This window comes from Cavia porcellus, unplaced genomic scaffold (assembly GCF_034190915.1).
Source record: "Cavia porcellus strain 051 isolate PalLab524CR breed Dunkin Hartley unplaced genomic scaffold, mCavPor4.1 scaffold_8, whole genome shotgun sequence".
Lineage (NCBI taxonomy): Eukaryota > Metazoa > Chordata > Mammalia > Rodentia > Caviidae > Cavia > Cavia porcellus.
Window position 1 is genome coordinate 19629186 of NW_026947491.1, and position 125631 is coordinate 19754816.

The 125631-nt window shown below is 37.4% G+C and overlaps 4 protein-coding genes and 2 pseudogenes across 12 annotated transcripts; all 6 read left to right on the top strand.

Moving 5' to 3' along the window:
* Positions 1-3881: 3881 nt before the first annotated feature.
* On the top strand, positions 3882-22249 carry LOC100717356 (zinc finger protein 14-like). The gene is made up of 4 exons (XM_013149402.3): positions 3882-4208; positions 17434-17560; positions 17765-17822; positions 19276-22249. The coding sequence occupies exons 1-4, from the start codon at positions 3882-3884 to the stop codon at positions 21158-21160; spliced, it is 2397 nt and encodes a 798-aa protein (XP_013004856.2). The 3' UTR covers positions 21161-22249.
* A 32749-nt stretch (positions 22250-54998) lies between these two features.
* Positions 54999-82492, top strand: LOC100717083 (zinc finger protein OZF-like). 8 transcript variants are annotated; one of them, XM_063254456.1, is made up of 9 exons: positions 54999-55176; positions 58717-58843; positions 59046-59106; positions 60582-66794; positions 75274-75452; positions 78889-79015; positions 79218-79278; positions 81648-82143; positions 82319-82492. In XM_063254456.1, exons 2-4 carry the CDS (start codon positions 58756-58758, stop codon positions 62380-62382), a joined length of 1950 nt encoding a protein of 649 aa, XP_063110526.1. In that variant the 5' UTR covers positions 54999-55176; positions 58717-58755; the 3' UTR covers positions 62383-66794; positions 75274-75452; positions 78889-79015; positions 79218-79278; positions 81648-82143; positions 82319-82492. The 8 variants fall into 8 exon arrangements, with proteins under 8 accessions (XP_063110526.1, XP_063110524.1, XP_063110525.1 ...); XM_063254454.1 differs by having other exon boundaries at positions 54999-55155; XM_063254455.1 differs by having other exon boundaries at positions 54999-55137.
* Positions 66656-107606, top strand: LOC134477254 (zinc finger protein 709-like). Of its 2 annotated transcripts, none has more exons than XM_063254450.1 (4): positions 66656-66794; positions 101191-101317; positions 101487-101544; positions 103296-107606. In XM_063254450.1, the coding sequence occupies exons 1-4, from the start codon at positions 66792-66794 to the stop codon at positions 105970-105972; spliced, it is 2865 nt and encodes a 954-aa protein (XP_063110520.1). In that variant the 5' UTR covers positions 66656-66791; the 3' UTR covers positions 105973-107606. The 2 variants fall into 2 exon arrangements, with proteins under 2 accessions (XP_063110520.1, XP_063110521.1); XM_063254451.1 differs by lacking the exon at positions 66656-66794 and adding an exon at positions 82564-82698.
* Positions 75425-84959, top strand: LOC106027020 (zinc finger protein 709-like). Its single transcript, XM_063254459.1, has 4 exons — positions 75425-75452; positions 78889-79015; positions 79218-79278; positions 82319-84959. Exons 2-4 carry the CDS (start codon positions 78982-78984, stop codon positions 84066-84068), a joined length of 1845 nt encoding a protein of 614 aa, XP_063110529.1. The 5' UTR covers positions 75425-75452; positions 78889-78981; the 3' UTR covers positions 84069-84959.
* A 5743-nt stretch (positions 107607-113349) lies between the features above and the next one.
* LOC101788017 (immunoglobulin heavy variable 3-30-like) lies at positions 113350-113821 on the top strand (annotated as a pseudogene).
* A 6557-nt stretch (positions 113822-120378) lies between these two features.
* On the top strand, positions 120379-121090 carry LOC111755915 (Ig heavy chain V region 1B43-like; annotated as a pseudogene).
* The last annotated feature ends 4541 nt before the right edge of the window (positions 121091-125631 follow it).

Consider the following 125631-nt stretch of genomic DNA (forward strand, 5'->3'; position numbering starts at 1 on the left):
GCCTGCCCTGCCATGACTTGGACTGCTTCACATCTGTCATGGCCTCTCCCATGCCATTCTGTTTTGGAGGCAGCTGACTATGGACTGAAACCTCTATAAACTGTGGGCTAAATAAACCTTTTATCCTTTAACTTTCATGTCAGATATTTTAGCTCAGCAACAAAAATAGTAACTAAGATAGCTTTCCAAAAAGTTTTCATGGTAGATAGTGAATTATTACTTGAAAAGTTTCATTAATTTCAAAAATTGATATGAATGTCTCCCCTTCCAATGCCCATGTATACTTATATAAATAATTTAAATCAAGTACAGGGAAGACATTGTCTTGACACTCTTTTCTGCCAAAATCCTCTCTGTCTTTGTTCCTGCAATAGAAGAACACAAGTTTTTCCTCCCAAAATGCAGCAGTGTGACAGTCATATCACAGTTTTGTGTACTTCCTCTCAATAACAGATAAGATGCAAGTTAAGAAAAATTCAGCAACATGAACGAATCACAATCCCCTGAGTCATCATTTGGCCCAAGGCTGCAATGCCAGGGTTTATAACTCCTTCCTCACAGCCACCATATGTGAAACTCACCATTTTTTCAACCAGTTTTTCTCCCCATTGGATCTTAAACCCAAATCTTCTTATTTTACCAGCTCTGTATCTTTCTGAAGTGTTAAAAATTCCAGTGTTGCTATACTATGTAAATGAAGTTATCCTTTGGGTTTTTTGGTGTCATTATTTGTTTTGTGGTTTTTTTTTTTTTTTTTTGTATCTGAATCACACTTTATCATAGCTTTGGCATCATTTATCATCTCCTTTGTTGAAATCATAACAAACCATGAGATCTTAGGGGGGACTGTTTCACTTTTCTTGCCCTTCTCCCATGTTTATGACCTGGTTTAAGATAAATGGGCTGGGGGGGGGCTGGGAATTTAGTTCAACAGCATAAGCACCTGCCTTGCAAGCAGGCAGTCGTGAGTTTGATCCCCGGTACCAATAAAAAAGAAAAAGACAAGAAAAAAAAAAAAAAAAGATATGTGGGCTGAAGGTCAGAATTATTCCTCTAGTGCTAGTGTCACTGGGCTATACCTATAATCAATTCCCTGTAATCCTAGACTCAGAATGTAAATATTTCCAACATTTAGGACCTTGTTTGCATGTTAGATTTATGAATCATCATAAGGAACCTCTGAGGTACATTCTGTTTGTCCCTGGTTTTCCTGATAAAAGCAGAAGCTAGAGAAATGTAGTAACGTGCCAAGTTGACATAGCTGGGAGAGACTGAATTGCATGTGTGTCCCCAGGTAAATATCCAGTCTCTGTCTTCTGAATGGTCTACCTCATCTGGGAGATTTAACTCTATACTATATTATCCCTCCCTAGAGAGTTTCTGGGAACTCGACTTCTACCTGCTGTCATAGTCCTATTCACAACACAGCTGCTTTCTCAGATATACTGAATGGGAATCTTTGTTTTATCATTCCAACCAATGCTATGAGTGTTCCAATATATTATTCATTCTTATGTCAGGATGTCACACATAGGGTAATTAACAAACAGTGAAAATATGCTCTTTGCAATGCTAAGGCTAAAAAGGGTAAGATCATAGCAAAAAAATCTAGTGAAACACTTTTTCTGCATGATATATTGTTGAATGCTAGGTGATCACGTGTGTAATAGAAAGTACAAGTGAATCTTGTTTTATAAGATGTCCACCCTAGTCATAAATCCCCTATTTTCATATTAACAACCTCCTTTCATTCAAGAGAGGAAACATTCAGGTGACCATCAACTATTAAGGGTGCCATATATCAATAATATCTCATCAGATGTTCTGTTTCCAAAATACAAACTTTAGAGGATATAATGAATTCCACATTGGGCCACTGATTTGAAACCCCTAACATGGACCAGAAGGCAATCCACAGTGCAGGGATGTGTACCCTTCCCTCAAGTGTCCATGCCCTAGATACAGAGAACTCAGCTCCAGTGAGCCTCCATTTATTACTCTATTTTTGGTGATCTTACCAGGATCCAATTTTTGCTATGCATCATTTTTATTTTCTTAAATGTTTCTTCCTATATCACATGCAAAAAAACAGCATTTATCACCATGCTGAGCTAGTAGAAAAACCAAGTCTTCCCTGAGTATCAGTGCTTTAATTATTATTATAAAGTCATGTTTAGTAAACTGTTCTGCAGTGATTTGAATACTCTGAAACACCCTTTCACAGTAAATGAATAGAATACAATATCAGCTTTGTTTATTGTGGTATCTTTATTAAGATTTTGGTAGACTTGAACATTTTGTGGAAGAATTTTTTTAAGTATATTATCTTGTGGAACATACTGAAAGAGAACTTGAATCAATTCTATGACCCTTAATGTATCTCTCAATACTTTTCACTGAAGCATTAGTCTGAATTTCTACCCTCTTCTGCATGTTTTGTCTTTCTCAGGCTCATGTCCTCTGATTCTTTAATGTATCTTCTGTGCTCTGGTTTATCTCTCTGCCTCCACTCTTCCCTCGTAGGAATTATCCACTATTTGATATTATCATTTCCGCCCTTATCATGACATCTATTATGATTTCCCTTGGTCTCTGTTCACTTGCTTTAGTTTACAATATTGAAATATAAGAAAAGAATCTGTCTTATCTCTATCATCCCCAAAGGCATACCAAGTTCCTAGCACAGTGGGTATTCTGTAATGAAGACTTGAATGATGCATCAAATGTGACAGGAACAGATAGTACAGATGAAAAATATTTCATTCGACAGAGCAAACACATGCTACATGATCCGCATACACTTGCCTTGATGCTTTCTTTCATATTCTGAATATTCCAGGATTGAAATATTGACTGAGCAAAGACATGCTACATGATTTCTATACAGATCTGTATTTCCAATTCTGTGACCCTCTCTCTGTTCCATTTTGTCCTGGACTGATCTGAATTCATGACATCTAGGGATTGATTCTTCCAAATGATTAAACCTTCTGAAACCTTGTGAAGCCTAAGCACATTTGTGACCCATTTTCAGGAAAAAAAGCACATTGCGTCTATTAAGAAAAAAAAAGGAGCTTTGAAAAGCTAGAAATAAAGCATTCTTCATGGAAAGTGAAACTGACATTGTGAGCAAGAGAGTGATTTAGAATTTTCTGAGTTCCAATTTATCATTTGAGCTGTGCGTGTTTGCTCACGCATGTAATGACACTAGGGACGCTTAGGAAGGATTCCCGCTAGTTGAAGGTCAGCCTGAGGTAAAAGTGAGCTCTAGGAAAGACTGAGTTGCCTGGCTATTTCAAAAAGAAAGAAGGAAGGAAGGCAGGCAGGCAGGCAAGAGAGACAGAGAGAGAGAGAGAGAGAGAGAGAGAGAGAGAGAGAGAGAGACAGACAGAGACAGAGAGAGACAGAGAGAGAAAGAGAGAGACAGAGACAGAGAGACAGAGAGAGACAGACAGAGACAGAGAGAGAGAGACAGAGATAGAGACAGAGACAGAGAGAGACAGAGACAGAGAGGGAGAGACAGAGACAGAGAGAGAGAGAGAGACACAGAGAAAGAAAGAAAGATCAAACAAAACCATTTTAGCTCCACTCCTGGAAGAGATTTGTTTCGCTTTTCACTCTCAAATCAACTGTCTCAGATTGACAGACCAAGAATCAATCAGCGGTGAAGGCTGTCTGAACTACCCAATCAAGTGCGCTGAGGGGGAGGGCACTTCCGGTGTCATGGCGCCGCACTGAGTGCTGAGACTGATTTGATGAGGGGGTCACGCTGACTAGTCCAAACCGCCTTTTTCTGTGATTTCTGCTGGCTGTGCGCTGCGTTGGAAGGATCCTGGGAGACCTCAAGCACGCAATGGTGACAATGCGGGAAGGGCTAAGGGATGAGTTGGAGTAGGGTGCGTTATGGACAGAAGTGGTTCGGAAACGGCTGTAGCGATATCCTTACTGCCCCCTGCTTCGCTGCAGGCGCCCAGGTCTCCCTGGTCTTGTGCGCTGCATCGCCCTCTGAAACGTTTCCCCTTTGCCGAGGCAGGGACATTGCTGGGTCCGCAGCATGCAGACACTGTGCTGTGACACTGCTGCCCCACGATCCCTTCCTGTGCGGCCCAGGCGGAGGTGACTCTCCCCGGGTGTGCAGTGAGCAGGGATTTTGGAGGACCCTGGGATCATTCCTCAGTGATGGAGAAGTCATCGCTTCAGTTTCTCACGTGAGACCTTTACTTCCAACATTATTATTGCATAAACAGGACTCGTGGTCTCACAGCTCTTTGCAATGAGGTCGCGAACCCAAAGAAGGGAGTCAGGAAGGATTTTATTGGAAATAAGACTACCTCCGTGATTTCCAGAAGTGACCTGAGTGAGTAGCACGGACCTCTCAATCCAGAGCTAATTATAGATAAGCAGAGCCCGGGCAATGCTCAGTGATTCTTGGACATCTATCACAGAGGGCTCTGGATTTAAAACAGCATTTTAAATGCACGAACTGTAGCCCATTTCCTTACCATGCACCTGTTAAATCGAAACTGGAATTTTAAAAAAAAACACCGGGTATTTTGTATTTTCAGTTTCTGGAAATCAGGGCACTTGGTAGAGTAGCCCCAACTCCTTTGGGAGAGGAGGCTGCATTCTGTCGTGTAATTGGTTATTTTCAGTTTAATTCTTAGCACAGTAGCTCATTTGCCAACTCTGTGTCAGGCTCTTCCTTTGCTAGCGATCTAATTTATAAGGTAACTATTCTTAGGAACATTTCATTACAGTTAGACTATTTAAGTGAGGACTTCCATAGAGTTTAGAATGCTGAGAAAGATGGAGGTGATGCTCATGTATTACCAAAGGATGAGAAAGTGTTCCTGCTAAGGAGAACTTCCTGAAGAGGCTTCCAGTTAAACCCACACTAAAAGCAATCAACTGCGGCATCTACAGGCAGGTGTATAAGTGGTGTTGGTATGATTGGAAAGGCAAAGAGGCATTATTTCTGAACGAGTTGCTTTGTAGTCTGTGGATGATTTGTAGACATTGTTTTAAAAATTAAACCACTGAACAAGATATAAAGTGAGTACTGAAATAGGGGTAAATTCTCACTGTTAATATCAGTGGGCATCTGAATAAATAGAATAAAAGGATTTTTTTTTTTTTTTTTGAACTGGCAAGAGCAAATGAGACTGAAACCGAAATGGGAGAGCTAGGGATTTTGAAGGGTGGCAAAAATCAACCATTACAACAGTAATCTTCTCCAGGAATTAAATTGTTCTTACTGTGATAGTAAATGAAAGATTGTATGCTGGCTTGTTCTGAGATTGGGTCAAAGGTCACATGCCTAAGAAAAGGAGAATTTAATGACAGATAAATATTTCTTCTGTGGCTACTTGATCAGCTCATGTAAACATTTTTGAGGCAAAATTAGAAATTAGGAAACTAGTCTTGTTTTAAATTTTAAAATACAGTGGACATCTTGACTGATGTAGAATAGAAAAGGATTTTTCTTGGATATAAAATATTTCTAGCTGTTTAGTCTTTTTCACTGAATAGGAACTAAAGTTAGAAATGTGCGTATGAGTTATATCCCTGCTCTGCAATTTTTGTTTGTTTGTTTTGTTTTTTGTTTTTTGTTTTTAATTTTAAGATCAGATATCACTGAGTTCCTGTGCTTGGGTGAAATTTAGATAGTTTCCACCTTTTTGACTTTTGGAATCACAGAATTTTTGCTACCGTGCTAATTTAAGACTGGGGTTCTTAAATCACCATGATTTATCAAGATTACAATGCTTACATAAAGAAAACATCACTGAGGCATGCTGGTACACACGTTTAATGTCAGACATGTGGTAAATTTAGGAATATTAAATCACAAGCCCAGCCTGGATAACTGACCATGATACTTTTTCAATATGAAATAAATATGTGCACGTGAGCCTCAACTCTAAATTGTCATGCACATTGTCTAATGTGCATGATGCCCTAAGTTATGTTTCTAGTAATGAAGAGAAAATGAAAAACTATTGAGTGCAAATTTTACTTTTAATTTTGAAATTTACTCATTTTTTACACTAGTGGTACAAAGCAGTCACTGCACTGTCAGAAAGAGAACCTAACTGTGAACAGCCAGTGATTTACAATGTATTCAGTAACATACATGAGATCTTTAGTATTTTCTTGTGTGTCTTTGTGCTACATAAATTTGCCCAAATATAAATCAAGGTATGTGTATTGAGCAGGTTTAAAGATTCCAAGGCTTAGCCATGATGTTTGCTTATATTTTATGTCTTTTGAGTAATTTCCTCTTTAGTTAATTTTTCAGTTGATAAAGGTATTTTTCCCTTTCGCACTCAAGTAGAACCTGTAAGCTCTTTCCTTCCATTCTTCATATAGCCCTCTGTAGACGATGACACTCATCAGATTTTCTTTTTTGAATGCTATACTAATCATTTTTTCCTGTGAAGTCAATTCTGAGAACAGTATTTGGAAAAAGGAAAAACTACTCCAGAGTTTCGATTTTTAAAAAATTATTATTATGAAGAGTTGCCTGACTCTGGCCATACTGTTTGGATTACATGACCAAGACAGGGAGATAGGATGGAAATTTCCAGTGAAAAAAACACGGGCCCTAGTAGTTAGAATGCAAGACATCAGGCATGTGCAAGGTTGACGGGAAAATATTTCCATTTCTAGTTTTAATTTATGCTTTTGGGTGGGAAGCCTTCTTACTGCTTTACCTTTAGATCATCATCTACCTTTTTATACTGCACTTACTGCTCCTGCAAGCACTTTAATTTCCAAGCCTGTATCCATACTCTATTATCAACTTAAAAGTTATGCAGTTCTTGTGTACAGGACATACTATGCAATAGATTCTTTCATCTTCATAATGACCTTATGAGCTCCACTTACATTTGATATAATAGTTCATGATGAATCACTGAATAGAAATATTTGATATATTGTTATTTCACACAGCTAAAATGGGACAAAAGCTGACTTGTGTCTTCAAATAGAGAAACAGATTCCTGTAGTCGACTGTCTACTCCACTGGGAAATTTTAGTTCATTAAGTTTTCATATGTCTTCATTAGCAGTCTGCATCCATTATTTCTGTTGCTCAGATAGACTGCATTATGGTGAACTCACCAGGATAATGCTCCCCAAAACCATGTCTTCTTGGGCTGGCTTAGTAAGTTCTGTAAAGAAAGTAATCCAAGGAAAGTACAGAGTGTAAAAGACAAGAAAGTACAATATGCGGACCAAATATTTTTGAATATATTCAGATGGAATTTGTATAATATTTCACTGTTAACATTTTTCCAGGATAATTTACTGTTTCTGGATATGGTGCTATGTAATCTTACAGGTAATAATTGTGAACTCATTTGATTTATAAGAGTAAGTGCCATTGGTACATGATAAAGTCTCCATCACCTTACACAAATAACATGAAAAATTTAACAGGTGTCTGCATCAATAAGGAAGTATGACTTCATGGCCAGAAGCCTGGTTTTATATAGTTTGTTCTAGCACTATAAAGAACACACTCTGAGGAACATAGGTTTTTGTGGAAATCCCGAAAAATTGTTAGCCTGAACTCTGGTGAGTTGCCAGATACTTACCTATATGGGAGAAGCATGGACAAAATATATTATCACACACAAAGAGAGGTAAATAGCAGTGATTTTACCCACATTTCTTCCAATAGATGTGTACTTGGTTTCTTTCTGTGCCTGGAAGAAACTCTTCAACTCTGGGGACAGGAACTTTTTCTCTAATCATTCATTAAATTCTGACACTATTTTAAGTTATAGTCCAAATTCACAAGTAGGCTCCTACAATTCCAATAGACCTGTTTTAGATCTTACACTGGTCAAATTTGTGTTCCAGTGTAACCTTCTTTTATTCATCCTGGCAAAAGAAACACCTTCATAATGAACCCCCTTGTTCTTTTTTTCTATTTTCTGGAATGAATCCTAGGACTCAGAACAGCCATTAATTTATATGCATATTTCAGAGTATAGTAGAAGAGTGGACGAATATTTTACCTGGAGAACTCAAAGTCTTTATGCATATAAGTATAATCAACACAAAAGTTTTGCTTAAAAGGTAATTTAAGGGTTTTTAAAAGACTACTTTGTACAAATATAATTTCCTCTTTGTCTTTGATTAATTCATTGTCAGTTCTCTTTTCCCTTTTCACAGATCCAGTGGGAAGATTCTCTTTCAACCCACTAGATAACAAGTAACAAAACTGCTTCTACAGTTTTACCTTTTAAACATTATTTGGTGTTTTTGCATGTCCATTATATGCTTTTCCAGAAGTTAGCTCTGAGCGTGTTATTAGTACACAAAACACAGAACAGGACGAAACACCGAACAGCCATTAATTTACATATTTAGCCACTACAGACTGTTCTGCTATAAACATACAAGTGCATATATGACTGTGATAGGGTGCTTTTGATTATTTTGGAGAAGAGGTGAAGAAGCAAAATAGCTGGGTCCAGTGGGATATCTAGTCCGAGGTTTTGAGGAATCTCCACACAGATTATCACAGTACTTTTACCCACCCACCAACAATGGAGGAGGATTCCTTTTTACCCACAGCCCCTCTAGCATTTGTTATTGTTTGATTTCCTGATAATAGCCATTTTTTTCAAAGTAAGAAGGAATCTGAGCATTGTCTTTATTTACATCCCTTCAGTGACCAGTGGTGTTGAACATTTTTCATGTATTTGCCATTTGTACTTCTTCACCTAAGAAGTGTCTGTTTCTTTCAGATGCCCACTTTTAGATTTAGTCTTTAAATTTTGGCATCTGACCTTTTTTTTTTTTTTTTTAGTTCTGTATATATTCTGAATAGTGTAGTCCTTTATCTGGGGAACAGCTTGCAAAAAAACTTTTGCTACACTGTCGTATATCTCTACACTACATTGGTAGTTTGTCTTGCACTGCAAAAGCTTTTTTGTAGGAGACCCCAACTTTTGCCAGTTTCTGTGCTATTGAAATTTTATTCATAAAGTCTTTGCTTACACCAATGTCTTCAAGTATTCTGTTCTGTCTCTGGCAGACTTAGTTTTTCTATTTTTATTTATTTATTTATTTTTTACCGGTTCCGGGGATCGAACTCACAACTGCCTGCTTTTAAGGCAGGCGCTTATGCCGCTGAGCTAAACCCCCAGCCCCAGGAGGTGAATAGCTGGGTTGAATGAGACTAGCTAAAATAGTCATGAGGAATTTTCACAATGGTTACACCAATGGACACTCCCACAAACAATGGTAAAGTTTTCCATTTTCTACACAGCCCCTCCGGCTATTGTTATTGAATGATTTCTTGATGGTATCCATTTCTTCTGCAGTGAGATGTTTTTTCTTAGTGTTTATTGAATGTGAATATCTCAGATGACCAATGATGTTGAACATTTTTCATGTATTCATTTACCATTTGTGTTTCTTCATCTGAGAAGTGTATATTCATCTCAGAAGCCCATTTTTGGGTTGGGTCTTTCAATTTGGTGGACCTGATTTTTTTCAGCTTTGATGTGTTGTAGATTTAAGTCCTTGTGTGAGAGATGACTAAATTTTTTTTCCCACTCTGTGGATTGTCTTTTCCCTTTGTTTATGACTTCTTTTGATGTGCAAAAGCTTTCTAATAAGATGAGATCCCAGTTGTTGATTCCTTGAAATATTTCTCATGGGGTCTGGGTTTTGTTCATGAACTCTCTGCCTACTCCTATGTCTTCAAGACTTCTACGTACTTTTTCTTTCAATAAATATATTTTTTTTTGTTAATGTTTACATCTTTGATCCATCTTTAGTGCATGGTGGTGGACAGTGGTTTAATTTTAGTTTTTGGCATGTTCAAAGCCAGATTTTCTAGCACCATTTATTAAAGAGGCTCTTTCAGTAAATATGTTTGGCTCTTTTATCAAAGATAAGGTGGCTGACTGTTTGCAGTTGTTTCTGCATCTTCTATTCTGTTCCACTAATCTCCAGGTCTGTTTTTTTTACATATGCCTTGTTGATTCTATCACATTAGCTTTGTAGTATAATTTCAAGTCAGGGACTGTGATGCCCCCTGGCTTCCCTTTGTTGCCCAGAATTGCTTTTGCTATTCTTGGTGTTTTCTGCTTCCAAGTGAATTTTTGGAATGCTTTTTCTAGTTCTGTGAGGTATACTAATGACACTTTGATTGGAATTGTATTAAAGCTACATAAAAATTTTGGGAGTATGGAAATTTTCTATGTTGGTTCTTCCTATCCAGTGTGAAGGAATATCTTTTGATTGTCTGAGATCCTCTTTCATCTCCTTTTTCAGAGTAATGTACTTTCCAGTGTATAGATCTTATACATCCTTTGTTAGATTGATTCCTAAGTATTTCCTTACTCTTCATGCTATTGTAAAGGGTGTGGTTTCCTTAATTTCTCTCTCTGTGTTTGTTGCTTGTGTATATGAATGCTATGGATTTTTTTAGTGTAGACTCTGTGCAGCTACAGTACTGAATTTGGTTGTTAAATCTTGTAGTCTTGATGGAGTTTCTGGGATCTTCTATGTGGAGTATCATGTTATCTCCAAATAGTAATTTAAGTTCTTCCTTTCCTATCTTTGTTCCTTTTATTTCTTTCTCTTCTGTAATTGCTTTGGCTAATGTTCCCAGAACAACATTGAGTAGGAGTAAAAGTGGACACCTATGTCTTGTTCCTTAATTTATAGTAAAAGCATTCAGTTTTTGACCATTTAGGGTAACGTTGGCTGTTGATTCATCATGTTTGCATTTCAATAGATTGAGATAAAGACCATCTATTGCAAATTTGTAGTTTTTATATCTTAAATGGATGTTAGACTTTGTAAAATGCCTTTTCTGCATCTGTTGAAATGATCATGTGGTTTTTTTGTTTTTGCCTCTGTTGATATGGTATATTATATTTATTGATTTGTGTATGTTCAGCTATGCCTGCATCTGTGGGATGCATCATTTTTCCTCATAGTGGATAGTCTTCTTGATTATTTGGTACATTGTATTTGCCAGTATCTTTTAAAGAATTTTTGTGTCTGTGTTCCTTAGGGAGATTGATCTGTAGTTTTCATTTTTGGCTGAGTTCTTCTCTGGTTTTGAAACCAGGGTAATACTTGAAAGAGTTTCAGCATTAGTGGCATTACTTCTTCTCTCAGTTTTTTTGTAGAATTCAACAGTGAATCCATCAGGACCTGGTAGTTTCTTTGTTGGTAAGTTTTTAATTATATTTTCAATTTTTTTGCCTGATATCAGCTTATTTAGGATTTTGATATTTTCTTAATTTTTGTTTCTGCAATTTGAATGTATCTAGGAATTTGTTCATTTCTTCTGTGTTTTCCATTTTATTAGATACAAGTTCTTGAAGTATGTATTAATGATCTTCTGGATTTTTTATAGGATCTAGTGTGACCGTCCCCCTTTTAATTATTAATTGCTTGAATTTGAGGGGTTTTTTTCCCTCTTTTTGATGAGGCTGGCTGACATTTTATCAACTTTGTTTATTCTTTCAGAGAACCAACTGTTTGGTGCATTGACATTTTGTATTGTTTTCTTTGTCTCAATTTCTTTATTTTCTGCTTTTACCTTTATAATTTCTTCCCTGTACAAGCTTTCCATTTGACTTGTTCTTTTTCTAGAGGTTTGAGGTTAAACATTAGATTGTGTATTGGATCTCATTCCATTTTCCTGATGTGAGAGTTTCTAACTATAAATTTCCCTTGTAGGACTGCTTTCTTAACATCCCATAAGTCTTGATACTTGTTTTTGCATTATCATTTAACTGCAGATACTTTTAATTTCATCTTTGATTTACAATGATCCCTTGATTTTTCAGAATGATGTTGTTTAAATACCTTATCTTTATGTAGTTTTTCTGACTTTGTTTCACATTGATTTCCAGTTTTATTGTGATATGGTCAGGTAGTATGCATGGGGTGATTTTAGTTCCTCTGTGTATACTTAAGCATGTTTTATTGGCTAATGTGTGATCTGTTTTGGAAAACATCTCATGTGCAGCTGAGAAAAATTTGTATTCTGGCCGGGGATTTAGCTCAGCACCATAAGCACCTGCCTGAAAAGTGTGAGGTCATGAATTCAATCCCCAGTACCAAAAAAAAAAAAAAAAAAAAAGAGAGAGAGAGAGAGAATGCATATTCTGATATTTTGGGGTAGTACACTAAAGATATCTACCAAATCTGTTCGTTTACAAGCTTGGTTTTATTCTGATATTTCTTTGTTGAGTTTTTGTCCAGTTTTTCTAACTGTTTGTGAGAGTAGTGTATAAAGGTCCTCCGCTACAATAGTTTTCTTAGTTGATTTTTCATGTCTGTTAATATATGTTTTACATAGTTTGGTGCATGTATGTTTACTATTGTTTTCCCTAGTTCTAGGAGTTTTCCCTTAACAAGTATGTAATGCCCTTCTTTGTCTCTTTTGATCAGTTTTGGCTTAAACTTCATATTGTCTGCAAATAGAAATGCTGCCCCTTCCTTTTTCCTGTGTCATAGAGTATTGTTTTTCATCCTTTGACTTTCAGTTTATGAATTTCTTTTTGTGTTACATGTGTTTCTTGAATATAGTGTCTTGATGTTCTTGTTTCTTTCTTCATTCTGTTAGTTTGTTTCTTTGAATTGAGACCATGTTTATTGATGGTTATAATTGATTTACTTGATTGATCTTTCTCATGTGTATTTTCTTGACTTTAGCTGTGTATCTTCTCTATTTAGTTGCTTGCCTTGCCTGGCAGCGTCTTTCTATTGGTGTTCCTGTGTTTGTGATTTTCTTTTTTCTCTTTGTAGTGTATCTTTCAAAGCATTCTGTAGAGCTGGTTTACTGATCATGCATTTCGTCAGTTCTTTGTCACGAAAGTATCTTATTTCTCCATTGATTTTTGAAAGATAGTTTTCTGGGTTATATTAATGTGGGCTGAAGATTGTTTTCTTTTAGGACTTAAATTACCCCACCCCAGGCCACCCTTTAATTGAGGGATTGTATTGAAAAGTCTGCTGTGATTCTGTTGGGATTTCTTTGATAAGTGATTTTGGGTTTTTTCCTCTAAATGCTTTTACTGTTTTGTTCTATTGTTGAATTTCTACAATCTTGATAATTACATGCTTTGATATAGATTTATTTTGGTCATGGCTATTTAAAGTTCTATATGCTTCATTTATTTTATTTTATTTTATTTTATTTTATTTTATTTTATTTTATTTATTTTTTGAGATGGGGTCTTGCTATGCAGTTCAGGCTGGCCTTGAGCTCACTTTGTAGCCCAGGCTGGTCTTGAACTCACAACACTCCTCCCACCTCAGTCTCCCGTGTGCTGGGATTATAGGCATCAGCTACCACGCCCAGCTATGCTTCATTTATGTATATGTCAAATTCGTTATCCATGTTTTGGAAGTTCGCCATTATTTATGTGAAGAGGTTTTTAATGACTTTTGAGTTGCGTCCACCCTTCTTACTGACTCCAATCAATCTTTTTTTGTTTTTCTTTGCTTTATCTTATAGCTGTTTGTTTGAGTTTTCATGGTCACTTATATTTTAAGATATTTAAGCTATATTTAAGATAGCTTTTTTTCATGGTTGGTAATTACAATCTTATCTTTTTGAAATGTTCTTCTATGATCACCTTCATTCAATATGTTGTGTATCCTTTCAATTAATTTTAGTCTCCTGGATTTTTGTTTGTATGTGTTTCATTGATTCCATTTGTTTGTTATTTTTAACATTCATGGTTTCCATCATTTTCCTGAATACCTCTATTATTTTTTAAATCTGTGTCTGCTTTAATGTCTTTCATTTTGGTCATCATTTCCTTTTTAACTTATTTTTAAATTAGATTATTTTTTTGCAGTCTCTTCCATTTGTTTTTTTCACTTCTGCTGCTGTCATTTCAGAAGGTTCCTGTGGTTGGCTTCTGATTTCATCTCATTATGCTCTGGACTTGTCATGGTTGGGCTGGATTTTTGTTGTTGTATTTTGCTTCTTCATCATCATGTCATTTTCTATTTTATTTTGTTTTCTTTGTTGATGCTTGTAGATATCTTATGTTAGATAGCTTTATCCCTGATATTAATGCTCCCCTAGGAAATGTCTGTTCTTGAGGATACCTTGTAGTTGTAGGTGGTTCTTGGTTTTTATGTCCGTCCTAACAACATATCTTCCCTAGGTATTAGCAAAATGAAGTTGCTGGGGCTGGGGATTTAGCTTAGCGGCATAAGTGCCTGCTTTGTAAGCGCGTGGCTGTGAGTTTGATCCCTGGTACCAATAAAAAAAAAAAAAAAGGAAATTGCTATTTGACCCAGGGCCATTCCTTTGGTACTAGACTAGGTGATGTTTATGACCTCTTACAATCACAATGTTGTCTCATCAAGTGGAAGAAACCTTTTGTAACAGGTATGACATCCTGGTAAAAGTAGTACAGTTTGCAATAACAATAAACTCAAGCACAGCCTGTATATTGGCAAACTGTGATAACTGATCACTTGATACCTTTAACCAGAGGAGCAAGTACTACAGTTATATAATAAAATCCAATTTATGCCAGAAACTCATATACAGTGGTTATCCAATTAGTTGACTAATTTTGCCCAGCTGTGGAGGAGGAGGTTTAAAAGGGATAGTAGAATGTGGAGTTGAATGAGGTTAAGTATAGCAGAATAATTTTGACCTTGCCTTGTGTAGTCTAATATAATTTTAGATTTTCTCTACCTTATTTTTCCAAATGAAGTTGAATAGTGGGGAGAAAAACTTCACCTATCTTATATATATCAGATCTCGTAGATTGTTACTCCTCGATGTGTTCTGCTGTGTCTTTATTTTGGTTGCCATCTCAAAGATCTTATTGGCTGAGGGACACCATATACCTTGCTTGTATATAATTAACCTCATGGTAGTTATAAATCACACTGGATCTTCATTTATTATTCTATCCCTATTTTGGATAAAGGAAAGCATTTTGAAGAGCCCCACATATTTTAGTCATAGTCCCATAATATTTAGCCTGAGGAGCAAGGATCAGAAGAATAATATGAATCAGGCCTCACCCATCAAACTTGTACCTCAGAGTCTTGTGCATAGAACAGTTTGTAGGGACATTTTGGGCTCTGTTCCTTTCATCTATGCATTCATAATTTCTCCTATCATGTGTTTTGGGTTCCTGTTTCTTCCTTAATTTTCTCATATCTGCTTTCTTCCATACTTTCAAGAGTCTTACGAAGGAACTTATGTAAGTAAGAGCAGAAGTAATGGAATTAAATTAATACAAAGAATTAATGAATCGAGACTCTTTGAAAACAAGATAAATAAAAAAGATATACAAAAATGATAAATTTTTAGCCATTCTTACCAAAATAAGAAAGTCCCCCAAATTAATGCAGTTAATAATAAAAGGGTAAAATCACAATGGAGTCCGCTGAAATTCAGAAAAACATTGGTACCTACTCTGAGAACATGTACTGTAATAAAATGGAAAATTCAGAATAAATGGATGGGTTTCTAAATGTGTATGAGATACCAAATCTAAATTAAGAACATAAAAGTATTGTAAATAATCCAATGTCAGTTAACTAAATTGAAGAAACAATTCAGAACTGACATTTAAAAAGTCAGAAACCAGTGGGTTCACAGCCAAATTTGCAAGACTTTTTTAAAAAATTAATACCAACACTCCTGAAACTCATGATATTGAAAGAGAAAATACACTTCCAAAGTCAATCCTGGAAGCAAATATTACTCTAAATTCAATACCAGGAAGAGATCCAATTAAAAAACTAAACTAATAGTGAATCTCTTTTAAAAATTCTGAATAGCATCTAAGAAAGATAATTCAGGAACTCATCAAAATGATCATAAAATGTGATCAACTAGGACTCATTTCAGGGATGCAGCCATGTTACAGCATACACAAATTAATCAGTGTAATGTAGTACAAAAAAATAAAGTCATAATCATGTCAGTTAATGCATAAAAAATTTGATAAATTCAAAATCCGTTTTTGGTAAAAATCCTGAAGTAAACAGGTTTAAAAGTTCTGTGTCTCAGTCTGATAAAGACCATCTGCAATGGACCAATGGACAGTGTGACACTAAATTCGGGAAGTTGAAATCTTTCCCTGCAACATCAAGAACAAGGCCAAGATATCTGGTATCACCTCTCTTAGTCAATGAAGTTCTTGAAACACTAGGAAGCAGATAAGAGGGAAAAGGGGATATGATACGGAAGAAAGAATTTAAATTATGTGCAGTTGACATGATTGTCAATATTGAAGATCTCAAAATCTCCTTTAAAAGATTCCTAGTATAAAAAAAAAGAGTCCTAGTATTAACAACAAATTCAGTACCACAGAAAAATAAAAGAGTCAGCACTCAAAAATTAATAATGTTCCCATGCATCAGTAACCAACTCACCAAGACAGAATTTAGGGATACTATAACTTTAACAATAGCATCAAGTAAATGGAATTATTTAAAAATTAAACCAGAAAGCAAAAGATTCCTACAATAAAACATACAGTTGCCTGAGAAAGGAAATTGAACAACGTATCAGGAAACAAAAAGATGTCTCCTGTTCCTGGATAGGCAGAGCCATGTTAGTATAAATGGCCATGTTTCTATAACTGTTTTTCAGATTTAATGAAATACCAGTCAGAATGCCAGAAGCAACCTTCACAAAACTGGAGAAAATAAAACGTACAGTTCATGAGAAGCTTGGTGAAACTTAACCAAAAAAAAAAAAAAAAAAAAAAAAAACAACCTGGGTAACAAGGACAAGACACAAAAAAGGAGGACAAGATAGAGAGGATCAGTCTTGGACTGCAAGTTACACTATAAGACTGTGTAGTACAAAGTACATTTTTTTGAAAAATACTATGGACTAATGAAAGAATAGAGGAGGCAGAATTAACTCCTTACATACTCACCTATTTTAATTTTGACAGAAACACCCCATCCTTTCACTGGAATAATGGTAGTCTACACTAATGATGCTAGGAAAACTGAACTATATATATGACAAAGATTGAACTGAAGCATGTTTATTACCATACATTAAACAAATAAAAATGGATCAAATATCTTGATATTACAACTGAGAGCCTAGTGTGGTAGTGTACACCTGTAATCCTAGCACTTAGGAGACCGAGGTAGAGGTTGGTAGTTTGCAGGATCCCTCTCTGAACTGTGGAATCAGAACACAAATATAGTATCTGTGAACACTGTACGCAACCAGTGCTACTATTTCTCTAATGCTATAGCAGTGCCTTGGAATCTAGTATCAGAATTGTTGTGTGAAACTATGTATACACATAGGTTTGGGAATCAAGACACAGTTACTATTGGAAGAAATCAAACTTGATTCAGGTTTACAAGAGCAGTTCAGATATCCTAGGGTATGACTCTCAACCTTCTTTCAGGAAATATATCTGTGATTATTTAGGAGTCACTAACCATGGAGGATGTAGCTATGAACTTCACAATGGAGGAATGGGCTTTGCTGAATCCATCCCAAAAGATGCTCTACAGGGATGTGATGTGGGAAACATTTATGAATATGACTGCTATAGGTAAGAATAGCACTGTTTTCTCATTTATGTAATTATAGAGCATTGGTACATATTCACTGGTAGTGATTCATTAAATAGAATGTGAAAATATTTTGAATGATATCTCAGGCTTGTTACCATTATTATAACATGTGTCTAACTGCCATCTGCTAATTTTTCTACAATGATTTAGTGACTTTTTTGTATTTCTATGCTAACATTCAGGAAGGACTTGGGAAAAACATCAAATTGAAGAATACAAATATTTCTCAAGAAATCTAAGGTAATTTGCATTCATAAGAAAAAGAAATATTCTCTAAGAATTATTAAGCAGAAATATTACAACCAAGGAAACTAGACTAAGGAAGTTATCTTCACATTTATTTAATCTCACAAAAATTCTCCTGGTATGCATACAGGCTGACACTGAATCCAGAAATATTCTGATATAGGAAACTAACTTGGTAGAGATACTATGCAACAAGGGATACTATTTCGTACGTCAGTACAAAAAACTTATTTCATGATCAACACCATGAAAATGTATGAATTTGCTCTTAGGTATTGTACAGAAACTTATATAGAGGACCTAAACATGAGTTTCTGTCAATGTTGAATATTTATTCTTTTAATAGATAGATAGATAGATAGATAACTGAATATGAGACCTGAATTATCTAAAAATTGCTACCCTGGAAGCAGTATTCAAAAGATAAATTAATGCAAGTGTAATGATAGATGTTTGCAAAACATTTTCGATGTTGATAGGTATATAAAACAGAATGATTTAGATTCTCATTGCACAGATGAGATGATAAGTTTGATATGATCCAAGCAAACCTCCCTATGTACATTCTGAAAGGATTTACAATTATCATATCTTAGTTGTACATGCGTAGTCATGCTCAAATCAAGGTGTACATGAGGATTTACAATACCTAAGTTGTGAAAATAATTCACAATACCTCAGTTCTCCTAGCAGCCTAGCTGCCTACTGTGGAATGCATGGATAAGGAGTGTATGGGGTGGGCTCAGCACAGTACTGCCTTCTTATAATACCAACACTCTTCTCATCTCAGCAAACAGGATGGCAACATGAAGTTCACACTCTCCAAATTCACGATCAGGAAGACTCTAAAAACAAGACATAACAAATGTAGAAATGTAATTTAGTGCTAAGACCCTCATTTAATTCTCAGCACTGAAAAAATGTATTATATTTTAAGCCTTAAAGAATAATATCATATCTTTTGACAAAAACAAAACACCAGAGTAAACAGATGGGACTCTTGTCTCATCATGTTAAGTGATGTAAGTCAAACACAGAAAGTGAATTACCACTTTTTTTATATGAGATACCAAAATGTAAGTTAGGTAGTAAAATTAAAGAGAAATGATAGAGAACAGAAAGACTGAATTGCTAGAGATGTGAAGGATGACCTGGGTAAGGAAAGAAGGGGAGAGTGATGGGGGAAAACATGTCATAAATGATTAATACTATCAATGACCAAAATGAGACTGAATCTCAAGTACAGCAAATATTTATCAATTTAAAATTCCCAAATGAATACCATCATTTAAGGAATGTGTGACTTGGAGGCCTTCTCCAGGGCATTCAGTCAATTCATTGTCAAAAATTTTTAGCAGCCATCAAAGCAAAATTTGTCCAGGTAAATTATTTATAGAGAAACCTTTTTCTAGTGTTTAATATTTTTGGTTTTTGTTTTTCTTTACAGAAATGAAGAGGTAGCAAAATGGTCTGAATATAAACCTTGGAATCAATATGAAGACCTATTCCTTTGGGCTTCAGATGCCAATATGGACATGCAACAAGCTGCTTTCAACCCAGTTGAGAACTTTGCTTGGAGAGAGCCCCCAATTGGGCACTTATCACAAAATATACCCATGTTACCTCATATTGACATGAAGTCAGATGAATATTTGGGATTTGATGACCATCTGTTTACATTTAATGAGCAGAGAAAAACCTGCCATGATCTCCAGTCCTTTCTAAAACATGCAAAGACACAGACAGGAAACATGCCTTATCAATATGAGCAACATGGCAAAACATACTCTGAAAGTAGTATAATAACTTACCTTGTAGAGAAGACCATTGTAGAAAAGAAAAGCATGGAAGCTTGCAGGGCTCCCAGTGGTATTCAAATTTATGAAAGTATTGACACTGGAAAGAAACCATATATATGTAAGCAATGTGGGAAAACTTTCAATACACAAAGTTCTTGTAAAATTCATGAAAGATTTCATATGAAGGAGAAACGTTATGTATGTAAGCATTGTGGGAAAGCATTCAAAACACACAAAGACTGTCAAAGACATACAAGAATTCACACTGGGGAGAAACCTTATGTGTGCAAGGAATGTGGAAAAGCATTCATTACAAAGAGTTCTTATAACATACATGAAAGAACTCACACTGGAGAGAAGCCTTATGTGTGCAAGCAATGTGGAAAAGCCTTTTCTACAAAGTATTATTATAACATACATGAGAAAGTTCACACAGGGGAAAAACCTTATGTTTGCAAGCAGTGTGGGAAAGGATTCACTATGCAGATTACCTGTAAAATACATGAGAGAATTCACACTGGGGAGAAACCCTATGAATGTAAGCAATGTGGGAAAGCATTTAGCACGCTCAGTAGCTGTAAAGTACATGAAAGAATTCACACTGGGGAGAAACCCTATGTATGTAAGCAGTGTGGAAAGGCATTTAGCACTCACAGTTATTGCCAAACACATAGGAGAACTCACACTGGGGAGAAACCATATATTTGTAAACATTGTGGGAAAACATTCACTACACGTTTTTTTCGTCAGATACATGAAAGAACTCACACTGGGGAGAAGCCTTATGTGTGCAAGGATTGTGGGAAGGCATTCACTGCATACCAGTACTGTCAAAAACATGAAAGAAATCACAGTGGGGTGAAACCTTATGTTTGCAAGCAATGTGGGAAGGCATTCACTTTGCAGAAAACTTGTAAAATACATGAAAGAATTCACACTGGGGAGAAACCTTATGTGTGCAACGAATGTGGAAAAGCATTCACTAGAAAGTGTTCTTACAAAAGACATGAAAGAGTTCACACTGGTGAGAAACCTTATGTGTGCAAACATTGTGAGAAAGCATTTACTACTTACCGAGAGCATCAAAGACACGAAAGAACTCACCTTGGGTCAAAACCTTATGTTTGTAAATACTGCGGGAAAGCATTTACTACACATGGAGACCATCAAAGACATGAAAAAACTCACACTAGGGGGAAGCCTTTTGTATGCAAGCAGTGTGGAAAGGCATTTACTACCAAAAGCTATTCCAAAATACATGAAAAAAGTCACACAGGGGAGAGATCTTATGTGTGCAAGCAGTGTGGGAAGGCATTCTTTACCCACCAATCTTGTCAAGTACATGAAAAAATTCACACTGGGGAGAAACCATATGTGTGCAAGAAATGTGGAAAGGCATTCACTAGGAAGAATTCTTATAATGTACATGAAAGAAGACATACAGGGGAGAAACCTTATGTGTGCAAGCACTGTGGGAAGGCATTCACTACACGCAGATACTGTCAAATACATGAAAGAAGTCACACAAGTTAAAATTCCTAGAGTGTCAGCCTTGAAAAGATTTGCTAATTCTCATTTTAGGTATATATATATATATATATATATATATATATATATATATATATCTCAGTGGGTAGAAACCTGTTTTATATAAGCAGTGTGGAAAAGAGCATTCAATGAACAGTTTTTTATCAACTACATAAAAGAAATATCCTGGAAAGAAACCCTAAATGTGTGAGCCTATTTTGAAAATCTTGTGAAAATTCCTTATAGAGTGGGGGCCTGTGCAAGTTTAATCAGATATTTGAGGTCATCACTTCTTCATAAATTTTCCAGAAAATACAGTCCCAGATGGAGATGCCTTAGAATGTATTCCGTCTGTGTTTTTCAGTAAATCACTTGTAAAGTCTGAACATCTGTAGTGCTTAAAAATATCTTTAATGTTTAAAAAAAATTGACGTAATATATTTTTATGTAAGCCATTATCCTTGAACTTAAAATATAGTGTCTTCTAATTAAACAAGGAAAACTGAAATGTATTTCTCACCTGTTTTTTTGTACTGAGGATTGAACTTACAACCTCGTGCTTGCCAGGCTGGCACTTGTGGTACTGAGCTAAATGCCTAACATATTTCTCACTTCTAAGTAGTTTAATATTCATATAGTTTTGATTTTGTTTTGTTCCTACTATTAGTATTGAGCAATACAAAGGTGTATTTTTGTAGTAATGTAATTTCCCTGTAGTTTTGATTTTAATTTTCTGTTTATGAACTTCTTATTCTTTAAAAAAATTGTTTTTCAACTTCAAGTTGTAGTATGTATGAGTATGTATGCAAATTTAGACGTGAACATACATTTTTGAAAAAAGTTTGTTTTCACACAACCTGTAGAGTAGCACATGATTTTATTTTGATAACCTTAGTAGAAACCTGGATATATCCCAACATACTTATATCAAGTATGTAATATCTATTTTGCTTTCAAGTCGTCAATATTATGATTTACATAGCTTTATTTCCATCAGCATTTGACTTTTCATGCTTATAGTGTTATGACTTGTCATAATTTTACCACCACTTATACCTAAAAATAAACCAACCTGCTGTTTTTGATTGTGCAAGACCAGATGGACCATTACTTGTCTGCAAAAGTGCATCATGAATTGCAATAATGAATCAGTCCCTACTAGCAAGACAGTGTTAATATGAGGCATATGTAAAAATTTACAAGTTGGGGTTAAAAGTACTGACCATGAAAGAATGGAAAAGTTAAGCTGGCCCATTGGTGAATTGCTTCATTAAACTTCTAAACTTCTCAAGTTGACAAAATGTATCAATCATTACAATTTGAAAGCAGGAGGAACCTGGAATAGCAAAAACAACTCACCAATAAAGGCAAGGCAGGGGGCATTGCAATCACTGTCTTGGAATTATATTACAAAGCTACTGAGGTAAAATCAGCATGGTACATGCAATCAAAATAAATAAATACAGACCTGAGGGTCAGTGAAACAGAAGATGCTGACACAACTGTAATACCCTGAGCCACTCTTATCTTTCACAATGGAGCCAAACATAATTTACTAGAAGGAAGATTATCTCTTTAATAAATGGTGCTGGAAAAAATGTGCATGACAAAGGCTAAAAGTAGACTCATGTCTATCAGTATGCAAATCTAAATCAACCATCTAAATATTAAAACTAAAGCACTAAATCTTCTGGAAGAGAATATAGGTAGAAATCTTGGAGACATATGTGTAGGCAGAGAGTTCATGAAAAAAACTGAGATTACAAGGGAAATATTTAAAAGAACCAACAACTAGGATTTCATCTTAGTAAAAATGTTTTTCATACCAAAAGATATAAACCCTCATAGTGATAAAGCAACACACATACTGAGAAAAATATTTTACTTAGTTGTCCCTCAGACAAGGCTTTTATTTACAACATATGAAGAATTGAAAAAAAAATCAGACCCTCTAAATTCAAAAACTCAATCCAAAAATTGGCATCTGGGATGAATACACAATTCTCAGGTGAGAAAATACAAATGATAAATATATGAAAAAGTGTTTAATGTCATTTGTCATTTGAGAGATGCAAATTAAAACAACACTGAGATTCCATCTCCTTACGAATGACTGTCATCTAGAAATCAACAAAAAATGGTGGGTGGCCTGTATAGAAAAAGGAACTCTTCTCCTTGATGGTAGGAATACAAACTGGTGCAACCACTGTGAATATCATATGGAGATTCATTTAAAAAAAAAAACCTAGAATTAAAGGTATCATCTGTACTAGCTACTCCTCTTCTGGATATCTTCCCAGAATAAATACAAATACCACAATCCATGTTCACAGCAGCAAAACTTGTAATAATTTTATCTTGGAAACAACTCAAATGTCCATTAGCTGAGGAATGGATAAAAGGCGTGGCCTTTTTTATATAATAGAGTGCTACTCAGCCATAAGTATGATAAATTTAAGTCTTTTATAGGTAAATGGATGCAACTTGAGGCCATACTCATAAATGAAATAAATTTGACTAACGTGCTAGTATTGTCTCCCTGGTGTGAAAACCTGAAAGAGTAAATAAGGGTCAAAATGTACAATAGATACTGTGAAATGAGAAGAAATTTTTCAAAAGATTAAAGGAGCTAGGATGGGGGTAAACAGGTAGGATGAGAAATGGAAAAAAAAAACAAGATAGTTATACTACTAGCTCCTTATATCACTGAAAAGAAACCTTTGTGCTAGTTCTTTTTGAGAAGATTAATGCTTATATCTTGTACTCTGTTTTAAAGATAAAAATATTCTATGTATTAACTATTATTATTCTCCTCATTTTGTTATGAAATTTTGTCTCACTTTTTTCCATAAAATAAAATTTAAAATAAGAGGAAGCAAGATAACGTCACGTACAGTTACAAGTTCCCTATGCAGATATTATCATTATATATATCTAAATGTACCAATAAAAATCATACAAAATGACTGTGCAGATTGAAAGTAAGGTGGCAGGCAACAATGGCCCAAGATGGTAGCCTCCGGTGTTTAGTGGGACCTTTGCCAAGCTGGGACCTGGAGCACTGAGAAACCAAGCAATCCATACTCTCCGTGGTGAGGGGCTGTGAGCCGGGTGGCCAGCAGGCTAAACATCACACCCACCCCCCACCCCATCCCACACTTAGCAAGTGGGAGCCAGTGATCTGGACATCCTTTGAGAGGCTGACCATAGACAATGTAGCAAATAGAGGGGATTTCCTTCTACCATCTCTTTGAAGGCAAGTACTTCTATCGCTGTTTTGCTTTGTTCTAATTAATGGTGTTATTTTAGCTTATTTTGTTTTGTTGAACTTCAACATACATGAAAGTATGGACAGCCATCTTGAAGAGAATGAGAGACTCTATGACAGCCATTAGTTAGTTCTTTACTGTCTGATTTTGAAGACCTAAAACACCTTCCTCATTTTGCTCAGTCTGATGTCCTATTTTGGTCTGTTTTGTTGTGTTTAATTTTTCCCCCTTTTAAAATAAAATTTTTTTAAAAAGTAATTCTGACCTGCTAATTTGCCTCATCATTCTAGTTCTGCCCTGTAATAGATATTTCATGTTTTCAGTTGAAAGTATATTTTGAAATATTGTTTTTGTTACCCAAAATCGAACTCAAGATCTTGCACTCATCAGGCAGATGCTTGTGCCACTGAATTACAATAATTTTTTTTTTATTTGAAGGAGAAAAAAATACAGAAGGACCAAGTAAACACAGTAACAACAAAGAAAAACTCAGAACAATAGGCTTTATTGTTGGGGATGTGACTAGGATCAAAGTTTTGCAATGTACAATGTTCATAATGATGATGAACTAGTTGAAAGACCAAGGATTCCCTGGAAATCAGTATTTTACTTGTTATTACAAAGTTAGTCTAGTAAATGATTCAGCAGCTATTTCAATACTCTGAAGCACCCATTCCTGATAAATGAATAGAATGTAATGTCTGCTTTTGTTCCTGTTATATCTTCATTAAGAGTTTAGTAGACTCACTAGTATTTTGCAGAAGAATACTTTTTTTTTTTTCTTTGTCTTTTTCCTTTTCATCGGTACCAGGGATCAAACTCACGACTGCCTGCCTGCAAGGCAGGCTCTTATGCCACTGAGCTAAATCCCCAGCCCCAGAAGAATACTTTTTAAAGTGTATATCATGTGGAGCATACTGTCAAAGAAGTACTGAGGTCAATTCTGAGGTCCTTAGCATTTCTTTCAGTACTCTTCACTGAAACACTGGTCTGAAATTCTAACCTCTTCTGCCTCTCTATGGTTTCTCTAAGGCTCATGTCCCATGACTCCTTCAACTATCCTTGGAGGTCTGGTTGTTCTCTCCCTCTACTTATCTCCTGTAGGAAATAATTCAGCATTTGATATCACGTTGTCCACAAACTACTTGTCATAGTGATTTTTTACTCATCGCTGAGACAAAATAGCTGATGCCCAAAGTTAGGGAAGTAAAGGTTTATTTCTTGCAGGTTTCAGTACATAGTTGGCTCCAAGGCAGGGTGGCATGGTGGGGCCACAGTTCACGGCAGCTGCAAACAGCAAGGTAGAAACCAGCAAAATAGAGAGACAGACCTTCCTGCCATTACATCATATCCTGGCTCCACCTCTAGGCAAGTGTAGCACTTACATCACCAATCCAAGTACTAGACAATGAACCAATCACAAATACATAATTGCATGAGGTTTGGGGGCCACTGACACAAACCATGACACTACTTATACATTTAACATGACCTCTGTTATGATTTGCTTTAGTCTCTCTTAATCTATTTTGGACTGAATTATTAAAACACAAGGAACGAATTTGTCTTGTGTTTAACATCCTGAAAGCGTACTGTGTAGTAAATTGTTAAGAGCTGTCCAAATGTTACAGGAACCGACAATACAGAGAAAAAACTGTTTCTATCAACAGAGCAGACATCTGAAACGTTTTCCCCTTTATCTAGGCAGGGACAGTTCTGGGTCCCTAACATGCAAATATTGTACTGTGACACTGCTACCCCACGGTATCTACATGATCTCTGTACAGATCTGTATTCCCAATTCTGTGTCCTTCCATATGTTACGTTTTGTCCCAACCTAGCCTGGACTCATGATGTTTTCTGACACCAAGGGATTACTTCTTCCATAGGACAGTGACCCTGAAACCTTCTGAGCACATTGGTGACCCATGTCACAGAATCCACTGAATCCATTAAGAAACTTATAGGAGCTTTGCAAACCAGTGATAAGATTATTTCCAAAAGATGAAAAATATTTCCAAAAGATGAGAAGTATGAAACAAAAAGTGGCCTTTATTCTGAGAACACGTAGAGAGATGACCGGCACCCCCCCCCACCGCTGGAGTCCTTTGATCTCTCCGGCTGACATGGCATGGGGGTATGTAAGTAGCCTCGGTTTGGGGTGGAACCTAAGGGGGCATCAGGGATGCACGGATAGCCCATTGGTCCTAGGTTTGGCGCCAGAGGTAAATTCCCAGGGGCAGGAAGATGGCGTCACAGGTAAATAACTAGGGGCGGGGGAGATAGGAGCTTCCTGGTTCCGGTTGAGGTTTTCCTAGCTACAGTGTCCTGTCTGGGCCAAAACCCTTTCAACCAGGAGTGAAGCCCTTATATGAAAGGATTTCTCACAGGAGGTGAGACTAACATTGTGGAAAAGAAACTGGTCCACAATTTCCTGGATTACAATTTCTCATTTGAGCCAAGCCTTGTTGTAACCTAGTTTTTTTTTTTTTTTTTTTTTTTTTTGTCTTTTTCCTTTTTATTGGTACCAGGGATTGAACTTACGACTGCCTACTTGCAAGGCAGGCGCTTATGCCGCTGAGCTAAATCCCCAGCCCCTATAACCTAGTTTTAACCATTGCGCCTCATTTTCTGTTCTGTATGTATCTTACTGCCTCCCCCTCCCCTTTCCCCTTCTTATCTATCTAGGTTAAGTTTCAAATTCCTGAGAAAGCTGTAAAAGCCTTAGGTATCAGTTTCCTGTAACCCCCTCCCCTACCCCTCATCTGGCTATCTGTAATAAAATGTGCTGTTCTTTAAGAAGTGCTTAACTTCAAGAAAATTACAAGAAGTTCTATAAAGCCCAGATACTACCTAACTGTGTCGGCGATTACAACATTCCTGTGGTTTTCAGCTTTAAAACCCAACCTTTCTAGCTGTAAGGCATGCAGTCTCGAAATTGACTCCTGAAGACTGTGACGCCAGGCCTGGCCTAAAATAAAGCCTTTGCTCCCCAAATTTTAATTTCTTGCTTCCTTGGGTTTTATTCCGGGTCTGAGCTATCACAGCCTGATGCCTCAGGCCTGTAATCCCAGGTTTCAGAAACTTTAGGAAGATCATTGCGAGTTAGGCTACAAAATGAGCTCAAGGCCAGTTGGACCTTCATAGCGAACTCTGTCTCAAAAAGCCAAAAATAAATAAATAATTTATCATTTTAGATCCACTCCTGTTGGAAAAGATTTGTTTCCCTTGTCACTCTCAAATCAGCAGTCAGGAAATAAAGCAGGAGCCAATCAGCGATGAAAGCGGGCTGTCTGAACTATCCAATCAGGTGTGCTGAGGGGGATGGCACTTCCGGTGTCATGGCGCCACACTGAGTGCTGTGAGTAGTTTACTGAGGAGGATCCTGCTGACTAGACCGCCTTTTTCTGTGATTTTTGCTGGCTGCGCGCTGCATTGGAAGGCATCCTGGGAAACCCTTAAGCACGCAATGGTGACGATACGGGAAGGTATAAGGGATCAGTTGGAGTAGGGTGCGTTCTGGACAAAGTGGTCCGAAACAGCTGAGGCGATCTTACCGCCCCCTGTTCAGCTGTAGGTGCCCAGGTCCCCCTGGTCTTGTGCGCTGCATCACCCCTTTGCCTAGTCAGGGACAGTGTTGGGTGTGCAGCATGTAGACACTGTGCTGTGACACTGTTGGCTCACCGTCCCTTCCTTTGTGGCCCCAGACGGAGGTGAATCTCCCTGGGTCTGCAAAATGGGAACTCTAGGGGACCCTGGGATCCTTCTTTAGCGATGAGATAGTCATCACTTTTTCACATGAGACCTCTACTCTCAGAGATGTCGTTGCATAAACAGGGCTCAAGGTGTCACAACACAGGAATGAGGTCGTGAACCTAAAGAAGGGGGTTACAAGGGATTTTATTGGAATTGATAAGACTAGCTCCGTGATTTTCAGAAGTGTCCCAAGTGAGTGGTCCCGTGACCTGTCAATCCAAAGATAATTATTAAAAAGCAGAGCCCAGTAAATGCTCAGTTATTTTCTGACCATGTATTGATACAGGGGAACGAAACTCCCAACCTCGATTCCCCGTACGACTTGATGGTCTCTGTAATCAAAAAATGAATTTTAGCAACAACAGAGAATAAGAGCAGATACTTTTTTTTGTCTTTTTTGAGACAGGGTTTCGCTCTGCAGTTCAGGCTGGCCTTGAGCTCACTTTGTAGCCCAGGCTGTTCTTGAACCTGCAATGATCCTCCCACTTCAGCCTCCTGAGTGCTGGGATTACAGGCGTGAGCCACCATGCCTGGCCAGAATACATTTATTGAGAGAAAGAAAGCTTCCGTCTCAAGAGACAAAGGAGTCCTGAGTGGATTGCCAAAGACTGTCTTTTCTAGGGAATTTTGAAGAGTGAAACCACAAAGTGAGGCAGGTCTAAGGTGGGGAAAACATGATAACTTACAAGGTAGGCGTAAGGTGCGGCAGAACTATGGTCAACCAACGAGATTAATTGCTCGAGTAAAATTGATTTAGTCAGGGACAAATGAGGAAGCTAGAACAAGGACATGCTTCAAGAGCAGTGACTCTTCCTATAGAAGGTTAGGATGATGACTTCTGGCTTCCTCAGGATGATAGAAACCTATTTATATCAGTTCCTAGTGCTTATCCTTAGGCGGTATGTGGATGCATTTGACTTACATTTTGTCTTAAGATCTGGCCAACAGTGGGAGATGTCTCTCTCCTCTACAGTTGCAAGGTATCTGGCCTTCTGCACTGGCGCCTTTGAAGACCTAGCCCTGTTTGACTGCCTACAATATTTCTGTCTAACTCGGTTACCTGTAACAATTCCCCTCTCTGAAGAAATAACCCAAATTGCCATGTGGGTGTAAATGGTGATGACCAATCTGTGTTCTTAAGGCTGAATAGGGTTGTAGTTGTTGATCACCAGTCAGAAATATTCTGCATAGAGTCTGTCTAACAGCCCTCAATAGACACCAGGCATTTTTATCATGGGTAGGAGTACAGCTTTAAGTCTGGAGAGACAAAGGCAAAGAAACAAATATACCAGGGCCAAATAATAGAATTAATAGGATAATTATGAGTACAGTTAACAAAGATTTCCAGCAAGGGGAGCTAGTAATCACTTAGCAGGAAAAGATATTAGCAGAAGGATTAGGAATGTACACAAGTTTAGTGTAAGTTGTACAAGTACTTCCTTGTACTGCCATTAGAATGTCTAATGCCATCTGGTTTTGGAGGATGGCCTCATCAATTTTACTTCTTTATTAAGGAGAGAGAGACCAGCTGCAGTGTCAATGAAGGCCCCTTGAGTATAGTTAATTAAGGCCTCCTTGGTGTCATATAACCTTTTCTCTGGAGAAGATCTGATAGATGTAAAAGGAACCTGGCATATTTGTTACTGGTTTTCACTGTATGATTACTTGGGGTTTGGCATCCTTTAGGCAAGAAGAAATTTTAATCAAAGCACAAATAATCAAACTATGTATACAGAGCCTGGGGATTTAGCTCAGCAGCATAAGCACCTGCCTGGCAAGCATGAGGTCATGAGTTCGATCCCCGGTATCAAAAAAACGAACAACAAAAATGTATACAAAGGCATGTATAATTAAATCATGAACATTAGGGATGGCAATGATAACCCACTGGCTCTTAGATTTTGTTATTCATGAAAGCTGACATTTTGTCATAAATCCTTCTAGCTTTAGTTATAGTTGCCTCTAAATTTTTGATAATGTGTGAGAACCAGGTTAATATATTATTTTAATCAGACTCTCTTAGGTTTTTTAAATGTATTTAATAATAATATGTACTGTATCTGTAAAAACCAATTGCAGCATCATTTTGATTAGTGGCAACTTGATTAGTGGCAACATTACAGTATTTAGACAGGATAAAATATCTCCAGGATTGGAGCTGGGCTTTTAGGCATAACTAAAAGGAATGAGTGAAAAGCTTTGGTCTTGTCATCTTCTTCTTTTTCTGTAAGTTTGAGGTTGACTCTTTAAGTTATTTATGAAGCTTGCTCTTTTTTCTTAGATGTTGAAATTCACCACCATAAATTTCCCTCAAAGAACTGCTTTCATTTTGTCCCATAAGTGTCAGGATATTTTACTGGGTTATTGTTTAATTGTAGAAAATATCTAACTTCTTCTTTCATTTCATCTATGTTCAAGAGGATGCTATTTAATTTTCAAGTGTTTTTTGAAGTTCTCGTGGTTGGTTTTGCCATTTATTTCCTACTTCATTGCACTATTTTCTGATAATATATATGGGATAACTTCAATTCTACTGCATTTACTTACATGTTATGTGAGTTAGTATGCTGTTTATTTTAGACAATGTTCATATGTAGCCAGGGTGAATTTATATTCTGATATTATAGGATGGAACACTGTTTAGACATCTACTGTGCCATTCTTATTCAAAAGTGTGGTTCAATTCTAATATTTCATTGATGTGTCTATTTGTGACAGTGAAGTGTTGAGGTGTTCCTCATTACAATTGTATTTGAGTTCACTTGATTTTTCATGTCTGTTCATGTTTGTTTTATATAATTGGGTGTACTGGTATGTTTTCCCTTCCTCTTGGATTGTTTCCCTAACAAGAATATAGCGACTTTCTTTGTCTCTTTTAATCAGGATTGAAATCCATTTTGTCTGCTAATAGAATAGTTACCTTGCTTTTTCTTGGCTCATTTCTCATGGAGTATTGACTTTAATGGTGGAATTTTTTTTTTTGAATTATGTGTGTTGCTTGTATGCGGCTCATTATTGGATAATGATGTTTAATCCATGCTACATATCTACTTCTTTTGATGGTAAATTGAGACCATTAACATTGATGGTTACAACTGATATGCATTCACTTACACTTGTTTGGACATTTTTGTGTGTGTGTGTTTTTCATTTTTATTACCAGGGATCAAACTCACGATTGCCTGCTTGCAAGGCAGGTACTTATGCCACAGAGCTAAATACCCAGCCCCTGTTTTGACATTTTTTTGTAGTTGGCTCCCATTTTTCCCCCTGTTGTTTGTTTCCATTGCCGAGTGCTTTATTCTGCTGGGATTTATACTACAGAAGTACAGCCTGAGAAAGAATGACTTAATTCTATGGATAGTCAGATTCAAAAAAGTATAGAGTTTGGTTTATAAGAAAAATTTGTTAAATATTTATCCTCTCCTGCATTTTGTGAATGGTGATTTCCATGGTCCTTCTATAACCTCTGTTTAGAAATAGTGCACAAATACCCTTTCTGTCATCCTTTTAAGCAGTCAGTGACACTATTCTGCTGTTGTTAGAGCAGTGAGTTGCAATCTAGCGAAAGAATTGCTGTGTGAAAATATGGGTATATTCTTGGTTTTGGTGACCAAGGCAAGGCGTTAGTGTTTGAAGGCATCAAGCCCAATTCAACTTTCATAAGAGTAGTGTAAATATCTCAAGATGTGAGTCTCAACCTTCTTTCAGGAAATGTATCTGTGATTACTTAGGAGCCAATTTCCTTGGAGGATGTTGCTGTGAGCTTCACCACAGGAAAGTGGACTTTGCTGAATCCATCCCAAAAAAATCTCTATAGAGATGTGATGTGGGAAACATTTATGAATATGACTGCTATAGGTAAAGATGATATTGTTTTCTCATTTATTCAATTTGAGAGCATTGATTCTTGTTCTATGATAGTGATATATTAACTAGAATATAAAAACATTTTGAAAAATATGTCAGACTTCTTTGTATTATACCATAAATCTAATTGCTGTCTGCTAATTGTTGCATTATAATGCAGTAACTTTTGTATTTCTGTGTCTGTAATTCAGGTAGGATGTGGGAAAACCAGCAAATTGAAGAAGAACACAAAAGTTACTCAAGAAATCTAAGGTAATTTGCAGTCACGAGGAAAAGAAATATTTCCTAGGAATCAGTGTGTGAGCAGTAATATTACAACTGAGCCCACTTTTATTTAATCTCACAAAAATTCTCCTGGATTGCAAAAACGTAGATTTTTGTCAAATAGGACAGTAACTTGGTAAAAATACTATGCAAGAAGAGACAATGCCTCATGCACTGTTGTAAAAGTCTTCTTTCATTATTAGCATCATGAAAATGTATGAATTTGCATTTAGATAATATGTATAGGCATATATGAATAGAATAAAATATGAACTTTAAGAGAAATGTATCTTCAAGTCATCTATTTATATAAATATGAGATATGCATTAAAACATTGCTAAAAAGAAGCAATATTCAAAAGACAATGCTAGAATGATAATAGATATTTTCAAAATGTTCTAGAAGGGGCACCCTGATATGTGGTTGGTAGGCTTATAAACCATTTTGATAATCTATATACAAATGTCTCAGATATAATAATGCAAGTTTGCATATGATCCAGGAAAAACGTCCCATGTGTATTTTGAAACAGTTTACAATTATCATATCGCAGTTAAACTTGCATAGTCATGCTAAAAGCAGGGTGTGCATGGGTATTCACAATACTTAAGTTGTGTAAATAATTCACATTATCTAACTTCTAACATCCTACTTGCCTACCATGGAATATATGGATAAAGAGCATGTGAGATTGACCTAATATAATGGTGTGTTCTTAAAATCCCAGCACTCAGATAAATTGAATGAGCAGGATGACATGTTCCCATTCACCAAATTAATGAGATTCAAAATGAGAAATAAACAAGCTTGAAATGTAACTTAGTGCTAAGATCTTTGTTTACTTCTCAGCACTGGAGAAAAATGCTATGTATTTAGCCATAAAGGAGAAATAATGTCATATTTTTTGCCAAACACTCATATAACACAAGTGATAGGATTATTTCCAAAAGATGAAAAATATTTCCAAAAGATGAGAAGTATAAAACAAAAGAGGCCTTTATTCTGAGAATACAGAGAGAGATGACTGGCACGCCGGCTGCTGAAGTCTGGCAATCTCTCTCATGGACAGATCTCTCTCATGGACACATAGTGTGGGGGAATATAAGTAGCCTAAGCTTAGGGCAGTGCCCTAAGGCCATTAGAGATGCACAGGTATTTCATTGGCACACGTTTGGCGCCAGGGGCAGATTCCGAAGGGTGGGAGGGTATAAAGTTACAGGTAAATCTGTAGGGGCGGGGGAGACAGAAGCTGTCTGATTCTGGCTGAGGTCTTTTTTTTGGCTACAGTGTCCAGTCTGGGCCAACAACCCTTTCAACAAGACTGTCACATAATGTTAACTGTAATAAGTCAGACACAGAATGTGAATTATGTTTTCTTTTATATGAGATACCAAAATTTCTATTTAGGTATAAAATTAGAAAGTGCTAGGGAACAGAAAGGCTGGCTTGTTGGAGGTGAGAAAGATGACCAAGGTAAGTAGAAAAGCATAATGGGGAAAATGGACCAAAAAATGATCCATGTGTAGTCCACACGCTAACCTCCAAGACTCCCAGTGGTGTTCAAATCCATGAAATTATTGACACTGGGAAGAAACCATATAAATGCAAGCAGTATGGGAAATCTTTCACTATTCCAAACTGCTGTAAAGTTCATGAAAGATTTCACATGGAAGAGCTTCTATGCTATGTATGTAGGCAGTGTGGAAAAGGATTTCTTAATAAGCCTGCATTTCATAGCTATAGATGAACCCACAGTGCTCAGGAATCCTATGTATGTAAACAATGTGGAAAAGCATTCAGCAGTCATAGTAATTGTAAAACACATGAAAGAATTCACACTGGGGAATTCACCCTTTATGTGTAAGGAATGTGGGAAAGCATTCAGCAGACCCAGTCACTGCCACCGACATGAAAAAACTCACACTGGGGAGAAACCTTATGTATGTAAACACATTGGTTAGAATTCCTATAATGTAAGCCATATGGAAAAAAAAATTGCTAGTAAGTCCTCATTTTTTATAAATCGATCTCACACTAAGGAAGAACCTTTTATATATAAGAACTAGGAGAGCATTGAGTGATTACAGATTTTACCAACTACTTGAAAGAAATTACACTGGAGAGAAATCCTATGTATGTAAACCTATTTTGAAATTCTCATGGACATTTCCTCATATAGTGGAAACATACAAATTAAATGAAAAATTCGATGTCATCATTTCTTCATAAATTTTCCAGAAAATACACTCAGATGGTGATATCTAGAATGTATTCCTTTTGTGTATTTCAGTGAATCATTTATAAATATATGAACTATGCAGCTGTAGTGTTTAAAAAATATTGACATAACTTTTTGTAAGCCATTGTCTTTGAACTTTATGTACAGTGTCTTCTAATAAGGGGAATTGAAATAAATTTGTCACTTACAAGTAGTGTTAGTATTTATGTAGTTTTTGTTTTATTTTATTGGTGAGTATAGGCCACTAAAATAAATTTTATTGTTTTTGAATTGAAGGGATTTCCCACTAGCTTTGATTTTGATTTTCTTTGTGTACCTACTTTACAATCTGAAAAAATATTATTTTGAATTTCAAGTTACATATGTATATGTGTGCATATTTAGAGATGGGAACATGAGGTTTTGAAAAGTTAAATTGTTTTTACAGTACTTGTAGATTAGCAAATGTATGGTTTTTCGTATCCTAATAGGATACCTAGTTATATCTCAACATAATTATATTATATCAAGTATGTAATTTTGTCTATTTTACTTTGAATCATTATCAGTGTTATTATTTACATTAAATTTTGCTTACCATCAGCATTTGACTTTATATGAATGGAAGTGACTTCCACTCATATAGAAAAATAATCATTCTGTTGCTTTTGATTGTGAGAGATCAGATGGCCCATCATTATCTGTAAAAGATTATGAATTTTAGGACTTTAACACTCAGTTCAAATACAAAAACCTGCAAAAGATCTGTATTTTCACTTGATATCCAACAACTCCAGTTGAAGGCCTGGCATGCTCTGTAATCTCCCATGTGAGTCTTAATCAGGAGATCAGTGATCTGTTGCTGAAGACAGAATGGTCTGAGCTGGAGGCTGAAGAGTTAGTGCTAGAAACCTGAGATGACTTCAAAAGAAATGGGAACTACTGCTGTTGCTATTAAAACTGAAATGAGCCTTCCTTTTTCCTTTCTTTTTTATAGCATTCTGGCAATCATTCTCTTTAGGGTTGGTCTTCCACACCCACAAGTTTGCTGGACAGATTTAGATGGACTTGTAATCTTCAAGTTGTCACAGTTAGCTGTCACAGTCCCCCCTTTGTCAACCACACAACGAGACACTTTTCTTTAAACCATAATCTCCAAATAAATGATCTCATAATATGCCTAATATGTAACTGTCCTGAATACAAATGAAAACACATTAATTTTACCTCCAGAATACAAGGGAATTTCCTTTGTGAGATGTTTGTGACAGTTCTTAACTTGAATACTATAACAAGGCTTAACCAATATTAAATCTATCAACATATTACATTGCAAGCATATTAGGAAAGAACTACTACAGTTAAACTCTGTATTTCTGTTACTAATCACATTTTCATAGCTGTTATTTAGATTTACCTTGTACTATTTTGGTTGCTTTTATACATGGGATACTAAGACTTTTACATCCTTTTGCCTTATAGATAGGTCTGTTTATATACTACATCTCCAAATATCTTTGTCACCAATTTTTCCTTTATTGTGTTCTTCCAAGTTTCTGACACCTAATCGGACCACTGGTTACAGTCAATAATCAGTATAGTAACATCTAACGATTTTTCCTCCCAGGTAAAATGTACTCTCAAGTACACTGACCAAAGTTCTGTCCACTGGGAAGATTTCCTTCCCACTGTCCATCTGGGATGTCTTCAAAGGGCTTATAATGCTGTACCTGTCCACTTGCAGATGGTGCCTGCATAACATGCAGAACCACCAGGAAACAGTGGTTATCCTCTTTTTCCTCTTAACAGTTGTTCATATGGTACACCCCATATGGCCTTAAATACATGTTGGGAAAAATATGATTATGCAGAAGTAGGAACCATCAGCATCTGGTATTTCTTTCATGTAACTTGTACCCTTTTGACCTGCTTGCATGTGTATACCATTTTGATTTAATGATAGACTATTGTTTTGTATATCCAAATTATGACTTGGTAGATCTGATAATACTTAGTTCATGGTCAGCTCTGGTTGAACAGTAACCTAGTGTCCCATAGTTAAGCATTCAGTTTACACTAAGACCTAGTATCTGGCCGAGAGCTGTTTTTCAAAGGGAGAGTAATTATCTACAGATGGCAGAGTCTTGCTCCAAAAATCTTAAAGGTCTCCATAGAAATTTATGTATGAGGGCCCAGCAGAGATTACAAACAGCCTCTCTACCTGACAGTGATACTTGAAATACCATTAGATTTGCTGAATCATATGACCCCAGTAGCAAAGCAGCCTGGACCTGTTAGAAAGCCTTTTCTTCCTCAGGGCCTCACTTAAAGCTAGCAGCTTTTTGAGATACATAGTGAATGTGCTGCAGTAATATTAAGTGTAGAATGTATTGCTTCCAAAATCCATATAGGCCAACTGGGCATTGTGCCTCTTTTTTGGTTGTAGGGGGAGCCAGGTCAGAAATTTATCCTTTACCTTACAAATATCTATACATGCCCCACACCACTGGACACAAGAAATTTCACTGAGCTAAAAGGACCTGGAGTTTTAGTGTGATGTATTTTAGATCCTCTGTCTCTTAAATCCTTTACTAAAGCCAAAGTGTTTGTTACCAATGTTACCTCATTGGTCCAGCCATCATGAGTTATCAAGGTAATGGAGTTTGATCCTTTGGGCCAAAATAAGGACTCAAAACCCTTTCAAAATAAGTGATGGCACACTGCTTAATATAATCCTGAGGTAGGCAGTTAAAATGTATTAATGGCTTTGATCACTGAAATCAAATTGTTTCTAATGGCCCTTATGGATATGTATAGAGAAGGAAGGCTTTTGTCAGATCAACAGCATCATACCAAGTATCAGATGTGTTAACCTCAAGCAAGGACACCACATCGAGTGCAGCAGCTTCAATTGAAGTCTCAACTTCTTTCAGTTTATGGTATGTATCATAATTCTAGATTCACCCATTTTCTGCTCAGGCCAGATCAAGGAATTAAATGCAGGTATGGTGAAAGATAACACTGCTTTTCCTTCAACTTTATGATAGTGGCAAAAATCTCTGCACCCTCTCCAGGAAAGTGATACTGCTTTTTGTTTCCTGTTGTGTTCAGCAAAACCAACTCTAGGGGTTTCTTTTTGGCCTTTGCAATTATACTAGCCCTTACGCTGTAGCTTAAGGAACCAATGTAAGGGTTCTGCCAAATAATAAGTATATTTATCCCAACTACTCATTCTGAAACTGGGGAAGTAATTACAGGATGAAATTGAGGATCTAGTGCATCAACAACAGAGAATTGGAAATTGTCTAAACTCCACTGATCAACTGAATCACATAGGCCTCTATTCTTAACTGGAGACCCATAATATTTTACATTTTATGGAATCAGGCATAGCTCAGGCCCAGTGTCCAATAGTGCCCAAAATGTTTGATCATTTTCCCTTCCTCACTGTACAGTTAAGCTGGTAAAAGGCCTTAGATTCATTGGGGAAAGGGAATAAAGATTGAACATATAAATTTTTGGTGGCATGCCAGTGTCCTTACTGAAGGAAACCTGATCTCCATTTTATTCAAAGCTTTCCATCCCTATACACTGGCTCAAATCCAGGAACTGCTTGAGGGGCTGATTCCCTGTCCACTACAACTTGAAGGAATTTCTATTCCTTTTATCTTTTTGACTGTACAAATACTAGTAAAATTTTGTAGGCTTCCTATCTATTTTGGGAGCACCATGGATAATACGCAAAAGTCATGGGGACTACAGGTGTCAGACTGTTCTGATCATTGTTTCTGCTGCTCTTTTTGGTGATTGATCTTTGTTTTGGTGATTACGTAGAGCCACTTGACCTGTGTAACTAGGATGCCATCAAACCATTGAGCATTCCATTCCATTTGAGCATCTGTGGTCCCCAGAGTAAGTTCTGGCATACATAGAAGAGCAGTGACAGGGCTCTTCAGGGTGTAGGTGCTCCCTTCACAAATAAATTTCTCAAAGTTTTAGTGAAGGGCACCATTCCAGTGTGGCAGATTAGGCTAACCATGACAGAACCATTCCAGTATTCTCATTTCTCTAAGTCTCTGAATCCTCTCATCAACAGTAAACTATGTAATGTCTGGCTCTCTAACTCATCCATCATGGGCCAAATTTAGAAGCATACCTCTCATAACCATTGAAAGAAATAATTAAAACCTTTCCTCCATGAGTTGCAACACTAAATTCAGAATCACTGATAAACAGTTGCATATCAAAAATTCAACCTGATCCAGGTGTGTGATTTTGCCACGATTATTCAGCACACATGAAATCCATTTCCAGATCACTCATCAAGTTTTGTAACTTCAAATAGTTAAAAAATTCAAGAAGTTCTTTGAGAGAGTTATGGACATCCTCATGTATCACACTATGTACCTCACTCACAGGAGTCTCCTGGTTATAAAAGTTTTCAGTAGTGAGTATGGGTCCTGAATAGTGTCTGCAGTATCATGCTTGTTCAACACTGGATTAGTTTCCTCAGGTACACTAGCAGATGCTAACTTCACAGTGATGGAAGTGGGTAATCCACCACCACTGGGGGCGGGGAGAAATCTCTTCTTCCTCTGGCAAACTAGTCTTTTGACGTCTAGATCTTCAACACCCTCAGTCTCATCAGGATCCTCTTAGACACCTCTATGCCAGTTTATAGGATCCCAGTCTTACCCAATCAGTGCTCTCAGCTTTACTTAAGATACACCTCAAGGCTGAGCATTAAGTTTGCACTGCATTTCTTTTTTTTTTTTTTTTTTTTTTTTTTGTCTTTTTCCTTGTTTTTTTTTTTTTAATCAGTACCAGGAATCGAACTCATGACTTCTTACTTGCAAGGCAGGCGCTTATGCTGCTGAGCTAAATCCCCAGCCCCGACTACATTTCAACTTATCAAATGACAAGGGCCCATTTTGGGTTTTTTCAAACTTAAGTGCTTAAGGGAGAAGAATCTTTTAGGATCCATTTAGAAAGTTTTAATTTGTGTCTAGGGCTGGGAATTTAAATCTTTGAACTGTTTACCTTTATTAATCTGTCCTCACAAAAGAATTTGATGGAGTATGAGTGAGTTGAACTCAGTGTCTTACTTTAGTAATCTGGAGATTCTTAGAGAAACCACTCATCATTATTGTATTTCCCACTTTACTAAGCATATTTATAGTTGAATGTGCTAAATTTCTTATATTTTTTTAAGTAGTGAATTACGGCAATCAAATGGATCTACATTGTGTGTTACTTTAAAAGTTCACAACAAGAACTACCCATACTCAACACTGTAATAGAAGGAAAGACCAAAAGTAATAGAGGACATACCACAGTAATAAAAGACCAAAGAGCCAATTCCCTAAATCCATTAAAATTTTCATCTTTGCAATTCTATTTTTCTCCATGTGCCAAAATCTGTTTCAGTCAGTGCTTACTAGGAAAGCAAATTAAGTGCAAGATACACAATCATGTTTAAAGTTTTGGCATACAATGGCCACTCACACAGGAAGATGTAGAAGATTGGAAATGCCTTGTCCATGAGCTGGAGATTTAAAGCATCCCAGCTGAATGCCTGGAACCCAATGTAATGTTTTGTGTTTTGTGCGACTTCATATTAGGAGGTTGAACATTCTCTGCCAAAAAGTTGAAATGTCTGTGCATGAGGCTGGATAGTCTGTGCTGAGAGCCAGGAGATAGCATCCAATGTGATTGTGTTAGGGCTTGTGTTTGCATGTACCCTCAAAGCCTCATGTAGTCTTGGGAGGCAGGCCTTTTGAAGGCGTTTGAATCTAGGATTCATGATTGGTCTATCACTAAGGCTGTCAGTGTGAGTGCTGCACTTGCCCTGGGGTTGGTGGCCAGCAAATAATATAAGTGAAGGAAACAGGTGTGCTTTCCCCCTTTTTTTACTCTTGTCACTTTTGGTATCTGCCACTACTGCCGTGAATGGCTGCCCCTCAGCTATACCACCCTGCCTTGGAGTTAGTTGAGTATGGACTGAAAGTTCCACTAATTGTAAGCTAAGTAAACCTTTCCTTTCATTTTGGGCATTGGGTATTTTGTCTCAGAAATGAGAGAAAAGTAACCAAGACAGATAGTCAATACAGGAACTCCTCCAAAGAAAAAGAAGCAAGCCTTCCTTCTTTCTTTGTTTCTCTGCTATTGTACTGTGACAACAATGTATTTTACAGTAGGTCTTACATATCCAAAACAATGCCTTTTCAGATTAGTTGAGCATTTCTTACTTAAGGTGACACAATCAATTCTTAAGTCAATTCTCAAGTAATAAGTCTCTCCAAAAAGTACAAATGATGATACGGTTTTTCAGTAACTTCTTTGTTGAAGGATTTTTGTCAACAGTGGTATTGTTTGGGGAGAATGTTGTTACTGGATATCATGAGGCAAATGCCTTTATTCTAGTCCCTGATGCTGGCCATGCCATTGCCTTTAATAATTATCATTGCTTTTACCTAAGAATCATTGCTTTTGCCTAGAATAAGGCATAAAGGAAAAGAATCTGTCTAGTAAAGGAGGAAATTTACTGATTTATGATTCAGATTTTGCTGTTTTTTAGAAATGAATTTCCAGAGTGTCTTTTTCATTATCCATAAGGAACACTGTCTGATGTTTGAGGTATGTGACCAACATTTTGAAATGTGAGTTTATGCAAGCTATGTGCATGAGGCCATGTTGGGCTCCTCAACTTCTATTTTTGCCTCTCTTTTAATAATGAAATATTTTTTATGGCACTGGAGACTGAACTCAGGACCTTGTGCATGCCAGGTAAGCACACTACCACTGAGCTATACTCCCAGACAATAGTGAAATATTTTGTGAAAGGCTTTGTACTGTGTTCTTCAACTTAAAGGAATCTCATTTTCTGCAATGTTTACATTGCTATAAAGTAACATAAAGAATGACTGTATACAATATAGCAAATATGGTTGAATTCCTTCTATCTTGTCTTTGAATGAAATATTGTTTTGCTTTGTTATGATTGTTTTGCTTTATTCAGCATTCTGGTATGATTGGTTTTATTGTGTTTTGTTTTTGGTTTGATTTTGTTATACCTGATGGAATGACAACTATTGTAAAAATAAGATATATTATGGTAGCTATTGTTGTTTTCTTGTTATCCTGTTTTGAAGTTCTGTACCAGTTTTGCTGCTTTCCTTTGATTGGCTTTGTTCTATTTTGTTTTGTTTGATTTTACTATCTTTAAAATAAAAAAATAAAAGTAACATGCAAATATAAGTGAACAATGAAATATAAATACATAATGTTGTGAATGTAATGTAGCTTGTTCTAAACATAGTTAAGCTTAGACCCATAAATTAGCCACCAGTTTGATAGTATCATCTAAAATTATATCTATTTTATATATGAACTATATTTCATGGAATGTAAAGTAAAAAAAATAACATCATTCAGAACAGGCAACATTTGACTTTTTCTTTACAATCAACAAAAGGTGGGACTGGGGATTTAGCTCAGTGGCATAAATCCTGCCTTGCAAGTGCATGGTCATGAGTTCAATCCCTGGTATTGGTAAAAAAAGAAAGAAAAAAAAAAGGTAAGTGTTTCCATTGTTATGGCTTATATTTAGCTTAATACATTCCTAACTAGAGCAAGGAAGAAAAAAAAAGATGCACTAATTTTTAAAAAGTCAAATTTTTATGGTTTCCAGATGGTCATATCTGTCACCTCTAAAAGGAAAAGATTGCCTCATATCTGTCACCTCTAAAAATACAATGGGTGTTATGTAATAAATGGTTGAGTGCTATATCAAATGTAATAGCTTTGGACAATTCAGAGCAACTGTTTTACTTGACAGTAAAGATTTACTACATGTTACATGATCTGTAAACACTTGCTTGATGTGTTCTTATCCTGAATATTTCACAGTGTGAAATTTGAGACACAGCAAAACTTTGCAATCCAAATGCAAAAGGCTTTCTGCAGATTCATGCTGAAAACCTGAAGCTTTGAAAAATGAAGAGTAAATCTCTTAAATGCAAGCATTACTTGAAGTTATACTGACAGCATCAAGGGAGAGAGACTGGTCCTACAGTTCTAGGGCTACATTTTTTCACTGCAGTTCCATCCATGCTGGAAGAGGTTTCTTTCTCTTGTCAGCTCCAGCATTATAGCAGGAGCCAATCAACAATGAAGGTGTGTGCTATCTGAACTACCCAATCAGGTGGGCTGAGGAAGGAAGGCTCTTCCTGTGCCACTTGAAGTCTGCCCTTTAAATTCTCATGTAGAAGGATAGCAGAGAATGGAGAAATAAATACACAGAACCCAGAACTCTCCCAGCATACAATCCCCACTGTGATATTTCTATCCCAGAATGGTCTTGTTGGGCTTCCCAAGACAGAGCCATATCAACACCAGAATGAGGAGAGCAGGGGCTTTGGGGAAACCTTGGGTTTCATACTGATTAATGAAAAATAATTGTCAATTGATTTATTTCTGTGATACCTTTACTCACAATGATGTTACTGCAGGAATATGGCTCCTGCTCTCACAACATTGAGAAATAAGAGCATGAAACCAAAAAGTGAACATCAGGAGAAATTTTTTTGGAAATTGGAAGAGTTCCACGATTTGTAGGAAGCATCCTGGGTGAGTAAGCCATCTCATTTCACAAATAATTACAAATGAGCAGAGCCCAGTAATTCTTAAGTTGGTTTTTTTTTTTTTTTTTTTTTTTTTTTTTTTTTTTTTTCATTTTTTGTCTTTTTCCTTTTTATCGGTACCAGGGATCGAACTCACGACTGCCTGCTTGCAAGGCAGGCGCTTATGCCGCTGAGCTAAATCCCCAGCCCAATTCTTAAGTTGTTTAGAGTCCACATATCATAGATGTCTCTGAGGATTTAAACTAACTACTTTGAACTAGGGATCTCTAATGAATTGCCTCAGCATACATGGTTTTAAAGGAAACATGGATTTTAGAGAAAATTTGGTTATCTAACATTTTATGAGCCTGTAACTATGAAGTGCCTGTAACTTCTTTTAGTAGGGCAGAGGCAGCAATCCCTGTTCAGAAAGTTCTTGGGCCAAAGCTGTAGATAATTCTATCCTCATTTTGATTCTCATCAATATGTCTACTTCCTCAACTCTATCTTATATGTATATCTCTAGGTAGGTGTCTTACTTATAAGGTAATTAAATTATTTCTTTGGATGATTGAAATGAGGCTTCCCAAACAGTTTATGATGTGGAGAAAGATGGAGGGGTTGTTAATATATTAGCAAGGGAGAAGAAAGTATTTCTCCTAAGGACAGCTTCCTGAAGGGGCAGCCATTGAACCCACACTAAGAAATAGACTGAACCACAGCATCCGCAGGGATGTGTGTGTGTGCAATACTGCTGTAATTGGCAAGAAAATGTGAAGTCTTCTCTGAAATATTGTCTTTCTTCTCTATTGGTTGTTTTTAGACATTTTAAAATATTTATTCAATTGAGATGGACTTGGTATAAAATGAGTGTTGAAGTAGAGGTAAATACCTAAAGTTTAGTTATGTAGGAATGTGCATGAACAAAAGAATGGGCTTTTGAAAAAGCAAGGGCAAAGAGAAGTAAAAAGACAATGGGAAAGAAGACAAGGGGACTTTTTGGGATCTTAGAGGGTGGCTAAAATCAGCAATGGCAATTGTAAAGTCTCCAGATTTTTCTTAATGTGACACTAAATGAAGGATCATCTGCTATCTTTGGAGATTAGGGCATAGGACACACAGGGAAAATGAAGGAGTAGAATTTAGGTATGAATAAACATATGTTTTGTGATTAATGATTAGGTCACCTAATCAGTTCTGAGACAGATTTGGAAATTAGGAAACTCCTCTTGATGTACATTTCAGAATGTGAGGGCATCACCTTGAGAGTAGAATGACAAAGGGTTTTTCCTGGATACAAAGATTTCAAGGCATTTTTTGATGCTTTTTATTGTGCAGGGATTGAACTCAGAAAATTTGCCCTGAGTGCATTTCCTCAATTTTTATTTGTCATTTTTTAGGTAACGTTTGAGACCAAGTCTTAGTAAGGTGCACAGGATATAAAAAACTTCTGATACTTTTTCCATCTCCCTCCCTATTGGGATGATAAACATGCCACTCTCCTTGTTCAGGATTGGAGTTCTTAAATCACTATGATTTATCAAAATTTCAGTGCCAGGTAAAGTAAATATCACTGAGGCATGGTGGCTCACACCTAATAGTATTCACTTGTGAGACTAAGACAGAATACTAAATCACCAAGCCAAGTCTGGGTAAGTTAGCAAGATCTTGTTTCAATATGAAGTCACCAGTTTGGTCTGTACCTCCACTCTAAATTGACGTGTCTAAACTAACATGCACTAAGATCCATGAGACCTTATATTAAATGTTTACTACTGAAGGTAGAAAGAAGGTTTTTAGTACAAATCTTAGTTATCATTTTGAATTTTACTCATTTTTCACACTAGGGCTACTCGCTTTTCACACTAGGGCTACATGCTTCAGTAATCCCTCATCATGAGGGATAGAAATAATAAATCACTGTTCTCTCACAAATAGGATATCATGGATGAATAACTAGTAATTTACAAAGTACTGTGCTCAACAAACTACATGAGATATTAGTGTTTTATTATGAAAGAAAAGAAACAAATCACCTATAAAAGAAAGCCCATCAAAATCACAGCAGATTTTTCAGAACAAACCCTCAAATCAAGGAAGGCTTGGAGGGTGCTATTTCAAGCCTTGAAAGGAACAGTCTTCAATTCAGATTGATGAATCTCACAATCACTATCTGAAAATCAGTGAAGAAATAAAATACTTCCCTGACAAAAAAAGTGACAAAATTCATAAACACCAGAGCATCAACACTTCAGAATGTTCTAAAGGATATATTACAAAGAAAACAAAGACCACAATCCAAGAACACCAACCAAGAAGAAGCCACCAGGCAGGCCAAATCATTAAATACAAGGGAAAAGCAGAAACCCAACAACAGGGAAATTACATGAAAAAGTTAAACCAATACATATCAATTGTTGCCATCAACATTAATGGTCTCAGCTCACCAATCAAAAGAAACACTGGATCAACAATAAGTTGCATTCAAGAAGCTCGTTTCACTGAAAAAGAAATTTATTCACTAAAATTCAAAAAGTGGAAAACAAATTCCAAGCCATAGTAACCCAGAAGAAGTCAGGGATGGTTTTTCTATTTGTAATCACTGTGAACTTCAAACCAAGACTGGTCAAAAGAGACCAAAAAAAAAAAAAAAAAGTCATTACATACTTGTTAAGGGAAAACTCCAAGAAGAGATAACAATCAAATATATACATAACAAATACCAGTGTACCAAACTGCATAAAATATTAAAGGACAAAAAAGTCAAGTAAAAATGAACACGATTGTAGTGGGGTACATTAATATCCCATTCTTACAAATAGATCAATTAGACAAAAAATCAACAAGGAAATATTAGAATTAAAACAAATCTTTGAACACACAGACTTAGTAAATGTCTACAGAGTGTTCCACTCCCACAACATGAGAGGACACTTTCTTTCCACTTACATTCGGGACATTCTCTCATGTTACCCCATGAAACATAATTAAGTAAATGTGGAGGCATTGAAATCATCTCATGTGTATTATCTAACCATACTGTGATGAAATTGGAAACCACAAAACAATTATTAAAAACTATATAAATACATGGAAGTTAAAAACCCTCCTGAGCAAGCAGTAGATCACACAGAAAATTAAAGAAGAAATTAAACAATGTCTCCAATTAAATGATAACACTGATCTGACATATCAGAATATATTGGACATAAGCAAAGCAGTCCAATAAGGGAATTTTTCTTTTGGTGCCAGGACCAAAATCATCATCCCTTATTTGCCAGCTAGGAGGGAAATTTATAGGTATAAATTCTCACATCAGGAAAAGAGAACAAGCTCAAATAACCTAATGTTGAACCTCAAAATTCAGGAATGAAAGAATAAATGAAACCCAAAGCTCTTGAGGGAAACACTAGAAAGATAACAGCAGAGATTAATGGCAATTCAGACTAAGAAAATAAAGCAAAGAATTAATGAAACAAAAAGTTTTTTGAAAGATCAAATAAAATTGATAAACCCTTAGCCAAACTTACCAAAACGTTCAAGCAATTAGGAACGAAAAAGGAAAAATCAGAGCCAGGCGTGGTGGCTCATGCCTGTAATCCCAGCACTTGGGAGGCTGAGGCAGGAGGATCATTGTGAGTTCGAGACCAGCGTGCAAAACAGTTAAAATTATCCCTTGCAAGTTATCAAATCATAGCGCTATGAAATTAGAAATTAATGATAAAAGATACTGCAAAAATCCCACAAACACATGGAAACTGAATAACACATTCTAGAGTAATCAGTGGGTCACAGAGGAAATTAAAGAAGAAATTAAACAATACCTAGAAACAAATGAAAACAAAAATACAACTTACAGAATCTGTGGGATGCAATGAAATCTGTCCTCAGTGGAAAATTTATTGCACTGAGTTCCCACATCAGGAAAACAGAACAAATACAAATAAATAACCTGATGTTACACTTCAAACATCTAGAAAAAGAACAGCAAGTCAAGCCCAAAGCCAAAAGAAGAGAGGGAATAATAAAAATCAGAGCAGAAATCAATGCAATAGAGACTAAGAAAACAATAAAACACTCAATGAATCAAATAGTTGGTTCTTTGAAAGAATAAATAAAATCGATAAGCCCCTAGCCAGCCTTATTTTAAAAAGGGAAGATAGAGCTCAAAGTCATGCAATAAGGAATGAAAGAGGAGAAATCACTACAGACCCTGTAGAAATACAGAAAATCATCAACACCTATTTCGAAAACCTCTACTCTCAAAGGTTTGATAACACAAAGAAATAGACAGATTCTTAGAAACATATGAAGTACCAAAGCTAGATCAAGAGGATGTAAAACTGTTGAATAACCCAATCTCTGTTAATGAAATTGAAAATGTAATTAAGTCCTTACCTACAAAGAATAGCCCAGGCCCAGACGGATTCACTGCAGAATTCTACAAGAGATACAAAAAAGACCTAATGCCAACACTCCTCAAACTCTTCAATGAAATTAAAAGGGAAGCAATCCTTCCTAAGTCATTCCTGGAAGCAAATATTACTCTAGTACCAAAACCTGAGAAAGACCCAACTGAAAAAGAGAACTACAGACCAATCTCCCTAATGAACACAGATGCAAAAATCCTCAATAAATTATTGGCAAATAGGATGCAGTAAATCATCAAGAAGATTATACACCATGACCAAGTGGGATTCATCCCAGATATGCAGGGATGGTTCAACATATGTAAATCAATAAATGTAATACACCATATCAATAGGGTCAAAAGTAGGAATCACATGATCATCTCTATAGATGCAGAAAAAGCTTTTGATAAGGTACAACATTAATTTATGATAAGAACCTTGCAGAAACTTGGAATAGGTGGTCTTTACCTCAACATAATAAAGGCCATCTATGACAAACCAACAGCCAATATCATACTAAATGGCCAAACATTGAAGGCCTTTACTTTAAAATCAGGCACAAGACAAGGATGTCCCCTGTCATCACTCCTATTTAATATGGTACTGGAAATACTAGCCAGAGCAATTAGACAAGAGAGAGAAATAAAAGACATAAAGATAGGAAAAGAAGTAAAATTACCACTATTTACAGATGATATGATACTCTACATAGAAGACCCCTAAAATTCCATTGAAAGACTCCTAGATATAATAAATAAATTCAGCAATGTGGCTGGATACAAAATCAATACTCAAAAATCAATAGTATTCCTATACACTAACAACAAAATCACAGAGAGAGAAATAAGAGAAGCCACACCCTTCACACTAGCAACCAAAAAAAAAAAAAAACCTGAAATATTTAGGAATTATTCTTACAAAAGAAGTGAAAGACCTATACAGGGAAAATTATAATACACTGAAAAATGAAATTGAAGATGATCTCAGAAAATGGAAAGACATCCCTTGCTCATGGATAGGAAGAATAAATACTGTGAAAATGGCCATTCTTCCAAACCTGTTATACAGATTCAATGCAATCCCGATAAAAATACCATCAACATACCTCATAGATCTTGAGAAATCACTCCTAAAATTCATCTGGAGTGAGAAGAGACCTAGAATAGCAAAGACAGTTCTAAGCAGCAAAGGCAAGGCAGGAGTCACAATTCCTGACTTCAAGTTATACTACAAAGCATCTGTATTAAAATCAACATGGTCCTGGAATCAACACAGCCAAAGATCAATGGAATAGATTAGAAGAAAAAACCACAACTACAAACACACTCAACCACCTTATCTTTGATAAAGGAGTCAAACATGTTCATTGGAAGAACAACAGTCTCTTTAATAAATGGTGTTGGAAAAACTGGCTGTCCATATGCCGAAAACTAAAACTAGACCCATGCCTATCACCATATACTAAAATAAAATCTAAATAGATCAAAGATCTAAAACAGAAACACTAAACTTACTGGAAGACAAATTGGGTAAAAACCTTGATGACATAGGGGTAGGTAGAGAATTCATGAACAAGACTCAAATCACAGGAGAAATATTTCCCCGAATCAATAACTGGGATCACATCTTATTAAAAAGTTTCTGCACGTCAAAAGAAATATCCAGCATAGTGAAAAGAAAACCCACAAACTGGGAAAAAAATCTTAATGAACTGCCCCTCAGACAAAGGACTTCTATCTAAAACATATAAAGAATTAAAAAAAAATCAGACGCCAGAATTCAAAGACCCCATCCAAAAATGGGCATCTGAGATGAATAAACAATTTTCAGATGAAGAAATACAAACAGCAAATATATCAAAAAATGTTCATCATTAGTCATTAGAGAAATGCAAATTAAAACCACACTGAGATTTTATCTCACTCCTGAAGGAATGGCCAAGATCAAGAAAATCCCCAGGGGCTGGGGATTTAGCTCAGCGGCATAACCACCTGCATTGAAAGCAGGTAGTCATGAGTTCAATCCTTGATACCGATAAAAATGAAAAAGACAAAAAAAAAAAAAAAAAGAAAGAAAGAAAGAAAAACATTTAAAAAAAGAAAAGAAAAGAAAAGAAAATCCCCAACAAAAAGTGCTGGAGAGGCTGTGGGGAGAAAGGATTTCTCCTGCACTGTTGGTGGGAGTGTAGACTAGTGCAGCCATTGTGGAGGTCAGTCTGGAGATTTCTCAGAAAGCTGGGACTGGAAGCACCATTTGACCCAGCTATTCCTCTTCTAGGCATATTCCCAGAAGAGCTGAAAGCATCATAACACAGTGATATATTTGCACCCACGTTTATAGCAGCACAATTTATAAAAGCCAGATCTTGGAAACAACTTAAGTGTCCATCAATTGAGGAATGGATAAAAAAGTTGTGGTATTTTTATACAATGGAGTACTACTCAGCTATAAAGAATGATCACATTGAGACATTTATAAATAAATGGACACAGCTTGAGACCATACTCATAAGTGAAATAAATCAAACTCACATGTATAGATACCAAATTGTTTCCCTAGTGTAAGTAATGATAAGAATACATAGAAGTACATGGTAATCATGATTCCCAATCACACTGGTTTGAAGCCATATGATATTTTCACTCATTAATTGGAATGGTTTTAATCTGGGTTGTTTTATATTATTGTCTGTGATACTACAAATAGCTATTTTGAAGAAAACATGAGAGCGTAATAACTAATGCTGATTTAATATCCCGTTTTGACGCCCCAATCAAGTTGTTGTTCATCTGTTTCCATTAGTTTTAACATGTTGTGTCTCATTATATTTTAATGTATGCAATAGTATAAGCAAAATTTTTTTTTAGGCAAAGAGATAACATAGAAACCGATGTTCGGTTTCTGTTAGCTAGTTCTAAATACCCGCAATACTTTCATTCTCTTTAATGGTTTCACATTGTCTTGATAAGTTTGATGCTATAGTATATGAAGTTAGATTCAAATATTTCAAGGAAAGAGACACTATGGTAACTACTATTAATGTCAGGCTATCTGGTGGTGAAACACAATGATGCTTAAATTGTTTGGTTCTGACCTGTGTTGTTCTATTGATATACTCTTTTTTTTATCTCAATCTCCCCCCGCCTTTCTTTTCTTTTTTTTTTTTATTTAAAGAAAAGGAAACAAAAAAAATACATGGAGATTAAAAAAAAGGGTAGAAATAATGCAAAATTATGAAAAACAAACGGTAAGAAATTGCTGGTTGATAAATTACACATTGTCATCTTAGAAATAGCTGTTCATGTTATAGAATTAAAGTAAAGTGGCACTACAAACCGTTCTGTCTATGATCGAACAAAAGCTCAGTAATATGGTTATCAGTCCTACATACTTGTTTTACATCTCAAAGAGGGTAAGATTAAACATATCAAAACAGTTAAAACAAAAACAATTTAAAGAAATACAGATTTCAAAGCAAGTCCACTGGAGATCTTCTCTGTCTATCTAACTGTCTCTGGTTTCTTACAAATAGTTGTCCCCATCTTCACCCACTTTATATACTTATTGCATATTATAGAACTAATCAAATCAGTACAGGATGATGAAGGCTTTTTAGGTCCTCAAGTTCCAAATTAGGGAAGACAATAATAACTACCATCGCATCTCTCATTCTCTTTGTGATAGCTGTCCCCGGAAGATCATCTATATTGTGGTCTTACATGTCTTATCCATTGCATGTTTTTCTAGGAAATTGTTTTGCTGTCTTGCTACAACTTGGTTTTCCCTATAATACAGAGAGGATAGATATATATGTAGAAATTCACACATGAGTTTTTTTAAAAATTATTTACAGGAACAGATTATATAATGCCAGATGTAATGAACAGATACTCTGAGGAAGAGACGCTAAGAAACCCAAGGCTAATTTCGTAGCATTATGATATAAGTTCTAGCAATACTATTGTTCGCTGATTAGAATGACATTGGACTGGTTTCTTTTTTTCTTTTTTTAAAAATTAATTTATTTCTTAGTATTTTTTAATTAAGGGAAAACTAAATTAAAAACAGTGGGATATAGTATAGTAACTTTTTTGTTTTCCTATTAATCTGACTTGAACCCTTGTATTGTTCTCCACATCTTGTTCTGATTGATTTTATTATATTCTGTTTTGTTTTATAATAGTATCAAATTTGAGGGTATAAGCAACCACTTTGAAGGCAACCAGATACTCTTACCATGCCCATTATTGTTTGACTATTATCTTCTTTGGAAGTCCTATAAGGTCTCCAATGTAGGTTTTATTTGTCTTGTTCTGTACTGTTTTGTTCAATTCTTTTATACCAGCTGATATAGGCACCTCTTTGTAGGATAACAAGAGGCATAATGGTAACCATTGTTGATCACCTACTAATCTCTTTTTGCATTGTATACTATGTCCATCCTCCTGTTCTGACTGACTCTGTTCTGCTTTGTCACACTGGGGTTTTTTGTTCTGTTTTGTTTTGTTTCTTGTTTTATGTTTTTTTTTTCTTTTCCTCTTCAAAAAAAAAGTTATAAGAACTGTGGGAGTAATGGAACCCAAAATGTGTGATTGTTAGTGTAAAAAAGGGAGGAAAGAAAGTGAACTAAGGGATATAACTGCAAGTGTATTCAAGTGTGTAGGATGGAAAACTATATTACTGAGTTTTTGTTGGATCATTGAACAGAACTGTCTGCAATCTCACTGTATTAATGTCCACTTTGTATGCTTTAATTTTGTAACCTGTGCAACTATTTCTGAGATGACAATATGTAATCTATTGACTAGTGAAATCTTACTGTATATTTTTTCTCTTGAAATTCTGTATTACTTGTGTAGCTTTTTACTGTCTTGCTTTGTTGTGTTTTGTTTTTTTCTTTAAATTAAAAAAAAAAGGGAAACAGACCCTAAATCTGATTCTCAAGGCTCCAAGGGGAGCTCAACAACCATTACCTGCTATCGCTGCCACAAGCCAGGTCACCTCAAGAGGGACTGCACTCAGAAGCCTTCTGGGCCAAGCCCTAACTGCAAAGGTAACCACTGGAGATCGGAGTGTCCTCTGAGGCCAAGGCCCTAGGGTTCAGACCCATCTTATCAGTTGGTCCAGCAGGGCCAAAGGGCCCCAGGACACTTGTTGCCCTCTCCCTCTGACCAGACTCATCTCCACAGAGGAACCTAAGATAATCATGACTATAGAGAAAAAAAAACAAAACAGCCTATTGCTGGATAATTGGTCCTTTTCAATCCTGGCCTTCCTTCTAGTCGCCACACCTCAGTGAAAGGAGTCACTGACAAGGAGCTACTTTTTACAACCTTTAGGTTGTAACTGTTATGGTTTTCTTTTTACACATTCATTTTTCATTATGCCTGAAAGTCCAGTTCTGCTCTTAGGAAGAGATATTTTATCATGTTTAAATACTGTGATATATATGCACCGATGTCAGGTATGCTGCCTTCCCCTCATGGAGACAAAAATAAATCCTGAAGTATAGGCAACTGAAGGTAAAATAGCTAGGGCAATAAGAGCTGCCCAATACAGATACACCTCAGAGATTCTACTATTTTTCCTCATCAGAGACAATATCCTTTAAGACCTGAAGTTAAGAGATTAATACCTATAATTGATAATCTCAGAGCACAGGCTTACTTGAGCCCTGTAATAGTCTGTGCAATACTCCAATCTTGGGAATTCAGAAACCCAATGGGAATGGAGATTGATATAGGACCTTAGATTTATAAATGAGCAATTGGGCAATCCATACACTCTGCTTTCTCAGATCCTAGAAGATGCCAGTTAGTTTTCAGTGTTGGATTTAAAGGCTGCCTTCTTCTGTATCCCTTTACATATAGATTCTCAGTTTTTTTTTTTTTTTTTTTTGCTTTTAAAAATCCACAGGACCAAGCATCTCAATTGACATGGACTGTGATCCCCCAAGGGTTCAGAGATAGTCCACATCGTTTTGAACAAGTGGTTTCCCATGAGTTGGCATGTTTTGAATTTTTCCAGGTCACACTCTTGCAGTATGTAAATGCTAGCGCAGCCATATAGAAAAATTACCTAACAGGCTGTCCTTCAAAATCAGATAGCATTAGACATTCTACCAGCAACACAGGGGTTACTTGTGCAATTGTAAAAACTAAATGCTGTGCATACATTCCTGATTCTTCTGCTAATATCTCAGTACCTATTCAAAATACTAGATAACAAATCAATGACATGTCAGACTCTGAGATTCCATGGACCTTGTTATTCTCCTCCTTATGGAAAGCTATTGCTAGTTCCTTTTGGTGGAAATCTTTGTTAGCTATACTCATAATTGTCTTATTAATATTACTCTTTGGTCCATACATACTTAACTGTTCCTTTGGCTTTATCTCCTCCAGACTTAAAAGCTGCGTGCATATCCAAGATGAGAATGCCTAGTGACTATTGAAGGCCTCTAGACAGGATCTCTGTGGAAGTACCTCTGACTGCAGTTCAAATACTGCGACCTTGTTAAGCCTGAATCGCCTGAATGGGCGATGACCTCAATGGGTCATATCCCATTACCATCCCCCCTCCCCCATGGCAGTTCGGGTTACTCCGAGGGGAGGGGATGTTGCAGGCGGATGGTTAGTCAGAATATTATAGGCAGTGAGACAGGGCTAGGTCCTCAAAGAGCAAGTGCAGAACCAAGGATAGTTTGCACCTGTCGGGGAGACAGACACCTCTTGCTGTGGGCCAGGCCTCAAGACAAAGGATCAAACAAATGCATCTACATCCTGGGGTCTGGTATTCTAATTAGTTCCCTCTCACTTTGGAGTCACTCTTCCATCCCTCTAGGGGAAAGGTCACAGCTCCCAAATGCCTGCTTCCTATGTGACTTGCTTTCCCATTTGTCTCTAATGTAATCAATTTTACCTGAACTATTGATCTTATTGGCTGACAATAGTCATGTCCCACCTTATGCCCATCCGCTTTGTGAGTTCCCAGTCTTCCCCTGCCTTGGACCCATGGTTTGTAAAGTCCCTGGAAAAGACAGAACCCGGGGCAACCTACTCGGGACTTCCTTTTTTCTCTCTTCAGACAGAAGTTTTCTTTCTCTCAATAAATATATTCTACTCTTCACCTCCGTTGTTCCTAAAATTCATTCTTCGGTTTTAGAGAACCGGAGCTCGCGGACATAGTAAGTTGGGCGTTTCATTTCCCTATATCAATACGAAGTAAGCTCAAGGCAAACTTGAGTTACATAGCCAAATCTGTCTCAAAAAGAGTAAAAGTAAGTAAACAGTTTATCATTTGAGCTTCATCGCTGCTGGAAGTAATTTGTTTTTTGTGTCTCAGCTGAGCTGTCAGGCAATAGAGCAGGACTCAATCAGAGAAGAGGCGGGCTGTCTGAACTACCCAATCAGGTGGGCCTAGGGGGAGGGCACTTCCGGTGTCATGGCGCCGTGGGAAATGCTGGGGGTTTATAGTTGCGAGGACCCTGCTGACTAGACAGCGTTTTTCTCTAACTTCTCCTTGCTGCGAGCTGCATTGGAAGGATCCTGGGAAATCCTCAAACACAAAATGGTGACGTTGTGGAACGAGGTCGGGATGGTGTGAAGTAGAGTGCGTGTCAGACGGAAATGGTCAGAAACAGCTGTGGCGATCTCCTTACCGCCAACCTGCTCAGCTGCAAATGCCGAGGTTCCCCTGGTCTTGGGCGCTGTGTCACCCTCTGACACATCTTCCCGTTGCCCAGGCAGGAACAGTGCTGAGTCCGCAGCATGTAGACACTGTGCTGGGACACCGCTGCCCCACGGTCCATTTCTGTGCGGCCCAGGCGGAGGTGAATCTCCCGGGTCTGCAGAGAGCGGGGGCTTTGGGGGACCCTGGGATCTTTCCTCAGCGATGGAAAAGTCATCACTTTAATTTCTCACGTGAGACCTTTACTCTCAACGGTGTTACTGCATAAACAGGGTTAACTATAGATAAGCAGCGCCCAGTGAACGTTCACTTATTTAATGATCACTCATCAGAAAGGGTTCTGGATTCAAAACCACCACTTTGGATTCAGGCTCTTTAACACATTTCCTCAGCTTGCACTGTTGAAACAAAACTGGGGCTTTGGAAAAACACTGGATATTTTGTATTTTAAGTTCCTAGACGCTTAGAAGCTTAGCAGAGAGTGGCCACAACTCCTTTTAGTGGGGAGATGGCTTTAAACTGTCTTCAATAACCCTTCAGTTGATGAAGATACTTCCACTTTCACACTTAAACAGCGTCTGTAAGACTCTTGAAACTCTTCACGTAGTCCTCTATAGAACATGACATTCATCAGAGAGTTTCTTTTCTAGAATACTGTACAGTCATTCTCTCCTGTGCAATCAATTCTGAGAACAGTATGATGCCATATAGAAAAAGGCAAAATACTCTGGCGTTTTTTGGTTTCGTTTCGATTCTTAAAAATTGCCTGGTTCTATTCACACTGTTTGGATTACACCACCAGAACAAGGGGCAGGTAAGGGAACTTCCAATGAAAAGACATAGGGCTGAGTAGTTAGAACTCAAGACACCAAAAATGTTCAAGGTTGAAGGAAAAAATTTCCATTTGTAATTTTAATTTATATGTTATGCTTTAACTTTACGGCTTTAACCTCAGATCTTCGTATTCCTTTCTATACTGGAATTATTGCTCCTGCAAGCACTTGAAGTTCCAGGCCTGTGTGTATACTCTGTTATCATGTATTAAAAAAATATGCACTTCCAATGGGCAGGACATATTGTGGACTAGACTCTTCTCTTCATGATGGCCTCATGAGCCTCGCTTATGTTTGACGTAGTAGTTCTTGGTAGTTCACCTGTAGAGAAATTTAGTGCAATCTCATTTCACATTCCTAAGATAGGACAAAAGGCACACTTTTGTCTTCAGATAATGATCTAGATTCGTGTAGTGGTCTGTCTACTCCACCAGGACGTTTTAGTTCATTAATTTCTCATATGTCCATATATGTGTCCAATACAAAGTCCATTACTTCTATTGCTAATGTAGACTGAATTGTGGTGCACTCTTTTAAGAGTGATGTGGCCAAAGAGCCATGTCTTCGTGGGCTGGCTTAGAAAGTTCTGGAAAATAATGGAAGCATGAGAAAACTCAAGTGTGTAAAAAACAAGACTATGTAATATGAGGACCCAATATTTTTAATGTATTCAGATGCAATCTGTATAATATTACACTGCATCAACATTGTCAGAGTTAATGTATTGGTTTCAGACATGGTGCTATGTGAACATGTACACAATCTTTGAGGTCATATTTATGGACTCATTTGATTTTATGTGTACTAGAGTCATTGGTACATAATAAAGTCTTTGACAGCCTATATAAACACTATGAGAAATTTACCAGGTATCTGTAGCAATGAGTTTAAGTGTGACTTCATGGCCAGATATCTGATTGTATAGAGTATGTCCCACCTACTTAAAGAACACCTGTGAGATACATGCTTTGGGGAATACCCAGAAAAGTTGTTGTGTGGTCATGTGCTTAGCCTAAACTGCCTTAAGTTGCCAGCTTTGGGACTAATGTGGGATGAAGCATGGAGAGTGTAAATTGTCACACACAAAGAGAGATGAATAGCAGTGATTTTAGGCACAACACTTTGTGTGTGTGTGCTCTTTTTGAGATAGGGTATCTATCTCAAAGAGATATGCATTTAGGATGGTCTTGAGCTCATTTTGTAACCTAGGCCAGTCTCAAACTTGCAGCAACCCTCCTGTCTCAGCCTCCTGAGTGCTAGGTTTACAGGCATGTGCCACCATGACTGCTCCTCACTTCTAGCAAGTGTGTACTGTAGTTTCTTTCTATGCCTAGAAGAAATTCTTCAGCCATGACATAGTAGTTCCAGTGAGATCTGACACTGTTTCAAGTTACAGCCTGATTTCTTCTTTGATTTTTCTATGCTCTGTAGCATATTAATTTTCATGTATCTTTGAAGTTCTTATGGTTTCATTGTCATTTCCAGTTTCATTGCATTGTTTTCTTATAATATGTGTGGAATAATTTTCACTTCTTTTGATTTACTTAAGCATCTTCTATGAGCTAGTTATGTTGTCTATTTTGGAGAATGTGTGTAGCTGAGAATATGTATTCTGATATAGGGTGGAACACTGTAGACATCAACTATGTCTATTTGTTCAAAAGTTTGGTTCAGTTCTGATATTTCATTGTTGATTTTTGTCTAGGTGGTGTGTCTCTTTGTGACAGTGCTATATTGATGTGTTTACTATTATAATCGTATTAGTGCTTATTTGATTTTTCATAGTTCTGTGCACTGATATTTTTTGCATATATATGTACCATTGTTTTCCTTTCCTCTTGAATTGTCCTTTACAAGGATATAGTGACTTTCTTTGTCTCTTTTAATAAGTCTTGGGTTGAAACCCATTTTGTCTCCTAATAGTAATTAGCTATCGCTATTCTTTTCTGAGTTCCTTTCACATGGAGTATTGATGCTTAATGTGAAAATTTGTTTTTGAATTATGTGTGTTTCTCATATGCGGTGTATTATTGGATCTTGATGTTTAATCCATTCTGCATGTCTGTTTCTTTTGATTGGTAAATTGAGACCATTAACATTGATGGTTATAACTGATGTGCATTCACTTATCTTTTTCATGTTATTTTCCTGTTGTTGGCTCTCATTTTTTTCCTCTGTTTAATTGCTTGCATTTACTGGTGGATTCATTTTGTTGGGGTTCATAGTACTCAAGTACAATCAAAGAAAGAATGATTTAATTCTGTGAAGTCAGATTTGAAGAGGTATAGACTTTGGCCTATTAGAAAAATTAATTAAATATGTATTTATTCTGTGTTTTGTGGATGGCCATTTGTAGAGTCCTTCTATAAGCTCTGTTTGAAAGTAGTGTACAAATACAGTATCTGTGACGCTTTCAGGGAACCAGCACTACCATTGTGCTATTACTGCAGCAGTAAGTTGCAATCTAGCATCAGAATTGCTATATGAAATTATGTGTATACACATGGGTACCAAAAAAAGCAGTTAATAATTTGAAAGAACCAAGCTCAGCTCAGCTTTCACAAGCATTTAGATATCTCAAGGTGTGAATCTTAACCTTCTTTCAGGAAATATATCTGTTATTATTTAGGAACCAGTGACCTTGGAGGATGTTGCAATTAACTTCACCATGGAGGAGTGGGCCTTGCTGAATCCATTCCAAAAGGAGCTCTACAGAGATGTGATGTGGGAAACATTTATGAATATGACTACTATAGGTAAGGATGATGTTGTTTTTTCATTTATGCAGCCAGAGAGCATTGGTTCTTGCTCAGTGATAGTGATGTATTAAATAGAACATGAAAACATTTGAAGAGTATCTCAGGTCTGTTTACATTATATCATGAATCTAATTGCTATCTGCTAATTTTTGTATGATGATGTAGTGATTTTTAAAAAATTTCTATGGATCCAATTCAGGACAGACCTGGAACAACCAGCAAACTGAAGAAGAATACAAGCATTTCTCAAGAAATCTAAGGTAATTTGCATTCACAACAAAAAGGAATATCCCCTAAGATTTGGTATGTTAGCAGAAATATTGCAACCAAGGAAATTCAACAAATGAGGCTATATTCATATTTATTTAATCTCACAAAAATTCTCCTTGTATGCTTACAGATTGCTTTTTGTATAAGCTGTCTTTAAATAGAGAATTATCCCAATATACGAAACTGACTTGGTAGAAATTGTATGATAGAAATTAAATTGGTAGAAATTGGCAGCAAGAGACATTATCTCATACATTAGTATGAAAAACTTTTTTGTGATCAGCATCATGAAAATGTGTGAGTGTGCATTTAGGTATTGTGCATAAGCATATATGAACACAATAAATTTTGAACATTAATAGAAATTCATCTTCAAGTTATCTACTTATATATAGAAATATGAAACAAACTATCTAAAGCATTGCTGAACTGCAAACTATATTCAAAATGCAAATTAATGTTAGCGTAATGATAGATGTTTTCAAAGTGTCCTCCAGGGAATTGGGTCCATTCATGTTTCAAAATAGCTAGAAGGCACCCTCATATGTTGTTTGTTGGAATATAAAATAGAACATTTTGATAATCACTATACGAATGTGTCAAATGTAAAAATATGAGTTTGCATATGATTCAGGCAAGTATATCCCTAAGTATATTCTGAAACAATTTAAAATTTCTGTCTTACTTGTATATGCATACTCATGCACAGAGCATGGTGCGCATGGGTATTCACAATGCCTAAGTTGTAGGCAATACCTCAGTTCTCCTAACAACCCCGATGGAATGAATGGAAAAGAGCGTGTGGGTGGGCTTCTTATAATCCTAGTGCTCTGCTCAGCTAAGCGAGCAGGGTGAATGCTTACCAAGTTAATGCCCAAGGTGAATCTCAAAATAGGAAAGAAAATTCTAGAAATGTAGATGCTTTAATGCTAAGACTCTTTATTTTTAATACTTAGCAGTGGAAAAATCCATAAAGACAAATAATATTGGGCTGGTGATTTAGTTCAGTGGCAGAAGCACCTGCCTAGCAAGCACAAGGTCATGAGTTGGATCCACAGTACCAAAAAAAGAAGAATATCATACTTAAATTACGAATAAAATTAAGAAGTGATAGGGAAGAAACAGGCTGATTTATTGGAGATGGGAAGATGACCAGGATAAAGAGAGGAGCAGAGACTGATGGGGAAAAAGTGTCAAAAATGATCCATGTGTAATCCACATATGTATCAATGATATAAATGAAACTAGACCCTAAGTATTGCAATTATTTATTAATTTAGAATTCTCATGTGAATTCCATCCTTTAGGGAATGGGTGTTTTGGAAATGTCCTCCAGGGCATTCAGCCAATTCATTCCCATAGTATTTTAGCAGGCATCAAAAAAAAATTTGTTATGGTGCTGGTAAAGTATTCATATGCAGACCTTTTTTGTGTGACTGATATTTTTGTTCTTCTATCTCTACAGTAATGAAGAAGTAGCAAAATGGTATGAATATAAATCTTGCAATCAGTACAGAAACATATTCCTTTGGTCTCCAGATGCTAATGTGGACATGCAACAGACTACTTTAAAACCAGTTGAAAGCCTTGCTTGTAGAAAGCCCCTGATTGGGCATTTATCACAAAATGTGTCCATTTTACCTTCCATTGGCCAGAAGCCAGATGAGAATTTGGAACTGGATGACAATTCGAGTAAAGGTAATGAACATGGAGAAATCTTCAGTGCTTTCCAGTTTTTTTTAAAGAATACTTTAACAAACAGTGGTGAGGAACCTTCTAAGTATGAACAGTGTGAGAAAAACTGCTCTGAATGTACTGAAAGGACTCATCCTGGAGAGAAGACCACTGTAGGTAAGAAGAATATGAATGCTTCCAGGACTTCCAGTGGTTTTCACATTTATGAAAGTATTTGCACTGGGAAGAAACCATATGTATGCAAGCAATGTGGGAAAACTTTGAGTACACGAAGTTGCTGTAAAATTCATGAAAGATTTCACGTGGAGAAGAAAGCCTGTGTATGTAAGCAATGTGGAAAAGTATTTGTTGGTAAGTCTTCACTTCATAAACATAGACGAACCCACACTGGTGAAAAGCCCTATGTATGTAAGCAGTGTGGGAAAGCATTCAGCACACATAGTAACTGTAAAAGGCATAAAAGAATTCACACTGGGGAGAAACCATATGTATGTAAGCAGTGTGGAAAAGCATTTACTACAAAGAATTATTATAACATACATGAAAAAATTCATACAGGAGAAAAACCTTATGTTTGCAAGCAATGTGGGAAAGCATTTGCTATGCAGATTACCTGTAAAATACATGAAAGAATTCATATTGGGGAGAAACCTTATGCATGTAAGCAATGTGGGAAAACATTTGGCAGACACAGTAACTGTAAAATCCATGAAAGAGTTCACACTGGGGAGAAACCATATGTATGTAAGCAGTGTGGAAAAGCATTCAGTGTACACAGTACCTGTCGACGCCATGAAAGAATTCATACTGGGGAGAAATCCTATGTATGTAAGCAATGTGGGAAAGCATTCAGCACACACAGTCACTGTCAAAGGCATGAAAGAATTCACAGTGGAGAGAAACCTTATGTATGTAAACAGTGTGGCAAAGCATTTACTACACACCGTTTTTGTCAAATACATGAAAGAACTCACACAGGGGAGAAACCTTATGAGTGCAAGGAATGTGGAAAAGCATTCACTAGAAAGAGCTCTTACAATATACATGAAAAAAGTCACACAGGGGAAAAACCTTATGTGTGCAAGCAGTGTGGAAAAGCATTTACCACAAAAAGTTATTATAATGTACATGAAAAAATTCATACAGGGGAAAAGCCTTATGTGTGTAAGCAATGTGAGAAGACATTTTCTACCCACAAGGATCATCAAAGACATGAAAGAACTCACAGTGGGCAGAAACCTTATGAATGCAAACAATGTGGGAAAGCATTCAGTACACACAAATATTGTCAAATACATGAAAAAACTCACACTGGGGAGAAACCTTATGTGTGCAAGCAATGTGGCAAAGTGTTCACTACACAAAAATATTTTCAAATACATGAAAAAAGTCATACAGGAGAGAAACCTTTTGTGTGTAAGCAATGTGGGAAAGCATTCTCTACAAAGAGTTCTTATACCATACATGAAAAAAGTCACACAGGAGAGAAACCTTTTGTGTGTATGCAATGTGGTAAAGCATTCACTACACACAAATATTGTCAAAGACATGAAAGAACTCACACAGGTTAGAAGCCCTATGTATGTAATCCATGTGGTGTAAGATTTGCTAATCTTCATTTAATACACATAGATCTCATACTGGGAAGGAACCCTTTGTATATAAGCAATATGGGAAAAGCAGTCAGTGAACACAGTTTTTATCAACCACATGAAAGAAGTTACACTGAGGAGAAACCTTATATAAGTAAGTCTGTTTTGAAAAGCTTATGAAAATTCCTCATGTAGTGCAGAACTATGAAAATTAAATAAAAATTTGATGTCAGTATTTCTTCATAAACCTTCCAGAAAAATTCCAGATGGAGATATCCTAGAATGTATTCTTTCTTTGTTTTTCAGAAATCGCTTGTAAATATTTGAACTATGTATCTGTAGTCTTTACTATAAAAATATTGACACGGCTGGGGATTTAGCTCAGTGGCATAAGCACCTACCTGGCAAATCCCCTGGTACAATATATATATATATATTGAGAGACAGAGAGAGAGAGAGAATATATTTTTATGTAAGCCATTGACTTTGAGCTTAATATGTAATATCTTCTAATCAAACAAGGGAAATTAAAATGTGTTTCTCAATTCCAAGTAGGGTTAGTATTTATGTAGTTTTGATTTTGTGTGTTTAGCATTGAGAGAAATAAGCCTCTAAAAAATAAATTTTATTAATTTTTTAAATGGAATTTCCCACTAGCTTTGATTTTAATATTTTTGGTATATATACTTCATATTCTGTTTTAAAGGATAATTTTGAATTTGATTATATATATATTTATGCATGTTTACAGACATGTGAATATGAGTTTTTGAAAAGTTCAGTTGTTTTCATACAACTCATAGATTAGCAAATGTTTTGTTTTTCATATCCTAACAAAGTATCTGAATATTCCAACATAATTATATCAAATAATTTAATCCATTTTGCTTTCATGTCATTCTCAATATTATGATTTACATAAAATTTTGTTTTCTTATCAGCATTTTACTTTTCATGCGTATAGTGTCATGACTTCAATTTTTGTGTTAATTTTACCACCACTTATACAAAAAATAAACCCATACTGCTGTCTTTAATTTAAGCAGATCAGATGGATCATGATTGTCGATAAAAGGCTATCATGAATTGTAATGTATCAGTCAGTGCTTACTTGAGAAATAGGTTTAATGCAAGATATACACATATATAAAGATTTACAAGATTGGCTTACAGTGGCTGCCCACACAATCAGATACAAGAGTGCAAAACGTCTGTCTTTGCACAGGATATCCTAAAATTCCATTGAAGGCCTGGCACCCACTCTTATTTAACATGCAATTCTGTATCAGAAGAGCAAAGCTCTGTACCAGAGACCAACAGATCTGTGCTGAAAGACAGATGATCTGCACTGGAGGCTGAAGAGTCTGTGCTGGAAGCCAGGAAATGATTTCCAAGGTGACAGTGAACACTGGAGCTTCTCTACAAAAACACATGTAGGCCTTCCCTTTTCATCTTTTTTTAATAACATTCTGACAACGGTCCTCCCCGGAGTGGGTCTTCTACACCCACAATTTTGCTGGGCAAATTTAGCTGAACATGTAATACTCAAATTGACACAATCAGTTAACTGTCACAACCCACCCCTTGACAACTTTACAACCAGACACAGTTCTTTAAATCACAGACTCCAGATAGAAAGAAAAGATCATAAATATACTAGCATATTATAGCTGTCCTTTATACAAGTAGAAGCACACTAATTCCCTCTCCAGAATAAAAAGGAAGTTTTCTTTGCATGATGCTTCTAACATTTCATAACTTGAACACTATAACATAGGTTTAACAAGGCTTAACAATATTAATTCTATCAACATTATATTACATTGGAAACATAGTAGGAAATAACTTATAATCCTTGTCTCTGTAGCGAATCACCAGGGTCATAGGTGTGACTTAGAACTACCTTGATTCATTCTGTGTTTCCTTGGCCTTCAGCAAGCACCTCAGTAGGTTTGGTTCTTTCCTTTGCATGTTCACCCATACCTTCATTCCGAAGATTCTAGATCATTTGATGTTCTGTCTTGATTGGATTGTTATAGTTTTCCATTAACTTTGATAACAACGTATGGCTATACTAGGAGTTCTCAAGTATGTTTTTCTCCTGCACCCCAAGTATATTTTTCTCTCCTCCATTGTGGATTAATAGTCTAATTTTGTATTGACAATCTAGGTCAATCACCCCTCTCAACAATGTAACATTTTGATTGATTCCTCAAGAGTCATAAGGTGACCAAAATGACCAGAGGAAAGACTTTGCTTCCATTTCAATGATACTCTTACTGTGTTTCCTAGTACAGTTCTTCCTTTCATTCCCAGAACTAAGACTTGTTTCTAAGCCAGATGAGCATGAGGTCATGAGAAAAGGGTGCAAAACTGTGCTAGGAGATCACTCTTACTTTCACCTTTTCATTCCTGGACCCATGAATTCTGGCTATGGAAAACACTGTACCATATAGTGGATCCTGATTCAAAGCGCATACAACCTTTTGAAAAACCTTGACTTGGCCCTGCAAGCTGTTGCCACCTAACTGGTGCTGCAAGTCTGTCCTCAAAAGATAAGTTCAACTTTCTATCAACCTATCTACTTCTGGGTGTTGAGGAGCATGGTAAGCCCAGTGAATTCCATGAGCATGAGCCCATCGCCTCATATCTTTGGCTATGGAATGTATTCCTTGGTAATGAGATACAGTGCTGTATGGAATTCCAAGATGGCTGATAAGGCATTATGTGAATCCATGGATGGGAGAGTTGGCAGAAGCATTATAGGCAGGAAAGGCAAATCCATATCCAGAACTAAGTATTCCACTAAGCACAAAGCATCCTCATTTCCTTGATGGCAGCAGTTCAATCTGATCACTGTGGAAGGCTGATCATCCCAGGGTATGATGCCATATTGAAAAGTCAGTGTTGGTCTCAGCTTGAGGTCACTTGGGCACATTCAGCAGAGGCTGTAGTCAGATGTCACTTCTTGAGTGGGAGTCCATGTTGCTGAGCATGCATAACCTCTAGAGTCACTCTGTGTGTGAGTCCTCTGGGCAGCTATGGATGTTCAAATAATACTGCATCAAATAATACTGAGCTCATGATAGGCAGAAGGCTTATACCGTGCAGCAAAATGATGATTTTATAGAACTGAAAGCTAGAAGCCAACAAGAAGCCATGCCCTCCCTGGGTAATGCTGGTGACACACACACAGGGACATCATTCTAAGACCAAGTGAAGTTTCCTATTAGAGCCAATCCTTAGAATATGCTGATTTTGTAAGTGATACATAAATTCACATAAATTTCTGTGGGAAGGCACTAACTACTTGCATATACAAGAAAGAAAATTGAATAGTAACAACTTAGATGTTTAGAAACCATGCCTTCCCATGAAGCAGGCTCTGACAGGCTGATCGGTAATAGCCTCAACCAGAAGAGAAACCAGGCCTTCCCACAAGCTAGCTGGTGCACAGACTGAAAAATGAGAAGAGCATATCTCCTGACTCTGCTGATTCAGAGGACTCAGAGATGATAGCAACTGAGGGGAAGGGAATAGCTTGTTGCTTGTATTGTTTGGTTGACTCTGCAGGCTTGGGGCTGGTGGTCTGAGCATCTACTTGGAAGATGGCAGTGTGCATTGTGGCAACCGTGGGAGATTTCTTCCTGTCTTGTTTTTGAAATCCAATGTTTTGTTTCATTTTACTGTTTTATTTCTGTGTATGAAAACGTATTTTGAAGAAAACAATGTGCAGTATTGTTCTCACTCTTTTGTTCTGATTTATTGTTTTGCTTTATTCAGTGTTATGTTTTGACTGGTTTTATTCTGTGTTGTGTTGTTTGATTTTACTAGGTCTGACAGTATGGACAACTATTGTAAAGATAGCAAATTATGTTATGGTAGCCATTGTTGATTTCGTATTTTCCCACTTTGAAATTATGTACCACTTTCACAGCTTTGCTTTCATTGCTTTTATTCTATTTTTTCTTCGGTTCTAGTCTCTTTAAATTTAAAAAAAAGAAAAAAAACAGCAGGGGTTTTGAAAAGCTAGAAAGAAACATCTTAAATTCAAACATTCCTCATGGGGTGTGAGACTAACACAGTTGGAGACAGGCTGGTCTACAATTTCCTGGCTTAAAATTTATCATTTGCGCTCCACTTCTGCTGGAAGAGATTGGTATCACTTGTCACTCTCAGCTCCGCAGGAACCAAGCAGAGACGAAGGCGGGCTGTCTGAACTACCCAATCAGGTGGGCAGAGGGGGAGGGCACTTCCGGTGTCATGGCGCTGATGTACGAACTGTGAGCGAGTTTCTCAAAGCCGTTGACTGACCGGACCGTCTTTTTCTCTTAACTTCTGATTGCCTACTACATTGGAAGGATCCCGGGAGACCTTCAAGCCACTCAATGGTGACGTTGTGGGACGGGGGCCGGGGATGGCATGGAGTAGGGTGCGTTCCGGACGGAAGTGGTCAGAAACAGCTGTGGCGATCTCCTTTCTGCTCCCCTGTTCAGCTGCAGGAGTCGAGGTCTCTGTGGTCTTGGGCGCTGCGTCACCCCCTTTGCCCGGACAGGCACAGTGCTGGGTCCGCAGCATGCAGACACAGTGCTGTGACACTGTTGCCCCACGGTTCCTTCTTGTGTGGCTCCAGTCGGAGGTTTATCTGTACTGGTCTTCAGAGAGCAGACCCTAAGAAAAATCCCTAAGTTTCATATTCAGCAGTGAAAAACTCATCACTTTAATTTTTATGTTAGCCTTCTAGTAATGATGTTACTGCAAGAACAGAGTTCATAGTGTCACAATATTGAGAAATGAAATCCCGAACCAAAACAAGGGATTTAGGAGGGATTTTATTGGAAATAAGACTGGCTCTGTTATTTCCAGAAGTGCCCCAAGCGAGTGGCCCTGTGGCCGCTCAATTCAGAGCTAATTATAGATAAACAGAACCCAGTAAATGCTCGGTTGGTTTGTGACCACCTATCACCGAGTGTTCTGTGGATTTAAAACAACCACTTTGAGCTCAGGTTCTCTCATCCATTTCCGCAGCGTGCACTTTTAAAGTGAAACTGAGATTTTAGAGAAACACTCGATATTTTGTGTTTTAAAAACCTGGAAATTGTGAAGTTTAGTAAGGAGTTGCTTCACTCCTTTTCCAAGGGAGAAGGCTACATTCCCTGTTGGGCAGAAAATTTGCTGTTGGTCCAAAGTCCTAGGTCTCTTCTCATTTTAATTCTTATCAAAATGGCTAACTTTCCAACTGTGTGTTAGGCCCGACCCTAGCTAGGTGCTTTATTTATAAGGTAATTAAATAAACTATTCTTTGTAGTTAGATAGTTTAAGTGAGAGTTTCCTTAGAGTTTAGAGTGCTGAGAAAGATGGAGATGATGTTAATCTATTATAAAGGGAGTGCAAAGTTCCTGCTAAGGAGAACTTCCTGGGAAGCTGCCTGTTAAACCATACTGAGATGGGCATCCTCAGGGAGGTATACATGTAATATTGGTATGACTGGAAAGTGAAAGGGGCCTCACTTCTGAAGTAATTCCTTTGTAGTTTGTTTATAGACATTGTTTTAAAATTGAAATATTTATATAAAATTGAGATATTTATATAAAACATGTACTGAACTAAGGGTAAATTCCCATAGTAAGGTCTGCAGGCATAAGAATAAATCGAATAAAGGATTTTTTTTAAATATGCAAGAGCAAAGGGAAATAAGGAAATGGGAGAGCAGAGGATTTTGCAAGACTGCAAAAATCAGCAACTACAACAGTAAATTTCTCTAGAAGTCACATTATTCTTCCTATTTTCAAATGTAGAATTGGAAGGATACAAAAGCTTTGCAGGTGTTTGATCTTTTTCATTGTACAGCGTGAAGTGAATTCAGGAATTTTACCCTGAGCTGCATCTCCGCAAGTTTTTTTTCCTTTGTTTTTTGGTTTAATTTTTGATGCCAGGTCTTACTGAGTTGCTCAGGGTTTGGAGAAATTTTGATAGTCTCCACCTCCTTGACTGTTTGGGAACACAGACCTGTGCCACCTTGCCAGTTTAAGATTTGGGTTCTGCAGTCACTATGATTTACCAGGATTTCCGTGCTGGGGGTAAAGTAAAAGTCACTGAGGCCTGGGCCTTCATGTCTTTAATTCCAGCAGCTTTGGAAACGTAACAAAAGTATTAAATCACCACGCTCAGCCTGGATAAATGGGCAAGATCCTTTTTCAATATGAAATAAATGTTTCATTCCCAACTAACTTGTCTCATGTGCGTCAGGGTTAAGTCTCCAGTAGTGAAAAGAGGAAGAAAAGTTATTTAGTGTAAATCTTTCTGAAATTTACTCATTGTTCACCCTAGTGGTACACAATACAATTCTTATGCGTAATGATGTGTAGCAGCGGTGAGTCACTGCCCTGTCAGAAACAGGACACTATGGGTGAACCACCACTGATTTACACTGTCCTGTGTTCAGTAAACTACATGAGGTATTTAGTGTTCGTTATTAATTTGGCTTTGGGCTGCATTCCCCAAATACAGATCAGTGTGTGTGTATTGAGCAGGTTTAAAAAATCCAAGGCTTAGCCTTGATGTTCAGGTAATCTGGTGTATTCTGTACCTTTTCATTACATTTTATCCTCCATTACCTTTGGCTTGATGAGGATTTCTCTCATCCAATTCACGCAGCATCTTATAACTCTTCTTATAGTTCTCTGTAGACCATGGCACTCACCAGATTGTTTCTTGTCTTGAATGTGTTAATCAGTTTTTACTGAACAATCAAATTAGAAGAACAGTATAAAACTGTTTGTAAAAGGGAAAAACATTTTGGGTTTTTTTATTTATTTTGTTCTGATTTTTTTTTTTTTTTTAATTATAAAGAGGTGACCCACTCTGGTCATGCTGTTTATAGTATATCAGCAGGACAAGGGCATGAGGTAGGAATTTTCAATGAAAAGACACAAGGCTGAATAGTTAAAACTCAAGGCACCAAGCATGTGCAATATTGAAGAGAAAATATTTCCATTGCTAGTTCTATTTATTCTGATTATGGGAACCTTTATTATTGCTTTAACCTTGTGTCATCATCTGGCTTTCTCCATTGGAATTATTTTTCCTGAAAGCACTTTATTTTTTTGTCTTTTTTCTTTTTATCAGTACCGGGGATCGAACTCACAACTGCCTGCTTGCAAGGCAGGTGCTTATGCCTCTGAGATAAATCTCCAGACCCTGAAAGCACTTTAAATTCGAAATCTGTATACATATACTTAGAAGCTTCTATGCATAGGACATATTGTGCACTAGATTGTATTATCTTCATAATATCCTCATGTGCCCCACCTGTATTTGACATAGTAGTTCTTGGTGAATCACCTGATAGAGAAATTGAATTCATTCTCTTTTCACACAGTAAAATGGGACAAAAGGCACACTTGTGTGTTCAGATAGAGAAACTGGAATCTTGGACTGGGCTGTCCACTTCACTGGACATTTTAGTGCGTTAACTTTTCATATGTCCATTCTATATTTGTATCCGTTCTATGCACTGACCAAGAGTAGTGTGTCCAAAAAGCCATGTCTTCATGGACTGGTTTAGGAAGTTCTGGGAAATAAAGGAAGCAATGTGAAAATTCAGCTTAAAAACAAGAAAGTACAATTATGTGGACCAAATATTTTTGAACATATTCAGATGGAATTTGTATAATATTACACTGTGTCAGCATTTTCAGGAATAACTTACTGGTTTTGGATCTGATGCTCTGTAAACATCTACAGAATCTTGCAGGTAATCTGTATGAACGCACTTGACTCCATAACTACAAGTGTCATTGATACATAATAAAGAAAGCCTTCATTAGGTTACGTAAATACTGTGAACTATTTACTAGGTTTCTTCAGCTTTGTGGTCATGTATGACTTCGTGGCCAGATGTCTGTTTGTATAGAGTTTGTTCTAGCTGCCTGAAGAACACACTCTAAGGAACACAGGTTTTTGGGGAGACCCAGAGAAGTTGCTGAGTTATAGTGTGCTTAACCTGAACTCTAGTAAGTTGCCATGAAGCAAGCATAGACAATGTAAATTGTCACACACAAAGTGAGCAGAATAGCACTGATTTTATCCATAAAACTTCCTCAAATTATATATTATAGTTTCTTTCTATGCCTACAACAAGCTCTTCATCTCTGGACACAGAAGTCATGTCTCTAATAATTCCATTAAATTCTGACAATGTCTCAAGTTAAAGTCTGAGTTCTCAGGTGTGTTTGTGCATTTCTACTAGAACCCTTAAATCTTATGCTAGTCCATTTTGTGTTCTAGTCTTACCTTCTTTTACCAAACATGGTCAAAGAAACATTCTCATAATCTACTCTCCCATTTTTTGTTTTAATTTCTGGAATGAATTACAGGACTCAGGACATGGAAAATCTTAATTTTTGTTAATTGGGTGACTTCATTGTCACCCTTGATATCTTCATTAGGATAATTCATGATAAACACAACAGCGCATGCTTTGGAGTGCAATATATTTTGGGTACAGTTCAATTGTACTTGGTTCTGAATTTGTCAGAATTATGCTAACTGGGTGGTGTGACTGTTGAATTATGGACTCGTCAGTTTTGTTAAGGAATTGCTCACTTTTCAGCAAATAACTTGGAATTTATAAAATAATTTTGTAAAAAGTATAGTTCAAACTTCAATTCTTTTTGAGTGAGAGTTGATGTTTGTTGAGAATTGAACTAAAGGAGAAGGAATAATATTACCCAGAGGCATGGTTAAGTATGCTGAGTGCAGGTTCAGGTTTGAATTTCCTAGGTTTTCCTGTTTCCTATGCTTACCACCTGGATGTATAACTCACCTTGGCCTGCCCTGGAACAGTGAGAGATAGAATAATGTCACAATCTGTTTAATCTTCTGAATGTGGGTTTCCTTGTGAACTACAGTGAAGCAGGATTCTCCCTGGACTCTCTTTGTTTATTTTGCAACAAATGTTTGAATTATTTGAAAGCTACCTCAAGGGTTTGTTATTTTTATGATGCAACAATAAAAGTGGGGTTTTCTTCTTGAAACCAAATGTAGAGAACCTTGATATCTGAAGAATTGAAGAACAATTTAAAAGTGAAGTGTTTGTTTTACATTTGGTATAAATTTATATAAAGATCCACAGAATTATGATACAGGTGAACAAATCAGTTAAGGTTACATACAGCACATCTTTGTGATTTTATGTAGTTACCCCCAAAGACTGACCCTGGCTGCTGGGTATGAGCTGTGCTTACACAGTGCCTGTTTGCCTGACTCAGTATTACAGTGTGTTCATTAGCCGTGCTAACTGTGCTTATCATGAGGCTGTGTCCTTGGATGTATTCACTTATACCAATTATAGTGACAGCAGTAGTTTTTTAAGTTGGCTTATGTACATGTGGTGTAATCCAATATTTTCTTGGTCATATTTTTCCTCATTAATTGGGTCTGTAGTGAGGAGTTTTTATTCAATCATGAGTGGGATCTGTAATGCTATTTAGTCCTCTTTGTCTGCTCTTGTCTCTTTATTTGGCTGCTATTTTGAGACTCCTTCATGCTGACAGATAATATACTTCTCTTGTCATGTGGTCCATTTACCTCTGTGCCAAAAAGTTCAACCAAAAGATTTCTAGAATTAACGTAAGATTCCATAATGTAGAAGGATACAAAACAACACACTAAAAGCAACAACATTCCTGTACACCAATAATGATTTACTATGTAATGAATGAAAAAACAACATTCAGAATATCAAAATATTTAATGTTTATGAATTAACCTAATAAAAGAAGTGAAAAACCTCTACAATCTAAACTATAGTACTCTGAAAACAATACTGAAGATGATATCAAAAAATTTAAAAGATATGTTGTATTTTTGTATAGACAGAAAAAATATTTTTAAAGTGGACACAGTTCTAAAGCCAATGTATATATTTAATGTAATCAAATCAAAATACAAATAGCATTCTTTACAAAACTAGAGAATACAGTCTTAAAATTGATGTGGAATCAAAAGAAATTCAGGATAAATAAAAAAACCTGACATCAGAATCAAGGCAGAAGGCATCACAAACCTAAACTTCATGTTACATTTCTAAGTTACATTGATCCAAACAGCAAGGCACTGTTCAAAAACAGACATGTTGATTGAAAGAACAGTGTAAATGATGCAGAAAAAAACCCCAGGCACATGCAGCCTTCCTCTGATCTTTGACAATTGGATCAAAAACTTGTGCTGCAGTAGAAATCACCTCTTTAACAAATGTCACTGGGAAATGTAGCATCTCATGCAGAAGACTGAATCTAGACCCATATCTCACTATGTACCAAACTAAAGTAAAAGTGGATTAAAACTAAGTGTGAAGATGGAGATACTTAATATTTTGGAAAGCACAATCAATAAAACTCTTGAAGACATAGAAATAGGTAGGGACTTTCTGAAGAGAATACTAATTACACAATAAATAAGATTAATAACTGTAAAAGTAGGCTCTCCCCGCAAACAAAAAGAGAGCCAGTCTATGGTGACTGAAATCTCCAATAAATACCTGTCCATAGGATGCAAGTTTTTAGAATGCTCACTTGGATTTGCAACTTTATATCAATCTTTCTCTGAATTTTCCAGCTGTCATTAGTAGTTCTTGTCTAATTATCCACAAAATGAGCAGTTTGTACTGAATGGGCTAATGCTATAGAGTCAGCAAATATGCTATCTGAAGAACTAGGGGAGGAATCCCTTCAGTAATCAACCCAGGCATCCTCTTGGTTTGATTGTTAAATCTTTTAATCAAGGTTTCTACCAAGAGGGCAGTAGGTGAGTGATACCAAGGCTCTATTACAGTGACTGAAAGTGAAACTCCAGGCATCCTGCTCATTATTATTATTGTGGAGTCTTTAGAAAGAAATACAGGTACGATACAATGGGGTAGATAACAAGTAGTACATGAGAATGTATTTTGTTGCCACTCCAGCTCATAAATACGTATACCTTTGATCTTCCATACTATTTTAACTTTTCCTCCATTTACCAGCTGCAGATGCCCAGTCAGCAGCCATCCAGCATGAAAAGGCAGGGCGAGTTCCTATAGAGTATGCTGTATGGGTCCAGCATTCTCATTGATAATAAGTGTATGAATAGGAGAATTGAGACTTCTGTCTAACCAAGTAACATAAGACAAGGCTTCTGAAGTAACTGAATTGTCCGGAGCACCTGAAAAGGAAATCTCTCATGCCAGTCTTGATCTTTTCCCATAAGTAATCATCTGGGCACCAATCTATAAAAGAATAATTAAATTTGTGTATAATCTGTCCATTGGTGCGAGTCTCTGCAAGACTACCAAGGGCGCAAATCACCTTCTTCAAAATGAGGGATGTGAGCTACCAGAATACTGATAGGTATGTTAGGTTTAAATTCTCTAGCAATGTTACCATCTGAGGGAATAGAAATTAAAGTCAGTAAGGTGAATTGTCCTTTAGACAGTTGTATCTTCCAAACCTGATCTATAGCTGACATACGTGGGTTAGAATCTTGCTGTAGTTGGATTACACATACGGGAGGATATACAAAATGAGAGATAGTATTTAGTTTAGCTTGTTTTTGTAAATGCATAAAGTATGAGGGCCTGGCAGAATACTATATGTAGGATTTTTGCTATTGAATAGAAAATTTTTGGTGGCTTGTCCATCCAAGTTAGGTGTCTGAGCAGAAGTGGATTAGGTATATATGTCCAATATTCTTTCCCCTGAACCATAGAAATAAGTACAATAGCTGCTAAGAGAGGAAACACTGTAAAGAAAAAATTATCAGGTGAATGAACCAAATCTTGGCTGTTAATTAGATGACAGGCCCACATGAATGGTCCGCTACAGGCCTTTCCAGGACAGTGGACGATGTGCTGTCAGGTTCATTGTTCCAGGTCTTGTCATATCACACAGGTGTGTGAGATTCTGGCTACACAACAGCTCTCATAGTCATAATGTCTGTTAATTATCTGTGGAAATATAAAAATATTCTTGGCCCCAATTGAAAAGTGATACTGGGCCATTCCAAACACTTGTTCAGAGGTCATGCCAAGCTAGAAGGTGTAAGGACTTCAGAGAATGGTCAGATTCTTGTTCTCAGAATCTCGTGGCTGGGAGCAAATCAGAATTGGGTAGGGTTCAGAAAAATTTAAAATGTATGTAGCATAATTTAAATATATTTGAGGGGAGTTTTGACTCTGTATTTCCCCTTTTTTTTGTTTGATTAATTGATTTTTTAATCTAAAATGAGTATGATCAATTATTGCTTTGGGATTATAGGGTATCCCGTTACATGACTTTAGAGATTACATAGCAGTATGTCAGCTGGCCTTATGTGCAATGCTTAGAGCCAACTGAAGAGAGAAGGAAATACCATAGCCAGCTCTGTACATACCAGTATATGGAAATAAGCTTCGATATAATCCATGTCATAGCAGTTGTTCTGTATTTAAAGGAATTCACTCAAATTATCTCCTACACCTTGCATCAGGGAAGAAGAGTTTGAATTATGTAAACACCCAAGTTGGACATGCAGGCCACAGAATAGAATCCTCCTTTTTCAGGACACTAACTGAAAAGTTCACAAAGTGTTGCTGAGAGACTCCCATGCTAACTCAGCCTGACTTGCTTGGTGGCTTCTAGGGCCTGGTTGCATGGGAAGGACTGGAGAGACCTCAATTCTCAAGGTGATTTTGCGGGATGAGATGAGCAAAGGCAAGATTTTTTTTTTGATTTTTGATGGAGGTGTAATTTCTGGTTGGAAGTGGGCAGAACCAGCTTTAGCAGGATTTGGGCCTCTGTACATCTTGTTCTTCTGTGCCAACTGTCACATTTGGTCTGTTCTGGCCCTCAGGATGGAGCTGACACTACTGCCAGGAACTGAGCGTCCTGTTCTAGATAAGGAAGGTGATGTTACTGTGGCAGAGCCCTGATGTTTCCAACTCACTGCTTGCAGCCCCACCTCTCTCCGCGCTGTGCAGTGAGCTGGAGGGTTGAGCGGAGGCTTCTGACTTATATGAAGCTTCTGTGTAGGTGAGACTGGACTGTTTTGTGCTTTTTTTTTTCCCTCACATCCACATACCAAGTATTATAGTTTGTTATCTACAGTGTCTGCTAAACATCTAAGTGTAACAGTTGAATGGTTTCTGTGGGCCCTGTTCCCATTTTACCAATGAGCTCATATCTCAGTTAAAGGTAGGGTTTGTTGAAGATAGGTTACTAGGGCCATGGCCTAGAAAAGCATGTTTCTTTCTGTATCTCCTCCCATCTTTCCCTTCTTTCTGGCTGCCATGAGCACTCTTTCCTCTATTGAGAATTTGCCATCCAGTTTCTACACTGAAATAGGAGAGCGTGAACTGAAATAGTGACTCAATATTAACACTACTGTTTTAAGTTGAGGTTGTGAACTGTATTTTCCCTGTGACATGAAAGTGGCTGTGATTTCTAATTGTGCTAAATTTGTTAAAAGTTTAAATATGAGATCTCAAACACAATGTATTCTCCATTATGGTCTTCATTGTCATGGGGTAAATTCCATAATCACCGACCACTTCCATACAGTTCCAAAGTCGTTAGACGATGTTTACAAATCACATAGAAATTGGGAAAAAAATGTTTAACATTGCCTGTGATAAAAATCATTATTATGGCACTTGCCAACCATGATTTAAACTCTCTTCTTATATACAGAACGGTGCAATAAATAAATGAACTAATGAGTAAATAAGCTCTTATAGTTTATGTAATATCAAAAATTAGGTGGTGTGTTACTAACTTTATATAAGGGGAGATAAAATTAATGCTATCAAGAACAACTTGCAGAAGGGGCTGCCTGTTTAGCATACATTTTCATATTTAACAGAGTACTCAATGTACATATAATACATATATAAGTGGAGAGAGAAAAGCACCGTTGCTCACATAATTGCTATAGTTCTTCATAGTTTATAGACTTTGTGCAAAAAAGGACCTGTAGAATGTTGTAGGACATTGATGAAAAACGGCATTGCGTTAGGGGAAGGGCACCAAGTATAGGTCTGTATGCACATCAGTGGAAAGCACAGAAGTAGTTTCTGTGGAGGAGGAAGCAGGAAAGAATACACACAGTGTTGGAAATGGTGAAGACAGATCAAAAAAAAAAAGCAGTTTCTCAACCAGTGATTTTTTTCATTGAGGATATTCTTAATGTGATTAAATAATTTGTTATATACTGGCTTAATTTGTAAGTGGGTCAGGGTATAGAATTCATAGAAAGAAATTTAGGAAATATATGTCATCTGTTACTCCTAAATTCACATAATCATTTTTGAGGCAAAATTGGAAATTTTGTCGCCGTGTTTCACATTTAAAAATCAGGTGAAAAACAGTCTATGTGCCCTGGGAAGGGTACACTGGAGGATAGAAATGTTATCAGAGTATTTTTTCGTGTTACTTGGAATTGAGCCTGGACCTTCACTCTGAGTGACTTCCAGCCTTTGACCCGTTTGCTTTTATTGTTCTGAGTTTTCACACTGAGTCTTGCTGTGACATCTAGGCTGATCACAATGAGGTTGTCCTCTAACCTCAGCCTCCCAGAGTGGCATTATCATAAGCATGGATCACCAAGCACAACTATATATGAGGACCACAGTGCTTGGTTAAATTAAACATGATCAGTTATTCTTTTTTCTTATTGTTGAGACAGGGTTTTGCTATGCAGTTCTGGCTGACCTTGTGTTCACTTTGTAGCCCAGGCTGGTCTTGAACTTGCAACAATCTTCCTGCCTCAGCCTCCCGAGTGCTGGGATTACAGGCATGCACCCCTACACCCAACTCAGTTACTCATTTTAATGTCAAGAATGTTGAAAATGTTTTTCATTGAGAATTTATGGGGGTCATTTGGAAACATTTCCTTGCAAACTGTTTGCTCTAAGTAAGTATCTGTGAATTTGAGATTAGTTGTCTGTGTACTATAAGTTTAAGGATTATTTTCCCCAGCTTTTGGAGAGAATCTAAGACTATATCATATTTTACTATAGAATAGAAATGCCCTTTTTATCATAAGCCGCTTTGAGGCAGTATCTTTATTTCTCCTAATAGAGTGACTTAATGTACTATAGCTTTAGAACTCCAGAATGATGACTCACAATGAAAAATGACATCACAGCCTTGGACAGCAGTCTTCATTTGACGGAGTACACCGGGACTGTGCTCTGAGTTTGTCAGCAGTTTGGTTGTTTTCGATTTGTGTTGGTTTCAGGCACACCATTCTTTTTTTCTTGTAGAACTGGTTTGTGCTCAGCATGCAATGTACTTTTGAGCACAAAACAAAAATTGGGGGAAGTGATAGGTCAAACTTGACCTGATCGTGCACAGTATTGAAACTGTAGACAAGAGAGCAGTCTCCCCCATCATGATGACTATGATGTGAAGAAGCCCCATATTTAAATTTCCTGACTTCTCATGTTTCCCTGTCTCACCACTTGTGAGTAAGGTACCCTGGGTTGCATAGGCACTGGGAATGTTGTATAAATTTGAGAATGTATTTAATCTATAGAGTGTTAGGTGATCATTTGATGTTATGAGCTATGAGATAATATGCCACCCTTTCCATATTTTCATTGTCTATAGATTGCTCCAATATTTTTTGTTTCTCCATTAGTACTTTAATCATTATTCATAAATATTGTTTTTTCTCCTTTTTATTACTGCATTTTAGATATATATAGTGTTAACTTTGTCATGGGGGATTTGTACTTGTACACTGAGTATCTTCTCTTTCTTTTTCCATTCTCCTCCTAATCCCTTCAACCCCTCTTCCTCCTCTTATTTACAAAATTATTTCCTTTTTTTCTTCTTAAATTTTTGTCTTTTCTTCCCTCCCTTCCTTTTAACCCATTCATTTGAACATTTCAGATTCCTCAGAAAACTAATCCTAAGGGTTCCATTTGCTATCTTCCTAAAAGAATTAAAAGCATCGTACCACAGCAGTGTATGCACACCATGTTTGTAGCAGCTAAATCATGGGGAAAAGTCAGATACGCAATAGCAGATGAATTGATAAAGGAGATGTAGTATTTTGGATTTTTTTTACAGTGCTTTGCTACTCTGTCATAAAGAAGGATGAGCATGAGATATTTCTAGCTAAATGAATGTGCCTTGGGACTTACCCATAGTCCATCAGAAGCAACCATTAGTTATCTGCCCTTCTCTTTTGTGGATGGTGGCTCCCTCTATGAGCTCTGCTTTAGAAACAGTGTACAAGTATAATTTCTGTGATCCAGTGCTACTATTTTTGCTATCATTGTAGCAGTGAGTTGAAATTTAACATCAGAATTGCTGTGTAAAAATATGTGCATGTAGTTGAGTTTGGGGACGAGATGTGGAATTTATATTTGAAGGAATCAACTTCAATTCAAGAAGAGGAGTTCAGATGTCTCAGAATGTGAGTCTCAACCTTCTTTCAGGAAATATATATGTGATTATTTAGGAGGCACTGACCTTGGAGGATGTATTTGTGAACTTCAGCACAGAGGAGTGGGCTTTGCTGAATCCATCCCAAAAGAACCTTTACAGAGATGTGATGTGGGAAACATTTAAGAATATGACTGCTCTAGGTAAGGATGACATCATGTTCTTGTTTATACACTGAGAGAGCATTGGTAGTTATTCATTGACAGTGATGCATTAAATAGAACATGAAAACATTCTGAAGAACATGTCAGGCCTATTTACACTATACCATGATCTCTATCTGTTATCCATTAAATTTTATATAATGATATAATGACTATTTGTGTTTCTATGGCTATAATTCAGGAAGGACCTGGAACAATCACCAAGTTGAAGAAGAATACAATATTTGCTCACAAAATCTAAGGTAATTTGCGTTTATAAGGAAAAGGAATATTGCCTTAGAGTTGGTATTAGAGACTTTTGCCAGTTATTGGAGACCTCCGCATTGGCTTCAAATCTCCTGCCTAAATTGTGGCGCATGGCAGGAAAGGAAAGAAAGAGCAAGAGATAAAGTATAGGGGTTCATAGCAGGAATCTAGGACCACTAGTTGCTCTTTAGGAACAAAAGGCCCCAAATCTCTGGCTAGCTGCCATTTTATTAGCCACTATAAGGGAGAGGGTAGGATACGTTTCCTGTAACAGCCTAGAGGCAGTGGTACAATGGGCAAGTTTAATATTATGAAGGAAACTAGCTGAGATCAATCCCCACATCTAGATGCTAATTTCACTAAAAGGAAAGTGATTTTAGCACTCTATAATGTCCCACAAGGTAGAGAGGACAAGGAGACACTAAAACAGATACTGTATCAATTTACATTTTGTAGATCCAATAAGCCTGTGTACCAACAGAAATATTACAACCAAGGAAACTTAAGATGTGAGGCCATGTTCAACTTTATTTACTCTCACAAAAATTTTTCAGATACGTATACAAGTTGATTTTGTATAATCTGACAATCGAATACAAAAATATTCCAATATAGAAACTAGTCAGTGATGCACACCTGTAACCCCAGTACTCGGGAGGCTGAGGCAAGAGGAATTCCTTGTGTTTGAGGCCAGTCTGGGTACTACATAAGCAAGACCAACCTGTACCATGCAGCAAGACCCTGTTAAAAACAAACAAACCAAAAACCATATAGGAAACTAATTTAGTAGTGATAGTATGCAATAAGAAATACTATTGCATACTTCGGTATAAAAAAAAATATTTCGTAGTGGATACTATGAAAATGTATGAATTTACATTTGAATGTTTTATGTAGCCATATATAAGAAGACTAAATTTTGAACTGTGACAGGAAGTCATTTTAAGTTATCTATGTACATTTTTGAATAAGACATTTCTAACCTGGAGCAATATTCAAAATGCAAATCAATGGTGGTGCAGTAATAGATGTTTTCAAAACATCCTCCATAGAATTGGTGCATTCATTTTTTAAGATTTTTAGAAGACTCTCTCAGATGATGTATAGGAATATAAAATAGAACCAATTTAATAATATATTGTATATTCTGAAAGGATTTAAAATGATTGTGTCTTAGCTGTACATGCATACTCATTCTCAAAGCAGGTTATACATGGGTGTTCATAGCAGCTAAGTTCTGCACATAATTCATAACATCTAAGCTCTGAGAACAGCCTAGGTGTTAATCATTATCTGCATGGCTCAGCATGATGGTGCTTCTGGTAATCCCAGCGCTCTGGAAAGCTGAGCCAGCAGGATGACAATGTGAAGTTTGCTCTGAGAATACTAATGATCAGTGAGAAACTCAAAATAAGAAATATAAAAACTAGAAATGAAATTTAGTGCTCTCATTTAATTTTCAGTATTGAAAAACTTGTGCTATTCATTAAGTCATGAAGAATATCTTTTGCCAAAACAAACAAACAAGCAAGGGACTATTTAATAATGTTAAACGAAATAAATCTGACACAGTAAGTGAGTTATCAGGTGTTTTCTTTTATATGAGATGCCTACATGTAAATTAGTAAAATTAAAAAGTGATAGAGAACAGAAAGCTGACTTGTTAGACAGGAAGAAGATGACCAGGTTAAGGAGAGAAGAGGAAAGTAATGGGGAAAAGGTGTAAAAAGCAATGCAGCATGATACATGCATATATCAGTCACCTAAATGAAACTAGAAATTATGTGTTGCACACGTATCAATTTAAAATTCCCAAATGGATAACATTCTTTGGGGAAAGGGTGTTTGAGGGCTTTTCCCAGTTCATTCAGCCTATTCAGTCTCAAAATCTCTTAACAGGCATCAAGCCAGAATCTGTCCTGATAAATTTTTTTTTTGTACTTATCATCCGTGTGCATTTCTTTCTTTCTTTTTTTTTTTTTTTTTTTTTAAGTAAAACAAAAAAAGGATTGAAATGATACGGAATTTCAAAAAAGAAAAGAAAAAACTAGGGAATTAGCACTAGTTAATATATTGCACAGTGTTATCTCAGAACTAGTTGTTCAGGTTATAAAATCTAGATACAAAAATGATCAACAGTGGTCAGCACAAATTGTTCTTTTTGATGAACTAAGATTAGTAGTATAGTTATGTATCTAACGTACATATACATACATAAATTTATGTATATTTACCAACATATGTATAATCTTTTCCTTTCTTCCTTTTTCTTTTCCCATATCCTAATAGTTCTGTCCTTTTGAGTACTTTCTTTCCCTTTCATTATTACAATTTCTATTATACATTTTGATTGTTACTCTTTCAGTTTAAAATGGGTGTCTGAGATGAATCACACATTTCTCAGATGAAGATATACAAATAAATACATGAAGAAATGTTGAGAAATGCAAATTAAAACAGGATTGAGATTCCATCTCATTCTGGAAAGAATGGCTGCCATCAAGAAATCAACTGATAACAAATGTTGGCAAGGCTGTGGAGATAAAGGAACACTTCTCCATTGTTGGAGGGAGTGCAGACTGGTGCAGCCATTTTGGAAATCAATACGGAGATTCTTCAAAAAACTAGAATTGGGAGTCCCATTCAATCCAATTATCCCCCTCTTGGGTATTTTCCCAGAAAAATTGAAAACATCATGTCACAATGATATATGTGCACCCATGTGCAGCACAATTTGTAATAACTAAATCTTGGAAACAACCAAAATGCCTATCAACTGCAGAATGGATGAAAAAGATGTGGTATTTTTACACAATGGAATATTACTCAACTATAAAAAGATGATCTTGAAGCTTTTATAGGTAAATGGAGGCAACTTGAGACTATACTCATAAGTGAAATAAATGAGACTCACATTTGTAAATATTGTATTTCTCTAGTGTAAAAAATAATAATAAAAAAACCTGGTAAATTATTGAAGCGGAGACCTTTTTATTGTGTTTGATATTTTTATTTATTTATTTTTTTTCCTTACAGCAGTGAAGAGGTAGCAGCATGGTATCAGTATAAGCCTTGGACTCAACATGAAAAAATATTCCTTTGGACTCCAGATGCTAATGTGCAACAAGCTGCTTTAAAGCCAGCTGAAAGACTTGTTTGTAGAAAGCCCTTGATTAAGCATTTATCAATAAATATGCCCATTTTACCTTACTTTGGACTGAAGCCACATGAATATTTAGAATTTGATGAGAAGCTAAGTAAATGTGATGAACATGGGAAAACCTGCAGTGATCTCCAGTGCTTTCAGAAGCATGCAAGGACAGAGAATGGAGAGAAAGCCTATCAACATGAGCAGTGTGGGAAATCCTACTCTGAACTTAGGAAAAATCCTTATACTGGAAAGAAGACCATTATAGGTAAGAAAAATGTGAAGGCCTCCAAGACCCCCAGTGGTGTTCAGATACATGACAGAATTCACACTGGGAAGAAACCATACATATGCAAGCACTGTGGGAAAACCTTCAATACTCAAAGTTGTTATAAAATTCATGAAATATTTCACACAAAACAGAAACCCTATGTATGTAAACAATGTGGAAAAGGATTCAATCATAAGTCTGCATTTCGTAGACATAGACGAACCCACACTAGTGAGAAACCATATGAGTGTAAGCAATGTGGGAAATCATTCAGCAGATACAGTTATTGTAAAATACATGAAAGAAGTCACACAGGAGAGAAACCATATGCATGTAAGCAATGTGGGAAAGCATTCACCTCACAGATGTGTTACAAAATACATGAAAGGTATCACACTGGGCAGAAGCCTTATGTGTGTAAGCAATGTGGGAAAGCATTCACTATTCAGAGTAGTTGTAAAATACATGAAAGAATTCACACTGGGGAGAAACCGTATGTATGTAAGCAATGTGGGAAAGCATTCAGCAGACATAGTAATTGTAAAATACATGAGAGAGTTCACACTGGGGAGAAACCCTATGTATGCAAGCAGTGTGGGAAAGCATTCAGTGTACACAGTACCTGTCAACGCCATGAAAGAATTCACACTGGGGAGAAACCATATGTATGTAAACAATGTGGAAAAGCATTCAGTGTACACAGTTACTGCCAAAGACATGAAAAGACTCACACTGGGGAGAAACCGTATGTATGTAAGCAATGTGGGAAGGCATTCACTACACACCGTTATTGTCAAATACATGAAAGAAATCACACTGGGGAAAAACCTTATGAGTGTAAGCACTGTGGAAAAGCATTCACTACAAAGAGTTATTATAAGATACATGAAAAAAGCCACACAGGGGAGAAACCTTATGTTTGCAAACAATGTGGGAAGGCATTTCCTACCCACCAATATTGTCAAATACATGAAAAAACCCACACTGGGGAGAAACCTTATGTGTGTAGGCACTGTGGGAAAGCATTCACTACACATAAATATTGTCAGATACATGAAAGAACTCACACAGGGGAGAAACCTTATGTGTGCAAGGAATGTGGAAAAGCATTCAATATGAAGAGTTCTTATAGCATACATGAAAAAAGTCACACAGGGGAGAAACCTTATGTGTGCAAGCAGTGTGGGAAAGCATTCACTATACGCAAATATTGTCAAAGACATGAAAGGACTCACACAGACAAGAAGCCCTGTGCATGTAAGCCATGTGGAAAAAGATTTGCCAGTAAGTCCTCATATTATATACATAGATCTCACACTAGCGAGGAACCCTTTGTATACAAGCAATGTGGGAAAAGTGTACAATAAATGGGATTTTTTTCTCCCTTTTCCCCTACTTTCCTTTAATCACCATTTACAAAACCAGCTTTTCAATTTTTTCTTTTTTCAACTTTTCCTTCTCCCCTCATCACATTTGAACAGTTTTTCTCAACCACATGAAAGTCACTGGTGAGAAACCCTATATATGTAAGACTGTTTTGAAAATCCTATAAAATTATTCATGTAGTGGAGACCTGAACAAATTAAATGAAAATTTGATGTCAGTGTTACATCATACTTTTTTCAGAAGATACACTGTCAGGTGGAGATATCCTAGAAGATATTCCTTCTGAATTTTTCAGTAAATTACTTATAAACATCTGAGTTGTGTATCTATAGACTTTACCATAAAAATAATATTAACTATTTTTATGTAAGTCATTGTCTTTGATCTTTTTTTTTTTTTTTAATGTCTTTTTTTAAAATCGGTACCGGGGATCAAACTCACAACCACCTGCTTGCAGGGCAGGTTCTTATGCCTGTTTCATGATTGATGGAGGGCCAGAGGTTTAGCTCAGCAGCACTAGTGCCTGCCTGGTAAGCACGAGGTCGTAAGTTCTTCCAGTACAAAAAAAAAAAATTGACGGAATTTCCCTCTACCTTTGATTTTATTTTCTTTGTATACATACTTCATGTTCTGTGGAAAAAGATAAACTTGATATTATAATATATATGTATTTATATTTAGACTGGCAAACCTGTTTTTGAAAACTTCAGTTGTTTTGATACAGTTTGGAAATTAGCAGATGTTTTGATTTTCATACCCTAACAAGATACCTACATATATCCCAACATATTTCTCTTGTATCAAGTACATAATGTACCTTACCATGCTTGTTTATGATATTATAATTTACATAAAATTTTGTTTTCCTATCATTTTGTTGTGACTTCTAATTTTTTGTTAATTTTACCACCACTTATACCAAGAAATAAATCATACTACTGTGAGTGTTTGACAGATCAGATAGACCATGATGCATCTGTAACAGGATATCATGAATTGTAGTAATCAATCAGTTAGTACTTACTGGAGAAACAGAATAAAACAAGATATATGAAAAATTACAAGATGGGCTTACAATGGTACCCACACAGTCAGATACAAAAGAGTGCAAAAGATCTGGATATCTAGAAAGTCCAGTTGAAGCCATGGGGCCCACTGTAGTCTGCCATGAAACTCTGTCAGGAGATCAAAGAATCTATGCTAAAAAACTAATCTGAGCTGGAGATTGAAGAGCCTGTGTTGGATGGTAGATGACTTTGAAGTTGATGGTGAATACTGGAGCTTCTCCACAGAAACAAAAGCAAGCCTTCATTTTTTTCTTTTTTATAGCATTCTGTCATCAGTCCTCCCTAGGGTGGGTCTTCCACACCTGTAACTTCTCTGGGCAAATTTAGTTGGATGGGTAGTACTCAGTTGTCAAGATTTGTTAACTGTCACAGTCTACCCTTTGACAGCAGCCAGACATGTTTTTTAAACCATAGTCTCCAGATACAAAGAGGGGCTCATAAATACACCTAACATGTTATAGCTATCCTACATACAAAGGAAATACACAAACTCCCCAGAATGGAAGAGTAGTTTTCTTTTGGTGATGCTAACTTCTAACTTGAATGTTCATAACTTGAATATTTTTACATAAGTTTAATAAGATCTAAACAATACTAAATCTATCAACATTGTATTATATTAGAAGCATACTAAGAAAAAACTGGTACAGTTACACTACTTGTGTCTGTAGCTGATCATGGGATCATAGCTGTTAGACTGGCACATAGCTGTTTGGAACTACCTTGCCCCTTGTATTTCCTTGGCCTTCAGGAAATGTCTCAGAAGCTCTTGGCTCTTTCCATGGTATAGTGACCCATACCATTAAGCCTGAAGGTTCTGGACTGTTTAGTATTTTGCTTGAATTGAATTCTTACACTTTCATGTTGACTATAATAACAGGACATAGTTATATGAGGAGGTGCCCCAAGGGATCTCCTGCACTACAAGTATGTTTTGGTTTTTTTTTCTCCATTGTGGAGTAATACTCATTTTTCCTTGACAGTCTGGGTCAGTACTTTTCCCTACACTGTAACTCCTTTTTTTAGCTTCTTTCCTCAGTCATAAGGACCAAAATGACCAGGAGAAAGTCTTTGCTTCCAGTTCACTGGTATCATTGTTGTGCTTCCTAGTACAACTTTACCCTTTCTGGAACTAAGACTTTCTTCTAAGGCAGCAGATCAGAAGATAGTAAAAACAGGATACAAAATTTTGATAGCAGATCACTATGGTAATCACGAGTGATACCACTGTTACTTCCACCCCTATATTCTTGGTCCTACGAATCCTGGCTATGGGAAACAGTACAATATAGTTGATATGGATGCAAAGCATATACAGCTTTTTGAAGAACCTTGCCCCAGCTCTGTAAGCTGTTGCCAACTAACTGGTATTACAAGTGTGTCTTCAAAAGACCATTCCACCTTTCTGTCAATACACCTGCCTCTGGGTGTTGAGGAACATGGGAAGATCAATTTCCATGAGCATGAGCCCATCACCTTTTTTTGGTCATCAGATATGTCCCTTAGTGTGAGATCCATGCTGTATGGATTCCTTGATGGTTGATAAAGCATGTGATTCTATGAATGGAAATTTTGGTTAGAAGTATCACAGGCAGGAAATGCAAATCCATATCCTGAATAAGTATATTTTCCAGTAAGGACAAAGCACACTCCTTTCTGTTGAGGGAAGCTACCCAGTATAATACATCTGTCAGCAGGTTGAAGGCTGATCATCCCAGGGAATGGTGCCATATTATAGAATCAGTCTCTGCTGCTGGTCTTTTTCATTCACTAGTACACTACATGAAGTTCTGCCCACTGTGAAGATTTTCCTTCATCACTGTCCATCAGAGACATCCTGAAAAGAGATTGTAATGTTACAGCTGTCCACTTGAAGTTCTTACTACATAACAAGCAGAACCATCAGGAAAGAGAGCTATCCTTTTTTTCTTCTAACAACTGATCATATGGTCCATCCCATTAGACCATAGTGCCTGTTGAGAAACAGGTAATTATGCACAAATAGGTTCCATGTGCCTCTCGGGAACTTCTTCATGTAACTTTACTTGTGCCCTCTGGACCTGCTCTGTGTTAATCAGATATATGCTATTTCCATTTAATGACAGACTCTTGCTGCACATGTCCACCTTATGGCTTGGTGGATTAGATAATGCCCAGTTCATGATAAGCAGCTCAGGTTATGTGGTAAACTGTTGTGCCATGTTCAAGTGTTCAGTTTCCACTAAGGCCTGCTGCCACGAGCTATTTTTCAGAAGGAATGCAACTGAGTGCAGATGGTGGCAGTCTTACTCCAAAAGCCTAAGTCTGTAACAACATGAAGGCCTGAGAGAAACTACAAAAAGCATCCTTACCTGCCACTGATACTTGAAATACTGTTATATCTGCTTGCTCCGATGACCCCAGTGGCATATCAGCCAGCAAAGCATCTTGTACCTGTTGCAGAGCCGTTTTTTCAAGGATTCACTCAAAACTAGCAGCTTTCTGAGTCATAAACATGGTACACTAAAACATCTGTGAGGAATGTGTTGCCTCCAAAATTCAAATATGCCAACTAGGCATTTTTGCCTCTTTTTTTTTCATTATAGGGGAAGCCAGAGCAACAATTTGTCTTTTACCTTAGAAGGGGAATCTCTACATGCCCCACAGCACTGGAGTCCTAGAAATTTCAGTGAGGTAGAAGGACTTGGAATTTTAGTGTGATTTATTTCCTATCATCTGACTCTCAGATTCTTTACTACCAAACTAGAATGGTTGCTGCCTCCTGCTCGCTTGATCCAAATGTAATATCACTGTGATGAGCCAGCATGGTACCTTCTGGAAGAGAAAGGCTATCGAGAGCTCTGCAAAGTAGTTGTGACTACTTTTTTCATTCACTAGTGCATGGAGGCTGGAGAGATAATATAACCCTGAGGTAGTATCAAGGACCCAGAAAAGAGCCCTGATTGTCTGTATTAAAGATACAGTTAGAATGCTGGGCGTGGTGGCTCACACCTGTAATCCCAGCACTCGGGGGCGCTGAGGCAGGAGGATCGTTTCGAGTTCAAGACCAGCCTAGGCTACAAAGTGAGCTCAAGGCTAGCCTGAACTGCACAGTGAGACCCTGTCTCAAAAAGACAAAAAAAAAAAAAAAAAAAAAAAGGTTAGAAAATAAAAATGAACAAGTTTAGCAATACATGAGTGACTGGAAAGTCAGTGTCTCCAGGTAGGTTCTCTCTTGATACTCCAGAACAGCCACTATTTATTAGGCATATACAGTGATAGGCAGAGCTAGCTAGTGAAACGGCTGATGAAGATACATTCTGATTATCCCTGGTTTTCCTGATAGATAGCCGAAGCTAGAGAGATTTAATAATGTGCCAAGTTCACATAACTAGGGATAGCTTGAAATTCATGTGTGTCTCCTGATAGGGTTTTCACTGTCTGCAGCAGACTGTCTACTCCACCTTGGAGATTTAATTCTCAAAGATATTACCCCTTCCTAAAGGGTTTCTGTGCACTTGAACTCCACCTGTTCTCATGTTCCCACTCACAACCCTGTTGTTTCTCAGACAATTTGAGGTGAAATAGTTATTTTCTTTTCTAATTAAGGATATGAGTGTTCCAATCTATTATTCATTCCTGTGTCAGTATTTCACACACTGGGTAATTAATAAAGAATGGAAATATAATTGTTACAGTACTGAGGCTGAAAAGTCTAAGACAATGGCACAAAAATCTAGTGAAACATTTTTTCTGCATGATACATGATTAAATGCCAAATAACCACATGTATAGTAGAAAACACAAATGAATATTGTTTTATTACATGCCCATTCCAGTCCTAAGTCCCTCACTTTCATGTTACTAACAGCATTCCATTTAAGAGAGGAAAATACTTATGTGCCCATCATCTATTATGGGCCCCGTATCTAAACACTGTGTCATGAAATGTCCTGTTCCCTGAAATGTAAACTTTACAGGGCATTGTGACTCTCGCATTGGGTTACTGATTTGAAATCCCTGACATGAGCCAAGAAGCAATCTTTGGTGTGTGGAAACCTGCAGTTATGCTTGAGTCTTCATTCCCTAGCACAGAAACCTCAGTTCAAGTCAGTCTAAATTTATTATTTTGTTGGTGATCTGATTAGGATCCAATATTTGCTGTGCATCACTTTTATTTACTTAAATTGTTTCTCATTACATCACACATTAAAAATTACAATCATAAAAGTAAAAACTGATTCAAAAACCAAGGGTACATTTGGAATCAATGTTTTACTCATTGTCATAAAGACTTGTGCAATAAATTATTCAGCATAGATTTAAATACTCTGAAGTACCCTTTCCCTGTAAGTAAATAGAAGGCTGTATCAGGATATTTTGTTTTGTTTTATGTCTTGTTAAGACTTTGGTGGATTAAGTACATTTTGTGGAAGAATATTTTAGGAAATGTGTTATGTAGACATGCTGGGGGAGAAAAGAACTGAAGTCAATTCTGAGACCCTTAACATGTCTCTTAGTACTGTTTACTGAAGGATTTGTATGATATTCTATTGTCTTTTGTTTCCACTTGGCTTTTCTAAGGCTCATGTCCCATGGCTTTTTAAATCTCTCCTCTGGGCTCTGGTATTTCTTTCAGCCTCTATTCATTACTCTTAGGAAATCATTCATCATTTGGTATCTTGCCTACAGTCTACTCAGACCTTTATTATAACCTCTGTTTATGATGATACCTTTTATGTTCATCAGCCTTTGGATTGAAATATTAAAATATAAGTTAAAGATCTGTCTTATCTCTAGCATCCCTGAAAGCACAGTGAATATTATAGAATAAATGGTTGAATGCTATATCAAATGTGATAGCAGTTGATGATACAGGGAAACATTGTACTCCTCGACAGAGGAAAGACATGCTATGTTACCTATCCTGTAAATGCCTGCCTTGCTGTGTTTATATCCTGAATATTTCATAATGTGAAAACTGAGGACACAGCAAAATACCACAGTGTGATGCACAAAGCTGTGTCCACATTCATGTTGATGCACATAAAGTGAAGTATGTGACACATACACTGGAAAAAGACCATGAAGTAGAGGTGCTGGCAAATCAAACTACAGGTGGTATCAACCAGGGACAGCAGTACTTTTCTATGAAAAACCATGTGTCAGCTCATTTTCTACTAATGTGACTCAGTTTTTCTTCCTGCTGGTTAGGTGAAGTTGACTGAATGACTATCCTGAGACTTGAGATGATATTAGGTCCTTTTTCAGGTTTTAAGTGTGAAAAGAACCAAACTCTTGAGTCAGTGGAAAAGGACAGTGTGTATTTTGATTGAGACATTTTCTCAATTATTTACTTTATTGTAGCTGGAACCTGACACCCATGAGTTAAAGAAGGAAATTTTTTCTTTGGCTTACAGTTTCTAAAAGGCTTACAGTTTCTTCAGTCTGTGGCTCCAAGGCAGAGTAGTATAACAGCTTGTCAACTCAAAGGATGACACCCAAGTCCTTGCTACCTATGCTTTCTGGCCTCTGGGTACCTCTCAAAGAATTCATAACATGAAAAGACAAGAACCAGAGGGGATTAAGGAATAAGACACATATATACCCTTCTGGGCTACAATCATAGAGACTGCCTCCTCCACCATGCTTCAAGTATCACATGCAGCCATTAACACTGCAGTGAAGTAACCCAGTGATAAGTATCCCACATCTCTGATCAAGTTACCTACCAACAGCCCTACCTATGAGCAAAGGAGGCTTTGGGGAGCATCTAGATATAAGCAATAAGAGATATCAAAAAGTACTTTTTGGCCTTATATTACCTGTCTTTTTCGTAGAAAAGAAAGCCCAAAAAAGCAATAATAGCTTGATTTTGAAGATTGTATAAAGATTCTCCATCAATCTCAAATCCTTCCATACTGTACTGCATGATCTACAAGGTGGTGTGTTAGGAGACTCCATGGTGCTTCCTGTTACCCCCTTCACTCCATAGATGAACCTGAGTCCTTTCTGCCTATGCTGTCTGGCCTCTGGATACCTCAATTATCAATAAAGTATGATACAACATGTAATAATCTTTTCAAAACTTGAGGCTCAGACCTGTCATAGATTCTTGCTAGTATGAGGAAATACACATGAAGTAATTTCTGTTTCCCCAAAAATCCATTATCAGGGCAGAACAAACCTATCTGAAACTTAGGAGAACTGAAGTTAAAAGGTCCCTTATTCTACCTAGAATCTTCCTCCAACCTGAGTGGTGCCGAAACATTTTCCTGGGCTTCTATAGGAGCATGAGGAAACATTGTCTCTGAGCTTTCACATCCTTTCATGGCTTACATTCAGAGAATGTTTAAAGATGTGTTTCTTCATGCACAGCCTTTGTTTCAAGCTATTTTCTCTGACATCAGTGCTGTTTTAATTTTGCCTGGAAAATTCCCATGTGTCTTTCAAACAATGCCATAGTAAATCATCACTGTTTAATTGACTGATATTTACATACCTTTCTTTCATATTCTCTTTTTTAAATTTTTTTATTTTAAAGAGATTAAGACAAAAGAGGACATAACAAAGCAGATCAGAACAGAACAATGTAAGCAACACAGTAATTCACCACAAGACAACCCGTAATTAATAATAACTACTGTAATGTCTCTTTGAAATAGTTGAGCATAACTTCATATACGATAGTATCAAACATAACAAAATAGTATAAAACCATTCAAGAGAATGAAAGTATTACAGGGCATTCAGAACCAAATAACAGAATGAACAGTGGCTACTATATTATCTCATTTTCTATAGAAAATTTGTTTATACTATCACACGTAATAAAATCTTTCATATTCTTCCAGCATCTTATCTGCATTTGAATTTTCTTGTATTGTCACCACTGTGAATTGCATACTCATTTGGTTATAAGTATTGTACCTGCTGAGAGACAGAAGCAACCAAGAACAGAGCTCTTGGTTGGCCTCAATTTCTCATGGTTCAGACTGAGAAATTCTCTTATATTGAGCATGATAACTTCCAATAAATTGAAAGTTGGAGAATTTTGAACCTCTGAGGGGAATGGGGAGCTTGCAGTCTAAAGTCCTTTTGGACCTCAGCCTCATCACCAGGAAGCGATGTGGGGCTGTTTCAGCAATCTCTCCGGCTTTCATGCTAGCAAATATGTTTCTCTTCCGATTCTGAGTATATGGTTTTGACTGTAGATAAACTGTGAAGGTTGTCTTGAGGAAGTTGGAATCCTTGCTTTTCTTTCAACTTTTACTCTTTTTCAGAATATTGCTATCATGCAACTCAACTTTTTTCTTTTGGGGGGAGGTGTAAACAAGAATCAAATTCTGGACCTGCTTGCTAGACAAGTGCTGCATCACTGCAACTCTGATGTCTTCATTTACACAGTAATTGTATTCTTCTCAGGACCATATATTTATTTTCATGGATGAAAATGAGGAGCGTGAGACACAGTGTGAAACTCTTGCCAATGAATCCAACTGCCTCGTTCCCCAAAGCAGACCCTGCTGTATCCTATTTTTGTCCTGAGTTGGGCTGACTCACAATGTTTTCTAATACAAGAGGACTGGTTCTTTCGTAGAATACTGATCCTGGAACTTTTTGAGCACATTTGTGACCCATCTACAGAAAGGTCCATTGAGTCCATTAAGAAACACATGAGAACTTTGAAAAGCCAAGAGTAGAGGCCTTAAATCAAGTATGCTTCAGACGAGGTGAGACTGACATCCTGAGAGAGGATGGTCCAGAAGTTCCTGGGTGACGTTGACTTTTACTCCTGGTGCAAGAGGTTTGTTTCTCTTGTCTCAGCTCAGCTGGCCCACGATGGAGCAAGAGCCAATCAGCGAGGAAGGTGTTTTCTTTATGAATTGCCCAATCGGGCCATATGTGGGCGGAGGGCTCTTCCTGTATGGTGGCGCCAAAGTGCACAGCGCATTGCCTAGAGAGCCCACTCCACTCTTCTCACTTTTCCTGTAACTTCTACTGGCTGCAGCCTGCATTAGAAGAATCTTGGAGACCCTCACAATGGTGATGTTATGGGATGGGGGCTGGGATAGAATCGGATGAGTTCTGGAATGAACATACCAGAATTAGCTAAGGTGACAAACAGCCTTGGCTTAGCTCCAGAATTTGAGGTCTTAGTCTTTCGTTTTGCATCATCATCTGTCCCTGTCCCACTTTACTCCAACAGGGAGAGTTCTGACCGCCAGCATATGGTCCCCATTGAGTGCTTTCTTGGGCGGTCCCAGGCAGAGCTGCATCTATAATAGTCTGAGGAGAGCTGAACTTCCGGGGAAACCCTAGATTCCATGTACAGCGGTAAAAGGGCAGTTGCCACTTTGATGATTAATGTGAGAGTTCTACTCAAATGGTGTTACTGCATAAGCAGTGGTCTTGTGCTCTGCAACATTTGAGAAAGGTGGTGAACCAAAGGAGGACCTTAGGAGGCGTTTTATTGGAAATAAGAACTTCCTGATTTCAAGGAAGCCTTCCAGTGAATGGTTTTGTGACCTCTCAATCCAGAGCTAATTTTAGATAAGCAGTACTGCTAATTGCTCAGATGTTTAGTGGCCAGTTATCATAGATATCTCTGTGGATTCAAAACAACCACTTTGGACTCGGGATGTCTAAACCATTTCCCAGCATGCAAGGTTTAAAGGAAACTGATTGCATTTTTAATTTTAAAATCCTGGAAACTCAGAAGCTTAGGGTGTGGCTGCAATTGCTTTTCTAGGGAGGGGCCTGCATTCCTTGTTGGGCTGAAAGATCACTTTTTGTTCAAAGTCATAGGTCATTGTGTCTATTCTTATTTTAATTTTTATTGAATGGCTAATTTCCACCTGTATCTCAGGCTCTTGATAGGTGCCTTACTTAGGAACTAAACAAAACAATTTTTTTTTTTGAGACAGGGTCTTGCTATGCAGTTCAGACTGGCCTTGAGCTCACTTTGTAACCCAGGCTAGTCTTGAGCTTGCAATGATCCTCCTATCTCAGCTCCCTGAGTGATGGGATTATAGGTGTGCACCATCATGCCTGGCTCTAAATAAAATATTCTTTACAGTTAGATTATTTAAGTGAAGATCTCCATAGAGTTTAGAATGCTGAGAAAGATGGAGGTGATGTTCATGTATTAGGAAGTTCATGTATTAGGAAGGGAAAGTGATCCTGCTAAGGAGAACTTGCTGGGGGTGCTGTCTGTTAAACCCACACAAAAAATGCTTTGAGCTGGGGCATCTATAGGGATATGTGCCTGTGATAATTGGTATGGTTGGAAAGAAAAAAAAAAAAAAGGAATCACTGAAATCATAGGTGTGGTCTGTGGACTGTTTCTAGACAATTTATTAGAAATTGGGACAGCACTTTGTATAAAAGAAGCACTCAAGTAGGGCAAAATTCTGGTACTGAAGAGCTGCAGTCCAATGAATGGCTAGAATGAACACGCTTATTGAACTGGCAAGAGCAAAGGGAAGTAAAAAGGCATGGGACAGTGGCTACTTCAACAGTAAACTCCCAACTTCAGATTTTTGTTACTGTGATAATAAATGAAGGACCACTTGCTGGCTTAATTCATAGGTCACAGGCTTAAAGAAAGGAAGAGGATTTGGGAATGAAAACTACTCATTAGCTCACCTATCATTTTTGAGGCAAAATTGGAGAATATGATGCAGATCTTGTAGGTTTAAAAGCAGGATGTGTATCATTTTTGCAGTGGAATGGGAAAAGGTTTTTCCTTGTTATAAAAGATTTCAAGGTATTTCTGAGGTTTGTTATTGTACAGAGACTGAACTCAGGAAATTTTCCCTGACCTACATCCCCTCCAATTTTTATTTTTAAAAAATGAGATCATTTTTGTAAATTATGCAGGTCATGGAAAACTTTTGATTCATCTTTATTTCCCTAACTTTGGGTTGATGGAAATGTGGCACCTTGCTAGTTTAAGATTGGGGTTCTTAAGTCACTGTGATTTACCAGGATTTATACTCTTGCTTGGGTAAAGTAAATATCACTGAGGCCTGGTAGTGCATGCTTACCACTTGTGAGATTAAGATAGGAGTTTTACGTCACCAAGCCCAGTCTGATTAACTAAGTAAGACACTGTTTCAATGTGAAATAAATATTTTGGGATGTACCTCAACTCAAGATTGACTTCTTTGATGTGGATGAAGCCAAGAGTTAACTTAAAAGCAATGAAGCAAAAAAGAAGTTATTTAGGGCAAATCTTATTTTTAATGCTGAACTGTATTCATTTTTCACACCAGGGGTACATGCTATAATACTTCCTTATGATTGAGGACAGCAGTAATAAGTCACTGTTCTGTCAGAAACAGGACATAAATGGGCATGGTGCCTGTACACATGTGTAATCCCAGCACTCAGGAGGCTGAGGCAGGAGGATAGTTGCAAATTCAAGACCATCCTGGGCTATAAAGTGAGCTCCAGGCTGGCTTGAACTGCATACTGAGATCCTGTCTCAAAAAGACAAAAAACAAATAAGCAAAAAGAAATAGGACATATTGAGTAAATAACAAGTGATTTACAGTATACTATATTTAAAAATGTCTATGAGTTATTCAGTATTATATTATAAATTTGTCTTTGTTACATAAATTTCCCCAAATATAGATCAAAATTTGTGTGGTGAACAGGTTTAAAGGCTTAGCAATCATGTTTGCTTGTTTGCATATATTTTGGGCATTTTCTTTTACTTTCTTTTCTTGTTTTTTTTTGTTTTTGTCTTCTTGAGACAGGGTTTTGCTCTGCAGCTCAATCTCTTGAATTCACAGTGAGCCTCCTCTCTCTGTCTTCCAATTGCTGGGATTACAGCATGCACTGCCATGCCTGGTTTGGGCATTTTAAATAAATTTTATTTTCGACTTCCTTTGGGTTGATCAAGATATTTTCTTTTTTTTATCGGTACCGGGGATCGAACACACGACTACCTGCTTGCCAGGCAGGCACTTATGCCGCTGAGCTAAATCCCCAGCCCCCGATCAAGATATTTCCCTTTCAAACTCTAGTAACATACATAGACTCATACTTTCAACAGCCCTCAAGAGCATGACGTTCACTAGATTGTTTCTCAGGTTTTATGTTTTAGTTTAGTTTTTATTTTGAGGCATGGTCAACTGATTTCAGGCTGACTTCGAATTTACAGTGTGGCGTAGGCTTATTTTGAGGTCAAGAGATCCTCCTGCTTCTACTTCTGAGTGCTGGGATTATGGGCATTTGTTACTATCCCAGCATATTTCCTGTTTTGAATGCTTTACTAAGCATGAGCAACTGAACAAACTGAATAGTATAATACTGTTCAGAAAAGGGAACTCCTTTTGGGGATTTTTCTTTGTTTTTGTAGTGTGCTTGTGCGTGTGCATGTGTGTGTGTGTTACGCAGAGGTGCCCTACTCAGGCTGTACTGTTTGTTTTGCATCGCTAGGATGCTAGGGTGGAAATTTTCAGTGGATGGGCACAGGGCTCAATACCTTGAACAGAAGACACCAAGCGTGTGCAAGCATTCTCAGCTTTAATTTATACAGCTTATTGGAACCCTTCTAACTGTTTTAACTTTGGATAATCATCTGACTTGTGACAGCAGGGTGCTCGTAACTGTAACACCACTTCTACTTCCATGGTCTTAATGGGCTAAAGGCAGGTGTGTGCAGTGCCATCACTTCCAAAATTCCTTCCCCCTTTGCAATGATTGATATTCCACTGGGGAAGCCCTCATTGTGTGTTCCATAAATGACAAAAAACTTCAATCCTGAAACCTCTTTATCTCTTGGTTCTGCATACTCTGAACACAGGCTTTCCATGTTGATATCCCAGAGAAGGCAATGGGGAGGGCCTTCTATGATGCCACAGTAGACAAAGCACAGAGCTTCATTTCACAGCATCTTTGAGCCTGTCTCTGTGGGTATCATCATACAACATCAAGCTTTGGAGCTGGTTCTGTACTTTTGTACAGGTGATATCTGAAATGTAGTGTAGGTAGGAAGGACAGGAAGGGAAGTACAGACAGAGTACTTCTGGGGAGAGTCACTCTGGGGAGAGTCTCTCTGGGGAGAGTTTACTTTGTGAAATGTGTAGGTCACCATGCCTTATCATCAGGAAGTGATTGTGTACCACAATGCATTTCAGCAGTCCTTTGGTCCTCCTGGTAAAAGAACATGACCAGTAGTCAGAAGTCAAGATTTTTTTAAATGATCTTGGATGAAGTAGGCTGCTTGTCTGAGGCTGTTGAAATATTCCTTTCTTTTACATCTTGATATTTTTTGCAGAATATTCTCAGCATATGCCAGGTTTCTCTTGTGTATTAGATAGTTATGTTCTCTTTTTAGTATATTTTAGTATTCTTTGTTGAAAAAAGGTAGATTAAGAGATAAGGTATGAGAAAGGCTGCACAGACAAGTCAAGTGCTTCATGTAAATTTCTATCCTCTGACAAATTTAAACCTTTCCTTCTATTCCGTTGTCCTGTCCTGGTCTGTGGCCCAGCTTCTCTGTTCATTTTCAAGTTTTCCCATGAGATACTGAAGCTCAAGTGCAGGAGTATAGTTGGGACCTGATATTCAGGGGCAACACGCTGAAAAAGCCCATTGAGTACAGCAAGAAGACAGTGGCAGTTCTGGAAATGCTGGAGCAAATGCTATGATTCCCACGCTGGGTGAAGTCCATGTCTTGGGAGGAAGCTGGTGTTAGAAAAAATTTTGTTGTAGTCTATCTTTATGCTTCTCTCAAAAATGCAGTGTGTATTCTGTCTTTTCCTTTTTGGCTCATAGAGGGATGAAATGGGGCGGCAGTGCTTCAGGGAAGGAAGGCTAGTTCCGTGTAAACTGTCTAGTCAGGCTCGCTGTCCAGAATGAGGACTCTTCTTTCCTCAGGAACCCAAGTCAAAGCTCCCAGTATGCTGCTGAAAGACCGCCTGGCTGGCTCACACTGACTAGCTCAGTGACATTTCCTGGTGGTAGATTGCATGGGTTGGGCCTTGAGAGACCCCTGTAAATGGTGATGTGCAGGCTCCATTGGCCAAGACAGGAGTGAGGCTGTGGTGGATGCAGGAGGTCAGTCACATGTGGACAGAAGCAACCTTGGCAGGACCTAGATCTCTGCATCACCTGAGAGGTCTTATTCCTGTGTGTCCCCTGCTAATTTTATGCCCTTGTTATCTTCTGGCTTTCAGGATGAGACTACCAGGCCCTGAGCATCCTGTGCTGTGCAAGTGAGGTGACTTGAGCATGTCCAAAGCTCTTTCATGGAACGCTCGGTGCCTGCTCCTCAGTTACCATCATATTGGGCACTGACATCTAGACAGTGTTGGTGGAATCTGCTGACTCTTGTGTGATGTGCATGTTTGAGTGACACTGGACTGGCTTGTGTCCTCTGACTTCTCTTTCATCTTCACTCCTGGTATCGTGATTGATTTCTGAAATATTCCCCAAATGTCTTTTGTATTAAAACTTGATTGGATAATGTATTAAAACTTTGATTTATGAGTTGATGAGTTCGGCATGTGTGTGTGTGTGTTGTAAGCTGGTCAGGCTTGGTTGGAAGAACTTCATCTGGGACATTTCCTGGAAAAGTGTATTCTTGTTTATAGCTTCTCTCATTTTTCTCTGCTCTTACACTGCTGTGGTAAGCTGATCTGATTCAGCTTAATGTAGGAAGGTCATCATGGGCCCATTATCTAGTACAAACAGCATGTAAAAGGTCTTGAAAAGTAGGATAAAACAACATAAAGATAATTTGAGTAATAATAAAAATCTGAATGTACAGTTTGAGCCCATGAAACCAATTTTGAGGACTTAGACAATAGGCAGTATCATTAAGGTGATATCGAGGGCTTCCTTTTGTAATTTATAAAGTTGGTCTTCCAGTAGGCTCTGGAGTTTGGTAATATCTCCACCAAGAATCGTATAAAAAGCACCATGGAGAAGGTGCTGGACCTCCTCTTTGTACTCTGAAAGGTTAAATGGGATGCCTACAGAATGGTAACTGGCATCACCACTAATTTGATGGTATATATGAAGAGCTTTTCGATGTTGATTGAGCCCAATGACTGTTACCTGAAGTACATCAATTTTATCATGTTTCTTTGATAAGTGTTGGTCTGAGTTATCAATTCAGAGGTAATATTTTAAAAAGAGCTATTCATAGTTTGAGCAGTTTGAATGGAATGAGTTAAGGTGGCCACAATTTTCACTGAAGCTGTCACATAATGACTGTCTAGGAAACATTTTGTCTAATAAATTTTAATGTTGAAGATTTGTTTAAGGGCTGAATTTTATTTATCCATTCTTAAGATTGGTTGGTATCCAAGTTTTGGGTTGCTGTCTCTATACTGTAATAATGAATAATGTTTAATTAGGAGATATTAAAAACTATTTATATAACATTGGGATGGGAAGGAATACAATGACCACTATCTGATATTGGGACTTTATGTATAGAAATTCTCTGATCAGAAAGTACTGTGGGGGGAGTAACAGGCACAAACCTTTGGAATAGCCAGGGTGCCTACCGTACAGTACCTCCCACAGTCTCTCAGGGGCCGGCAGGTGACAGCTAAGTTCTGTCTGTATATGGGGTTTCATTAGAGGGAAGAGTGAAAGTAAAAAAGTAAAAATGATACTTTCATTACTTTTATTATGAATAACGTCAGTTTTAATTATGTTTAGAGTCTCTACCCCATAAAACAAATTAGGGCACTGCTGGATTGAATCAGGCAACTGTTATTTTTTTATCAATTGTGGTTGTCTAAGAAGTTGAACTCCTATTGAATGTTAACAGATATCAATTACAAAGTTGAGAGAAAACTTCAGACTAAGGACAACATAAATTTTTTTTTATTTTTCGTGTAACTATATCTAAGACAAGTGAAGTAAGAAGATAACCCTAATAAGCCATGTCACTTACTTGTGGTGTATATCAGTGATCTCAGGAAGATAGAGAGCCTTTTTACCTTTGTAATTTTGGAGGTGCAAGTGACTGTCAGTCTTTGTAAGAAACAGGTTTTCAAGAGTGAAAAAAAGTCTTGTGCTATGCAGCATCTCTTCAGCTGAGTGGTGAGTTGCTCTTCCATACTGCTGAGAAACCTTCTGAGTCACAATTTAGAAAATTTAAAATGTTATAAAAGTAATTTAAAATCTTGGTCCATATTCCTCCCTTTTTTGTTTTATAAACTGAGTTTTAAGGAGCTCATTGGGTCATTCGAGAACAGCTTGTCTCATGGAATTACAAGGGATGTCCATGTCATGTTTAACATGTCAAAGTCAGCAGAAAGTTTGTAAAGAAATTGGAATTGCCCCTCATTAGACCTCTAGAAAACATATTAATGATACTTTCCTCACTTTTATTATGAATAACGTCAGTTTTAATTATGTGTAGAATCTCTACCCCATAAAACAAATTAGGGCACTGCAGGAAAATCAGGCAACTGTTATTTTTTTTATCAATTGTGGTTGTCTAAGAAGTTGAACTCCTATTGAATGTTAACAGATATCAGTTACAAAGTTGAGAGAAAACTTGAGACTAAGGACAACATAAAATTATTATAATGATCACAATGACATCATTACATTAAATGATATGAAGAAACTTTTACCCAGTTTTGTAATCTTTCAATGCAGTGTCATCTAAGAAGAAGCATCTGTCCAAGATGTATTTTATGTGATATTATTTGGGCCAACAGTCAGCATTTTTCACTATTGTAGCATAAATATATAACATACACATAGTAACAATGGAAGCAGAAGCCTTGCAAAAGTGCATTTACCTTTTGGGTTGTATCTCATGTTAGATTGCCACATATTTTTTATCCTAAGTAGTTGGAAATTATTCTTTCTGCTGCTGCTGTGGCAGTGAATTCCAAACTAGCATCAGAATTTCAGTGTGAAAAATGTCTGCATATTCTTGGGTTTGGTGACCAAGTCATGGAGTTAATATTTGGAGGAATCAACCTCAATTCAGCTTTTACAATAGGATTTCAGATATCTCAGGGTGTAAGCCTCAACTTCTTTCAGGCAATCTGTGTATGTGATTATTTAGGAAGCACTGACCTTTAAGGATGTAGCTGTGAATTTCACCAAGGAGGAGTGGGCTCTGCTGAATCCATCCCAGAAGAAGCTCTACAGAGATGTGATGAAGGAAACATTTAGGAACATGACTGCTGTAGGTAAGAATGACAGCATTTTTCTCATCTATGCAATGAGAGAGCCTTGGTTCTTGTTCATTAGCACAGACACTGTAAATAGACTGACATTTTGAGGAATATCTCAGACCTTTGCATTATACCATTTTTATATACTGACATAGTCACTTTTTCTATTTCTATGGCTATTCAGGAAGGTCCTTGGACAACTGGCAAATTGAAGAACATGAAAATCTCTCAAGAAATCTAAGGTAATTTACATTTGTAAGAAAAGGAATATTCCCTAAATGTCAATGTGTGATCAGAAATCTTACAACCAAAGAAACTGAAAATATGAGACTGTGTTCCAATTTGTTTTCTCTCATAAAAGTTCTCCAGATATGCATATAGATTAATTTTTTATAATCTGACAATTGAATACAGTGATGTTCCAATATAGGAAACTAAGTTTGTAGTGATATTCTATAAGTGATGGTATACCATACATCAGTATAACAAAATTATTTCATGATTAGCATCATGAAAATGTATGAAATTGCATATATTCATTGTGTATAGGAGTATCTGAAAAGAATAAATTTTGAACTTTTTTTTGCCTTTTTCCTTTTTATCAGTACCAGGGATCGAACTCATGACTGCCTGCTTGCAAGGCAGGCGCTTATGCCGCTGAGCTAAATCCCCAGCCCCAATTTTGAACTTTTACAGGAACTAATTTTCAAGTTATCCATGTATACATATATATGAATATGATACATACATTATCTTAAAAATTGCTAATTTATTTTTTTTTTTAGATAGGTTCTCACTATGCAGTTCAGGCTAGCCTTGAACTCACTTTGTAGCTCAAGCTGGTCCCGAACTTGCAATGATCCTCCTGCCTCAGCCTCCCCAGTACTAGCATTACAGGTGTGTACTACCATACCCAGTTTGCATTCATGTTTTAAAATTCTTAGAAAGCAGTCTTAGTAGGACTATAAAATAGAACAATTTTGATAACCAACATACAGATGTCTCAAAAAGTAAAAATAACAATTTGCATTTGATCTAGGAAAACCTGCAAATGTGTATTCTGAAAGGGTTTTGAATTATCCTATGTTAGTGGTATGTGCTTCTCATATTCAAAGCAGGGTGTACATGGGTATGTACAGTTCTAGAAATATTTCATAATATCTAAGCTCAGACGACAGACTGGATGCCTATCACTATGTGCATGAATGAAGAGCTGATGGCAAAGGCTCAGCATGGTGGTGTCTTCTGATAATCTCAGTACTCTGGGAAGCTGAGCCAGCAGGATGACAACATGCAGTTCACCCTGAGCAAATTAAAAATCTTTTTTTTTTTTTTTTTGCCTTTTTCCTTTTTATCAGTACCAGGGATCGAACTCACAACTGCCTGCTTGCAAGGCAGGCGCTTATGTGGCTGAGCTAAATCCCCAGCCCCGAGCAAATTAAAAATCAATGAGTCTCAAAGTTAAAAATTAAAAAAACACTAGAAATATAATTTAGTGCCAAGATCATCCATAATGAATAATAATATATCTTTTGCCAAAATTTAGTTGGTACTTCATTTCTTTATGGTAAAAGGAATAAATCAAACACAGAAAGTGAATTACCTTACGTTTTCTTTTATGTGAGATACCAAAATATGAATTAGGGAATAAAATTAAGGAGAAGTTGTAGAGAGCAGAAACGCTGGCTTGTTGGAGATGGGAAAGATGACCAGGGTATGAAGAAATGGTGAAAGTGATGGGGAAAAGTGTGTCAAAAATTATGAATATGTGATACACATATGCATCAGTGACCTAAATGAAAGTAGACGTTGCATATTGCAAACAAATAACATCCTTTGGAAAATGAGTGTTTTGGTGGCATCTTAACAAGGCATTCAGCCAATTTATTCTCAAAATTTCTTAGCAGGCATCAAGCCACAAGTTGTCCTGGTAAATTATTGACAAGGAGAACTTTTTATTGTGAGTGACAGTTTTGTTCTTTTTTATTTACAGCAATGAAAAGGTACTGGACTGCAGTCAGAATGAAGGTTGGAATCAACATGTATCTCACACCAGAATGAAGCCAGATAAATATTTTGGATTGGATGACAAGCTGAGAAAATGTAATGAACATGGAACAACCTACAGTGATCTCCACTCCTTTCAGAGTAATGCAAGGAGAAAGATCAGTGAGAAAGCCTATCAATGTGGAAAAACTTTCTCCAACCTCAGTGCAAGAACTTATACTGAAGAGAATACCTTTGTAGGTAAGAAAATACTGAAAGCCTCCACTACCCCCAATGGTGATCAAATCCATGAAAGAAATCACAGTGGCTGGAAGCCACATATGTGGAAGCAATTTGGGAAAGCTTTTATTTCTTTTCCCCTTGTTCAAGTACATGAAAAACGATACATGGAAGAGGGACCCAATATTTCTAAGGAACATGTGAAAAATTCCTTTCACGGACCTGAAAGGACTCATACTGGGGAGAAGCCCTACGTATGTAAGCAATGTAGGAAAGCCTTCCCTACACAAAGTAGATGTAAAGTACATGAAAGGAGCCACACTGGGGAGAAACCATATATGTGTAAGCAATGTGGGAAAGCATTCACTAGACAATATAGTTGTCAAATACATGAAAGAAATCATACTGGGGAGAAGCCTCATGTGTGTAAGCAATGTGGAAAAGCATTCAGTAGAAATAGTACTTGTAAAGCACATGAAAGAATTCACACTGGGAAGAAACCCTATACATGTAAGCAGTGTGGAAAAGGATTCACTAGACAGCAGTATTGTAAAATACATGAAAGAAGTCACACTTGGAAGAAACCCTATGCATGTAAACAATGTGGGAAAGCATTCAGCACATACAATAATTGCAAAGTACATGAAAGAATTCACACTGGGAAGAAACCCTATACATGTAAGCAATGTGGGAAAGCATTCACTACACAGCGGTATTGTAAAATACATGAAAGAAATCACACTTGGAAGAAACCCTATACATGTAAGCAATGTGGGAAAGCATTCACTACACAGAGTTATTGTGAAATACATGAAAGAAGTCATATGGGGGAGAAACCCTATGCATGTAAGCAATGTGGGAAAGCATTCACTACAAGGAGTTACTGTAAAGTACATGAAAGAATTCACACTGGGGAGAAACCCTACATTTGTAATCAGTGTGGGAAAGCATTCAACACACAGGGTTCCTGTAAAACACATGAAAGAATTCATACAGGGGAAAAACCTTACATATGTAAGCACTGTGGGAGAGCATTCAGCACACAGGGTTCCCGTAAAATACATGAAAGAATTCATACTGGGGAGAAACCTTATGTATGTAAGCACTGTGGAAAAGCATTCAGCTCATTAAGTGGCCGTCAAAGTCATGAAACTAGTCATAGTGAGGAGAAACCTTATGTGTGCAAGCAATGTGGGAAAGCTTTCACTAAAAAAGTTTTTTGCAAAATACATGAGATAACTCACTCAAGTGAGAGACCCTATGTATGTGAGCAATGTGGAAAAACTTTTAGAAACAGGTGTGCATTTCGTATACATAGACGAAGCCACACTGGCGAGAAACCCTATGCATGTATCCAGTGTGGAAAAGCATTCCTCACATTCAGTATCTGTCGAGTACATGAAAGTACTCATAGTAGGAAGAAGCCCTATGTGTGTAAACAATGTGGGAAAGCATTTGCTACACAGAGTTCCTGTCAAGATCATGAAAGAATTCACACTGGGGAGAAGCCCTATGCATGTAAGCAGTGTGGAAAGACATTCACTGCGCAGAGGTCTTGTAAAGCACATGAAAGAAGTCACACTGCAGAGAAACCCTATATATGTGAGCAGTGTGGAAAAGGATATGCTAGGATATATGAATTTCGTGCACACAGGCAAACCCACACTGGAGAGAAACCCTATGTATGTAAGCTATGTGGGAAAGCATTCGCTACACAGAGTTACTGTAAAATACATGAAAGAAATCACAGTGGGGAGAAACCCTATGCATGTAAGCAATGTGGAAAAGCATTCGCTACACAAAATTACCGTAAAATACATGAAAGAAGTCACAGTGGGGATAAACCCTATGCATGTAAGCAATGTGGGAAAGCATTTGCTACACAGAGTAACTGTAAAATACATGAAAGAATTCACAATGGGGAGAAACCCTATTCATGTAAGCATTGTGGGAAAACATTCACTACACAGAGTTACCGTAAAGTACATGAAAGAATTCACAATGGGGTGAAACCTTATGTGTGTAAGCAATGTGGGAAAACATTTGCTACACAGAGTTACCGTAAAATACATGAAAGAATTCACAATGGGGAGAAACCCTATGCATGTAAGCTATGTGGGAAAGCATTCACTACACGGAGTTATTATAAAGTACATGAAAGAATTCACAATGGGGAGAAACCTTATGCATGTAAGATATGCGGGAAATCATTCACTATACGGAGTTACTATAAAGTACATGAAAGAATTCACAATGGGGAGAAACGCTATGCATGTAAGCTATGTGGGAAAGCATTCACTACGTGGAGTTACTATAAAATACATGAAAGAAGTCACAATAGGGAGAAACCCTATGCATGCAAGCTATGTGGGAAAGCATTCAGCCAATGGAGTACCTGTCAAATACATGAAAAATCTCACATTGGACAAACCCTATGTATGTAAGCAATATGGAAAAAGATTTACTAATATGTATGCCTTTCATGCACAATTGGCAAACCCACACCGGTGAGAAATCCTATGCATGTAAGTAATATGGAAAAGCATTCAGCACACACACTATCAGCCAAAGCTGTGAAAGAATTCCCCGCGGTGTAGAAATCCTATCTATGGCAGCAGTGTGGGAAAGGATTAACTACACACAAATATTGTCAAAGACATGAAAGAACTTCCACTGGGGAGAAAGTGTGCATGTCAGCCATGTGGACCAAGTTTTGCCGGTGAGTCCCCATTTTATAGACATAGAAAATCTCACACTGGGGAGAAACTCTCCATAGAAAAGTAGTGAGGGGAAAGCATTCAGTGAACACAGGTTTTTTGGGGGTTTTGGGTTTGGGTTTTTTTTTTTTGGTACTGGGAATTGAACTCAGGACCTCACATTTGCCAGGGACGCATTGCACCACTGAGCTAAATCCCCAGTACTTAACAGGTCAAATTGGTTTTTTTTGTGTTTGTTTCTTTTTATTTTCTTTCTTTTTTATTTTATTTTTTTTTTTTTGTAATGGGGTTCAAACTCATGACCTTGTGCTTGTCAGGCAGGCACTTACATCACTGAACTAAATCCCTGGCCCTTGAACACAGGTTTTTGTCAAGTACAGGAAGAAAGTCACACTGGAGAGAAATCTTATGTATTTACAAGCCTGTTTTGAGGATCCTGTGAAAATTCCTCATGAAGTAGAGACCTGAACAAGTAAACAATTTTATGTCAGTATTCAAACTTTTTTCAAAAAATACACTCCCAGATGGAGATACCTTAGAATACATTCTATATTTTTCAGTCAGTCACTTATAAATATCTCAACTATGAGGGCTGGGGATTTAGCTCAGCGGCATAAGTGCCTGCCTTGCAAGCAGGCAGTCGTGAGTTCGATCCCCGGTACCGATAAAAAAGAAAAAGACAAAAAAAAACAATATCTGAACTATGTATCTGTTGTCTTTACTATGAAAAATATTGACATAATATATTTTTGTGTAAGCCATTGTCTTTAAACTTAACATACAGTATCTTTTGATCAAACATGTGAAAAGTATTTCTCATTTCCAAGTCAGGTTAGTAATTATGTAGTTTTTTTCTTTGTTTGTTTGTTTGTTTGTTTGCTTTTGCTGTTTGGAGGTACAGGCAATATTTTGTTCATTGTTTTTTAATTGATGGGATTTTCCACTAGCTTTCATTTTAATTTTTTAGTGTATAAAGTTTGCATTCTGTAAAAAGTAATTTTGAATTGATTTTATAAAGCATATGCATATTAGAGACATGTGAATGTGTTTTTGACAAAGTGTGTTTTGTTTTCGAACAACTTGTAGATTAGCAAATGTTTTGTTTCTCATAGCCTAGTGAACTTATACTGCAATGTCCTAACATAATTATTTCAAATACATAATTTCAAATATATAATTTTGTGTATTTCACTTTCATATTGGTGTCAATGTTATGATTTACATCCAATTTTGTTTTCTTACTATAAATATTTTACTTTTCAAGCTTGTATTTTTGTGACTTCTAACTTTGTGTGAATTTTAATATTACTTTTAACAAAAAATAAAAAATACTTCTCTGAGTTTCTAACTGACAGATCAAATGGAGCATAATTTTTCTGTAAAAGGGTATCATGAATTTTAGTAAGTGCTCACTATAGAAGCAAACTTTTTTCTTTTTAAAAAAAGATTAACATAAAAGAGGACATAACAACATAGGTCAGAACAGAACAATTTAAGCAACATAGTGTTTCACCACAAGACAGTCTGACATAACAGTAGCTACTATAGTGTCTCTTTCCTTGAAATATTTGAGGATACCTTCATGTACTATAGTGTCAAACATAAAAAGACAGTGTAAAACTATTCAAAAGAATGAAAGTATTACAGGATATTCAGAACCAACTAACAGAAAACAAACAATGGTTTCTATATTATCTCCTTGTCTATAAAAAACTTTATACTATCACATATAATAAAATCCAATAAGATACAACATGATAAAACCGATGGAGACAGAAGAACAAAAGCTTGGTGGGACTTCAAAACAAGATGATATTAAATCATCACTAGCTATTATAATGTCTTGTTTTCTTCAAAATCGCTGTCCATACCATCACAGACAATAAAAGCAAACAATCCAAAATAAAACCATTCCAATTAATGAATGAAAACGTAAGGCTTCAAAGAAGTATGATGGGAAATCATGATTATCACATACTTTTATGTATTCTTACCATTTTTCCACTAGGGAAAGATATTTCCCTACTAGGGTAGGTATTTATACACATGAGTATGATTTATTTCGCTTATGAGTATGGTCTCAAGCTGCGCCCATTTATTTATAAATATCTCAGTGTGATCATGGTTTATAGCTGAGTACTACTCCATTGTATAAAAATACCACAACTTTTTTATCCATTCCTCAGTTGATAGACACTTAGGTTGTTTCCAATATCTGGCTATTACAAATTGTGCTTCAATAAATATGATGCACATATATCACTGTGGTATGATGCTTTCAGTTCTTCTGGGAATATGCCTAGAAGTGGAATAGCTGGAACAAATGGGACTTCCAATCCCAGCTTTCTGAGAAATCTCCAGAATGGCTTCCACAATGATTGCACCAGTCTATACTCCTACCAACAGTGCAGGAGAGTTACTTTTTCCCCACAGCCTCTCCAGCATTTGTTGTTGGTAGTTTTCATGATCCTGGCCATTCTTTCTGGAGAGAGATGGAATCTCAGTGTGGTTTTAATGTGCATTTCTCTAATGAGTAATGATGATGAACATTTTTTTATAATGGGAAATGGGTATTTATTTGCCATTTGTATTTCTTCATCTGAGAATTGTGTATTCATCCCAGATGCCCATTTTTGGACTGGATCCTTGAATTGGGGGGGGTCTGATTTTTAAAAATTCTTTATATGTTTTAGATAGAAGATCTTTGTCTGAGGGACAGTTCACTAGGATTGTTTCCCAGTTTGTAGTTTTCTTTTCACTATGCTAGAGATTTCTTTTGACATGCAGAAACTTTTTAATAAGACATGATCCCAGTTGTTGATTCTGGGAAGTATTTCCCATGCGGTTTGATTCCTGTTCATGAATTCTCTACCTACCCCTATGTCTTTAAGGTTTTTACCCAACTTGTCTTCCAATAGATTTAGTGTTTCTGTTTTAATATTCAGATCTTTGATCCATTTAGATTTTAATGTAGTACATCGTGATAGCCATGGGTCTAGTTTTAGTTTTCATGCTTATGAGGAGCCAGGTTTTCTGACACCATTTATTAAAGAGACTGTCGTTCTTCCAGTGAACATGTTTGGTCCCTTTATCAAAAATAAGGTGGTTGAGTGTCTTTGTAGTTGTGGTTGTATCTTCTAATCTATTCCATTGATCTTTGGCTCTTCTTATTCCAGTACCATGTTGATTTTACTACAGTTGCTTTGTAGTATAACTTCAAGTCAGGGATTGTGATGCCTCCTGCCTTGTGTTTGCTGCTTAGTACTGTCTTTGCTATTCTAGGTTATAGAAACAAACTTTTTTAAAAAAATTTTATTTAAGGAGAAAAAGAAAAAAAGCAGAGAAACGGTACAAGTTATACAGATTTACAGAAAAAAATAAACAGTAGGAAATCACTAGTTAATGGATTACATATTGTCATCTTAGAAATAATTGTTTGAGTTACAAAATTAAAGCTTATAAAGTGGACATTCCAACAGTGAGACTGCAAACAGTTCTGTTCAATGATCCAACAAAACTCAGTGATATCATTATCTATCTTATATACTTAAATATACATGCAGTTATATCGTTTAGAGCACTTTCTTTTCCTCTCTTTTGTACAATGACAATTACACATTTTGGGTGTTGTTGCTCCCACAGTTCTTATTACTTTTTTGGAAGAGAGTAGAACCAAATGTGACATAACAGAACAGAGTCAATCAAATCAAAAGGGTGGACATAATAGATAATGTAAAAGCATAATACAAGGTGATCAACAATGGTTACCATAATGCCTCCTGCTATCTCTAATAGAATTGCCTATATCATCAGTTATAATAAAATTGAACAAAACAGTAAAGAACAAAACTGAAAAAACCAAAACATTGGAGACATTATAGGTCTTCAAAAGTAGATAATAGTCAACCAGAATGGGCGTCATAATGAATCCCACTATCTTCACAGCTGTTGCCTAAACTTTCAAACCTGGTACTATCAAGCAAAACAGAATAGAGGGACATCAGTGAAAACAAATGGTGAGAGCAATACAAGGCTTTAAATCAAGATGATGGAAAGTCAAAGTGGGTTACTCTACTATATCCTGCTATTTTTTATTTCTTTCTCCCTTAATTAAAAGGATAAAAATAAAAACGCAAATAATAAAGTGGAGATTGAGATAAAAGAGGGCATAACAGCAAAACAGCGCAGATCAAAACATAACCATTTAAGCAAAGTAGTGCTTCACCACAAGATAATCCCAACATAAAAGTAGTTACCATATTGTCTCTTTCCTTGAAATCTCTGAGTATAACTTCATATACTGTAGCATCAAATATATCAAAACAATGTAAAACCATTTAAGAGAATGACAGTATTACAGGGTATTTAGAATCAACTAACAGAAAATGAACAATGGTTTCTGTATAATCTCCTTGTCTATAAAAGATTTTGCTTATACTATCATACATATTAAAACCCAGTAAGATACAACCTGTTTAGACCAATGGGGACAGAAGAACAAAAGCTTGATGAGACTTCAAAACAAGATGATACTAAATCAGTATTACCTATTAAGACGTCATTTTCTCCAAAATAGCTGTTCTTACCATCCAATCTTCTCTGTCTCATTTCTGTTGAGCTCTTTTTCTGTCATTAGTTGTCAGTTTGTCTTCTTCATTTTGTTTTATGCTCCATTCATTGTGGCTTCTCTGCCACTATTTCTGGATTCTTCGTATTTTTCTTTTTTAGAATGTCCTGCAGTATTTATAGAAACAAACTTAATGTAAGATATACAAATATATAAGAATTTATGAGATGGGTTTAAAATGGCTTCCTGCACAATCAGATGTGGAAGAGTGCAAAATGTCTCTCTGCCTTGATTATCCAAATCATCCAGTTGAAGGCCTGGAACCCTGCAAGTCTGTATCAGTAAACCAAAGGCTCTTTTGCCATATGAGGGAATGGTCTTGTTGGAAGCTGAAGAAACTGCTGGAAGCTAAGAGATGACTTCCAAGATGACAGTGAATAGTGGTGCTCCTCCCCATACCTGACAGTCCTGTTATCTATCCTCTGGTTTTCATATTCCCATGGACACCCTTCATCTGGAAACTCAGCCACCTCCCTGACCAGCTCTTCCACTGCTTGTCCTGTACTGCAATGGGAGACTCTGGGCCTGGAGCAATGGACCCCATGAAATCACTGAGCTCTTTTAGGGCTTAGTCAACACCCTTCACCCAGAGGCAGACCCAGAATCTGCACGTCTTCTGCCTCTGTCAGACCTTTATATACAAGAATGCATCTCACATACAAATGCTTCACGATGTACCAGATACATTCATGTTGCACATTAGCTTAAATTCTTGCTGTATTTCAATATTTAAGATGTTTTCAAAGATTTATAAATCTAGTCAAGAACCTGAAACAATACTGACTCCTTCTCTTTCTGGTGCTGGCTCCCAGATGTAAGTGTAGGAAAATTCAGACAAGGTGATCTGGAGATGCTGCATCTGAATTCAGGACTCACCCTTTTCTCCATTCCCACAGTCCTGTCCCAGTGCAGCTGCAAAAGGCCAGACCTAGCCTAGTAAAGTCCACATAGCCCTGTCCCTGAAGTCTTGTGTCAACCCATACATCAACTCTGGCTACTCTAGCTGTGACCTGCTGGAAACTGTTGCTGTAACTAGATCCATCTGCCCCAGGAAGGAAACTGAGTGAATGTGGCAGGATGATAATAGTGGAGGCACAGATTATAATTCAACCCTGACAAAAGAAGTCAGAATCTCTAAAGACACAGCCAAGATCCATTTTTCCCTGCAACTACACTCAGTATCCATGGAAATCACAGTGGTGCGGTACTGCTCAAAACATATTCTGAGGGGACACCCGTGTGGGTATATAGAGGTTGCTGGGGACCAGAGTGGCATGCTCAGTTGGGGGTGCTCACGAGAAAGAGCAAGAACTACCTGAGGCCACAAGGTGGCGCGCAGGGCCAGTAGAGAAAGCTCTGGACCAGCACAACCAGCCCGGGGAGGAAGTGCACAGGAGGAGTCTCAGGACTGAGAGCTTGCCCTCCGTCTCTGAGTTTCCTCTCTGTCTTAGAATCATATAAGACATCATCTCTGCCTTAGCATCATAAGTATATCGCTTATTCTGGAAAGAAGACTGAATCTTAAAAACCTAGATGCTTTGAAATGCTGAGTTACTATGATCGTCACCTAAAATTAGAGTGTTAATTTTCTCACCAGGAGGAGGGACTGTTTCAGCAGTAATAAATGTGTAGTTTAGGAAAAGCTAGAATAAAAGAGCTATAGGAAGGGTATTTTATGGAAAAACAAGAATTTATGAATACTGCTCCATTACATATAGTGACAATGGGCATGATTTTGTTAATACTTAATAAGTTATATATATGTGGCAAAATGTAGCTCATGGACCTATCATTTTATAGTGATTCAGAGTGTAAATTTTAATGTCAAGATAATAAGTGATCCCAGACTCTTGATACTATATGTCCATTTATGAAAATACTGGTGTTGAGTCCCAGTACCAAAAGAAAAAAGAAAATACTGGAGTGCAGAAAAATCATGACATGTTCTCTCATCAGAAAAAAAAGGTCTAGAAAATATCATGAAGCATGGTCACTCTCTTGGAACTGCTCAGCCACCCACAGTTGGGTACTGTGGGAAGGATCATAGGACCAAATACATGTGACATTTTTATAACTTATGAGCTCACATCTCATGTATATTATGCTTTTTGCTCTATATTAGCACCTGCAAAACATGAAATGACCAAATCCATGAAATATAAATATAAATATATCATAATAAGAAAACAGTTGAGGTTAAGTGTTTATCACTACACAGGCACATAGGAGGAAACTATGTTTTCTGTAGAGTTAGAAATATTCCAAAACACCTCTCAGAACACTCTCATGTGCTTTGCACCCTTCCCTCTCTGAGGATTCTTCATAGAACTGGCTATATAGCAGGAGGTCATGCAAATAGGACCTCCCTGTGCTGATGAAAACCAGCCCAGTCTTCACTCTGAAGCTCTGCAGAGGAGTCCAGCCATGGTGCCCAGCTGTTTCAACTTGGTGATCAGGACTGAGCACAGATGATCACTATGGAGTTTGGGCTGAGTTATGTTTTCCTGTTTGCACTTCTGAAAGGTAAAGAACAAAGGATATGGAATGGGGAAGTGGACATGACTGTAATAAACAGGGGATATGTGTAACATTTTTTTGAACAGGATGTCATTGTGTTTGCAGGTGTCCAGGCTGAGGAGCAGCTTGTGGAGTCTGGGGGAGGCTTGGTACAGCCTGGGGGGGTCCTTAAAACTCTCCTGTGTGGCCGCAGGATTCACCTTCAGTAACTATGGCATGAGCTGGATCAGTCAGGCTCCAGGAAAGTATCTGGAGTGGATCTGATGGATTAGGTATGATGGTAGTAACACAAAGTACACAGACTCTGTGCAAGACCGATTCACCATCTCCGGGGATAATGGCAAGAACATGCTGTATCTGTGGATGAGCAGCCTGCAACCTGAGGACACAGCTGTGTATTACTGTGCAAGATACATAGTGAGGGAACATTAGTGTGAGCCCAGACAAAAACCTCCTTGTTATGGTGTTCATGCCCAGAAGAGGTTGCTGTGGCCCATGGAAAAACAGGCAGGGCTCCAGGAGCAGGTATAGAGGAGGAAAAAAAGGAGGGAGGGCTTCCTGGGGGCCTCTGAGGTCGCGCTTCTGTATTAAGTCATAGGACCTGAGCAGATCCTGTGATGATTGAACTGCAGTGAAGTATCCAAGGCCAAATCAATATCATCTGTTCCATTTAATTGCATAGGAATTACACTTACTGGGTAAACATGACTTGTACCAATCTCAAAATAACTTGTACACTTTGTGAAGTTACTTACTTTTTAATGTCTAATTATAGTCCTCATCTAAAAATGAGCCTTCTAATTTAATCCTTATGATAAGGAATTGTCTCATGCATAAATAAATGCTTCAGATTAGGATGTTACATTTTTTACTTCCTTCTCCAATCTGAGACCATGTAGCTGGCTTCTCCACGGAGAAACACAGATCAGCTAGGCAGGCTCAGCCCCAGCAACACCTAGAACATAATTTCAAATCCTCAGAGACTCCAGAAGTTTCCTTGTCTATTTTTATTTTGTAGACTGTGTGTTAGAGAATTTTTGTATATACCTATGTATTTTGTATGTACCTATGTATTGAAAAATAGATGCTGAGATTTGCTGTTTTTGCACTCACTTTAAAAGCATGTTTGCCCAGAGTCTCCCTACATTTGCTCTTCACTTCATAGTTTAGAATGGGAAAAGCTGGGAGAGTAGGAGAGGGGTGTTGGGCTTGATGCAGGAAGGACGTCACAGCTTCCTCAGGGAGAAGCCTTTGGAACCATGCACAAAGGACTCAGAATTGCTTAAAAGAGTGGAACACAGGATATTCTAATACGTGTAAGGATCCAGATATGAAGGTTGAGGCCAGGAAATCAGTGTTTAGGATGTGGCTAGTAGGCTGTATCACTGAACCTACTATGTAGTTCAATGTAATGCTGTGAGCCTCCATTTGAAGATCCTGAGGTTGGATCTGAAGCCAACCCTGGAGATCAGCAATATCTCCATCCAGATTTCTGTGGAAAGGACATTGAAACTCCTCCCAAGACTCAGAATGACGGACAAAAATAGGAATAAGTACATTAAACAAACCCTGTGTCACAGTTAAGCTGACTGACTGTACATAGGATTTAGTATTGTTTGCCAAGCCGGTTGACAGCTGGCTCAAAGGTGAGAAGACTTTGTATAATTTCTTTACAGAGATTAATATTGGAGTAATTAATTTCAAGGCAACATTTTGGAAATAGCCAGTCATGGTTCAAGCAGTTGGGTGCAGTGAGTTAAAGTCAATTGGTAGTCATAAAATGAATTAATGATGAATATAATTACTATGTAATTTAAACATGTACTGATACAATACAGATTTAACAAACTGTTAAGTAACTCTGTCTCAGAATTTATAATATATTTCCCATGGCTGATGGAATTTTAAACATGATTTTCTTCAAATAACCCTTTTACATTGTCTTTGCCTAAGTTCTTACTCTAACACACTACATTCCTTGGAAGCCCTTAAACCCCCTCTCATGCCTGCCTGTCCCCCTCTGCATGCTGTCATCTGGGCTCTGCTGCTCTAGGCTGTACACAGCCTGGCTGAGCCTCAGCCCAGGCTAATGCTGGTTCTGTCCCAAGGATGCCTGCTCTGCATCCTGCGTCGTTGCCCAGCCTCAGTGTCATGGTGGAGGATCAGAGAGCAGCGCAGATGTGTGGAATCAGCTCAAGAGCACATGGATCCAACAACCCCTGCTTCCCACATGTTGGAAATTTTGAAGCTGAATACACATATGTTCAGGGATGTGGCATTACCTGGGCCTGGCTGAACTGAGAATGAGATGCCTCAGGGGGCGAGATAGGCTACAGCTGAGGACACTTGGAGATTTTTTTTTCTCCTAAGATAGTTCTCCTTAATTAGTATCATCTGTTGCTTGGAGGGGTCTTTGAACCCCTCCCAAACTCCTGCTCAGGTTTTCTGCATTTTCCTCTCTTAACTACTTCCTTGCTTGAATTTCTAAATAAATATGGGCTGACCAGAGACATTGTCTGTGTCAGCTACCAGAGTTAAGAACTCTACAGAGGACTTTGTTCCTCCTGGAGCCCTAAAGATCAGACCACTTGTCTTGTTCATTTGGACTTTTGCCATGCACTCATTTGGGAGATTGGAGATCTTGGCACAGTCCCAATACCCCTACGCCTTAGAAAAAAGTCAGAGATACCATGCAGGTGCAGATAGGATGATGAGTGTCCATTTGTTAGGAAGCTCTCTTACAATCTGAGAAAAATGTGTGTCTCTCCTCTGTGAGGCCATGCTTTAATGGGGTATGAACCCAAATCTTATACCAATGCTGGATCTGACCTATGCATGAGAAATAAAACTGAGTTATTTTCGTGAATGTGATAAACAATATCCTCAGCTCATTTATTCCTGTTCATTGATTCCAATAAGAAATCTTAATCTGTACTCCCTTGTTCATATCAGCATTCTTTTCCATAGCCAAGGTATAAAGTCTATCATCCCCATCCATGTATTCATGAATAAATCAGTCACCATGTTACATCATTTAGTATCCTATGTTACATCTTTCAGCATCCTAGAGAAATATTTTCTATCACTCATGACAATGTGAATGATACCATAAGATCATGATACCATGTATTAAGAAAAATTATGGCAAACTTACAGAGAGGGAACAAGCACATTCTCATTTACAAGTAGAATACAATAATTTTGGTTACAGAGAACTCTTGAGTCACATGAATCAAGTTCCAAAGCTGCTCTCCTCAACATGCCGAGTAGTGTAAGTGTTCAGATATTGGATTCTTCAACTCATTCTGATAGAGTGAGTTTTAAGTTTTCTCATAACAACAATGATGATTATATGATGTAATGTACTTGTTATTTTGAATGTGTAACCATTTTAGAGTGTGTAAATATTTGAAAACCTTCCATGAATAGAGAGGTTTCAAAAGTCATGATTACTCTCCATATGCTGTATTTGTATTACATTTCCACAAATTTTGTGTTCAGCTTATAACTGATCCATTTCAAGTTTTACATGTAAAAAACCCACAATTACACAATAGCATGCAATTAAAATTTTTTAAAAGATGAAAAATCTTAGAATAAAGGAAGACATGAATGGGTCATTTATTCTTAGTATTCACCAAAACAATAGCCTCTCTCTCATGTTTTGTGAAAAGATGAGCTGAATCCTTTTAACTTACAAGGTTAATTTCATTTTCAATAGCAAGACACCATTTTAAAACTACAGAGGAACATATTTTAGTTATATAATAAATGTATTTTTACTTGCTAAACTAATGAGGCTAATCCCATGAGTAATTAGCACCCCACATGAGGATGTTCACTGCTGAATCAGGAAAATATTCCCTACCATCCCCAAGCCATTTCTGCTTCCTGCCTCCCTACCCTAGTCCTCCTCATCCTTGGCCTGCCCTTAACTAGGGAGACTGGAGTCCGGTCCATCTGCTCCTGGCCACACTGCTCTGAGCTTGTGATCAAAACTTCGTAGAGATATTCTGAACACTCCCTCTACCATCACATGCATGGGGGAGGGCTACCATCATTTCAAGCTTAGTCAAAGTATGAGAATATTGAAATCCATCATGTATGTCCAAGTCTGTTTAAATAAAGGAAGAAAAAACAATCAGACAAAGCTTTTCAAGAACTATGAAGCTTATGAAAAACATCTGCCGGAGTTTGTGACCTGAGACACAGTGTGAAGCTACAGAGCTGCTTGGGGTGTGCACGGACTGACCCCATATAGAGGACTTGAATGAGAGCAGGGGAGGGGTGAAAGGTTTCTGATAACAGTGTGAGGTCTGCTTTAGCACACTGAGGTCTGGTCATCCTTGTGAACGATGTTGCTTGTGCTTGTGACAAAGTTCTGTATGCGGTACATACAGCAAAAGTAGCAGCTGTGTTTTCTCCTCTGTCTCATTAGAAAGCAGATGGGGCCATGTGTGTCTCCTGGTGAGGATCCTATCTGGTTCCTGTCTGGAGAGAGCTGCAGGACTCAAGCCCTGAGTAGGACATATATGTATTAATACTTTCTCATTTTTCCATTTCCCTTAGAATTATTATGTAGGTATTACCTCCAAGAGAATGTTATGGATTCTAGGTGTTAGTTCTATAATTTCTATGATTTGTGATCTGCAAATTGTGGGTCACAGAAAAGTTGAAAACTTGTAGCAGTTCACAGATCTGTGAGATGCAGTCCTGAAGACTCCAACGCATGTAACTGTGAGGACACAGCTCTGCCCAGAAAGCCTGGATTAATCTCCTTTCTACATGTGTTATTCTACAGGGGTCTTGGCTTGCCCACAAATTTGCATTTCAAAGTTGCCTCCTAATGAGAAGAGGAAACAATAAAACAATTCCTGTGCTATAGAGATCTGCCAAAAAATACAGTGTATGCATAAGGAGCAGAGCAGGATGTGACCATGGGTTAAGTCTGCTGAAGAGGAAATAGAGAAACCCTTTCCCACAGAGTTACTCCCTGAGCCGTGCATCCTTCTCCATACTGTGAGTAGCAGCCCATGCAGGCACAGTATGAAATGGAAGCACAGCTTAATGAGCAAGCAACACACTAACACATGGTTTCAGGTGAATCCATAAATTGCCAAAAGCCTCAGGCCAAGACTAAGAAAGGCACGGATATGGAAGTTATCATTGTAGGTCCTGCACAGGGAGCCCCGTTCTACCTACAGAAGACCTGTAGGGTGAGCACACTGCAGAGGTTTACACTTGAGTGAAGCACTAGGGCTTTTACCTCCTTTCATACCCCACTCTCAAAACCATGGGCAAATGTCTCCCTGAGTGAGGCATGGACACTGCCACCTGCCAAGAGGGGAGAAAGCTCACCATCTTTTGTGTAGTTTCTCAGCTGAGATCACTAGGCATTTCCATCACCACACAGCGCATATTCTAGGCAGTTCCTGCACAGAAGGACAGGGACTTATGTGCCTCACTGATTGTGTCTGCTGTGCTCTAAACTGGATATAATAATGACATTGTAAGCATTCTTCATGGTGTTCTGGAAGGAAATATCAAAGACTTCCACAAAAAGTGGCTTTAAAAGGCAATGTCTCACTATTTTGCTTTGGTCCAGAAGTTATGTACATTTTAATACTGAATCTCTTGTTCTCAAAGCTCTCGGATGTGATAAGCTCTGTTAGTCTTGTTGGTAGGAAATTGATTAAATGGACTTCAACACTCCATTCCAGATTCCATTGTCAGGTGTGTATGAATTCCGATGTTGATAAACATGGAATAGAAATATAGAACATAAAAGACAAAAATAGAAGGAAGTCACTGTGGTCTGAAACTGAATTCCTAAGTATGGCTAGGAAAAGAAGAATGGGGCCACAAACAGGGGTGCCGGTACACATGCACATGGCCAGCAAATGGAAGTCTGAGGAAACAGAACCACAAGATCAAGGCTAATGTGAACTTGGACTTGAAAAATGCATTTTCACACACACACACAAAGCAAATATGTGTACTGAGGCAGGCACGCTGCCACAAATTTCTAATTCTGACCTTCAAGAAGAGGAGGCAGGATGAGCACCATACATCTGAAGTCACCCATAGCTGCCTAGTGAGCTTGTGGTCAGTTGCAGCCTCAGTACCTGGACTACAGAGTGCCGCTCTCATTACAATAAATGAACAACACAAAGAATGATAAATACAACGTGATAATAGTACAGATTCAGGTTGAATTTTAGGGACATTGTTATTGTGTACATGATGTGCATAATACATAACTGTCCATAAAAGGATAACTCATGTGAATTTGGCATTTTGTATTTAGGAATAACCTCCAGAGAGGAAGGCGGAAGCTGGACCTGGAAATGCTCACAGGGTAGCTGTGTGTCATTTCACACAGACATCCTTCTATTTTCCAGTGATTCAAAACATCTCCATAAAGTAAGCACAGAGCGCCACATCCTTATTTCCAGCTTATACTGGATCTGCTCAGGTGGGACTAGGATCACAGAGTTTCTTAGAGCAGGAGGCAGGTGGACCTCTCTCGACAACAATGATGATGCAGCAAGCTATCAAGTGCATTGCCTAGGGAGAGAGATTTGGAACACAAAGATACCTGTGCTCATGTTCATCCTGAAGCAGCAGCAGCACAGCCTGGATGGGGAGAGACTGAACTGGGGCACAAGTAGGGAGAAGAGGGTGGAGGATGCTGAACTGGGATCAGGAGGCTGAGGCCATCACTGCCCTGCTTCCATTATTCCTACGAATCAAATTCCCATTTACAGATTCTAAGTCAACTAGAATTCAGGTTGGGAGGTTGCTCTTACAGTACAAAAGACTAGAAATGTCCTGCTATCAGTTTCTCCTTCATATATGAAGTGTGCTCCCCACATGCAAATTCACCTTTCAGCTCTAGATTCAAAATCTGCTCATGGACTGTGAGAGCTCACAGCTCCATCCCCAGACAGGTCTGAGGTCTCCCAGGAAGGCAGGGGTATGGTCTAAAGATGAGACTTCTGGGTTTTCTGTGCCTGGTGACAGATCTTCATGGTGAGTTTCTTCAATGTGGAATGTAGACCCATGGAAAGGTTTGGAAAGCTGGTGACTGACAAGAAGGTTTTTATTGTTCCTAGGTGTCCTGTCCCAGGGGCAGCTGCAGGAGTCAGGGCCTGGCCTGGTGAAGCCCTCAGAGAGCCTGTCCCTCACTTGCTCAGTCTCTGGCTACTCTGTCACCAGTGCCTATGCTTGGAACTGGATCCATCAGCCTCCAGGAAAGAGCCTGGAGTGGATGTGGTTCATAAGCTACAGTAGTGGCACTAAATACAACCCATCCCTCCAGAGCCACACCTCCATCTCCAGAGACCTGTCAAGAACCAATTCTCCCTGCAACTGAACTCTGTCGAAGAGGACACAGCCACCTATTACTGTGCAAGAGACGCAGCAATTTCATACAATAGTGAGCACAGAAAAAAATCACCCTGCAGGGAAACCCAGGACCAGTACAGCACTTGCACACACTGCTGTAGGGAACCAGCTTCCCAGCCCTGTAGTGACAGCCTGGAGAGTTTTCTGTCCCTGATTAGCATCTCTATCACAGGCCCAGGCACAGAGATCCCTGGGATCTTCAATGTCTCTGATCCTCAAGTGTTATGTTTTCATGAATCAGGCTTTTGTTTCCACATCTATTTCCTTATGATTTTCACGATAAATTTTCAATGAAACCAGTTTTTCACTATTCAACTGATTACAGTCTCATTAGTTTTTATCTATGAAACACAACTATGAATTATTTCTGTGTTCACTGCAAGTCTACCCTCCACCCTCATATGCATCTGTAGGTCACCTTATCCTGAAGGTCACTTCCCAGTTCTTGTTTATGCAAAGCCCTTTTTCTGAATGGCTGCACATCACTGTGTGTGTTGATCTGAGTGTTCACTTATTATGGGAGCTGTACATTTCCCCACCTCTCGGAGACGAAAGGCAATAGCCTTGGATAGCATGGGTAGATTCTTCTGTGGAGGGGCCTCTATGGGCATTTCATTGGTAAGGCACTGTTTGAGTGAATAATTCTATGGACCTAGATGTCAATTTGTGCAGTCTCAGAAACTGCGATGGAATGTCTCTGGCATTGTCTGTTTGTATTACAAAGTGAATTTGCTATATTTACATTACCCTCTATAAATTTTGATGACTACAAAAGCTGGTTTCAGTATTACTGGGGCACTACCATTCATTTCTTGCTCTTCCATTGGTCTAGTTGAGAATGATAAGTGGGATGACCAGGCATTCATGAGAGAACAAGATGTCCGACACAGCAGACTCAAAAGCAGAGAGAAGGCCAAGGTCTTCACAGATTGGAATTTGAATGTCAGCTTTCTCTGTCCTCTCCTGAGTCCCTGAGTAGAAGCCTGCATTAGGTTGTAATATAATTCCCACTGAATGTGAATTGATAGGGTGTCTTTGGATCACAGGAATTAGCGTCATTGAAAAATGCTGTTGATAAGATTCTGTAGCAGCCTGAGAACAATATATAATCCACATGACCACTCCAACATGATTTATTTCAAGTCAGTCACCTAACAGCACTACAGTTGGGTAGAAAATGTTGTATTTTCTTAAAAAATTAAGCTTGCACTTAACACACAGCTTATCATTCTCTGTCTTGAGTATTTGGTATAGCAAAGTAAAATTTGTTGTTAAGATTTCCAGGAAGATGGCAGAGTTTTGAGCAGCAGAATAAGGGCCTCTCCACAATTTAGTTTCCAGATATTGTAATATAGCAATGTGAGGAAGAGAAGAGAGAGAGAATTGGGTGCCTGGGAACCAAAAAGAATTTCAAGTAAGTATTGAAACCCATGAGAAAGCAGTAAGAAACTGCAATGAAGAAGATGGAGTTGGCATGTAGCACTTTCTCCTTGCTTCCAGACTCATTGTGTGGGAGAGGTGCGGGAATTGGCAGACTCATGGTGACTACTGGTGACCCCAAGGCCTCCATGTGAAGTCACGCCAGTATAGTGGAGTGGTGGACGTCATGGGCTAGTGTGGCTGCTGTGTGTGGTTTTGGGTTTTCCAGAAGAGAGTGTGACTTACTGGGAGCCATCTTGGAGACAGGCCCACTCAGCTCAGACATCAGTAACTGCTGACTTCACCTACCAGCTCCCAGCCATGTCCAGGCACACCTGAGAAGCACACACTGCTACATGCTGAACAGGTTTGGTTCCAGTCCCATAGCAAGAAACCAGCCAGAATTTCAGTGGAAATAAAGGGCCAGGCTTACTGGGATCATCTGTTACCATACAACAAAGCTACTGCTTGCTTGCTTTGATTGATCGACATGGACCTGGACTCTGTCTATGCTGATTTCCAGTGGCAACAAAAAACACATCCTGAAGTGAAGTTCTTTTTTTCTCTTTTCTCCCTCCCTTTTTTTTTCTGTTTTGTTTATCTCTTTGTGGTTGGTTCTTGTTTTTATGTGAGTGTGAACATGGTTTCTATTTCGTTGCTGTTTTTGTTCTGTTCTGTTCTTGTGTCTACTTTCTCCTTGTCAATTTTTCTCTCCTCATTTTCTGCACCAATTTCCCCAAGTTTGTGCGATCCTCTTTCATCATTTCTAATCTCTCTTTTTCTTCTTCTAATCTCTTTTTTATTCCATTTTTATATTTACCCCAACTGCTTATAAAGTTTCTTCCCTGAGAGTAAAATTGCCATGTTGAAAACTTATTTACTTCATGCAGTTTTCTAGTTTGTTTTAGATATTTTATGGCCACAAATTTATTTCTTATGGTTAAAAGTAACAAAATAATAATTATCTCAATTTATCCTTTTCTAAGCTATTTTTGATGCTATTGTTATTGCTGATTATACCACTTTAGTCAAAGGCATGTGGTTGTTCTAACCAGTTTTTCTTTCTGGTACACCAAAACAAAGATTGCCTAAGGTTAAGAAAAAAGTACTATAGGCCAGGGCCAGAGAACCAGGGGTTGGGTCAAATGGACAGAAACTTCCCATCTCCAATTTATTTAAGAGGTAGATCTCATAACAAATTTGGGACCTAGAAGCCAGCTAAACCTAGAAGACACCTCTGAAAAGCAGTCATTTCATAACAGTTCTAAATACTAGCAAGAAAGTTACTGACCATAGGAAATTTATAAGCATAAACTCAGGAACTAAACTAAATAAATGAAAAGACACTTAAACAAGATGCACCCCAACTCATCCAAATCACCAAAGACAAACCCAAGGGCAATGAGGTAGAACAACTTAAAAACTACTTACCTGGACTCTCTAGGGTGTTGACAGAAGAGGGAACAAGGAAATTATCAGTACTGTGGGAAAAATCAAATCAGAAATAATCTCACAGACAACTACAGTGATGATGACCATAGTGAAAGACATGCTTAGTGATTCTAGATCAGATACAGACAAGAAATAGAGCAGCTTATAAAAATGATAGAAACCATGGATACCCAACATATGCAAAAAATGAAACCTACAAAACAGATTGAAACTGATATGCCGGATATTTAAATATATAGAAGAGAATGAACCAATGTGGGGACAAAATATCAGCTATAGAAGATAAGGTTGTGGCTAGTGAACACAAAAAGAAATATTTCTTAAAAGTTGCAAGGGATCACAATGCAATTCAGTAGCTGCTTGATGAAGCAAAAAATAAAATAACATTGAACAGAGTCAATGAAAAAAGAAGAAAATAGTGCAAATGACATAGAAAACCAGTTCACAGAAGTTACGAAAGAAAATTTCCCTGGCAGGGAAAAGGAATTTGACACACATATAAGTGAGATGTATAGGACTCCAATTAGACATGATCAAAAAATATACAGCAAGGCACACAATAGTCAAGATCCAGAAATTCCACACAAAAGCAAAATATGAAAAGCTGACTGGAGAAAAGAAATAAATCACAAATAAATGAAAGCACATAAGACTCATGGCAGACTTCTTAACACAAACCATGAAGTCAAGGAGAGATTGGAGTGAAGTATTTTGTCCTACAAGAAAGTAACCTCCAACCAAGGTTGATGTAAAAATACCTGCAAAAATATCTTTCAAAATTGGTGGAGAAATAAGATACTTCCATGACAAAGAAAATCTAAGAAAATTCATGGAAACCAAATCAGTGCTCCAAAATGTTCTAGAGAACATTCTAGAAAGAGATAATAAGGAATACAACTCCATGAACCACAATAAAATGAATCTGTCAGACAAGGCAAACAAACAGAAGAGGAAAAAAGCCAGGAAAATAACGTCTAGATATTTCCTGATTTATACTTTAATTTGATCTCTGACACATTGATTGTCAAGGAGTGTCTTATTCAATTTCTATGTATTTTTGGACAGTTTTGTTGTTGTTTCCTTTTCCAGTTATTTTCAATTTTATTGCACTATGGTATGATAATATCCATGAGATAGTTTCAACTCCTTTGCATTTATTTTAACATGATCTATGAGCTAGTATGTGGTGTGTTTTGGAAACTACCCCATGCTTAACTGAGAAGAATGTGCTCTGATGTTGTGATGTCGTATGCTTTGGAGACATCTAATAAATCTTTTTGTGTCCAGGTTTGATTCAGTTGTGATATTTCTTTGGTGATTTTTGTTTAGTTGATCTATCTATTTGTGACAATAGGGTATTAAGTTCCTCCACTGCAGTTGTGTTAGTGATTGTTTTATCTTTCATGTTCTATACAGTTTGTTTATACATTTGTTTTATACAGTTGAGTACAGTGGTATCTGATGAATAAATATTTATCATTATCTCGTCCGCTTGGATCGTTCCTTCAACAAGTATGTAGCATCATTCTTCATCTCTTCTGATCAGTCTTGGCTTGAAGCCTACATTATCTGCAAATAAAAAAAAGCTATCTCTCCTTTTTTTGGATTTATGTCTTATGAAATATTGTTTTCCATTCTTTGATTTTCAGTCTATGAATTTCATTTTGAGTTAAGTGTATTTCTCCTAAGCATATTTTCGGTTCTTGTTTTCTTGAATCACTGCCAGTGTGTTTGTTTTGACTGGTAAATCGAGACCATTTATATTGATTGTTATAACTGATATATTGGCTATTCTTCTCATATTGTGTCCTATTGTCCTATTGTCAGTTCCCTGTCCTTCCATTATGTTTATTTGCTTGCCTTGTCTAGAAATTTTGGTCTACTGATATTCTAGGAATAGTGGTCTTCCTTATCTCTTTCTAGAATATCCCTCTGAGTATTTTGGAATGCTGGTTTGATAGTCA

What these genes read in the sequence shown, in the direction of transcription:
- LOC100717356 (XM_013149402.3), top strand. Translation starts at nt 3,882, where the DNA reads ATGAGTTGGAGTAGGGTGCGTTATGGACAGAAGTGGTTCGGAAACGGC. An exon ending in TCATCGCTTCAGTTTCTCAC is followed by an intron (nt 4,209 to 17,433) that starts GTGAGACCTTTA and finishes GTGATTATTTAG; the next exon opens with GAGTCACTAACCATGGAGGA. An exon ending in TATGAATATGACTGCTATAG is followed by an intron (nt 17,561 to 17,764) that starts GTAAGAATAGCA and finishes GCTAACATTCAG; the next exon opens with GAAGGACTTGGGAAAAACAT.
- LOC100717083 (XM_063254452.1), top strand. Translation starts at nt 55,247, where the DNA reads ATGCCGAGGTTCCCCTGGTCTTGGGCGCTGTGTCACCCTCTGACACAT. An exon ending in TCTGTGCGGCCCAGGCGGAG is followed by an intron (nt 55,397 to 58,716) that starts GTGAATCTCCCG and finishes GTTATTATTTAG; the next exon opens with GAACCAGTGACCTTGGAGGA. An exon ending in CATTTCTCAAGAAATCTAAG is followed by an intron (nt 59,107 to 60,581) that starts GTAATTTGCATT and finishes CTATCTCTACAG; the next exon opens with TAATGAAGAAGTAGCAAAAT.
- LOC134477254 (XM_063254450.1), top strand. An exon ending in TAGGAACATGACTGCTGTAG is followed by an intron (nt 101,318 to 101,486) that starts GTAAGAATGACA and finishes ATGGCTATTCAG; the next exon opens with GAAGGTCCTTGGACAACTGG. An exon ending in AATCTCTCAAGAAATCTAAG is followed by an intron (nt 101,545 to 103,295) that starts GTAATTTACATT and finishes TTTTATTTACAG; the next exon opens with CAATGAAAAGGTACTGGACT.
- LOC106027020 (XM_063254459.1), top strand. Translation starts at nt 78,982, where the DNA reads ATGTGGGAAACATTTAAGAATATGACTGCTCTAG. An exon ending in TAAGAATATGACTGCTCTAG is followed by an intron (nt 79,016 to 79,217) that starts GTAAGGATGACA and finishes GCTATAATTCAG; the next exon opens with GAAGGACCTGGAACAATCAC. An exon ending in ATTTGCTCACAAAATCTAAG is followed by an intron (nt 79,279 to 82,318) that starts GTAATTTGCGTT and finishes TTTTCCTTACAG; the next exon opens with CAGTGAAGAGGTAGCAGCAT.